This window comes from Psammomys obesus, unplaced genomic scaffold, assembly GCF_907164565.1.
Source record: "Psammomys obesus unplaced genomic scaffold, mPsaObe1.curated_primary_1811, whole genome shotgun sequence".
Classification (NCBI taxonomy): domain Eukaryota; kingdom Metazoa; phylum Chordata; class Mammalia; order Rodentia; family Muridae; genus Psammomys; species Psammomys obesus.
In genome coordinates this window covers 13961563-14099227 of record NW_026586173.1, presented here as the reverse complement: position 1 = coordinate 14099227, position 137665 = coordinate 13961563, and the positions used below count along the sequence as shown (strand labels likewise).

Below are 137665 nucleotides of genomic sequence, written 5' to 3'. Positions count from 1 at the left end.
ATGCGGCATACATGTACATATGCAGGTAAAACATCCATACACATAAATGTCTTTCTTTCTATCCATCTATAAGATGGGTGTAGTGGCTCATGTCCGTAATCCCATGATGGAAGACAGTGGCGGGCAGGTCCCTGGAAGCTCTCTGGCCAGCAAAGCTAGCCTGCATGGTGAAGTTCCAGGCCAATGAGAGAACGTGTCTCAAATATGAGGTGCCTGAAGTATGACCTCCTGGGCTGTCTCCTGACCGCCACATCCATGACACACACAGACATGTGCAGATATACCTAAGCAAGTTATTCACATCTTACTTGCTAAATGACTACAGAGGTAACAGGGGGTTTGAAAGCTAGGCTCTTGGGGCAGTGAAAAAGGATAAGGCGCTTGTCCGGAGCATGACCTGAGTTAGGTTCCCAGAGCTCACCCGGTGGAGGGAAAGCCATGACTCCTGCAGGTTATCCTCTGGCCTCCAGAGAAATTACCCTTCCTATTGCCTTTAAGGGGAGTGCCACCATGCTGCGCTTTATTTATTTCTCTATATTCACTTGTATGGTGTGTGTGTGTGTGTGTGTGTGTGTGTGTGTGTGTGTGTGTGTGGTGTGACCTGATAGGCACACAGGCGCACACACCTCCCATGTGCCCACCTGCGGAGGCCAGAAGAGAACGCTGAGTGTCTTCCTCTATCACTCTCTCTGCCCCATTCCCTTGAGACTAACTCACAGAACGGGGAAACTTACTTACCATTTCCTCTAGGCTGGCCTGCCAGGGAGCTCTTAGGCACCACTCATCCCTCCCTCCCTCCCCCCAGGGCTTGGGTTACAGGCATGAGCTGCCATACCCAGCTTTCTGTGTTGGTGCTGGGCATTTGAACTCAGGTCTGGCAGAACAAGTGCTCTTACCGGCTGGACCACCTCCCCAGCCCCTCACAGCTGTGTCCATTCCCTCAGGCAGGCATACATTTTATCTTCAGGTCAAAGTCCTCATCATGGATTGGGGGGGGGGGGTGTGCCAGGAAGGGAAGCAGCGGGACTGAAGCAGCTGGAGCAGCTAGGGTCCATCACCACGATTGCCAGCGTGGTAGAGAGGGCTCCTCACACAGATCCTTAATAAGCAGATGTCATTATGACCCAGGGAAGGCTCCCTACTGCCCTGTTGCCCTTCATGACCTCTGAAGAGACCTCACCCCCTGCCCCCACTCCCTCCCCTACCACAGACTTCACTGAGGCCTCCTCTCCATTCTTCTCCTTCATTCCTCCCCGGTAGGTCACAGCAGGTGGTGGACAGGTCCTTAACTCACTGCTTGACATTCTTCTGTGGGACAGGAAAGCGAGATTTTCCCAGCACAGGCAAACATGCCAGTCTGCATGGGAATCAACTAGCGAAGGGGCATGGTGGCACTAGCCTGTCATCCCATCCCTGAGGCAGGAGAATCACGTGAGTTCAGGGCTAACCTGGGTCAACTTGATCCCATTAAAAACAAAGACAAAAGCCAACAATGACAACAAAATGAACTGGTAGAGCTCACCTGTGATCCCATGGGGAGGTAGAGGCAGGAGGATGAAGCCTTCTAGGCCAGTCTAGGCTACATGAGACCCTACCTCAAAAATAAAAGAACAGAAAGGGCCTGCCACAAGCCTGATGAGCCCTGAGAACCACAGAGTGGAAGGGAGCCAACTCCCACAGGTGACCTCTGACCTCCACGTGTGCTGCGGCCTCCATATCCACATACATAAATCCACGTATTAAAACTGTAAGGTTCCTATATGTACATGTGCCGTTAAGTATTGAGTGCCTGCCTGTGAAACATGCAGTAATTAATGTGTTTAATTTTTCACAAACCAGGGAACGCAGGAGAAGGCATGGAGGGTAAGATGCTTGCCACATGAGCAAGACCCGAAGCTGGATGCGGTGTCACGTCTTTACCCAGCACTGGAGAGACAGAGGCAAGAGGATTTCTTAGTTCTGGGCCAGCCTGGTCTACATAGCTGAGTTCCATGCTAGCCAGGGCTACAGATAAGACCCTGTCTCAGAAAGAAAGAAATAAGCTGGAGGGTGACTGGGGAAGACACCGGATGTCAACCTCTGGTCCCCACACACAGACAAGCATGCACACCTCTAAACACACAATCGCATCTGAAGGGACACAGATGCTTCCTATGCTGGCTGGGAAAGAGAGTCATAGCTCTTTATGATGTAGTCACAGAACACGCCATAGAAGAGGCAGGGTTTTCATTCTTTTTTTTTGTTTGTTTGTTTTGTTTTGTTTTGTTTTGAGACAGGGTTTCTCAGTGGTTTTTTTTTCTCAGGGTTTCTCATTGGGGACACAGAGGTAGGAGGCCAGCCTGACATAGATGAGTACTAGCTCAGCCTGAGCTGCAGTGTGAGAACCTATCTCAAAAAATAAAACAAGGGCAGGTAAGATGGCTCAGCAAATAAAGGTGCTAGCAGCCAAGTCAGGTGACCTGAGTTCAATCCCTTAAACTCACGTGGTAGAAAAGAACCAACAACTCTCTCAGGTTGTCCTCTGACCTCCACGTGTGACAAATAAAGAGCAGACACAAACAAAGTACAAAGAACATGAGTCCAGCATGCACACAGACCTGGCCCTGGGGTCCAACCCCAGTACCAGTGATAGAATGAAAACCCTGAGCCAGGCCTTGGTGGCTCATACCTTTAATCCCAGCACTGGGGAGGCAGAGTCAGGAGGGTCTCTGAGTTCAAGGCCAGCCTGGTCTACTGAGTGATTCCAGGACAGCCAGATCTACATAGAGAAACAAAATTTTTAGGGGATGGGAGAGATGGCTCAGAGGTTAAGAGCTGTTGTTCTCCCAAGGGAGCTGGGTTCAATTCCATGCACCCACATGGCAGGTCACAATGTTTATAACTCCAATTCCAGGGAATCCAACACCCTCACACAGACATATACATATAGGCAAAACACATAAAATAAATAAATAAAAATAAATTGTATATGAAAATTTTAGATTTATATTCTTTCATATGCATGGATGTTTTTGCATGCATGTATGTCTGTACACAGCATTTATGAGGTCTCTGAATCTCAGAAGAGGACACTGTATTTCCTGGAATTAGAGATAGAGATGATTGTGAGCCACCATGTGGTTGCTGAGAACTGAACCCTGGTCCTCTGGAAGAGCAGCCAGTGCTCTTATCAGCTGAGTCATCTCTCCAGCCTCTAAAAGAACTTTTAAATCACAAACTACTGGGGCTGAAGAGATGGCTCAGAGAATAAGAGTGCTTGCTGCTCTTCCAGAGTTTGTTGGATCCAACTTTGGTTCCCAGCCCCTATATTGGGAGACTCACATCCATCTGTAATTCCAGTTTCAGGAGGTCCTGCACCCCATTCTGGCCTCTGTACCCACTACACTCCTGTGCATAAAGAATCACACACACACACACATAATTTAAAAGTAAAAATAGCAAGGCGTGGTGAGACACACCTTCAATCCTAGCACCTGAGAGGCAGAGGCAGAAGCAGGCAGATCTCTGTTAGTTTGAGACGGACCTGGTCTACAGAGGAACAACAACAAAAAAGCAAAAAAAAAAACCCTAAAAATACACAAAATAAAATAAAAACCACAAGGTAAGCCGGCACACAGTATATATGAAAGCGTGCTCACTGTCGGCAATCAAACCAAATCAAAACCACAGAGGAGGGTATCACTCCTCAGACAGAGGGACCACAGGAGAAGAAAGCAAGAGAGCTGCTGAGGATGCAGAGGAAGGGGAACTCCACAGTGGGGAAAATGCAAATGTGCAGGGCTTTTATGGAAAACAGAAGGAAGGTTCCTCAAAACACTAAAAATAGCATTAACATATGACCCTGCTATCCTACACTGCATACATGAGCAACAAATCTTAAATTGCTGTGACAAGGAGATCTCTCAACGTCCACGTCTGTTTGTGTTTGTTCCTAAAATGCATTTAATGTTACTGTATGTGTGTATGATGCTGGGGCTGGGGCTTAGTGGGAAGGGTGCTTGCCTAACAAGCAGGAGGCCCTGGACTTCCAGCCTCAGCACCGCATAACACAGCAGAGTGCCAAAAGACAGCCATGTCAGCACTGGGGAGGTGGAGGCAGGAGGATCAGGGCTTCATGTCTGAACCCAGCTACATAGTAGGTTCCAGGCTAGCCTGGGCTACATGAAATCAGTCTCAAAATAAACAAACTAATAATAAATGCAGAAAGTACAACAAAAGCCAGAAACACATTTAGCCCGATAATTAAATTCTCCAGGGTCTGAGCCACTAGTGTGTTGTGCCTCTTGTTTTGTTGTAGTGGTTGCTGTCCCCCCCCCCCCTTTGGTTGTGTGTGTGGTTGGGTTTGGGAGTTTTGTTTTGTGCTGTTTGGGACAGAGTCTCATTGTGTAGCCCTGGCCTGGAGCTCACTATGTAGACCAGGGTGTCCTGAATGCAAGATCTACCTGCCTCTGCCTAGGACTTCTCTTGTATCTTTGATCACAAGACTCCTTTTAATATTAGAATCAATAATGCTGGTTCTTGAATTCTCATCTCGTGCCAGGAATTCCACCCTTTGTATTCCTCACTCACTAAAGTTTCAGAATGTTGCCATTATCCAGGTGGTGAAAAGGAAGTTGGCTCAGAGACCACTGTCCAAGTTCCAAGTTCTGTCCAGACTTCATAGTGGACGGTCGGGAGCCAGGTGTGAGTTCTCAGCGCCCCCTGAAGGTTAAGTGTGGAACAGAGACAAAACCACCACCTTGATCATTTAGATTATTTTTGGAGAGGTTCTTAGTGAGGTGATAAAGATCTGGTCATCAAGTGACTTTTTTCCAGTCCCTGGAGCGTCCTAGAATGTGTGAGAGGGGGTAGGATCCTGGATTGGATGTGTGTGGAGAACTGATGGGAGGAATTCCAGAAGAAAATATTGTCCCCTGGAGAATCTAAATAGGCCAAAGAAGTCCTGAAAGCTTTCTGCCAGGAGTCTTTCATTTAAAGCATCAAACACGCTTAGAAAGAGGAGGCTGGAGGATCTCAAATTCAAGGTTACATACTGAAGTCCTGTTTCAACAAATAAGAAAAATCCACAGGGGCCAGAGAGATCGCTCAGCTGGTAGAGGGCTTGCCTAACATTCGCAAAGCTCTTGAACTCCAGCACCAAATAAACCGGCACGGCAGCACACACCTACAATCCCAAGGCTCTGGAAGTGAAGGCAGCCAGAATCAAATGTTCAAGGTTATCCTCAACTACACAGGGTTTAAGGCCAGCCAAGTCAGACTCCTCACACACCAGAAAGAGAGAACAGAGAAAATTAGATTCAGACAAGCACGTGAGCAGAGGCTGAGGGAGGTAGACTCTGAACTCAAGGTCAGCCTTGGGTACATAGAGAAGCCTTGTTTAAAAAGAAAAGGAGGAGGAGGAGGGCTTTTGACATGGCTCTGCAGATTAGGTGGCTGGCCACCAAACCAGATAACCTGAGTTCAATTCACAAGGTGGAAGGAAAGCTCCAACTCTGTCCTCTTCCTTAAACACACACACACAAATATAAATTAGGCTGCGTGTGGTGTGGTGTCAAATGCCTAATCACAGCATTCGGGAGGCAGAGGCAGGAAGATCTCTGTGAGTTCGAAGCCAGCCTTGTCTGCAAAAGTCCAGGACAGCCAGGAATATTACACAGAGAAAACCTGTATAAAACAACAACAATACAAAAGAAGTACATATATATCAAAAAAGCAAAGAATAGAAGCCAGACGTTGTGGCACACACCTTTTTATTTTATTTTTTCCTTAATTTTCCAGACAGGGTTTCACTCTGACTGACCTGGACTCACTCTGTAGACCAGGCTGGCTTCAAACTCACTGAGACCCACCTGCCTCTGCCTTCCGAGAGCAAGGATTAAAGGGAGGCACTACCACTGTCCGGCCTGGCATATAACTTTAATCTCAGCACTCCGGAGGCTGAATCAGGTGGCTCTCAGTTCAGTTCGAGGCCACCCTGGGCTACGCAGCGAGTTCCAGGCTATTCAATAGTGAGACCCTGACTATAAAAGACCAAAAAAAGAAAAAAAAAAAAATCACAACAAGGTAAAGGAAAAGAAAGACGCCGAAAAAAAGTTGTAGGCAAAATAAGGAGAGCAGCCGGGGGCTTGTCCAGTGTCAATGAAAAAATGCTGCCGGGCATGGTGGCGCAAGCCTGTAGTCCCAGAACTCTGGGAGGCTGAGGCAGGCGGATCTCTGCAAGTTCGAGGACAACCTGGTTTACAAAGCGAGGGCAGCCAAGGCTACTCAGAGAAACTCTTGTCTTGTAAAAACAAAACAAACAAACAAAAAGGCTAATGCTTATTGGCCAGGTACTGGCTAAAGCGAAAGCTCGTCTCCGGGCTCGAGCAACTTCACCGGCTCCCGTTCTGCTGGGGGCGGGGCTTCCTGCCGTTAAGTGGCGCTCACCGGCCTTAGCAGGCTTTGCGTTCTGGCGCGGATGGCCGCGGAGTCGTATTCGTGACGTGCGGCGTCGCACGTGTGGCGTCATCAGTCATCGCCGCAAGCGTCCGTAGGCGCCGCGACCTCCCGGGTTGCGGGGTTAGATCCGAGATGCTCCGGTTGTACCGGGCCGCTTTGCAGGCCTGTCTTCGACCCTCTGGCTCCCGGGTAAGGGCACCGAACTGAGGTCAGGGTAGGGTCGGAGGTCAAAAGTTGAGACCCTGCGGGAGCGTCTCTAGCCCCTGCCTGTCGTTTTCCAGGTCCTTAACTCGCTAGCAGAAGACGCGGCGCGGCCGGACGAGTTTTCGGAGCCGGGGGATAATAGCCCAGGTGACAGCCGGGATTATACCTTGGCACAAAGTTGGGGAGGATGGCACCGAAGGTGTTGACTTTTGATCCTGACCCTTGAGAGCTCCTTCCCCACCCCTCAAGGTCTCCTAGATCCCGTGTTGCGGAAGTGTGAGCTCCGGATCCCGGCGCACCGACGCCCGGTGCAGGCCTGGGTCGAGTCTCTGCGAGGCTTCGAGCAGGAGCGCGTCGGCCTGGCGGAGCTGCACCCTGATGTGTTTGCCACGGCGCCCCGGTGAGTGGGAGCACCATGCCTCGGATTCTCTACGTGACAGTTTCCCCACTGCAGGGCGGGAGGGCGAAGGACACAGCCCTGCTACCACCCTGGCCTATTACAGCCTGCCTTGCTCTGTTGTGCCTGGGTCCCCGTTTTGTCAGAACTCAAGAAGTCGGTCGATGATCAAGTTGGTTGATGATTAATCTAGCACGCAGGGAATTCTCAAGGATTCATTAGGGCTGCGGATGTGCACAGTTAGAGGGCCTGCCTAGCACGCACCAGGCCCAGGTTCCCTTCCACTGTCAACACCCACACCTCTAACCCAGCACTGTGCAGGTGGAGACAGGAGGGTCAAGAAATTAATGGTCAAGGTTGCATTGTGAGTTTCAGGCCAGCCTGTGCTGGTTTGTGGCGACACCATAAGTAAAAAATAAAAATACTGTTAACATGAATTATCTTTTTCAAAAACGACTGCTAAGGAGGCCAGACTAGTTGGCATGTGCCTGTAGTAACAGTCCTGAAAAGGCTGAAACAGGATCTCAGCACCCATATGGCTGCTCACAACCATCTGAACTGCGGTTCTGTAGGCACTGATGCCCTCTTCCGGCTTTAGAGACACCAGGCAAACATGCGATGCACATGCATACTTATATATACAGGTAGAGCACACAAATACATAAAAAGTTTTGGGTTTTTTGGTTATTCGAGACAAGATTTCAGTGTTTATCCCTGGCTGTCATTTGCAGGTATGTCCCTGTCATGTAGACCAAGATGGCCTTGAACTCAGAGATCCTCCTGCCTCTGCCTCCCATGTGCTGGTATTAACGGTATGTAGAATACCATGCCAGGCTGCAACTTTCTTCTTGCCATTTCCATAATGAACTTCGGGTTTTTGTTTGAGTGTATGTGTCACAGTGAGGGGACAACTTGCAGGAGCTGGTTTTCTCTTTTCACTGTGTGGGTGTGGCTTGGTTACAAGTGCCCCTACCCACTGAGCCATGTCATTCGCCCACAGGATTGCTTTTATTCCACATACTGCCCCCACACAGTTGGCACGAGTAGCATTTGGCCACTGTTTACTTGAAACACATTTGGTGTTGAATACTGAAAGGACAAAATACATAGACATATCAGGCTAAATATATTATAAAGGGCTGGGGAGACAGCGCCGTGCGTAAAGTATCTGCCACATGAAAATGAGTCCCTGAGTTTGGCTCCCAGAACCCATGTAAAGGCACATGTGGTGGAGTGTATCTATAATGCTAGCACTCCTGCCTGGACGTGGGAGGCGAAGACAGGAGAGTCCCTCGAAGCCCCAAGGCCAGCTCGTGTGACAGTAGCGTCAGCAGGAAAGAGACCCTGTCTCAAATAAGGTAGAAATCAAAGACCAGCACCCAGGGTTGTCCATGTAATGCCAGGCATTCTCACCTGTGTTTCCGGGTTCTGTATTATCTGTTGCTTTTGTTTACTTAAAAAATATTGAGACTTTTGTGTGTACAAATGTTTGCCCGAATGTGTGTACCACATGTGTGCAGTGCCCTCAGAGGCCAGAAGAAGGAAGATGGCAGAAATGCAGTGAAAACCAGCTGTGAGCTATTATGGGTTCTGAAAATTGAACCTGAGTCTATACAAGAGCAGCAAGTACTCTTGACCACTGAGCCATCTCTCTAGACCCCCTCTCCTCACACACACGCATGCGCACACACACACACACAGATACACACCTACCTACCTCTTGAATATTTTGAGCTTGAACCTGCAGAAACCAGCCAAGAACATTTCAGTGAGAGAGAGAAACAGAGAGAGACCAAGTACAAAGGTCCTGATGTTCAACTCCACACTTTGGTTTTTAGAGGTGGAGTCTTATCGTGAATGACAGGTAGACCTTTAATTTTCCATCCTCCTGCCTCAACCTCCTGCATACCAGGAGGTCAGGCACAGCGACCAACCTTGGCCGGCTGGACTCCATAGTACAGAGACTGGCTTGAGTCGAGGTGGTGTCAGCTGTGGTCTCCCTCCTTTGGGGGAAGAGCCAGGTTTGCTGTCCTGGGATGCGGGTGTGGGAGAGTTTGAGCTGCGGTGTCCCTCTCAGGGCTCCCTTCCCTTTTCCAGGCTGGACATTCTGCACCAGGTTGCCATCTGGCAGAGGAACTTCAAGAGAATCGTGAGTGCCCTGAGTAGCATGGCAGAGCGTCCCACTGGGCTCAGAGGGCTCTGAGTGTGCTCTCTGGAAAGAACCCAGCTCAAGCCTTGTCTGCCTGGACCCTTCGGGTCATAGTTCAGCACCCATCACTGTAGGTATTGTGTTAGGGGGCTGCAGCTCCCCAGATCCCTGCCCTGAAGACTCACAGTCTAGTGGGAGAGGTGGCCGAAAATCAGTAGTTAGACTGGCACACAGCACTGGGAGCATTCTCCCCAGGGACAGGCACTTAGTGTAGGTGCACTGGGTGATGAGCCCAGGGCCTCAGTGGCCCGGCAGCTGCCCTGTTAATAACCCAGCAACACCCCACTTGGGGATTTCAACTGCTCAGCCATGCTCCAGCCACAAAGGGACATTTAACTTATTCTGTCCATAGGTCCGACTTAGCTAGCTGACAAGGCAGAGCAACTAGAGTAGAGATTAATAGGGACAGCGTGTGTTAATGCTCTGCGGAAGACCACACAGAGCCTAGCATTACCATTTAGTCAGTGAGAGCAGAGCCAAGAACATTCAAGAGTCAACAAGGAGGCAGGTGGGATGGCTCCTGCCTATAATTGCAGCACTATAGAGGCTGAGGGGGGAAAATTGAAAATTCAGTCAGCCTGGGCTATATAGTGAGGCCTTGGTCTCAGCCCAACAAGGTAGGACTCAGAAATGACAGCTCCTGTGACTGGGACAGCAGAGCCCTGCTTCACAAGGGGGAACTCTGGTCCCTTCACTCTCCCATTGCCTCCCTAAGATCTTCACTGCCATTTGTGTGAACCTCACCCCCACACCCTTTGTACACACAGAGCTATGCTAAGACCAAGACCAGGGCTGAGGTGAGTGGTGGTGGTCGCAAGCCCTGGCAACAGAAAGGCAGTGGCCGTGCCCGGCATGGCAGCATCCGTTCCCCCCTGTGGCGGGGAGGTAAGTAGGGCCCGGTGGGAAGGGAGTTCTGTATAGGTGCCCACTGCCCACCTTTCCCATGCTACCTCGTGGGATTTTCTGGCCCCTCCCAGCTCCCCTGGCTCCTGTTCATCATCCGCTCCACCACCCTGTGCCAGCCATCAAGCTGATGTCTGATGTCCTAGAGCAGCAGTGACCAGCACCTGCTCACAAACCACTGTCCCTGCAGGAGGCGTAGCCCACGGTCCCCGGGGCCCTACAAGCTACTACTACATGTTGCCCATGAAGGTGCGGGCGCTGGGCCTCAAGGCGGCCCTGACGGTCAAGCTGATGCAGGTATGCTCTCAGTGCCTGGGAGGGAAAGTGGCTGGTGGCTGTGGCTGCTGGGCTCTGCGCTGGAGTCCAAGGTCCTGCTTTTCTCCACAGGATGACCTACGCATTGTGGATTCCCTGGAGCTGCCCACGGCAGACCCCCAGTACCTGACAGAGCTGGCCAAATACCGCCGCTGGGGGAGCACCGTGCTCCTCGTAGACTTGTGAGGATGCAGGGCAGGGTGAGGGAGTGGGGGCCAAGTCCCCCGTCCTGCCAGGCTCACCGCTCAGCCTCATTCTGTTCTAGGACATATGAGGAGATGCCCAAGAACATCCTGGCAGCCACCTCAGGCCTCAAAACCTTCAACCTGATCCCTGCGGTTGGTGAGTGATGGGTTCAGGCCCTACCCCAGAACCCTGCAACAAACTGGCACCATCCCACTGTTAATCTTGGGCAGTTCAAACCCAGCACCTCTCACAACATGGTTGAATGGCATGTCTAAGAATTTACCATTTAGTTGTGATGCTGGGTTAGAAGCCAGGGCTTGGGGCCTCCTGTGCTAGGCATGGGCTCTGCCCAGAGCCACTCCTCCATCCTTCAGCTGCCCCTTCTGAAGGAAGCACTCCAGGGTCATGCCCATTAAAGTCTGTTCCACAAACAACCTGAAGAGGGAGCCCATGAGTCCGTGGGTGAGAGCTGATCCTGCTGTCCTCTCCTTTCCTTCCTGTCACACTAATTCCAGGTGATTCTGGTTTCCTGGTGATCCAGTTTCTCCACTTGCTAGGTCCTCATTGAAGTGGGACATGGGGTTCACAGATACTGGGCAGATGTGAAGGCGGTTAGCTGCTCAGCAGCTGATGTGGGATCTGAGGACTAGCAGTGTACCCCAGAGAAGGGCAAGGGCACGGGCTTCGATAAGATGCGTTGGGGCAGACTCGAGGGCAGTGATGCTCTTACCATGTCCTCACATCCCAGGCCTGAATGTGTACAGCATGCTCAAACACCAGACGCTGGTCCTCACCCTGCCCTCCATCGCCTTCCTGGAGGACAAGCTACTCTGGCAAGATTCAAGATACACACCACTCTACCCCTTCCGCTTGCCCTACAATGACTTCCCCTAACCCCGCCCTGGCCACCCACGGGGCTGTCCCCCTCGGCAGCCAGGTTAGGGTACCAGCCATCCTGCAAAAAAAATCTGTTCCCTGGAAGTTGCTGGGCCTTTTTGCCACAAGGGGATAACTGCACAGAACCAGGATGAGTACCTGCCTGGGAGCTCTTTTGTTACGTTAAAAATAAGCCTTATTTTTCACAAGACTGGAATGGAGCTGGTCACTGCTGTGGGATCCCATCAGCTCTTAGGCTGTTCATCCAGTGCTGGACATCCTTGGTACCTCTCCTCCAGAGCGCAGCCTGCTTTGATACAAACTGCCAGGAGGAATTACTTCCTGCTGAGGCAGGTGTTGGAGTTGCTTAGATGCCAGGCCAGCAGGCTGCACTCTTACCTCTCTGAGGGTCTGCCACCTGGATGCCAGGCACACTTCCTTATAGCTCCCTTCAGGCACAGAATCAGACAAGCCAATGGCTTTTGTTCTCGTGATAAATAAACCTGTTTAAAGAGACCTCTCCGGTATTCTCAGGGTTTTTTGTTGGTATGTTTTTGTTGATGGTGGTAGTGTTTGTTGTTGTTGTTTTTCCACACAGGTTTTCTCTGTGTAGCCCAGCTGTCCTAGAACTCCCTCTGGCCTGAAACTCACAGAGATCCACCTGCCTCTGCCTCCCAAGTGCTGCAATTAAAGGAGTGAACCACCACCTTTTAGCTATATTCTCAGTTTTAAAAATGTGGGCTGGGGCTGGAGAGTTGGCTTAGAGGTTAAGAGCACTGGCTGCTCTTCCAGAGGTCCAGAGTTCAATTCCCAGCAACCACATGGTGGCTCACAACCATCTATACTGAGGTCTTGGGCCCTCTTCTGGCATGCAGGCAGACAGAATGTTGTATAGACAATAAATAAATCTTAAAAAAAAAAAAAAAAATGTGGGCTGGAAGACTGGAGTTAGAGTCTCAGCAGCTCTAGCTCGTAGCCATCTTCAACTACAGTTCCAGGAGTCAGATGCCCTCTTCTGGCCTCTCTGGCACAAAGCACAAACTTGGTGCACAGACATGGCATGTACCCAGAGTACAGAAAACAAATTACTTAAAACTTAAAAGGGCGGGCTGGAGAGATAGTTCGTAGGTTAAGAGAACAAGCTATTCTCCCAAAGGGCCTGAGTTCAATTCCCAGCAACCACAGGGTGGCTCACAACCAACTAGAGTGAGATATGGTGCCCTCTTCTGGCATGAAGGCAGAATACTGTATAAATAATAAATCTTAAAACTATTTTTTAAAGGGCTTATGAGAAAAAGTTTCCTGTGGCATTAGGGGTAGAGCCAGGGTCTTGTGTCTAGATGGGCACTGTGACCCTGAGCTACAACCCCAGCCCCTCCTTGAGTTCTTTGCAGGGGCTGTCTCTCCCAAGTACAGAGATTACAGGCATACACAGCTATGTCCGGTTACACATACATAATTTTATTTTTACCAAAGATAACAGAATTATAAGTGAAAAGTGAGGGCTGGAGAGAACCCTCACCAGTTAGGAGCAGTGAGTGCTCTTCCAAAGGATCTGGGTTCAATTTCCAGCACCTATGTAGGTGTCAGCTCACAACTATCTGTAACTCCAGTTGCACGGGGTCAGACATCCTTATGCACACACACGCACACAAAAGAATAATTTAAGCTGGACAGTGGTGAAACATACCTTTAATTCCAGCACTCAGGAGGCAGAGGCAGGTAGATCTCCCAAGTTTGAGGGCAGCCTGGTCTATAGAGCAAGTTTCAGGACAGACAGGGCTACACAGAGAAACCCTGTCTCGAAAGCTAAGGAAATATTTTTTTAAAATGAGGAAGATGTGAGGTGGAGGCCCCCAGAGAATGGACATGTTTCACAAAGAAAACATCCAGCGCTGTCTGGCCGAACAAGGACCGAAGCTGACTGGGACTGCTTTCTGTTACTGTGTGTACAGCTAGGCAGCCTCAGTCACACCCTGCGTCTGCCAGCCCTCTTCTGGCTCAACATATCCACACTGCAACTAGAAAAACAAAAGCCACAAAAGCCGGGTGTGGCACATGCTCTATGGCAACGCTTTGGAAACAGGCTGGAAAACTGTCATTTTAAGGATAGCCTGAGCTACAAAGTAAGGCCATGCAGGCGTGGCTCTCTCCTGTCATTCCAACATTGAGGCAGAAGCAGGAGGGAAGGTTGAAAAAGTCACCCTTGGCTGCACAGCTTGAAGCCAGTCTGAGCTACCACAGACTCTTTCAAAAACTAAAGAGTGTTCCTGTCCTGGACTCCTCACCCTTGGCAGTTCTTATTTCTTAATAAACTTAAGTTTCCTCTGCTCAGAAATAAACAAGCCAAGTGAACATCTTTAATCCCAACACTCTGGAGGTAGGCACATCTCTGAGTTCAAGGCTAACCTGGTCTACAAGTGTGTTCAGGACAACCTTGCTACAGAAAACAAAACCCACCAAACAAGCCACTGGAATAAGTCACAGGTGTGCTGACACGAGCCCAGTCTCTGTGGTGTCTTGGGCAGCCTAAGTGGAGAGCTGTATAGACACACAGCTAGTTACACCCACACTAGAACTTGAAGGAAACAGTAAGATCCATCAACACCCACACTGAAAAAAAAAAAGAAGTCAGAACTTGTCCCTCCACACAGAGACCTTCTGCCAATGCCAGGAGGGAAAAGGCATCCTAAGAAAGTGATACTAGGTCTTAATGTACTTTCTTCTGTTTTGGTTTTTCAAGAAAGGGTTTCTCTGTGTAGTCCTGCCTGTCCTGGAATCCCTCTGTAGACCAGGCTTGCCTTGAACTCACCGAGATCTGACTGCCTCTGCCTCCCTGAGTGCTGAGATTACAGGTGTGTACCACCACACCCAGCTTCGAATGTAGTTTCAAATTATTGGGATGTAGCCAGACAAGATAGTAAATAAGCCAGAGAAGTCGAGGCAGGAGGGTTGGGAGTTTAAAGTCAGCCTGGGCTACATATTAAGTCTGAGTTTAAAAGCCTGAGCTACATGAAACTTTCTCTGAAAAAAAAAAAAAAAAAAAAAAAAAAGCAGAGCTGGGCATCCTAGAATGCTCACTTATACCACAGATAGGTCCAGGACAGCCAAGGCTACACAGAGAAACTTGCCTCAAAAACAACAGCAACAAAATACGTTCACTCATTAAGCTAAGGGAAATACAAGCAGGGTGTGTCAGTGCATGTCTGTAATCCCAGATCGTGAGTGTCGGAAGCAGAAGCCGAGGAGTTCCGGGTCATCCTGGGCTACAGACCAAAAGACTATCTCAAAGTAAATAAATAAAAACCGAGCTGGCTCGGGCTCCAGAAAGGAGGACAAGGCATGTTGGCATGAGTGGGAAAGCAGGGCAGATTGAGGGAACTACAAGGTATTCCCACAAGAACTCAGAGGGTAACGTCATTCATGGACTAAGTCTGGGAAGGTTCTGATCTGCAGAATATCCCTTAGTCTGTGTGAGACCAATTGGCACCAAGGAGGAAGTCATGCCCTTCCTTCCTGCAGACTGAGGCACAGGGCAGGGGAGGAAACGGCAAAGGAATGCAATTCTAGAATACGATGCTCCGAATTCTGTTGCCTCTTTCCTTCCTACCCCACCCTAGCCAATGACCCTCCAGGATCTCAGGGCTGCACCAAGGGATCGCTGTTGACCCTGGCCCCAAACTGCAACAAGTCGAATGGGTCTAGCCTGGGAGGCAGGGTTTCACCGTGTACCAGTTTAGCCGTTTATATATATACGTGGGTATTCTGTCTGCATGTACACCTGCATGCTGGAAGAACCACTGATGGTTGTGAACTACTATGTGGTTGCTGGGAATTGAACTCAGGACCTCTGGGTTCAATGGGAAGAACAACCCAGTGCTCTTAACTGCTGCACTCTCTCTCTCTCCAAAACCGCCACCCCCTTTTCTTTCCTGGAGATGAGTTTCTCTGTGTAGCCCTAGCTGTCTTGGAACTGTCTGCTGGGATTACAGGCTTGCACTGCGCCTGACTTGACATTTGATGTTCTCTACTGGCCCCCCTGGCATGTATCTCCCCAGCAGACACACGTCACAAACACACACCTTTAATCCCAGTACTTGGGAGGCTGAGGCAGGTGGATCTCTGAGTTTGAGGTCAGTCAAGGCTACACAGAGAAACCCTGTCTGGAGAAACAAACAAAAAAGAACAGTTGCTGCTGTTGCAGAGGACTTTTGTTCAGTTCCTAGCACCCACATGGTGGCTCCCAACTGTCCACAATTGGGAATCTGGTGCCCTCTCTAGCCTTCATGGGCACCAGCACACACTCAGGGTCTGTACACACATAAAGGCAAAATACTCACACACATAGAATCTAATTTTATAGTTTATGCTTATGAATGTTTTGCTTGCATGTATCTATGTAATATCTGTGTGCAGTGCCCACGGAGGCCAGAAGAGGGCATCAGGTCCGCTGGAATCAGAGTTACAGATGGTTGTGACCCACCCTTTGAGTGGTGGGGATTGAACCCTGGGTCCTCTGGAAGAGCAGTAAGTTCTCTTAACTACTGAGCCATTACTCTAACCATATATATGCATATAAAAAAGCCCTGGGAAGGCAGAAGCAGGAGGTTCTCTGTTTCAGGCCAGCTGAGCGACCCATCCAGTCCCTAGTTGACGGTTCTGGAAACCAAACTCTCGCGGGGGGTGGGGTGGGGGCGGCCTTAATCTCACTGTGTAGCGGACGCTGACTTCGGTCATCCGGTCTCCTGAGTCTCTTTCAGGCTGCTGTGTGCTGCTGAGTTTTTCGGTTGAAGTAGAGTTGAGTCCTGCCCATCTCCGCTCCTCTGGGGATCCCGGCAGGATTTTCCACTATTCGGCTGTGCTCGACGGCTTCCTGAACACCGGAGGCGCTGCTTAAACTATCACGCCCTCGGGGCTGCAAAGGGAACTTGGGACGCTGAGGGCTCACACACATCAGGTAGGGACCTCGAGAAAGATCCTCTCGGAGGGTTTCCGCAGACTTCCCTGGGGTCACCCTGAAACTCCAGCACAGTGGTCCCGGGGTCCCCCAAGAACAAAAGATCCCCGTGGAAATTCCTTAGGAATACCCAGGCTTCGGGGGCGGGTGAGAGGAGCCGCGTGGGGAGGAAGAGCGCGCGTCGAAGCCCTCTCCCTTCCGCCTCTGCAGCACGACCTCCTGGCCCGGAGCTGGTCTCCACGGCAACTGCTCAGGCTTCCCACAACAGGAAGCTTGGGGCGCGCAAGGTCCCGCAAAGCAAGCTCCCGGGTCTCGGAAGACTAGGGTTTGAGAGCGCTCTTGGCCCGACCTCGGAGTTCAGGGTCTGACTCGGTTTGCCTGCTGAAAGCAAAGGTTAAAATAACCGAGCGTGGTAGAGCACAAGGAAGGATCTCGAGTTCAAGGTCATTCTCTACCTCGGAGCGTTTGAGACCTGCCTGGGCTACTAGACCTCCTGGACTCAAGAAAAGCTACGGATTGAGGGGTTGAGGGGAGAGATGGGAGGGGAGAAGAAAAGGAGGGGGAGGGGAGAAACAAGAAAGGGGAGGAGAGGACAGGAGACCAGAGCGGGGTTGGGTGGGGGCGGGCACCTCTCTGCCCTCCTCAGTTGCTCTCAGTTTCTCATCAAGCCGGGTAAAGGACAGCGCAGGGCTCCCAGCCACAGGACCAGACTGCTTCCTCTCGGTGGGGCTGTCAAGACGCCCCAGCGGCCAAATCACAAAAGGGGAAGTGAGGCCGCGGGGGCGGGGGACTCGGGGGCGGGAGGAGGGACGTGAGGACGGCGCAGCGCCTCTCTGGCAGGACCCAGGACCCACTGTCGCCGGGCCTGTCCGGGCCTGCTTGCTTCGCTGTTCCGAACAGCCCTAGCGTCAGGTGGACAGAGCGTGGCCCTGGGGAGAGGGGCCCCTTTGAATGGGTGGGACCCCAAGCGGTTCCCGGGAGCCTTTATCCCAGGCAAGGGCTTGTCCGGTGGGTTAAAGGGGCCCGGCAGAAGTTTGGGGAGCAGGACTTGATTTCGGATCCCTGCGAAACGCGGAGCCTCAGTTTGTCCCCTCCGAGCAATGGCCGTGCTTGATGGCTCAGGGACCCAGCTAACCAATTAATCCGGAGGCGTGACGCCCGGAGGTCCGGCGCCTTCCCGCCTGGACTCACCTCTAATCTCGGACAACGACCGTATCCCTCCCGCGCTCCCCGCCCCCTGCGTGTCATGAGTTCACTTTGGAAATTCCTGGGTCACAGCGGCCGGGGCTAGCGAGGTAGGGCCACCCCAGGCCAGGGTACACGCTTCATCCGGAAATACCGAAGTCCTCGTTCCGGAGGGGAAGGCGCGAGGTTTCCGGGAAAGTGGCCCCGCCAGCACCGCCCCTCAGCCCCCCGCGGCCAGCGACTATAAAGGCAGCGCCCGCCTCGGCTGCGCCCCGCGCTGGTGCCCTGCTGCGCGCCACCTGCGCTCCGCCCTCGCCGCCCCGCGCTGGTGCCCTTCTCCGCCGCCACCTGCCCCGCTATGGCTCCCACCCGCGCCGGGCTCCTGCCGCCTCTGCTCCTGGCCCTGGTCGCCGCTGTGATTGCAGGTGAGTCCGAGATGGGGTCGCTTTGGGGGACAGGTCTCCGGACTCCAGTTGGACACCGAAACTCTATGGAAAGCCCTGCTCCCGGGCCAGCGGAGCATCACATGGGTCATTATTAAAGCGGCTCTTAACGGGAAGTGGGAGTGTGGACGTGAAGGGTTGAAAACCAGCAGCCTGGAGTTCGAATCCCGTGTCGCATTACTCCGTGGGTGGGCTATAGAACCCAAGTGTTTCTCTCTCCTCTCGTTCTCTTCCCTCTCTCCTCTCCTCCTCCCTTTTTCTCTCTCTCTCTTTCTCTGTCTCTCTCCTTCCCTTCTTTCGTGTTTTGAGAATGATGCCCTGACATGTAGCCCAGTCTGGTTTTGAACTCTCCAGTCCTCATGGCCTCCCAGCCTTTCTTCCTTCAGTCTGGGATTACAGGCTCAAGACACCCGACTCCTCTATAAATTTGTACGTTTAGAACCTGGGTTCCTGTTCTGTGCAATGGGAACTGTGGTCACGGCTCTTATCTTGGGGCAGTGAGAATGTCGGCCGGGTGGGGAACAGATGGCCAGTACAAAGCTGAGTCTCGAGGTCCCGTTCTCTTCCTACAGAACACCCTGTTCCTCTTCTGCACCGCTGGGGAAGTCCAGGCTGCTTCTGCGTTGGGGAATTCCAGGGTTGGTGTACTCAGGAGCCAGAGGCTGAGAGTGAAATGCCTCAGGACTCCCCTGCTGCCCTCCCTTGCCGAAGCCTAAGGCGGCCCCTGCTGTCCTCCTAGGAGAGGAAGATTCAGAACTTGTTCAGCAGCTCACAGGCCGCTTCTGACCTGGATTCCCAGAATCCATTACTCCTATCTCCATCACCTCTTCTTAGCCTCAGGGTTCTCCGTGGAGCCCAAATAATTCCAGAGGTGCCTGGGAGAGTCTCCAGCTGCTGTACTGCCAACCCAGTTCATCAGTCACAGCACTGGAATCTTTGGGGGGAGGGGAGAAAGCCGAGCTCACAGGCTTTTGTTGTTTTAATTTTTTGTTGGTTTTGGTTTTTCAAGACAGGATTTCTTTGTGTAGCCTTGGCTGTCCTGGACTCAATTTGATGTCAGGTGCTCAGGTTGCTTGCAAGCCTTTACCTGCTGAGTCATCTTGCCAGCTCCTTTTTAGTGTTTTCACATAGAAACTCCGTATATTGGCCAGGCTGGTCTACAAGTGCTCTCTGGGACAGGCTAACTTCGAGCACATGATCTCCTGCTTCTGCTTCCCAAGTTCTTGGTTTACAGGCTCCACACCCAGCTGCCCTTCCTCCTCCATTTAGCCTGTGGAGGGGATGGACCTCAAGTCTTTGCATAAGTTAGTGAAGGGCTCTACTTCTGAGCCACCCCCTAGGGCTGAGGGGCACCCCCCCAAAAAAAAAAAAAACACCAAACAACAAGACAAACAAAAAACCCAGGATCTCACTTGGTAGCTAAAACTCACTATGTAGATTAGGCTGGCTTCAAACTCAGAAAGATCCTCCTGCCTCCTGAGTGCTAGGATTAAAGGCGTGTATCACCACAACTGTGTCTGACGTCAGGGACACATTTTTTTTTAATTATATTTATTTATTAAGTATACAGTGCCCGGAATGTGTGCCTTGACATCAGAACAGGGCACCAGATCTCATTATAGATGGTTGGGAGCCACCATTTGGTTGCTGGGAATTGAACTCAGGTCCTCTGGAAGAGCAGCCAGTGCTCTTAACCTCTGAGCCATCTTTCCAGCCCTCAGGGACACATTTTTAATGTGACCACCACTACCCAGAGGATCTTCTCATTTCATTCCCTTCCTCTTTTTCTCCGACAAGTCTTTCAGCTCCTGCCTTCCTGCCTCAAGCCATTTGCACTCTGTTCTTTGTCTGGAATTGGCTGCTGCTTCTTTTTTTTTCTCTACTCAGGCTTTTTCATTCTCCAGATTTCTGCTCAAATCTGTCACCAGGAAACTATATGAGTTTTCTTTGTTGATTTTAAAAATGTTTCTGTGTATTAGTGTTTTACCTGCATGTATGTCTATGCGAGGGTGTTGGTTCCCCTGAAATTGGAGATACAGACAATTGTGAGCCACCGTGTGGTTGCTGGGAATTGAACCCAGATCCTCTGGAAGAGCAGCCAGTGTTCTTAACCTATGAGCCATCTCTGCTGAACCCAACCAAGGAGCTATATGTTATGTCTCATTCTGTTTTGCTTATGCCAAAACTCTTATTACCAGCCACTGTGGAGTGGTGGCACACTCCTTTGGTGCCAGCACTCAGGAGGGTAGAGGCAAGCAGATCTTTGTGAGGCCAGCCTGGTCTACAGAGTTCCAGGACAGCCAGGGCTACACAGAGAAACCCTGTCTCAAAAACAAAACAAAACCATAAACAACAACAACAACAAAAAACCCACAAAAAAAAAGGGAAAAATAAAATAACAGCAAAACTCAACCTCTGAGGCTGGTGCTGGGCTGAGCGCTTGCCTAGCATGCCTGAAACCCTGGTCTCCTTTCCTAGCACTGCATTAAAATGTGTGTGGCAGCATGTCTGGCTGGAGAGATGGCACAGCCCCGTAGTACTGGCTGTCCTTACAGAGGACCAGCACCCACACTGTGGCTCACAAAGACTCTTTAACTAGTTTCAGGGGGGTCTGATGGCCTCTTCTGGCACCTGTATGCATGTATCAGACATGCATATACACACATACATGGGTATGTACATACACAAACACACAAAATAAACGTTTTTGCTTTTTTTTTTTTGAAAGAGAACCAGTACTTGGTGGGGGAGGGGAATCCCTGTATCCAAGGCTGCCGTTGGATTCCATCTGACATCCAGGATGGTGATCATTTCCTGCTGGAATTACAGGGGTGTACCGCCACACCCAGTTTCTGGGGTGCTGAGGCTGGAACTCAGCTTCAGGCATGCTAGGCAGGCACTCTGCCCACTGAGCCCAGCCTCAGCCCCTCGACACCCATAATTTGTTCTTTTGTGAACTCAGGTAGGACTGCCTCCCACACGGAGGGCCCAACTCTGCCTGGCTCAGGGCTGCGTGGTCAGCACCGAGCCCCAAAGTCACGGCTGGACCACCCGTCCTGTCTCCCTCTGACTCCAGGTCCTGGTGGAGCTTCCATTTCCATCCACCCCAAAGAAGCCTTCCTGCCTCGTGGTGGGTCCCTGAAGGTGAACTGCTCTTCCTCTTGCAACGAGAGCCTTAAACTGGGCTTGGAAACCCAGTGGCCAAAAGTCGACCTAGAAATCGGACACAACTGGCAGCTGTTTGAACTGAGCAACATCGAGGAAGACAGCGATCCTCTGTGCTATGCGAACTGTGGCGAGGTTCAGTCCTCAGTGTCTGCCAAAGTCCTCGTGTATTGTGAGTGGCATGGCTAGGGGCAGGGAGCAGGGGGACCCACTGGGGACATGACAGCTGGCATGGGGAGGCTGTAATATTATGGGACATATTAAATAATGACGATTAGACATACAACAGATCTTATATTGAAGAGGTTTATTAGAGGGAGAGAAGGGAGAGCAGAACGTGATGGGGGAAAGAGGGAGAGGGGCGAAAGAGAGAGAAGGGGCGTCCGATAGAGAAAGGGGAGAACAATAGAGGGCAAGAGGGGGAGAAAGAGGGAAGAGGCCAGAAGCAAGAGAGACCAAGAGAGGGCCCACATGGCCAGCTGGTCCCTTTAAGGGGGAAGGTAACCACACCTGCTAGGTGTGGCTACCTTACCAGGGACATGATGACATCATAAGTTGCTAGGCAACCCAGGAGCAGGTTTAGTTCCAAAATCCTAACAGAGGCAGCCTTGGAAAGTCCCACTGTCACTTAGCTCTTTAAATCTTGCCAGGAGAGTGTACCATAGGAACTTAGGGCATTACAGAATGCTACCATTTGATGCCTGGATTGGTCTGCTTTGCTTAACTGTACTCTATCTATTGTTAATTATTTCTAATGTTTTGGGTTTTTAAAACTTATTTTTTATTTTATGTGCATTGGTGTTTTACCTACATGTATATCCGTGTGAGAGTGTCAGATTCCCTGAAACTTGAACTAGACAGTTGTGAACTGCCTAGTGTGGGTGCTGGGAATTGAACCCTGGTCCTCTGGAAGAGCAGCCAGTGCTCTTAACTGCTGAGCCATCTCTCTAGCTCCAGTCTTTTGATGTTTCATTGTTGTCAGTGTTTTAGGTTTTTTTGTTTGTTTGCTTGCTTCGTACCAGGCTGGCCTCAAGCTCACAGAGATCTGCCTCCATCTTCTGGAAGTTAAGGTGTGTGCCGATGCCCGGCTTTTTGGTGTTTTTAAAGACAGGGTCTCATGTAGCCCATGCTGGCCTTGGACTCACTATATAGCTGAAGGTGTCTTTGCACAGACTCCTGAATTGATCTACTTCTGAGTGCCGGGATGGGAGGCTGCTGCCCCACACCTAGTTTATCTGGTGTTGGGATTGAGTCCAGGGCTTAGTGATTTCAAGGCAAGGTCTCTGCCACTGTGCTGTAGGCACATTTTTAAACAAGAGGTCCTAGATCTGACCCTTAAATACACCTGCCACCTAGCACTCCAGAGGAGAAATCACAAGGGGCTTGGGAGTTCAGAGTCATCTTTGAATATCTGTTGGATACCTAATGTGAGGCCAGCCTGGACTACGTGGGACATTGTCTCACAGAGAGAGAGAGAGAGAGAGAGAGAGAGAGAGAGAGAGAATTCTAGCCCTGAAGTGACTTTTTTTTTTTTTTTTTTTTTTTTTTCTTTTTCTTATACACTGGCAACAAGAAGGATTGATAATGGCCAGGCTGGCAGGACTCTGGAGACAGGGGACAGGGGTCATAAACCTCCCAGGCAGGAATTTGCACTGCACTTTAAAATTCTTAATTTATTTTTAAAAATGATGTCAGGCGCAGTGGCACATGATTTTAATTCCTGCACCTGGGAGGCAGAGGCAGGAGGATCTTTGTGAGTTGAAGGACAGCCCGGTCTACAGAGTGAGTTCCAGGCAAGCTGGGGCTACACAGTGAGACCCTGTGTGTGTGCACATATGCCAGGGTCAGAGCACAACTTTCGGGAGTCATTTCTCTCATCGCACCAGGTCGATACCAGAGGACTGGAACCCAGGCCATCAGGTGTGGTGGCACTAAGTCTCTTCACTCTCTGAACCATCTTACTGACCCTGGGTTTTGTTGTTGGTTTGTTTTTTTCAAGACAGGGTTTCTCTCTGTAGTCTTGGCTGTCCTGGAACTTGCTCTGTAGACCAGGCTGGCCTGGAACTCAGAGATCCACCTGCCTCTGCCTCCCCAGAGCTGGGATTAAAGGTGAGCACCCCCACGGCCCAGCCCTCTGGCCCTATTTTGTTGTTGTTTTGTTTGTTTTTTCAAGACAGGGTTTCCTTGTGTAGCCCTGGCTGTCCTGGACTCACTTTGTAGACCAGGCTGGCCTTGAACTCACAGAGGTCTTCCTGCCTCTGCCTCCCTGAGTGCTGGGATTAAAGGTGTGCATCCCCGTAACCAGGGCTGGCCCTGTATTTATTTATTTATTTATTCATTCATTTATTTATTTATTTATTTATTTATTTATTTATTTATTTATTTTTAAAGGCTTTGTTCGTGTGTGTGTGTGTGTGTGTGTGTGTGTGTGTGTGTGTGTGTATGTATGTATGTGAATGTTTGAGCCTGCATATATGAATGTGTCCACATATGGAGGCCAGAAACAAATCCTGTTCCTCCGATAGAGCAGCCGGTGCTTTAACTGCTGAGTCACCCCTTCAGCCACCGGTTGGTTTATTTATTTATTTTTTTAAGGTAAGCTGGCTTTGCCATCTTGCTCTTCACCCACCTCCCAAGCACCCAGATTCTAGTTGTGTGCCTCCAAGCCTGGACTGGGCATCAGTTCTTTACATGAGATATATTTGTGTGTCCTGCAATCTCCAAAGTCCAGTCTTGGAAACTGTAGATCCATGGATCCCTCTCACAGGGAACTGGTCAGGATGTAGGGCTGTCCTGAACCTTTGGGCCGAGAATGGGACCGCCAGGGTTTTGCACATGAGTAGGTATGTATGTGCTGCTGAGCTGCACCCCTGATCCCAAGTGCAGCTGTATTTGAAGGTCAAATATTTACAAGCCACTCAAGATAGAGGAGCAGAGAGATGGTGCGATAAAGTTTGGTTTGGGCCTACCATGGAATAGTATGCAACCGTATAAAGAATGCAAGAAGCCTCTGCTTGTGCAACGGAATGTCATACTGATCAAAAGGACATGCTTGCCGAGGGGTGCTGTGACAGCTTCTGTGTTGAGAGCAGCAGGGGCAGGATGAGGGAGGCTGGAAGCGAGGGCCTCACAGGCTGTGCCAGCATTAGCCCCAACCCTTCCTTCTCCCAGCTTCTCTGGGCATTCTGGGGAGGAGCTCTTTCCTTGAGCCGTGCGCTCAGCCCCTCCCTGAGGAATTGTAGGCGGAGGTTACACCCAGCTGGATTTGGCTTTGGAATTAGCGAGGAGGAACTGGGTGACCCTTGGGCATTTGGCTTGGCAGTGTATTTGTTGACCTCAGATTGGTAAAATACAGGGAAGCCTACAGGCTTCCATTTAGCTGTGCACAGTGGCTGCGCCTGTCATCCCAGCGCTCAGGGAGGCAGAGGCAGGAGGGTCCCTCTGGGTTTGAGGCCAGCCTGGTCTACAAAGCTGTCCAAGACAGCCAAGGCTACACAGAGAAACCCTGTCTTGGAAAAAAAGGGGGGGGGGCATCCATCTTAGTGGTGTCTGGACAGAAATCCCAGCCTTTGGGAAATCTCAGCCTAGCTTGTGGTTTGGAGGATGGGGGTGTGTGGGCCAGTGCCGCCCTAGAGGGAGGGAAGTCCCCAAACATTCCTGGTGGCCTTGGGAAGTCCCTCCTGATGAGCCTTCCCCAGGGTACCTGATCTTGGAAACCCTGGCTTTGCTGCATCGCCTGTCACTTCACCTTTTCAGCTGAACTTGAGCCAGGTGTGGTGGAGGTGCATACCTTTAATCTTACTTGTACTCCTGAGGCGGCAGCAGAGTTCAAAGCCAGCCTGGTCTACATAGTGAATTCCAGTGGTGTGGGTGTGGGTGTGGCGGGGATCACTGACAAACAGCAACCCAAAACCCATGCTGGGGCGGGGAGGGGTTCCGAGGCAGAGGAAATGGAGGGAGCAAGGCCTGAGGAGGAAAGCCCCACCTCCTGGGCGTGAGGAGAGCTGAGCATGCGTGTCGGCGTGGATGCGGTTGAGAGCTGGTGCTTTCTCTCTGGGGAGCCAGGGAACCCCGGACGGTGTGGAGATGGGATCTGGACAGCATAGAGCTGGATTCCCGGAAGCTGGCAGCAACGGGATCCAGCGGCGGCCTGGCGGCGCTCGCTACTTGTGAGGCAGCATCCAAGATGGGAGGGGCAGGCAAATATTTGAAGAATGCAGCAGCCAGGATTTTGTGAAAGACTGAAGTTCAGGGTCAAGAAGTAAGACCAAGAACCATGCCCTTCCCCCGCGTGCCTGTGTTTTAAGACAGGGAAGCAGGCTCGCTCTGTTTGGGGGGTTAGGTCTGAAAGGAGCTCAAATTCTACATGTTGAAATGAATGAAATGAATGTTCTACATTTTCATTTTTATTTACTTTGTATGAAGAGGGGTGGCACAGTATGTGCGGGGAGGTCAGAGGTCAATTTTGGTTGTTGTTTGTTTTAATTTCGAGACAGGGTTTCACTGTGGAGCCTATCTCCCCTGGAACTTTCTCTGTAGACCAGGCTGGCCTCGAACTCACAGAGATCCGACTGCCTTTTCCTCCCACGTGCCGGCATTAAGGGCGTGTGCCACCACTGCCCAGCTTAGAGGATAATTTTTACACAACGACTTGGTTTTGTTTTATGTGTATGGATGTTTTGCCTGCGGCTACGCCAAGTTTATGCCCGCCGCCTGAGGAGGCCAGAAGAGGGCGCCAGATTTTCTGAGCCTGTGAGCCATGGCGTAGGCGCTGGACCTCTGTGAGACCTGCCAGTGCTTTTAACCACTGAGCCAGCTAAGCCCTCAGAGGTCAACTTTTGGGAATCTGTTTTCTCTTCCACCATATGGACCCTCCTAGTGAACTGAGGTCATCATTCTTGGGTGGCAAACACCTTTAGCTCCCGAATACTAAAACAAGGGTCTCACTATGTGTGTCTACGACTTAGAAGGCTGTAGAGTTCCAGGGTGGCCTTGAACTCGCAAGAATCTGCCTTCCTCTGCCTCCTGAGTGCTGCGATCAAAGGCAGCTTTTCCTAAAGGAAGACTATATGCTGGATGTGGAGCTGTAGGCCTGTAATCCCAGCCCCTAGAGGCACCTGAGGCTGGATGGCGACAGGTCTGAGGCCAAGCTGACTCCCCTGTGTGAGCTCCTACCCCCCCCCCCAAAAAAAAGGAAAGATATAGGAAACAAACAAAGAAAACTAAGACTGGAAAGAGAAGGGAGGCCAAAGCTTTATGATGAGCTGGGGCTCCACCACAGAGCTGTCCCCTCAGCCCCCCACTAGGCAGGGGTCTTACCAACTGGGCTGCAGCCTTAACTCTTAAATTTGGGGACAGGGTCTCCAGTAGCTACGATACCACAAAAACGCAGAATTGACCCTGAGTCGGCAACATTCCAACCCTCTATTATCATGAAGATTTAAATCAGTTAGTCTCGTAGAAAACTTTAACACAAGTGTGGCTTCAATTTTCATACTTCGGTTCTCTTAGTCTGTGCTGGGCTCGGAGTTGCCATCCTTCTGCTTCTGCTGGGATTGCAGGCTATGCCACCATCTTGGCTTTTATTTTTTATCTTTATTATTTCAGGGTTTCTCTGTGTAGCCCTGGCTGGTCTGGTTTTCTCTATAGACAAGGCTTGCCTCAGACTCAGAGATCTGCCTGTCTTTCTGCCTCCAGAGTGTTGAGATTAAAGGTGTGTGCCACCATGCCAGGCTTACTGTTTGTTTGTTTTTGAGACAGGGTTTCTCTGTGCAGCCCTGGCTGTCCTGGAACTCTGTAGTCCAGGCTGGCATCAAACTCAGAAATGGTTTGCCTCTGCTGGGATTAAAGGCATGCACCACCACACCTGGCCTGGGATCCAGGGCTTGAACTCAAATACTCAGGCTTATGTGTCAAGCATTTTTACCCACTGAGCCATCTCGTTGGCCCATTTTAATTTAATTTAATCTTATTTTATTTGTGGGGGTGGGAATGGAACCTGGGGCCTCCTGGTAGGCTAAGACTGAGCCATCAGCCCCTCAGTCCTGAAGAGTCAGATCAACCTCTAGCACACCCAGCTACTTACAGTCCGATTTATTTGCACAGTTTGCTGGTGATGGAGTTTGGAGTTTCTTTTCACCTCTCAGATATCACTACTGGGAATGGCTGACAATGTTCCTGCAAACACTCCTGGCCTCCTCTCTAGCGTTCCCCAAGGCTCTCTGCATTCCTGGCTGCTTAGGTGGTGGGGTGTGTTCTGGCGAGACTGAGGTCCTCAGGCAGGTGTGGGTCTGTCTGCAGAAGTCCAGCTGAGGATCCCCAACCCCCGTCTCCCTGCAGCGTTTCCTGACCGTGTGGAGCTGGAACCTCTGCCGGCCTGGCAGCAGGTGGGCAAGAACCTCACCCTTCGATGCCATGTGGAAGGCGGGGCACCGAGGGCTCAGCTCTCAGCAGCGCTGCTGCGTGGGGAGGAGACGCTGATCTCGAAGCCTCTAGTAGGGCAACCCGGGGACCCCCAGGAGATCACAACCACGGTGCTGGTCAGTAGAGGCGACCACGGAGCCAGTTTCTCATGCCGCACAGAACTGGACCTCAGGCCGCAGGGACTGGCGCTGTTCTCCAACGCCTCGGTGGCCAGGCAGCTGCGGACTTTCGGTGAGGCCCTCTGCCTGCGCAGGTTTTGGTGGGTTAATGAGAGGTGCTGAGAAAGTTTTGGGGTTGGCGGGATGGCTCAGTGGGCAAAGGGGCTTGCATCCAAGCTTGATGACCCGAGTCCAATGCTCAACTTCCAAAGGAGAAAACTGACTCCTGAAAGTTGACCTTTGACCTCCACAAGTGAGTCACATACACATGTACACACAGTAAAGAAATGAATAAAAAGAAAGAAAAAGGGAGTTGGGGATGGCCGTGGCTCTGGCTCATGCCTTCCTTCTCTCCCAAGAACTTCCTGTGACCATTCCGAAGCTGGACGCCCCTGACCTCCTGGAGGTGGGCACTAGGCAGAAGTTGGTCTGCTCCCTGGAAGGCCTGTTTCCTGCCTCTGAAGCCCAGATATCCCTGGAACTGGGTGGCCGAATGCTGCCCCACGAGATGACGATCGGCAGAGACTTTGTGTCAGCCACCGCCTTGGTGGAGGTGACTGAGGAGACGGACGCCACCCAGCAGCTGCTCTGTGTTTTGGAGCTGGGAGGCCAGAGCCTGGAGGCGCAGAGGAACTTGAGCATCTACAGTAAGAATGGGTGGGCCTTAGTTCAGGGATAGCGGGTGCTGGAGACCCGACTGACACCAGAGGAGGGGTACTGGCTGGGGAAGACCCAGTTCAGGGGAGGAACTGACAGCGTAGGTGGGGTAGCCCGTTCAGAAGCGAAGACTGGCACGGGGGGGGGGGGGGGGGGGGGGGGGGCCAAGGGCGGGGCTTGCGCTGGGCGGGGCCTCACGGTGTGTTTCACCCCTAGACTTTCCAGCTCCGGTCCTGACCCTGAGCCAGCTGGAGGTGTCGGAAGGGAGCCAAGTAACTGTGGAGTGTGAAGCCCACGGCGGAGCGCAGGCGCGGCTGAGCGGTGCTCCACCGGGGCCACCGTCCGCGCGCGTCCAGCTCACGCTGAACGCCAGTGCCGAGGATCACAATCGAAGCTTCCTTTGCTCTGCGGCCCTGGAGGTGGCTGGGCGGCTGCTGTTTAAGAACCAGACCCTGGAACTCCATGTGCTGTGTGAGTGGGGCTGCAGGGTAGTGACTGACAGCCCCTGATGGCCTACGCGCCGCTCCGAGCCCTCCCTGACCTGTGTCCCTTCCCCTGTTCTTTCTCCAGACGGTCCCCGGCTAGATGAGAGCGACTGCCTGGGGAACTGGACCTGGCCAGAGGGGTCTCAGCAGACTCTGAAATGCCAAGCCTGGGGGAACCCATCCCCCAACCTGACCTGCAGCCGGAAAGCAGATGGCGCCCTGCTGCCCATCGGGGAGGTGGAGAATGTCAGACGAGAGATGACTGGTACCTATGTGTGCCGTGCTGTGAGCTCCCATGGGAATGTCACCAGGGATGTTTCCCTGACGGTGCTTTGTGAGTATCCCAGGATATGAGGCTGGGGAGGGGTGGGCTAGGCGCCAGGTCTTCAGCTCTTCACCCGTCCCTCTGTCTCTACCACACAGACACAGACTACCACCAGAATAACTTGGCCATCATCATCATTCTGTTGACCTTGCTGGCCACTGTGGGCCTTGGGGCCTGGGCCTTTTATCTTTATAACCGCCAGAGGAAGATCAGGATATACAAGCTACAGAAGGCTCAGGAGGAGGCCATGAGACTCAAGGCACAAGCCCCACCTCCCTGAGCCCCCAGGATACCCACACCTCCCTGGCCCCCCTTGCGGGGCAGCAGCTGCTGATTTTGAACAGAGAGATTTGCCCTCACCCGCCTCCTCAGGCTGTGACAGGACAGGATGGTGGCCTCAGGTCGTACATCCCCCTGCCTCACAACTCGAAGCCTCAGGCCTAAGAGGAGGAGAACAGACGGGCAAGACTGTGAGGGTGTGTGATCTGGACACACCCACAGCCATGTGGTTCTTCAGCCAGGAAATGCTGACTTCATTCCCTACTGCCCGTGCTGAGGGCCCCTGCCTGAGGAAGAAGTGATAGCCAAGAGACACAAGCATGAGTCGGAGAAGCCTGAGATCGTACTTCCTCTGACAGACACAGGAAAGCTGGACATCGTCTCTTCGTGATGATGTATTTATTGATTCACAGTTTTACCTGCTATTTATTGAGTACCCTGCACAGGAGCTAGAGCGGTGAGCCGCCGAACATACAGGTTCCCGTCTGGACATTGTTTCAAGGGCTGCACACGCAACAGCAGCCTGGGGAAATGAGGACACAGGGCTAGGGTTTCCCCCGTGGTCGGGATTCTGTGTGGACCAGCAGGGGTGCTCTCCCCCCAGGCCTCCACACCCTGGACCCCCAGCATGGGTAGCCACCTCCCACCCTCAGGCATTCTTGCCTTTGTTCCCAGCGGCAGCCACCGCCTTGGCAGATGAACAGTGGAGTCTCAGGATCACGAAATTATGGTCAATCCCTGCATGGCCCCACCCCCAAGAGGAAGTCCGGAACAAGATGCTGCAACCACTTTGGAGGGTCCTGGGAGCCGTGGGGGCCACCCCTCCCAGCACAGAAGCCTTTCCTTGTCTCAATAAAGTTTTATGTTGGCCTCAGCCTCTTGTGAGTTTGCACACAGACATCACTTCACTTAGCCCGAGCCCTTCCTAAGTATTCCTGACTCCTCCGCTTCCTCACGAGAATTGCCTGTGAACCTAACCCTGCGTCTGTGGTGCAGCCCCCCCCCCCCCTTGCCTTTTGTTTCCTTTATTTATGTATTTTTTTTTTTTAATGTAGTTCTCTGTCCTGCATATACACCTGCATGCCAGAAGAGGGCATCAGATCCTTTTATAGATGGTCATGAGCCATCGTATAGTTGCTGGGAACTGAGCTCAGGACCTCTGGAAGAGAAGCCAGTGTTCTTAATAGCTGAGCCATCTCCCCAGCCCAGGGTTTTTGTTTGTTTGTTTGTGGGGGGGGGGTTGGGTTTTGTTTTGTTTGAGACAGGGTTTCTCTGTGTTGGCTGTTCTGGAACTCTTTGTAGAGCAGGCTGGCCTCAAACTCACAGAGGTCCGACTGCCTTTGCCTCTCCAAGGGCTGGGATTAGACATGCACCACCACTGCCCGGTTATTAAAAAAAAATTTTAAAAAAATTACCTTTTGGGGCTTAAGTGAAAACTGAAACTCAGTTCAGAAAAGTGTAATGACTTTTGGTTGATGGTAGGGTCTGATGTGTCATTTCGCAGAGGAGGCAGTTATCTTCAACAGAGCTTCAGGGGGTGGGGACCCTCTGGGGTGTGGCTAGGGAGCATTCTTATCTCCCCGGCCAGCCTAAGCTCCCTGGCGCCCGTCCTGCACCCAAGCGTGGGCTTTGTGCCATGGAGTCTGTCTTTCTGCTCCCGTTGCTCTTGCTGGTGGCCCTCTACCCGAGGGGTGGGAGCCCCGAACATAAGTGGACGCAAAGTTCTCCCGTGCCTTCCGTGACCTCAGCAACTTTCTGGGTGCGTCTCAGTCCGGAGCTGCATGCGGTGCCTCCCGGGGGCTCGGTGTGGCTTAACTGCAGCCACAGCTGCCCCCTGCCGGCGCGTCCCAGCCTGCACACTCAGCTGCGCCAGGGAACGACACACAATGGATCCGGCTGGGTGTCTTACCAGCTCCTGGATGTGAGGGCCTGGAGTTCCAAGGTGCGCTGCGTCGTCACCTGCGCGGGAGAGACGCGGGAGGCCACCGCCAGAATCACCGCTTACAGTGAGGGAGACGGGGCTCGGGCCGCGCGGGGGTGAGGGGAGAAGGGTGGAGGGAGGGGGTAGTTGGCAGTTGCTTTATAGGTGCCTTCCAGCCTTACCTTCCTTGCCTCAGGACCGCCCAGAAGCGTGATCCTGGAGCCTCCCGTCCTAGTTGGTCACAAGTACACTTTACGCTGCTATGTGACACACGTGTTCCCCGTGGGGTTCTTGGTGGTGAGCCTGAGGAGAGGTGGCCGGGTGATTCATTTTGAAAGTCTGGAGCGCTACACCAGCTCCTATCTGGCTAATGTCACTTTGACCCACGTGATGCGGGCCGGACCCAACGACCTCTTGCAACCGCTCACCTGCCATGCACGCCTCAATCTCGACGGGCTAGTGGTGAGCAGCAGCTCGGCACCTGTTATGCTGACGGTCCTGGGTGAGGCACCCGCAACGCCGGGGGTGGGATGGGGGTGGGGGTGGGGGGACTGGTGAGGGAGAGGGGGTGCCGCCATTCCACGAGGGCCTGCAGAACAGGCGTGGGCTCCGCGCTTGGCGGTCCTCAGGCCTCCCGGATCCTGATTTTCACTCTTGCTCCCAGCTTTGAGCCCAGCCGCGATAGCCTTGGCTTCTACCTCCATCGCAGCCGTGGTGGGGGTCCTCCTGGCTGTGGGGACTGTTTCCTTGCGCAAGTATCTGGCCCTGAAGACACAGTTATAGACAGATGTTCGATGCCTGACGAGAAGGAGGGGAAAAGAAGTCCAGAGCAATTAATTCAGTCACACTCCTGTTGGAATAATAAAGCCTTCTTTCTCGAAGTTCTTTGTCTAGAGGCCGAAGACTTGTAGATCAGGAATAGTACCTTTGCCTGGCCTTGGTTTCAAAGCCCGGTACTGGTAGAAATAACACCGCGTGTGTTTAAAGGCATCTGAAGTTTCTCCTTCGAGACCTGCTCGAGGCCCTAGAACATTCTTAGCGTAGAGTTTTATTTTCTTTTTCCCTGCGGGGCAGAAGAGCTAAAGCGACCTCTCCAGGTTTGGGGAAGGGCTGGCTCTGAGTATGGCTTTTTCTGACTGGCTCCGCTGACACGCGCCGCCGCTCTGACTGGACGCTAAGTTTCTCTTCTTCCCCCTCCCTTTTCACTACTAGCGGAGGCCAGCGGGTGGAGCTAGAGTCGGTCGCTCGCGGTTGTCATTAATGGGGGAGGGGAAAAACACTAGAATGGGCGGGGCCTCCTCCAAAGTAGTAGCGAAAGCAGATACCCAGATAGGACCTAGCATAGCAGCGAATTAGAGACCGTTGCTCAGGCCATGAGGGCTGTCACAGACTTGCATTCTGGAAACGCGCTTGTTGTCACCGAGACAGGTAGGCATGTGGGAGGGGTGTCAAAGGTTGAGGTCAGATGCGAGGTCAAAAGTGTCCCCAGTTGATCTGCTAGTCCAGCTTGGATTGCAGAATCTCGGACTAGCCGAGGCGGCGGTGCTGGTGGAGAAGAGCGGACGGATGCTCTCCTGAGAAAATCGGCTCACTGCAGCGTTGTAGACACATTCCCGCTGCACGCTGGGTAAATACAGATCTGGGGCCGAAGTCGACTCTAAATCAGACGCCTGCGAAAGCTGCGCACACGCGCACGTGTCGGAGACTCGCTGGCACTGGAGCTCCTCTTCCTTCGCCGCGTGCGCGGAGGAGGTCTCTGGGGCGTGGCTCCCCGCCTCAGTCTGCTGGAGGTCAAAAAGAAGCTTCAATTAACCGAGGCATCCTTACCTTTCCTGCCTACTACGACTCCCCAAGCTAACCCGAGCAACCTCACCACCCCGCCCTCGCTCCAAGGGGCGCCGGTGGGAGGGGCCCAGGATGGGCGTGGCTTGGAGCCTCAGCGCGTTGCCTCAGAATCTCTACCTAAGGTGGTGGAGATTTGGGCAGGGCCTCTCAGCATCCCTCCCCTCCTTCGCCACGGATGACGCGGGAAAGCATGGTCGACCCCAGAAGGCTCTAGACTATTAGGCCGACCTCCACGTAGACCGCCTCCTCCCCGGGGGACCGCTCTTGCCTGGCCAGCTCGCCTGCACTAAGGCGGGGAGCAGCCCCAGGGCGCGCTCGCCTCCCGCCAGCTCGCCCCCCATCACCGCCTCTGTCGCCGCCCCCTCCTTGGAAACCAAGTTACCAACGTTTAAACCAATCCCTGGGCGCAATTCTGCCACCCCCACACTCCACCCGCTGCGCTGTGAGGTCCTCCCAGCCCGGCTCTCCATCGCTCGCGTTCCGCTCGCCTCCTGCACTCTCCCCTCCCCGGCAGCGGCGGCGATGCCGGGGCCTTCGCCAGGGCTACACCGAGCGTCCCTCGGCCTCTGGGCTGCCCTGGCCTTGGGGATCCTCGGCATCTCAGGTAAGAAGAGCCCGCCCGCGGAGCCAGGTGGATAAGGCGGGGGCGGAATCGAAGGACCCAAGAGGGCGGCCCCAGTGTCCCCTCCAGGCTCCGCCCTCTACTCGCTTCCCACGCTTCTGCCACCACCTGGAGCCTGGGGCTTCTCCCAGTCCTCCCTCCACCCCAACACACCTCGCTCTATCAGCTCTGAACCCAGCACCTTTTCTGGATCCGGGGTTTTGCACCCCAAACTCAGGAGTGCTCAGGAGACACTGTGGCTCTACTGTCCTCTCCTGCCCTGTGGTGCCCTGTGGTTCACGGACTGGCATCACTCCAATTCATGGTCCTCAAAGACCCCCACCTCAACTGTCATGACTCAGAGACTCTGCTCCCCCTCCAGCTGGGGCCCTAGCAACCGGCTTTCTGGGGCTTTCCCCACGGTCCCCCCCCCGGAGTCCAGCCTGGTGGCTTGGAGCCCAAGTTGCTCGAGTTTGGGGACAGTCTCATTTAAGCCTTTGACTCAGTCTCATTTCGACTTCGCTTTTTGCCCCTAACCTCAGTGTCTCTCCCCCATTTCCTAACGATCTGTCGGGGTCTTAAAGAGTCACTGGCTTCCCCCTCCCCCACCCCGCCGGAGTCTCCTCCTCCTCACTGTTGACGTGTGCATCGGAGACCCCATCCTCCCCGCACCGAGTTTCCCCATCTCTGCCTTAGGGAGCCAGACTTCCAGAGACGCGCCTCTGAGGGTGCGCCAGCCCGGAAGCTTGCGTGGGAACGCGGGACTCCCGCGGCGGTGGTCTCTCCTCGTCCCTGCAGACACCCCTGGTTTGGGATAGAGGGCCGCTAAGATTTTTAGAGAGAGGGCCCCCCAGGCTGAGCCAGCGTTTTCCTGGGCAGCAGTCGCTCCAGAACCTTTCTGGGCGGACCTCCAGCCCCGCGTGGCTCTCGTGGAGCGCGGGGGCTCGCTGTGGCTCAACTGCAGCACTAATTGCCCGCGGCCGGAGCGCGGCGGCCTGGAGACCTCGCTGCGCCGGAACGGGACCCAGAGGGGCCTGCGCTGGCTGGCTCGGCAGCTGGTGGACATCCGAGAGCCGGAGACCCAGCCCGTCTGCTTCTTCCGCTGCGCGCGCCGCACCCTCCAGGCGCGCGGGCTCATTCGAACTTTCCGTGAGTCCTGGGTGGACACGCCCCTCGGGTCCCCGGACCGCCCCTCCGAGCCCCCCCCCTTCGCGCCCCCCCCCCCCCCCCCCCCCCCCGGGTCCTCAGGCCCTTCTTCCCCAGCGTAGCCCTGGAGCGCCACAGCTGGGTAGAACCGAGGTTTTGGTCCCTTGCAGAGCGGCCGGATCGGGTAGAGCTGGTGCCGCTGCCTCCTTGGCAGCCCGTGGGTGAGAACTTCACGCTGGGCTGCAGGGTCCCTGGAGCAGGACCCCGAGCGAGCCTCACGCTGACCCTGCTGCGAGGCTCCCAGGAGCTGACTCGCCGCAGCTTCGCGGGCGAGCCACCCCGAGCGCGGGGCGCGGGGCTCACCGCCACGGTCCTGGCGCGCAGGGAGGACCACGGGGCCAATTTCTCCTGCCTCGCGGAGCTCGACCTGCGACCACACGGCCTGGGGCTCTTTGCAAACAGCTCGGCCCCCAGACAGCTCCGCACCTTTGGTGAGTGCGGACCCTAACGGACAGGCTTTGAGAAGTTTAGGGGCAGCCAGGCATGGTGGCTCGGGGTCCCAGTCCTCCCCAGGCAGAAGCAGAAGGGAGGCGGATCACTGTGAGTTCAAGTTCAGCCTGGACTACACAGCCAGGGCTACCTAGTAGGATACCCAAAATTTTAGCAGCTAGCCCTGACTTCAACAGGAGTACTAACTCTGCTCCCCCCGCCCCCCCGCTTTACATTTATTTATTGAGAAGGAGAGCGTGTGCGCATGCGTTTACGCACAGGCCACGGTGCGTGTGTGGAGGTTCGAGGATAACTTAAGTGGAAGGTGGTTCTCTCCTTCCACCATGTGGGTTCCGGGGACCGGATCAGGTCGTCAGGTGACAGGCCTGACGACCCGTCCCACCAGCTCCTCTATTTTTAGGATGCATGCAGATTGCTCGGTCCACGCATACACTCGAGCTCTGTTCTTTGTCTACCCCAGTCCTGCCTCCACTTGCCCCGAGCCTGGTGGCTCCCCGATTCTTAGAAGTGGGCTCCGAAAGGCCGGTGAGCTGCGCTTTGGACGGGCTGTTTCCTGCCCCAGAAGCCGAGGTTTCACTCTCGCTGGGAGATGAGAGGCTGCATCCGGATGTGACCCTCGACGGGGACAGCCTCGTGGCCACTGCCACAGCTACGGCAAGCGCCGAACAGGAAGGCACCAGACAGCTGCAGTGCAGCGTGACCCTCGGGGGCGAAAGCAGGGAGGCCCAGGAAAACCTGACCGTCTACAGTAAGGGGGACGGGGGCGGGGCTTCAGCGGGGGCGGAGCCACGAAGGCGGAGCTACGAAGTGGGTGGGACCTCCGCGTCGGAACAGGCAGGGCCGGGGAGTTCCGGGACAGGAGCGGGTGGAAGAGTGGACGGGGATGTTGCCTGGAGGGGAGCGGCCGGTGAAGCCCACCCAATGCTCCGCCCCCCAGACTTCCCCGTCCCTCTTCTGACTTTGAGTGAGCCCGAAGTTCCTGAGGGAAGGACGGTGACCGTGAGCTGCTGGGCAGGGTCTCAAGCCCTTGTCACCTTGGAGGGAGTTCCAGCTGCGGCCCCGGGGCAGCCCGCTGAGCTCCGGTTAAACGTCACGGAGAACGACGACAAGCGGGGCTTCTTCTGCGACGCCGCCCTCGAAGTGGACGGGGAGACTCTGCGAAAGAACCAGAGCGCCGAGCTCCGTGTCCTGTGTGAGTGGGCGCGCACGTTACCTCTGTGCCCGCCAAGAACCGTATTGCCCGCCCCGTCTTTCACCTTATCCTACCTCCTCCGCCTCATGCCCGCAGACGCACCCCGGCTGGATGACCTGGATTGTCCCAGAAACTGGACATGGCCAGAGGGTCCAGAGCAGACCCTCCACTGCGAGGCCCGTGGAAACCCGGAGCCCTCTGTGCACTGCGCGAGGCCTGACGGCGGGGCGGTGCTGGCGCTGGGCCTGCTGGGTCCGGTGACCCGCGCCCTCGCGGGCACTTACCGATGCACAGCTGTCAATGGCCAAGGCCGGGCGGTCAAGGACGTGACCCTGACCGTGGAGTGTGAGTAGGGAGAGGTGTGCATGCTCATCTCTCTCGGTTCTCAGAGTCGCAGGAGGCTGGCCTACAGGGAAGAGAAAGAGGCCCGGGTCCAGCAGGAACTGGGAAAACGTTGAAGGGAGGTGGCAGGCTGTTCATAAACTTGGTCGTGGTGACTGGTCATGTCTGGCAAGAACAGGCAGTCAGGACGGTGTCTGGGAAGGTCCCAGAGGCACTTTGTGGGAATCACTCAAAAACACTCTGAGACGTCAGGAAAGGTAGGAGGGAGCCTCCCCTTTACACACATATCACACAGGCTAAATAAACAAATAAATAATAAATAAAATGGTTCAAGCCGAGCTAAGGAGATGTCTCCCACCAAGTGGTGGTGGCACCGGCCTGTAATCCCAGCACTCAGGAGGCAGAGGCAAGCAGGTCTTTGTGAGTTCGAGGCCAGCCGGGTCTCCAGAGCAAGTTCCAGGACATCCAAGGCTATACACAGAAACCCTGTCTCAAAATACAAACCGGGGGAAAAAAGGAGATAGAGGGGGAGTGGAGATTTCCTATATATAGCTTGCCAAACCCTTTCTAGAAGCAGAAGGCAGAAAGAAGATCGTTAGGAACATCAGATGGGTCTCCAATCCAAACCTGGGCCTGGGGCTGCAGCTCAGTTGGTAGAGTGTTTGCTTAGCAGGTATGAAGCCCTGGGTTCCTTCCTCTACAGGGCATAAACAGGCACGGCGTAAGCCCAGATCCTGGGAGAAGCAGGCAGGAGGCTCAGTTCAAGACAGTCCTCAGCTACATGAGTTCGAGGCTAGCCTGAGCTATATGACATCCTGCCTTGAAAAACAAAATCTGATCTGCTGGGTGGTGGCCCATGCCTTTAATCCAACACTTGGGAGGCAGAGGCAGGTGGATCACTGAGTTCGAGGACAGCCTGGTCTTTACAAAAATCTTGTTTCTAAAAACAAAAAACAAAATCTGTTCCAGATGCCCCAACGCTGGACAGCGTAGGCTGCCCAGAACGTATTACCTGGCTGGAGGGGACAGAGGCATCGCTTAGCTGTGTGGCCCTCGGGGTCCCACCGCCTAGCGTCAGTTGTGTGCGCTCCGGGGAGGAGGAGGTCATGGAAGGACCGCTGCGCGTGGCCAGGGAGCACGCTGGCACCTACCGATGCGAAGCCATCAACGCCAGAGGCTCAGCGGCCAAAACTGTGGCTGTCACGGTGGAGTGTGAGTGGGCGTGGCTGGGGAGAGGCCCACACAGGACTCCTCCGCCCTCGGTATGAACTCCTATTTCCCTGCCCCTTAGATGGTCCCAGTTTTGAGGAGGTGGGCTGCCCCAGCAACTGGACGTGGGTGGAAGGATCTGGAAGGCTGTTTTCCTGTGAAGCTGACGGGAAGCCAGAACCACGCTTGGAGTGCCTGGGCTCCGAGGGCGCCAACGAAGGGGCGGTGCTGCCCCTCGTGTCCTCAAACCCTGGTCCTAGAAACTCTATGAACTCTAGTAACCTGTCACCAGGAATTTACCTCTGCAACGCCACCAACCGGCACGGCTCCACGGTCAAAACTGTCGTCGTGAGCGCCGAGTGTGAGCGGGGGCGGGGAGGAGGGTCGGGTGGGCGGGAAGTCCTGGTGTCCCAGGGTCCCCGCTTTCCCTGATGCGCCTCCTGCTGGTTGATCTGCAGCTCCACCGCAGCTGGACGAATCCGGCTGCCCGAGTCACCAGACGTGGCTGGAAGGAGCCGAGGCCAGCGCGCTGGCCTGCAGTGCCAGGGGCCGCCCCTCTCCTCAGGTGCTCTGCTCCCGGGAGGGTGCCGCCAGGCTGGAGAGGCCGCTCGTGTCCAGGGAGGACGCGGGGACCTACCACTGCGTGGCCACCAACGCGCACGGCACGGATTCGAGGACGGTCACCGTGGGGGTGGAATGTGAGTGGGGATAACGCTGGAGGGAGGTGACACAGACCGCCGGAAACGAGCCTTGAGGTCTGGGGTCGTAGTCCAGTGGGTGGCCTGCTCAGCTAGCACACACAGAGCTTTAATTTTTAACCCTTGAGGGGCAGAGTCAGGCAGATGTCCGTTCCAGGACAGCTTGCTCTCCGTCCAGGACAGCTTGGTCCACGAAGGGGCTTCCCATCCTCCAAGATTCCATGGGCCCTGTCGCTTGTTCGCTGGCTGGCTTGCTCGCCGGCTCTCTCCACCCCCAGCCCAGCCGTGGGAGGGGGTAAAAGCAAACCCACAGGGATTCAGAGGGACTTCTCAGTCCCCTTCAAGCCCTGTTGTTTCCACAGCAGCTAGGTGGTGGTGGTTGGGGGCTGTCTTGGGAGGCAGCGGGGACGCTTGAGTGCTAAGCAGCCTCCTCGCGCCCCCGCAGACCGGCCTGTCGTGGCCGAGCTGGCGGCCTCGCCCTCCAGCGTGCGGCCCGGAGGCAACTTCACTCTGACCTGCCGTGCAGAGGCCTGGCCTCCAGCTCAGATCAGCTGGCGCGCGCCCCCGGGGGCCCTCAACCTCGGCCTCTCCAGCAACAACAGCACTCTGAGCGTGGCGGGCGCCGTGGGCAGCCATGGCGGCGAGTATGAGTGTGCAGCCACCAACGCGCATGGGCGCCACACGAGGCGCATCACAGTGCGCGTGGCCGGTGAGTGGTGGCTCCCGGGGTGGAAGTGGGACGAGGAACATGCAGCAAGAAGTGACCTGGGCTTTTGGGTGACTGACCCCGACTCTGCCTGCAAGACCAAAGGGGGCCTCGTGGGTGGGGCCGGTGGTGACAGGCGGGGAAGGAATCGAAGGCTGAGGGAATGGACCCAAGCCAGGGTAATGCCGCTCACCTCTTGTCCCAGCACCTGGCAGCTGGAGGCTGCTGATCTTGAGCTTAAGGTCATCCTCAGCCATACAGGGGGTTCAAGGCCAGCCTATGCCACATAGACCCTTATTTCAAACACTCACCTTAAAGAACTCCTAGGACAGATTTGTCGGAGGTCCCATTGGAGCGGGTGCTAGGAGCGAAGAAACGCTGGGCCCAGTTCACTCTCCACCGTGTCACTGCGGGGAACTGGGGTCAGAGATGTTGTTGGTGGCCCCAGTTCATGACTGTTTGGGGGCTGGGGGCTGTCCTAGCTAGAGGTGAGCCGAGCCGGTCCCTCCTGTCTGTCCCCTTGGGACGATAAGGAGAGTTGAGTCAGTAGTGAAGGGAGTCAAGGGCTTATAATCTCATGGCCTAAGAGGGGTGTACATTGGTATTTGGGGGTTCCCCTGATGCTGGAGAGGCCTTCGTGGGTCCTCTTCTTCCATCGGACAGGTGCATGGAGGGCTTAGGGAGACTGGGCCTGGCCCGCCCTGGCGAGGGTCTGCGCCCACAGGTCCATGGCTATGGGTCGCTGTGGGCGGTGCGGCAGGGGGCGCAGCGCTGCTGGCCGCGGGGGCCGGCCTCGCCTTCTACGTACAGTCCACGGCTTGCAAGAAGGGCGAGTACAACGTCCAGGAGGCTGAGAGCTCGGGCGAGGCGGTGTGTCTCAATGGCGCGGGAGGGCCACCGGGCGCGGAAGGCGGAGCAGAGACCCCTGGCACCGCCGAGTCCCCTGCAGATGGCGAGGTCTTCGCCATCCAGTTGACAACTTCTTGAGCCTGCGCTCGGCTCCCCCGGGGCCTCGCAAGCACGGGGGTGGACGTATGTATGGTTCGCTCTCTATTTATTCAACTCCAGGGGCATCGCCTCCATTTTCCACCCATTCCCTTCAATAAAGTTTTTATAAAGGAGTGTAGGTCTGTGTCTGATTACAATCTGATTGCTGTGCAATCTGATTGCTGTAGCAATGGGGTCGAATCTCAGTCTCAAGGTGTGTGTGTGTGTGTATGTTCTTATATATGTATTTTTTTTTCCTCCTGAGGATTTATTTATACACAGCTCAACACCTATGCTGCTGATAGGAAGCTTATTGTCTTCAGTGGCATAAAAATGCCTGTATTTCTTTCTTTTTTGTCTGTTTTTTTGAGACAAGGTTTCTCTGTGTAGCTTTGGCTGTCCTGGACTCACTTTGTAGACCAGGCTGGCTTTGAACTCACAGAGTTCCACCTGTCTCTGCCTTTCTGAGTGCTGAGATTACAGGCGTCCACCACCAGGCCAGGCTTCTATATTTCCTTTTTGTTGTTTTCAAGACAGGAAGACAGGGTTTCTCTGTGTAGCTTGGGAGGCAGAGTTAGGCAGATCTCTGTGTTCAAGGCCAGCCTGGACTACCATGTGAGTTCCAGGACAGCTAAGGCTACACAGGAAAAAAAAAAAAAAGTTTTTCTCATTCAAAGCACTTCCTTTCTTCTGTTATTATGAATTCCCATGTTTCCAGCCTGTTCCAAGTCCTCTGCATGCCTTGAGACCTGGAGATGGAGCATGACCTCCTGGTACCACACAACTTTCTTCAATCAATGGACACTTGGGCAGGGTGTGGACCAGCTTCTTTTCCCTCAATACCACACACACACACACACACACACACACACACACACACACACACGAGGCAATGGGTCCTAGCCTTTGGGCTGTTCCTCCTCTTGAGTGAAACACTGCGCACTCTGAACACCTTCCCCTTCCCATGTCCACCTGTGTCTGTTTATCCGTGGACGTGCCTGTCCACCCTGCTCATCACAGTTCACTGCAGACAAACACGGGGGTCAGCTGCAGCCCTCACAGTGCAGCCCCTCCCTCTCCCCCTCCGAGAGCGGAGGCAGAAGGGGAGAACAGCTGGGCCTTCTCTCTGCAGCCTCCTCCTCATTTTCTGCTCCCTGAAAAGCAGGAACACACAGCTCTGGCGAGGGAACTGGGTCTCGCAGCTCCTACCTCCATTGGCTGCTCCAATGCAAACATTTAATGAGCAAAGATGAGAACAGGAAGCAGAGAAGGAGACAGCACAGCTATGCCAGGGACAGAAGCAAGACAGCACAGCTAAAGTGTGAGCCTCTCTGGACCCTCCCCCACCTCTCCATCATCTCTTCACTCCTCCCTGCCACTGCAGGCTTTCTTGAGGCTCACAAAATCCTACCGTCTAGGCCAGTTCATGTTGGCTTGTTTGTTTTGTTTTTGTTTTTTTTTTTTTTTAGACAGGGTTTCTGTTTTGTTTTGTTGTTTTCTGTGTAGCCCTGTCTTGGAACTTGCACTATAGCCCAGGCTGGCCTTGAACTTACAGAGAAACACCTGCCTCTGCTTCCTGAGTGCTGGGATTAAAGGTCTGTGCCACCACTGCCCAGCAAGCTGGAGTGCCTAAGGAAAAGGTTGATAGAAGTCAGCCTGTGTGCTGAGGAGCTTCCGAAAGGCTGTAAAGCCTGGGGAGCCATTCCCAGAAGACACCTGTGCTAGAACAACACAGATGAAGACGAGCAAGCCTGTCCTGGGGCTGGTAACTATCCCGAATTCTAGGGAGGGTACATTTCTCTCCAGGGAAAGGTTATGTTAGAGGAGGAGATGACTTGCCCAGTCACAAAATCCCTGAAGAGCCAGGTGTGGTGAATGGGGAGGCTACAGCTACTTCCAGAGTGCCAACCCAGGGCCTGTGTGACCCAGGGAGCCAGCAGGCACTGTCTCTGATTAGGTCTGAGCAGAGTAAGTGAGGCTCAGTGGGTTCCTGAGGCATGGGAATGTAGGGGGGCTCTGGGGAAGAGCTCTAGGATATGGAAACACATCCCAGAGAGAATGACTGAGGTTACAGGAACTGAGTGAGTTAGCGCCTCTCACCCATGCTCTGTGCCCACCCTTGATCTGCGGAGGAAGCCACTGACACAAACCAATGGAGCCTTGTGCTTCACCAGGCCTTGCTTATGTTTGACTTTAGTGTCATCTAGTTATGAGCCTCCGGAATCACCTGACACCTGCTGAGGACAGGAGGCGACTTTCAGAGTGCTTCCCCAAGGTTGTCTTGGTAACCCATCATTTGTTATGGTAGGTGGCTCGGGGTATCAGCTTATCTTATCCTCTAGAGGAACTAATGTGTGTGTATACCTATTTGTAATATATATTGCATATCAAGGTGCATACGTATATACTTATATTTAACATACATAATCACACACGTCCACATAAAGGGGATTATTGGAGTGGCTTAACAGGCTGTGGTCCAGCTCGCATAACAATGGTCATCTAGCAACTGAAGGTCCAAGGATCCTGTAGTTGTTCAGTCCACGAGTCTGGATGTCTCAGCTGGTCTGCAGTAGGCGCCAGAACCTTGAAGAAGCAGGCTCTAATGGCAGTGAAGGAATGAATTTGTTCTAGAGTGAGGACAAGCAGGCAAAAAGTTGCTTCTTTCCCCGTCCTTCACAGAGGCTGTTAGTAGAAGGTGCGCCCTGATTAAAGGCTCTTCCCACCTCAAAGATCTGGACTAAGTCCAGTGGTGGGACACACACGTTTAGTCCCAGCACCGGGGAGGCAGAGGCCAGCCTGCTCTACAGAGAGAGTTCCAGCACAGCCAGGGTACACAGAGAAAGCCTGTGTTGAAAAACAAAACAACAACAATAAAATCTAGATTAAAAGTCTTCTGCCCGCCATCCAGTGGGCCCAGGAGAGCCCAACGACTACTCAACAGCCATCTGGGCCCAGATCCAGCACTTTGAGTCAGTCAACCCCAACACCTACTCCATCTAAGAGCTGCTGGACTGTGAGGAGGAGCTGAGCCAGTGATGCAGAGCCAGATCCAGGAGCATGTCATTGCCACCGAAGATGAAAACCTGAAGCACGGCTGTGATCAAAACAATGCCAGCAATGGTCTGGTATTTAGGACGCTTCAGAGAACGGAGGCTTTGAGTGTTTGCATGTAGAGCTGTGTGGGCAAAAAATACACTGAGTGACATGCTGAAGTTTCCAGTGCCGCTGCTGTGAATTTGCTTTGGAGGGGTGGGAAGGATGGAGGAATGGAGCAGGCAGTGTGTATGTGGTGGAGAGAGGCTGACCCATGTCGGAGGCCTGAGCCACTACCAAGAGGCTGTGTTGATGGGCGTGGCCTGTACTATTGCCTGAGGCCGTGGTCCCTGCCGCCGCTGGGGGCCAGGTTTTGGTTTGTGGTCCTGTTGCAGCCGGAGGTCACGTTGATGTCTGTGGCCTGCCCAAGCAGATGTCCATAGTCTGCAGTGCTGTGTGTAGCCATGTTGCTGTGGTTCAGGCTACCACCACGACTGTGGTGGTGCCATAGCCCATACTGCCACCAGAGACCATGCTGAGGTCTGTGGCAAGTGCTGACGTCAGAGGCCAGGTGGATGTCCATGGTCGGTGCTGTCTCTGTGCTGTCAGCAGATACCACGATCTGTGCTCCTGCTAACTGTTAAGGGCAAGGAAGCGTCTTCTGCAGCACCTCTGTGTCAATGACTGCAGACTCAGAGTTGAGAAAGAGACATAGAAGGATTCTGTGACATCTCCTACCCCTCCCCCAAAGTAACAACCTAGACCCAAAAAAATAAAAAAATTAAAGAGAAATCTTAAAATTTGTGATAAGGGGGCCTGGAGAGGTGGCTCAGAGGTTGAGAGCACTGGCTGCTCTTCCAAAAGTCTTGAGTTTGATTCCCAGAAACTACATGGTGGCTCATAACCATCTACAATGAGATCTGGCGCCCTCTTCTGGCATACAAGTGTACATGCAGGCAGAACACTACAAATAGACCTTTAAAAATAATAAATAAATAGACCTTTAAAATTGTGATAGGGATCCTGAAGTGTAGCTCTCCTAAGCTGATGGGTGGGGGGGTAGTGGGGGCGGGGAAGGACTCACTTTTCTTTAAGGGCTGGCCACCAGGACTTTGACCATGCTCCAGAGACTATATGAACAATACAAATTGGACCTTTTTTTTGGGGGGGTGGGGGGGGTCTGGCTTTTTAAAAAAAGATTTCCTTTTGTCTTTTATGTAGATGAGTGCTCTATCTGCATGTGCGCCTGCATGTCAGAAGAGGGCACTGGATCCCAGTAGAGATGGCTGTGAGCCGCCATGTGGTTGTGGAAATTGAAGAACTCAGGACCTCTGGAAGAGCAGACAGTGCTCTTAACCACTGAGCCACCTCTCCAGCCCTGGTTTGGGTGTTTAAAATCTTTTTGGGGGGGAGAAGAAACAGGGTGGGGAGCAGACCTGGGAAAACTAGGAAGTTAGGGTGACTGGAGCGCATTATGTGAAATTCCCAAATAATAAAATACATGTCAAAAGTGAGTCTTCCTACTTCAAATGATTTAATTAAAAAGAAAATTCCTCACAGGTGTGCCCAGTCATTCAGGTTTTAGTTAACTCCAGATGGGGTCAAAGCGACAAACAAGAGTGGCCATTTTAAACTCACACCTTGTCAGTTTGACACGCAGTTTTCCTCTCTTATGCTATGCCTAATTTCCAAATGAAAACAGTAACCATGTCATGATTGCATCTAGCGTCACATAACTATCCCTTATACAACTGAAAAAGCATTATAAATTTACAATAGGTGGTGATGTCCCTTGAGGGACATTTTTAAAATTATTTATTTTTGTTTTATGTGCATCGATGTTTTACTTTCATGTGTGTCTGTGTGAGGCTGTCCGATTCCCTGGAACTGGAGTTATAGACAGTTTTGAGTTGCCAAGTGGGTGTTGGGAATTGAACCCATTTCCTCTGGAAGAGCAGCCAGTGCTCTTAACCATCTCTCCAGCCCTGAGGGACTTTTTTTTTTTTTAATATCTTAAACTTAAAGTGATAGCCATTGATATTCTGTTAATTGATGCAACATTCCATAATAAATCTTGAAAAGAAAACACAAATATCTGTACAAATGCATTTTTCCCCCGATGTAGCCTTGGTTGTCCCGGACTCACTCTGTAGACCAGGCTGGCCTCAAACTCAGAGATCTGCCTGCCTCTGCCTCCCTGAGTGCTGGGATTATGGGCCTGCGCTACCACGCCCAGCACATTCTTAACAAAATAGGACAGAAACACTCTTCTTGTCAATTATAAACCTATAAACCTAGCTTCTGCAACCGGTCATGCGGCCTCAGCTGGCATTTTTAACTACCTTCCTCTGCTACCCATTCTGTCTGTCCTCCACCCTCAGCAAGCGCCTCAGGTGTGTCTCCTTTCCTGGAGGAGTGACCCCATCTTCATTCCTGAAGGGCCTGTGCCCTTTGTCAGCCTGCCTGGATTAGGCAGCTGTACTTGCCCATTGGCGTTACTCACAAGACGTGGTAGCACCAAGAGACTCCCTAAAGGATCTCCTGCCCTCCAGAGACAATCCGCCTTAGCTCCACTGTGGAGAAGCCATCATTTCCCCAAGGCAACGTGGACCAGTCACCTCTCCTGACACTGTTATTCCTCTCCTAGCTGCTGGCTTAAGGGCATCAGAGGCCCAGGCCAGGGTGAAGGAAGCCTGAGCTTCCAGGCCAGTGGAACTGGTTGTGGCTCTGGGAAGGAGTGCTCCCCATCTGGAACCAAAGCTTCTAGGCCAGCAGAGCTTAACGTTGTAGGCACAGGAAGCAAAAATTCTCCTAGTGGGTCACTAGGAGGACAGTGAGCAGAACTGTTTCTTTCTCCACCCCTGGATCCCTGGATCTCTGGATCCTGGCCATGGTAATAGTGTACCATGTATTAGATGCTGATTCAAAGAATACACCACCTTCCGGAGAACCTGCCCCAGCCCTCCAGGCTGGGCTTAAAGGCATGGAACACCATGCCCATAATGCAATTCCATTTTTCTATCAAGCCAGCTGCTTCAGGATGGTGGGGAGTGTGGTAAGACAGGCCCACTGTCACACTTCTCTGGCAGTGGTGTGAGTTCTTGGGTCAGAAGCAATCCTGTGTGGAAAATCATGGCAGTGAATAAGGCACTCTGTAAGTCCAGGGATGGGGGTCTTAGCAGAAGCATTCCATGCAGAAAAGGCAAATTCATAACAAGAATAAGTATCTACTCCATAAGGACAAAGCATTGTCCTTTCTACAGAGGAAGTGGTCCAGTGCAGTCAGCCTGCCACCAGGTCACTGGCTGGCCACCTTGGGAAATGGTGCTATATCCGGAGCTCAGCTGTTGGCAGATCTGGCTTCCCACAGCAGCTGCAGGCAGGTCAGTCTTGGTGAGCGGAAGTCCATGCTGTTGAGCTCATGTATAACTTCCATCTCTTCCGCCATAGCCACTTTGTTCACGGGCCCCTTGGGCGAAGACAGGAGTGGTTGGGGAAAGAGGCCAACTGTCCACAGAATGGCTCATTCTATCTACCTGATTACCGAAAGCCTCCTCAGCTGAAGTCACCTTTTGCTGAGCATTTACATGGGGCACAAATGCTTCCACGTAATCGTTTCACATCATTTGCCCATTTGGAGAGATCCAAATACTTCTTCCCCAGGGGTCTTTCTCAGCCATTTTCCAATCCTGCTTTTTCCAAGGCCCTGGGCATCCAGCCAATCCATTGTCTACGGCCCATGGGTCAGCGAACAATCATGTACCTGACCATTTCTCCTTCCAGACAAAACCTATGACCATGTGTGCTGCCCGAAGTTGCCCTCTGGGAAGAGGCCCCTTTGCCTGTGTCTTTCAGGAGCTGTCCACTTCTGCGCCGTGCCTGCGTACACACAGGGCCATCAGTAAACCAGGCCCTGGTGGTGTCTTTCTCAGCTAACTGATCACAGGGACACCCATGGGGCTATGGGCGCATATTTGGCAGCAGATAGCATCGTAGTAGGAGTAGAAACCAGAGGCATTTGGGCAACTTCTTCATGTAACTGGCTTGTGCCTTTAGGACGTGCTCGGGCCTGATAGACACCACTCCCCTTTGATAATAGATTGCTGCTGTGCATGTCCTACTTTGCAACTTGGTGGGTCAGATAATACTTCATGATGGAAGCTCAGGTCACATGGTAACTTGGTGACCAATTGTCAAATGTTCAGTCTCCACTAAGGCCCACTAGAAGGCTAAGAGCTGTCTCTGAAAGGACAGTAAGTTGAGTGCAGATGATGGTAGAGCCTTGCTTCCAAATCCCAAAGAAAGGCCTCTCCTGTGATTCATCTCGAGGACCTGTCCAAGGCTCCAAACAGCATCCCTGTCTGCACGGACCCCTCAAGGACCATGGGTCTGCTGGATCATATGTCGAAGCAGGCTGCACGTCTTGAAAGAGCCTTCTCCTGCTCCAGGCCCCCATATAAAGCCAGCAGCTTTCCGAGTAGATGGCTAGCAGCTTTTCTAGTATATGGGCTAGAATAACACACCCAAGTGAGGAATACGTTGTCTTCAGAATCCAGGTAGGCCCACTAAACACTGTGCTGCGTTCTTGGTGGTGGGAAGGGCCAGGGGCAGTAACTTACCCTTCACCTCAGAAGGGATATCTCTGCATGCCCACACCACCACCGTGCTCCTAAGAATTTCACTGAGGTAAGGCTCTTGAGCTGTGTGTGGTGGCGCATGCCTGTAATCCCAGCACTCAAAGAGGCAGAGGCAGGCAGATCTCTGTGAGTTTGGGGCCAGCCTGGTCTAAAAAGTGAGTTCAGGACAGCTAAGGCTACACAGAGAAACCCTGTCTCAAAAAACCTAAATAAACAAACAAACAAATAAATATAAATAAAAAGAAGGCCCTTTGTTGTAGTAAATATTAAATGAGTGTTGGGCTATATAATAGTTATGATAGAGGCCTGCTTATTATTATTTGCCCTATGATTATCACAGCAATATTATCTAACCTGCTAACACAAATAATAAGACACAGACACCTGTTAGATTCAATGGAAAGATAGGAAGAAGGAGGACACCATGATGGGTTAGCCTGGAGAAGAAAACACGTGGGGCCAGGAGGAAGGACTCCAATAATGGCATGGAAAGGCCCAGATGAAGAATAAAAGCAAGTATTTATAAGAATATGGATGGATCCTAAAGAAGCTAAGCAAGAAGGAGGACCCAGGGTAAGATGATCAATCCTCACTCAGAAAGTCAAACAGGATGGACATCGAAAGAGGGAGAAAACAGGGAACAGGACAGGAGCCTACCACAGAGGGCTTCTGAAAGACTCTACCCAGCAAATGCTGAGACTCATAGCCAAACTTCGGACAAAGTGCAGGGAATCTTATGAAAGAAGAGGGAGATAGAAAGACCTGGAGGGGACAGGAGCTCCACAAGGAGAAAGAAAATAAATCTGGGCATAGGGGTCTTTTCGGAGACTGATTCTCCAACCAAGGACCATTCATGGAGATAACCTAGAACCCCTGCACAGATTGTAGCCCATGGCAGTTCCGTGTCCAAGTGGATTCCCTAGTAATGGAAACAGGGGGTGTCTCTGACATGAACTCAGTGGCTGGCACCTCCCCTTGGGGGTGGAGTGCAGCCTTGCCAGGCCACAGAGGAAGACAATGCAGCCACTTCTGATAAGACCTGATAGACTAGGATCAGATGGAAGGGGAGGAGGACCTCCCCTATCAGTGGACTCTGGGAGGAACATGGGAGAAGAGGGAGGGAGGGCAGGATTGGGAGGAGATGAGGGAGGGGCTACAGCTGGAATACAAAGTGAATAAATTGTAATTAATAAAAATGAATGTAAAATAAAAACAAAACAAAAGAATATGGATGGAAAATTGGATGGTTAAGGAGGACGGCATTGGCTGGGGGCTGGGAGATGGATGGTGAGGTGATTCAGACAGCGTAGGTAGGAATGTCTGCCCGGCCCGAGGTAAATAAGGCAATTACAAAATCTAACAGGTGTCTGTGTCTCATTATTCATGATAGCGGGTTAGATAATACCACCATGATAATCATAGGGCAAATAATAATAAACATTATACAGTCTAACACTCATTTAATATTTACTACAACAGCCGTTGAATTTTGTTTGGATTTATTTGTATATAATTCCCACTTTCAGATGGGCATGTGTGTCATCAATGAGTTCAAAGCGGTTGCTACCTCCTGCTCAGTTGGCCCAGTTAACATGTCATCAATATGGTGCACCAATGTGATAGCTTGTGGGAGAGACAGGCGATCGAGATCCCTTCTAAGTTATGACACAGGCCTGAAGAGTTAATACACCCTTGAGGTAAAACTGCAAAGGTGCATTGCTGGCCTTGTCAGCTGAAAGCCAATTGCTTCCGGTGCTCCTGGTACCGAGAGAAAAGCACTGTTAGACCAATAGCTGCATGCCACGTACCAGGAGATGTGTTAATCTGCTTAAGAAAGGATGCCACATCTGGTACAGCAGCTGAAACGGAGGCACTACTTGATTGAGGTCTTTTGTTTGTTTGCCTGTTTGTTTTCAAGACAGGGTTTCTCCGTGTAGCCTTGGCTGTCCTGGACTCACTCTGTAGACCAGACTAGCCTCATTGATTGGCTTTTTGGTAGTCACGGTCTGTCTCCCTGATTCATCTGTCTTCTGCACTGGCCAGATAACAGAGTTGAGGGGAAATGAGGGGGAACCCTCACCCTGCATCTCTCAGGTCCTTGACAGTGGCACTAATTTCCGTAATACTGTTTGGGGGGGGGGTTGTTTGTTTGTTTTCTTTTTTATTAAAAACTTTTGAAATTTATTATTTATACAGCATTCTGCCAGCATGTGCACCTACACACCTGAACAGGGCACCAGATCTCACGATAGATGGTTGTGAACCATGTGGTTGGCAGGACCTGAACTCAGGACCTTTGGAAGAGCAACCAGGGCTCTTAACCTCTGAGCCATCTCTCCAGCCCTTGTTTGTTTTTTTTTTTTTTTTTTTCAAGACAGAGTTTCTCTGTATAAAGCACCCTGGCTGTCCTCGAACTCACAGAGGTCTGCCTGCCTCTGCCTCCTGAGTACTGGGATCAAAGACTTGCACCTCCATGACTGGTGCAATATTGTTTTTGAGTCACTGTTTTCTTTGGCAGAGGCAACTCTACAGGCTTCTATTTAGCGTTTCTAACCATAACAGCCCTCGCTCCACAGGTCAGGGAATCAATGTGAGAATTCTGCCGACTTCTAAGCAGACCTATCCCAACTACACATTCTGGGACGGTGAAATAACCGCAGGATGAGTTCGAAGGACCCCCTAGACCTACTCAGCTGGACCTTAGTAAGAACTCCACTAGTCACCTGACCTCCATAAGCCCCTACTTTAGCTGGAGGCTCACAATGTTTCTTGGTGTCTCCCAGAATCAGCATCGGTTCTGAAGCAGAATTCAACAGACCACAGGAGGTCTGACTGTTTCCATTCCCCCAGTGTAGCTGCCCTCGAAAGGACATAGGTACTTTTAGGGAAAGACTGGAGACAGGCCAAGCCTCACACTCCACAATGCTCTGTGCATTTCACATGGTTGTGCTAAAGAACAATGTTACGTTTTCCATGAAATGTAGAAGACAATAAGCATCTTTAGATTCAGTTTTGAAAGAATAACTCTTGCCAGGCACAGTTAAAAAAAAAACCTCATACCTGTTATCCCAGCACCCTGGGCGGCAGAGGCAGAGGGATCTCTGTGAGTTTGAGGCCAGCTTGGTCTACAAAGTGAGTCCAGGACAGCCAAGGCCACACGGAGAAACCCTGTCCCCCCCCCCCCAAAAAAAAAACAACAAAAAATGAAACAAAACAATAACGAAAAGAGGAGGATTATCTTTGGCCATAGAGGAGTTTGGAGTGTCCCATACGCAGAGATGCACCTGGGAAGCCAGCAAGGGAAGAGGGATATCATATTGTGTGATTTTGGAGGAGGAAGAGGTGGAACAGGTCTAGAGCCTGGGGCCGAGCAGACTGGGGGAGTCAAAGGAAATCAAGGTTCCCACTTTGTCTAAGAGGTCTCTTCCCAGCAAGGGGACAGAATAGGTTGGGACCACTAGGAAGGAGTGGGAAAGACGAATACTCCTAAAGATACAACTAAGTGCTGGGGTTTGGTGAGGTTGGTAGGACTGTTCCCCTACCTGACAATAGGGAAACAAGGAGAGATGGGTCCCCAAAGCTCCATCAGGACTGAGTAGGTGGCCCCAGTGTCCAGAAGGAAGGAGATGGATTTCCCTGTGATGGCCACCTGAGGCTCCCCCCTGGAGATGGCGATGGATGGGCAAAGGGAGCCAGGGGTCCCCTCAGTCATCCACGGCCAGACCTAGGACAATCTGGGCTTGATGCTCCCATGTTGTGAGGGCCAAGGTGGCAGGCATCAGGCCACTGTCCTTCTCGATAGCACCTTGGACATGGTTAGCAGGATTCGTGAGGGTTTGTGCAGACTCGGGCCCAGTGGCCTTCATGATCACATCTGAAGCAGAGCCGTGTCTCGGAGGTTGCTATGTCTGGCTGAACGGTCTTAGCTAACATCAGGTATTTTTATTCTGGGGCTTTTCCCATCTCTCCCATGGTACACCTTGAAAGCCACGGCTAAGATATCTGCCTGTGTAGACAGGAGTCCTTTCTTTAGACATTTAAGTTTGGCCCTAATATCAGGGAAAAGAAGTAGGTCATAAGGAGCTGTTTTCCATCCAGGGTCTTGGGATCCAGATTGCTATATTGCAAGAAGACTTTTGTGAGGCAGTCTAGGAATTAAGACAGGTTTTTGTGTTTGTCCTGGGAGGACCTCTTGGGTTTTTTGTTTGTTTGTTTTTAAATAATTCACCTTTTTTAGAGCAGCCTTATGGATACTGGTCAGGAAGCAAGTTATAACTTGTCTCTAGCTAAAATGTCCCCTGGGATATTGTAGTTCCAACTGGGATCACAGCCAGGGAGCGCCTCAGCCCCAACCTGGGGGGCAGCATTAGATTGGTGGACTTCATCTGCAGGTACCCTAGCCTGTTTCCAGACTCACTGGAGAGAATCCTGTAAATGTCATGGAAGGTGAGAGTGTAAGATTGGGTGATATAGTGGAACTCTTTAATGAAAGTGGAGAGGTTAGCAGTGTAATATCCCAACCTCTTTTCTGAAAGAGCTCACTTAATAATGTACCCTGACCAAGCCAGGTAGGGGGACTTAGAAGGGGGCTCCATAGCCGGTGTTTGCGACTTTGTGGGTTTTTGTTCTCTTCCACCCTTCTTCACCTCTTTATTTCTTTCCTTTCAACCCTCTAACACTAGATAGGAGTGATAAAAGGATAAAGGGGGAAAGGGGGTGTTGTTATCATTGGACTGCTTCCTGCTGATTAGGGGCATCAAAGTTCTTGGGGCAAGTCTGAGCTTTGCTGTCAGCATATCTAATTTCTTCTTTACACACGACTACTTGACACACCTCAACCAGCATCCAGCTACCAATCAGCACCTATCAGGGTTTAGCATTTACATATCCTCTGAAAAGTCCCCAGAATTCCAAAGGTCACACACTCACAGAAACTGTCTGCAGCTGGCAAAACCACACCCCTGCCAGAGCATGAGGCAAATCATAGACAGCTGCTTCCAGGCAGCCCCATATCCCCACACCTGGGATTAAAACAAAAATATATTCTTATACGATTTCTGTGTTTTTGTTTTATTTTGTTTTTTAAGACAGAGTTTCTATGGGTAGCCTTGGCTGTCTTGGAACTCACTATATAGACCAGGCTGACCTCAAAATCTGATCCACGTGCCTCTGCTTCCCAAGTGTTGGGATTAAAAGCATGTGCCAACACCGAAACTACCCCCTCTCGCCCCTGTTTGTTGTTGTTGTGGTTGTTTGTTTGTTTTGAGACAGGGTTTCTCTGTGTAGCCTTGACTGTCCTGGACTCACTTTGTAGACCAGGCTGGCCTCAAGCTCACAGAAATCTGCCTGCCTCTGCCTCTTGAGTGCTGGGATTACAGGTGTGCACCACAGCTCCTGGCTTTGGCTTGTTCTTTGTTTGTTTGTTTTTTTTTTTTTTTTTTTTTTAGAAACCAAAATTACAAAATTCTCACTACAGGATCCCATATAAGGGCTAACAGTGGGCTGAATGAACACCAGGGAGATGAGATTAGTGTGGCCTGGCACTGGAAGGGGAGAAGGAAGACTGGAGAGGCCAGCGTAGAACAAGCCACAGGCAGACGCTGGTGGGGGAGGCTCTCCAGCTGGAATCATCTGCTTGGGCTTCATAGCTAAGAGGTGTTGACTGGGGGAATAGAAGAACAGAAAGAGGGCTTGGAGTGGGAATAAGAGAAAGCTGGAACACGGGGGCTGGGAGGTCTCTTTCCATTTCCTCAATTGCTTGCTGTATTTATAAAGGTTCCGAATAATACTGGGATCTAGGGTGCTGTGAGGCTGCCATTTATTTTGCTTATCTAAGGGGTATTGGGGCCAAATTTATTGCAAAGGCAAATAAACATTTGGGGCCCTTCAGGTTGGGTGCCAGGTGGAGAGGCTGGAGTTATATAAAAGGCATCCCAAGGGGGAGTGAGAGAGTGTGGCTGTCACTGTTTCCTTGGGTGGAGGGAGGGAGGGGAAGAGGAAAAGGGGTCACTGCAGCCTGTAGTCAAGGGCATCCCCAAAACTCAGGCAGGACTGAACAGGGACCAAGCTGTTCAATGGGTCAATGCTTCGCTCAGCGGGGAGATCAGACTAGAAAACTGGGTGTCTGGTATCTGTCTAGAGGCAACAAAAACCTGAGCGCAGGGACAAGGGCTCCTCCACAGGAAAGCGGGGCCGGGGGGTGGGGAGGAGTCCCACATTATCACAGAAGCCAGAAGGCCTAGAGAAGCTGTGGGATGAGAAGCAGCTTCAGGGGGAAGGAAGAGAGGGCAGGAATAGGGAGGGGCACGGTTGGGCCTAAGAAAGCTGTAGGATTCCAGCTCCGAGGGCGGAGGGGCATGGGGGCGGGTGAAGAGGCCCAGCCCTAAAGACGGCGTGGCTGTGGGTCCCTCTGTTTCCAAGTGTATCATAGGGTGCAGGACTCTCACCAGTCACTTCCTTGGACTCGGGGAACCAACCGAAGGAAGAGTTCACACAATTACTTGCTGGTGGATGAGGTGCTAAGGAAGCCGGAAGTTGAGTCTGCTGCGGGTGAACTGGAGATGAGGAATAGGGAGCCAGTGAGGCTCGGAGCCTGAGGGGCGGGGGCAGGCCCACAGGCACCAGGTTAATAGCTCTGAAGGAAAATACTTCCTCAAGGGATTGCTGGATTTGAAACCCAGAAGTGAGCTCAGGCCTTTACCCTACACTTCTTCGCTGTGAGCTGTTGACCAGGGAAGACCCTAAGGCCCCACAAACCTTAAAAGCTAAATGGATGGTAAGACTCTATTGCTGAAGACAGCACAAGTGCTTGCCATGACTGAAGGCCATGGAGAAATTGAGCTGGGACTCAAAGGTAACTCCCGCCCTGCTGCCTGGTTTTTGTAGTATCCGAGAAGGCCTTGTAGGTGCTGGTGGAGAACTGTCTCCAACGTTCCTGCTTGGCTGTGGACCCTGTGTGCCGACGCCCCACCATGCCAGGCTGAATGTGCCTGATTGTGCAATAGTGGCTTAGCCGTTATGGGCTGGAGAAATAGCTCAGTGGTTAAGAGCACTTGCTGCTCTTAAAGAGGACCCTGGGTCAGGAACTCCAGTTCCAGGTGATCCAGTATCCTCTTCTGACGGGCACGGGCTCCTGCAGGCACACATACATACATACATATAAAAATAAGAAATAATTTGTTTTTCAAGACAAGGTTACTGTGTAGTCCTGGCTGTCCTGGAACGCTCTCTGTAGACCAGGCTGGCCTCGAACTCAGAGATCTACCTGTGTCTCTCTCCCAAGTGCTGGGGTTTAAGAAGAAAATCCTTTTGTTGTTTTTTTGTTTTTGAGACAGGGTTTCTTTGTGTAGACGCTGGCTGTCTTGGAACTAGATTTATAGACCAGGCTGGCCATGAACTCAGAGATCTACCTGCCAATATTCTCCCTGAGTGCTGGGACTAAAGGCATGTGCCACAACTCCCCAGCAATAAATAGGTCTTAAAAAACATAAAACTTACAGGAGGCAGAGGCAGGCAGATCTCTGCAAGTTTGAGGCCAGCTTGGTCCACAAAGAGAGTTCCAGGACAGCCAAGACTATATAGGGGAACCCTGTCTCAGAAATCCAATAAATAAGTAAATAAAACAAAAAGACAACAGCCAGGGGTTGAGTTGGTAGAGTGCTTGCCTGCTGCCATAACAAAGCAGGTGTAGTGGCGCTAGTAATCCTAGCACTCAGAAGTTCAAGGTTGGGGCCTGGAGAGATGGCTCAGCTGTTAAGAGCACTGACTGCTCTTCCAGAGGACCAGGATTCAATTCTGATTCATCCTCACTGCAGCTCACAACTGTCTGTAACTCCAAGATCTGACACACCCAGACATTCATGCAGGCAAAGGACCAATGCACATAAAAAATAGTTGTTTTTTTTTTTTTTTTTTTTTAAGTTCAGTGTTATCTTTGGCTACATGAGTTTGAGGCCAGCCTGGGCTAAATGAGACCCTGCCTCCAAAAGAAAGAAAGAAAAGAAAAAGAAACAAAAATTAAAAAGGAGGAGGACCAGCTGGCTGTGGTGGCACAGGCCTTTAAGACCCATGCTTGGGCAGCAGAAGCAGGCAGATCTCAGTGGGTTCAAACCCAGCCTGGTCTAAAAAGTGAGTTCCCTGCTGGCCAGCCAGGGCTACATAGTGAGCCCCTGTTTCAAAAAGCAAAAACAAACAAATAAAAAAAAAAGGAGGAGGACCTGAGGAAAGTGATGCATACCTTAAATCCCAGCATTTGGGAGGCGGAGTCAGGTGATCTCAGCGTTCCAGGCCATTCTGATCTCCATTGGTGACAGGCTTTTCTTGGTATACAAACACTGCATGCTCTTGGCATCGTCCAACACCTGGAGAGGCTCCCCTGCAGCCTTGGCTTCCTTCCCACAGCTTCCCACAGGGCCCTCTCAGAGATTCCCTAAATGCAATCTGTCTTTGTGTCACCCTACCCCGATTCCAGGGCTTTCCTTTGAATCCGGGAGAAGTCTCTGTGACGCCATAGTCCTTGCTGTGTGCGTTCTGTCCAAGCTGGCATCCAGCACACCATGCCAAACACAAACTGGCTCCAGCAGTTCCCTCATTCCTCAGACTACGGCTGGAGCAGCCTCTAAGTGCCTGTGTAGCAGAACCTATAACCACATCCCTCTGGGGGACCCTTGAATGCAGGCTTTCCAGAGCTCTGGTCTCAAAGGTAAGCATTTCAACTCAATTCAAATCTGCTTTGCTTGAAGGTTTTATTTGTATCTGTAGGTGTAGGACTACACAGATGTGTGGCATGAGCATGTGGCTACGTCTTAGTGAGGGTTACTATTGCCGCAACAAAACACCATGACCAAAAGCAAGCTGGAGGGTGGGATGGCTTATTTAGTTCACGCGTCCACACTGCAGCCTGTCAGTGAAGGAACTCAGGACAGGAACTCAGGGCAGGGACCTGGAGGCAGGAGCTGATGCAGAGACCATGGAGGGGTGCTGCTTACTGGCTTGCTCAGCCCGCCTCCTTAAAGAGCCCAGGCATGGCTCCACCCACAATTGGCTGGCCTTCCTCATCAATCAGTAATTAAGAAAATGCCTTACAGTCAGATCTGATGGATGCATTTTTCTCAGTTGAAGTTCCCCTTTCTCAGATAACTCCAGCTTGTGTCCAGTTGACATAATATTAGCCAGGACATGGGTTTCTGTGGAGGCCAGAGAGGGCATTAAGATCCCCTGGAGCTGGAGTTACAGACAGCTGTGCCCTTGACATGGTGTTCATGTTGGAACTGAACACTGCCACGAGTGTTCTTGCTGAGCATCTCTGCAGCCTCAGAATACCGGGACTGAAGGCACAGTCACTGCGCTCAGTCTGGAGGGACCTTTGACTGGCACACTTCTAGCTTAGCCTTGGCTGACTCCCCTGCGGTTGTTTGAATAGGTATGCCCCTTTAGAGTTACCTGTTTTATGTCCCCTGTAGAGTCACGTGTTTGAATGCTCGGTTGCCAGGGAGTGGCACTATTAGGAGGTGTGACCTTGCTGGAGTAAGTGTGTCACTGGAAGTGGGCTTTGAGGTTTCAAATGCTCAAGTCAGACCCAGTGTGGTGACTGTTCTTGGTTGTCAGCTTGACTCTGGAATGAACTATAATCCAGAAACGGAATCGACACCTGTGGAGGTTTTCCTGCTGGTTTGAAGTGGACTAGAAGCAAGTGGACCTTTGAGGTGGGAAGACACACACTTTTAATCCAGATCTTAAGGCAGCAAGACACACTAATATGGACCACGCCTTCTGCTGGAAGCCCATGTAAGGACAGTGGAAGAAGAAAGGATTTGCTCTTTGCCTGCTTGCCCTCCGCTTGCTAGCACACCTATTCCTTCACTAGCACTGGAGCCTGCCTCTTTGGGCTTCCAGAATATACAGAAGACCAGCTGACACACCCAGCCTTGTGGGCCGGAGCCAAGTACTGGATCCTTGGACTTTCAAGCCATTGTTGGATTAGCTGGACTGTAGCCTGTAATTCCAATAAATGATACACACATACACAGAGAGAGAGAGAGAGAGAGAGACAGAGACAGAGATTCATTCTAAAAGCTAGACCTCTGAACCTGTTAGCCAGCCCCCATTAACCTTTTTCCTTATAAAAGTTGCTGTGGTCATGGTGTCCCTTCACGGTAATAAACCCTAGCAAAGACAGAAGCTGGTAGCAGGGTGGGGGATTGCTGTGACACGCTGGACCAGGTTTTGTTTGGAGGAATATGAAACACTTTGGGACTTTGGACTAGAAGTGCAATTGGACATTTTAGGTTTACTGAGCCATGAAAGACATGGTGCATGACAGACAGTGGTGCCGGGTGACATGGAATATGGGGTCCAGGTCAAGAGGTTTCACAGAATATTTGTATGTGGCATAGAGACTGTTCTTGTAGTTCCTTGACAAAGAACGTAGCTACTTTTTGCCCTTGTCTGAAAAGTCTGCCTAAGGAGAAACTGAAGAGGAGATTGCAAAACAGTCTAGTGTTGACTAGGGTTGTATGGTTATTAGTGGCAGATCTATAGTGAAACGGAGGCATCTGAGCAAGGAAAATTACAAAGTGTACAGTTTGAGGAGAAAGGAGAGCTGCTGACAGGGAGTGGAACCAGCCCGGGAGAAGTGTGTTATAGTCAACAAAGCTGAAAGGAGCCGGAGATCTGAAGAGTGCTTTGACCTCAGACATGGAGATGCAGAGTTTGGAGCCTGCCTGGCTGGTTGTCAGTCTTTCCTTTGTCCAGTATTTCCTCGCTATGCTCTCTTCCCACCATTTTGGAACGGTAATGTGTATCCTGTTGGAAGCATCTGATCTGCTTTTGGATTTTATTGGGGATTATAATTAAGATATGGCTGTGAGTCTCAGAAAAGACTTTGGACTTTTTGTTTTTCTTTCTTCCTCAGAGCTGAGGCCCGAACCCAGGGCCTTACACCTGCTAGGCAAGCGCTCTACCACTGAGCTAAATCCCCAACTCCGTTTTGGTTTTCAAGCCAGAGTTTCTCTGTGTAGCCTTGGCTGTCCTGGACTCCCCCAGTAAACCAGGCTGGCACTGAGCTCACAGAGATGCACCCTGGACAGTCAACTTAGCTAACGTGGCAAGCTCTGTGTTCACAGAGAAGTCTTGTCTCAAAAAATAAGGTAGAGGGCCAGAAAGAGGGTTCAAGGAATAGAGGCCCTTACCACTAAGTCTGATGGCCTGACTTCCATTCCTAGGACCCAGGCAGGGGAAGGAGACAGCTGATTCCTGCAGGCTGTCTGCCCTCTGACTTCCACAGGCATGCTGTGGCGTGCACCTGCACACGCACACACACACGTGCACACACACGTAAAATATCACAACAGCTAGGAACGGTGGTGCACACGTAGTTTTAGCACTGGGGAGGTTGAGGCAGAAGGATCATAGTATATTCAGGGCCAGCCTGGGCCACACGAAACCCTGTTTTAGAAAAGCCAAGTATGGAGACAGGGTCTTCTGTGCTCAGGCCTGTCTCTCACTTGCCGGCCTTAACCTTCCTAGTTCCGTCACTGAGGTGACTTGGGTGTTTATGTGGGTGTACATATGTGTAGGTCAACTCATACCATGTGTATGCCTGGTGTCCTTAAAAGACAGCAAAGGGCATCTGGTCCTCTAGAGCTGGAGTTGGTGATGGCTGTGAGCTGTCGTAGTGCTGGGAATCGATCCTGGATCTTCTGGAAGGGCTTCCAGTGCTCCTCACTGAGCTGTCTCTTCAGCCACCCTCCTCCCTTCTAAAACCTGGTTCCTCCTTATGCCAAGCTGACTGTGCACACAAGCCACGGTTTTTACCACCCCAAAGAGGAAAGAGCCCTTACTTCCCCAGGCTGGGGGAAGTGTGCAGGGTCACACAGGGTGGGGTCCAGAGCTTTGAGCAGCCCAACCTTTAGCAGCAGTGAGCATGGCCTCAGGTGGGCTGGACAGCTTAACAGTAAAGACGTTTGTAGCCAAACCTGAGGACCTGAGTTCAATTTCTGGAATCCACATAGCTTTGGAAGGTGAGAACCAGCTCCTGGAAGCTGTCCTCTGTTTTCGGAAACCATAACGTGACACACACACGCACACACAGACAAATGTAAAAGAAAGTCTAAAGTAAAACATAATTAAAAGTATCATTTCAGAAATGATTTCCTTTTATTGGGGGGTTCAGCCTAGACTGAGTAGAGAGGGGTCCCTGGGATCCCTGCCAGTCAGTGTGGGTACTTTTCCCCTCAAGAAACAGAGACAAAACTGACTTGCTTATATGAAGAAGGGCTACAGTTCCTGAGTCGGGCCTAGCTGGGGGTCCTGAGACACACCACACCTGCCACACAGCCTCTTGGGCTGGATGCTTTTCCGTGGGACCAGCCAGCAACTGGAGCATCGGGTGCCATATTTCTTGTACCTGGAGGTGGGAGTGAGGGAGCAGGGTATAAGAAACCACCATTTAGAATGCAGTGGAGAACTAGAAACCACTAGGAGGAAACCATTCTCCTCAAAAGGTGGTTATTGTTCTTTCCCTAGTTCCCACACCAGCTGAGCCCAGACTAACGGCCCCACTCCCAACATCTCCAGATTGAGGACCTGATGCCACAGGCATTGCAGAGGGGGGTCCCATCTTCAGCATCTCTCCAGAGAGGAGTCCTCTGGGTCCTACAAGAAGCACAGCGCCGGGGCCCTGGAGGTCAGAGGTCAAAAGGCCAGAGGTCAAATCCAGAGGCTTGTGTGGGGCAGAGAATTTCGGGGCTGGGGTGCTCCCTGTTAAGGCTTCAGCAGCTCTGGCCCTGCCTTTGGTGTTGTCAGACAGAAGACAGGGAGAACCAGGAATGAGACAGATGGTGAATCAGGTGGTGAGTCTCTGCTGAGGAAGCTGGGGGTGGGGGGTGACTCAGTCCTGGGGGAGGGGCTCCTCTGAGCAGGTCTAAATGAGGAATTGGGATGAAGGAGGAGGCACGGAGAAAGGCAGAGAGGATGTGAAAATGGTACCCTCACGATACTCCTAGCTCACGTGTCTCTGTATCTCACCGAGGGCCTCGCTGCCTCCTGGGCTGACAAGGGCCTTGGGAGGGCTTGCAGGGAGCTTTGGTGAACAACTTCTACCAGGCAAGCTGCAAAAAGGACAAGACACGGCATCGGGGAGTCTGTAAGGCGGTCCCCCAAATGAATACTTCCCAGGTCCTCACATGCCCAGGCAAACACCGCCACTGAGCTATTTCCAGCCCTCTCTCTACCTTTTTTTAAATCAAAGACTTTTATACACTTACTTATACATACACCAAATCACAAAAGAATAAATTTAAAAGTAACGTAGCACTGTCACAGGAAAAGTGAAAATTAATCAACTCTCTCTTTACTGTTGATTTTGAGACAGGGCCTTAGTGAGTGGCCCGGCCGCCGCCAACGTGGCTGGGGAGCCGGGCCTGCAGGGCTTCTTGTTTCTCTTCCTGTTGAGGCAGGTTCTCTTAACACCAAGGATGGCCTGGAACTTGCTCAGCCTCCTGAGTGCTGGGCTGGCAGGTGTATAGAACCATACCCGGCTGGGAACAGCAGGATGTCATGGAGCCCAGGCTGGCTTGAACTCCCTATTGGCCCAGAATTTCTGGTCCTCTTGGTTCCATCTAGAAAATGCTGCGATCACAGGCATGCTTCTGTGCCCCTGCCAACTGGTTAATGCAGAGCTGGGGATGGAACCCAGGGCTCTGTGCATGCTAGGCAAGCGCTCTACCCACTGAGCCACAGCCCCAAATTAAGATTCATCACCAAGGTTAACGGGCACCCCTCAGGAGGCATCTGATGTCTCAAAGTCGTGGCTTTGTACCCCACTAGGAGCAATAAAGTAATCAGTATTGTATTTAGTCAGGTTTGTTATTCTGTAATTCTAGTCTCAAGAGGGTTACAGGATGGTGAAATTCTAGACCAGCACAGTCTACATGAGACCTTGTCTCAACAAAACAAAACAATATAATTAAAGAAAAATAAGTTGGCTATAGTGATTCATACACATAATCCCAGCACTAGGGAGGTTTGTGTGTGTGTGTGTGTGTGTGTGTGTGTGTGTGTGTGTGTGTATGAGGCAGAATTAGAAGTTCAAGGCCAGCCTGGGCTACATGAAATCCTGTTTGAAAAAAAACAATAACATTAATAGAATCCCAATCAGGGCCTTTGAAGTTGCTCACTGGGTGAAGTTTGCTGCCAAGCCTGATCACCTCAGCATAATCCTTGGAATGCACACGATAGAAGGAGGGGACCAGCTCCTGCAAGTTTGTTGTCTGGCCTACCTGCACACACCACATATATACTCCCTAAATAAATAACTGTAATAAAAAATTAAATGTTCGGCCAGGCGGTAGTGGCGCATGCCTGTGATCCCAGCACCCAAGAGGCAGGCAGGTCTGTGAGTTCAAGACCAGCAGGACAGCCAAGGCTATACAGAGAAACCCTGTCTCAAAAAACCAAAACAAACAAACAACAACAACAACAAAAAAAAAAAGGGCTTGCATGAGGATATGATTAGGTTCTAAGCAAACACAAACAATAAGCCTTTTAAGAAGTTGTTAGGGCTGGAGAGATGGCTCAGAGGTTAAGAGCACTGGCTGCTCTTCCAGAGGTCCTGAGTTCAATTCCCATCAACCACATGGTGGCTCACAACCATCTATAATGAGATCTGGTGCCCTCCTCTGGCCTGCAGACAGAACACTGTATATGTAATAAACAAAATCTTAAAAAAGAAGAAGTGGTTATACGGTTTATTTATGAGTATCTGCGAACCTCAGTCTGTGCCAACCTGTATGTGAGCGGAGGGCAGAGGACTTTCCCCACCTTCTAGGATGAAGTCAGGTCAGCAGGCTTGGCCGCAAGCACCTTCTCCCACAGAGCCACCTCACCCACCCGTAGCTACATGTGTTTTTTGAGACAGATGTTCAGCCCAGGCTAGCCAGCTTCAAACTCAACATTTTCCAACTCCAGGGGGCGTGGTGACACACATTTTAATCCCAGCACTTGGGAAGCAGAGGCAGGTGGATCTCTGTGAGTTTGAGCTTGGTCTACAAAGCAAGTCCAGGACAGCCAGGGCTACACAGAGAAATCCTGTCCAGAAAACAAAAACAAAAACAAAACAACAAAACAAACAAATCCCCCAACTTCATCGTCCTCAGTGTTGGGATTCAAGCTTTTAAGCTTTGGGTGTATTTTTGTTTATAAATATTTTTTGTTTGTTTGTTTCTTTGTTGTTTTTGTTTTTTGAGACAAGGTTTCTCTGACTAGCTTTGGGTGTCCTGGCCTCACTTTGTAGACCTGCCTGTCTCTGCCTCCCTGAGTGCTGAGACTATAGGTATGCGCCACCACACCTGGCTAGTATGTTTTTTCTTCTTTTCTTTTCTTTCTTCAGAGTTTTTCTTCAGAGAAGGCAGTTCTGTAAACTCTCTTTGTAGACCAGGATGATCTCCAACTCAGAGATCTGCCTGTCTCTGCCTCCTCAGTGCTGGGACTGAAGGTTATTTTAAAAAGTACTTGTGGCCGGGCAGAGGTGACACACACCTGTCATTCCAACAACTGGGAGCAGATGCAAGTGGATCTCTGTGAGTTCGAGGCCAGCCTGGTCTACAGAGGGAGTTCCTGGACAGCCAGGGCTACACAGAGAAACCCTGTCTCAAAAAAAAAAAAAAAAAATTACTTGTGTTTATTTGTGTGATGTTTGATTTTGTGTTTATGTGCACTGAATGTGTGCAGGAGCTGGGGAGGCAAGGTTCACTAGGGCGGGAGCTGCTTGTGCACTGTAACTTGCGTACCATAAACGGGGTGCTCAGAATGGACCACGCTGCACTATCTCTACAGGAGAAGCACTTTTTAAAAAAAGAAAAAAATATTTTTGTTTTTTTATACATTGGTGTTTCGCCTGCGTGTATGTGTGTATAAGAGTGTCAGAGCCTTAGAACTGGCAGTTGTGAGCTACCAACCAAATGGGTGCTGGGAATTGAACCTTGGTCCTCTAGGAAGAGCAGCCAGCCCTCTTAACCACTGAGCCACCTCTCCACCCCGAAAAGTGCACACTCTTAATTGCTGAGCCAGGTGGATTTTAATTTTTTTCTGAGCCAGGGTCTAGCCATGTAGCCAGGCTGGCTTTGAATGTGTGTCGGCTCTTTCCTTACACCCAGCTCTCAGCCTTTTTCACTGTCTTGAGACAAGGGTCTCAGTTACACAAGCTGGCCTTGAACTCACTCTGCAGCTCAAGTCCTTCCTTGGTCTCCCAAAATAGCTCGAAGGACAGGGTTCTACTACCAGGCCTACAGTACTACAGTTGTACTGTTCTTATACTCCAGCATCTATCATAGCTGAGAGTCCCTACCTGTAGGTGGGCACAATCTGGAGGCTAGAATCCGGCTGGATCTGGAACTCCAGGGTCACCCCCCTGAACCTGGGGTCCACCTTCTCAATGCCCATTCGGGGGTTCAGCTGCTTCCGTGATCTTCTCTGGGGTGAGGCCGGGGGAACAGCACTGGAAGTTTCCGTTTTGGGGTACTGTGTGCTCTTGGGGTTCCTGGCCATACTTAGTGGGTCTGACATCCCAATTACCATCAGCTCCCAGCACGGCCCCGGGGCCTGGGGGGGTGGAGAAGGGGACCCTGGTGGCTCCTTCTCTTTCTCTTGGAGGAAAGGCAGTGCCGTGCTGACTGAGTCCTGGCACGCGGACCACAGGGACCTGGGGATAAGAAGCAGTAAGGCGTGGCCACCCTTTCTGGTGGCTTGGATTTGGTCGGGGTGGGGGTGGGTGGGGCGCCATCCAGTCTGTGCCTCTCCTTGGTGATCCTCTGCTCCACCTGGAGCCAGAGTCTTGGGTTATTAGGTTTAAAAGTTGCAAAGTAATTTTGTTAGCGGACACCGTTTCCCCCGATCTCCCCTCCCCGGCCCCGTGGCTGACCATCAGCTCCCCATCAGCCACTCCCCACCATTAACAAAGCAGGGACCCACCCTAGGCGTGAATCTGCCCGATTCACTCTGCTGTCTATAGCAACCATTGGTCAATCGGCCCATCCACTACTGTTTGTTAGTAGGTGACCCTCATCACCCCACGGATGAGCCCTCGGTGGCACTTCCTAGGGCTATACAGCCACAGTAGGGCGGGTGGGATGGAGATCAGCTGTGCCCTTCTGTTTGTAGGGGCTGAAACTTGGTACGTGCCCGTAACAGGCTCAGAAGCCGGGGATCGTGACCCCTCCATCTCTGGGCCTGGTGAGGCATTAGCTGGGGTGGGTGGTGGAGGAGTCTCATCCCACGCACCTGCCATTGGGAGTGAGGCATCTCAGGGCTCCAGGCTCCAGCGCGGGGGGTCGACTCTTCCGGAGCGATTCGGTGTCTAGACAAGGTGGCGCCAGAAGTTCCTGCGGGCGCGTCAACTCACGGGCTGGAGCTGCCTCCATGCCCACTCTGGGCCCCACAGCGGAACCTCTCTGCCCCGCCCCCAGCCCCCCCCCCCAGGGGTAAACCCGAGGGTGAGGAAGGCGAGGGTGATGACGATAGGCGCCACCTGGGCGGAGCTGGCCGGCGCAGGTCACGTGGGGGCGCTGTTTGCACCTGGGCGTACTTTTTGCAGTGGCTGCCAGGAGCCTCAGCTGTGTGGCTCGAGAAGCTGTGTGATCAGGAAAGTACCCCTGGGTAGCCCCTCTTTGCCACACATCTTCTGATCACTTAGCTCGCCGCTGTTGATCCCTTCTCTGCGGCCGAGGCGGGGCCTGGCCACACAGGGGGCGTCCCCAGGAAGAAGGGCATCCCAGGCGCTGTCACGGGGTTGGGGGGGGCGGCGGCGGGTGAAGGCACATCTAGAACCCCAGCACTCGGAGCTGGGTAGACGGAGTCCCCAAGGACGGAACATGCCGCAGATGTGTGTGAGTTTTTATTGCAGCTCTGGGTTAAGTCCATCCTTAATTTACAGTTCGATTCTCCCTGGTGGATTGACACACCCAAGATGGAGACCCATCCCATCCCCCTCAGGGCCCGGACACTGGTTTGTTCCCAGTGGCAGCTCTTGTCTCACACTGTGCTTCCAACTTCTCGTTTCCGACCAGTCCGTGCTCTGGGGCCGGGAGGGATGGCTTTTCTTTTCGGTTCCATGGCCCTGCGCAGTCCAGCGGCCTCATGTCAGTGGGGCTTGGGGATGTGGCCATCCACGTAGAAATTCCTGGTGATCTTGGGAAGCGCAAACTCAGCCCCCTCCAGCTCAGGGGTCAGCACGATCTGGCAGCCCAGTCTCGAGTTCTCCTGGAGCAGGGGGGCCATGTCCAACATGTCGTCCTCCCTGGGCGGAGGACAGCCAGCGGTCAGGGCTCGTGGGGCCTGAGGCGGCTAGAGGGAGGTGGAAGGGCCCTGGGCACAGGAGACAGGGGCCTGCAGTGGAGCTGGGGCTGCCCACTCACCTCTCCTCAGGAGGAGGCAGGAGATCCAGGTGAGCCTCACTCACGTACACGTGGCAGGTGGAACACGCCAGGGACGCTTCGCAGGCCCCTGGGACAGGAAGGGAGAGGCACGGCCTGAGTGAGGAGCCGCTTCCACCTCGGCTCCATAGCCCCATCTTCCTCACGGCCAACGGCTTCTAGGCTGTCTGCAGGCTTGTTTAAGACAATCTCAGCCCAGACTAGTATTAAATTCACCATGTAGCCAAAGACCACCTTGAACTTGAACTGATTCTCCTGCCTCAACCTCCCAAGTGCTAGGAAGACAATCGTGAACCATTATATCTAGTCCCACACTGACTCTCACTACACTAACCTCACTTCCACCTCAGGCCCCGTGCACTCCTGTACTTGTGACCTAGAATGTTCTCGATTTTGCTTATTCATTCAAGATTTCAACTCCATTATTTCCCGATTGCCCCAGCTTCCTCCCCACCCCACCCCCTTTTTGGTGGCACTTAAGACATGTAACTTTTTAAAAAGGGCATTAGGGGTTGATCTAGGGTCTCGAACAAGCAGGAGTGGTCCACACTGAGTCACATCCTCAGTTCTTTACAAGCCTTTTGTTTTATTGTTGTGCATGCGTCTGTGGAGGTCACAGGGCAGCTGTGTAGAGCTGGTGCTCTCCACACCTTGACCTGGGTGCTGAGGATTGGAATCAGTGCCTCTAGTCACTGAGCCATCTCATCATCCTCCCACATTTGTAATTTGTGAGAAACTCTCAGTAAATTATCCAGGCTGGGTTTGAATCTAAAAAGCAATCGACAACTTTCCTTTCTGAAAACTCTCAACTTATTTATTGGGACAGGGTTTCTCTGTGTAGCCTTGGCTCTCCTGGATTGACTTTGTAGAATGGCTGGCCTCAAACTCAGTGATCCACCTGCCTCTGCCCCCCCCCCGCCCCAAGTGCTAGGATTACAGACATGCACCACTGCACCCAGCTTTAATTTTTTTAAAGACGGTCTCAGCATAAATTTCCGGCTGTCCTGTCCTAGAATGCATGAGTAGACCAGGATGGCTTTGAACTTAAGAGATCTGCCTCCCAGTGCTGGGACTAAGGGCATGCACCCCCATGCCCTGCTCCTGAAAGCTTTTAAAACATTTATTTATTTACACGTGTGTGAATCTGTGTGGGCATTTTCACACTACAATGTGTGGGTCAGAGAACAACTTAAGATACTGGTTTTCCTTCCTTGTCAGTTCTGGGGATGGAATTCAGGTCAGACTTGTTGGCAACTGCCCTTTAACCAATGAGCCACTGTGCCAACTCAGACTGGTCCCAAGTTGGTCTTCAACTCCTAGGCTCAGATCCTAGGCCTAGTCTTTCTGCTGCTTAGCTTCTGTAGCAGCTGGGGCCACAGGAACACCTACCATGGAGCACACCCACCCTTGCCCAGGTGAGCTATAGCTGTCTTTTTATCTTGGGGCTGGCTGTTGATCCACCCTCCTCTCTACCAAGCATTGAGTGTGTTCATCCTCACGGCAAGCTTGCTGAGAAATGCTAGATCACCCCTTTGTCAGGAAGCAGGCTCAGAGAATGGGTTTGGCGTTCACACAGTTGGTGAGGCCCCACAGACATGGCCTACCTGCTTCCAAACGCCCCAACTCCGCTCTGTACAGCGGCTGCTGGGTCAGGGAACAGACAACCCATCCACATCCCAGCATCTCTAGCGCTTTTTACTGGTTTGGGGCTTGTTTTGAGAGTCTCACTGTGTAGCCCTGCTGTCCTGGAACTTGCTATACAGACACCAGGCTGGCCTCAAACTCTCCTCCCACGTGTGTGCCACCATGCCCGGCCACCTCTGCCAGCTTTAGATTAAGTCAGGCCCCCTACTCCATTAACCTAGCACTGTCCCTTCCAACTGGTCTGTCAATGAAAACCTAACAGTTTCTTTATTCCTGGGCTGATAGTCCCCGCTGGGCTAGGTCCAGGCTAGCATGATATGCCAGAGGACCTTTAGTACACACAGTAGGTAGTATTCACCCAGGGACTCCTGCCCTTTTTTTTTTTTTTTTTTTTTTCTTTTTTTTTTTTTTTGAGACATGGACTCTTGCTAAGTCATCCAGGCTGGATAGGAATCTAAACTGAGTCTTGCTGTAAGTTCATGGTTGGCCTGGAATAAATTCATTAGGTAAAGGGGTTACCACTAAGCCCAATGACCTAAATTCAATCCCTAGGAAAACATGGAAGGAGTGAACCAGGCTCCTCAAGTTCCCCTTTGATCTCTACAGAGGCACACGCAGGCACACTACATCAGTGCAATAAAGAAAGTACTCATCAGGATTCACACCAGGGCAGCTGGAGGGCCGGCATGCCCCATGTGACTGTTGCTGCTGGGTCCCGCCCACCTGTCACACCAGGAATTACTGCCTTGTCTATTCATAAAGCTGTCCCATGAAACTGGCCCTCAACATACACCCATTTCAGACCTGCTTTCACTGAGGACCTTAAGAGGACACAGGTGACGTGAATTTGGGACATTGTGGGACAGATGTCAGAGAGCAAATGAAACATAAACTCTATGGGATCACTAAATACACAGGCAGACATGGGCGTTGGGGGGCTTAAGCTGGGGTGAAAGGATGCCAAATTGCCGGGTCTGAAGAATGAGAAGAACAAAACAATTTGCTGGGAAAGCACTTCTGACAGAGAACAGTAAGCACAATGGTCCTGGGATAGTACTGAGCTCTGTGCCTGAAGACCAGCAAGAGAGCCCAGAGGGACAGTGCTGGTACATGCCTATGATCCCAGCACTGAAGAGACAGAGCTCTCTGCCAGCTTGAGGGGCACAGAGACCCTGTCTCAATACCACCTCTCCCCAAAAGGAAGCCAGTGGCTGGACTAGAGGACGGAGAGGTCAATAGCAAGAACCCACACACTGGCAGAGAACATACACACCCTCATCCCCAGGAATAAAATGCTCAGGAAGGGCTGCTCCAAAACTAAGCTTTGATTTAGTGTCATTTTTTAAAAAAGACTTAATTTTTCAGTGTTTATGTCTGTGTGGGTTGTACATGAGAAGGCAATGCCCACGGAGGCCAGGTGAGGACAAGAGTCCCAGGAGCTATTGTTACAGAGGGTTGTGACTTGCTTGGCATAGCATGGGTAGGTAGGCAGAGGACACAGGTTTTCTGCAAGAGCCATACGAACCGAGCAACCTCTCCAGTTCCATCGTTTTCTTTTTCATAAGGGGTATTTCTGTGTGTACACGAACTGTGTGCCTGACACAGCCTGAGGTGGGGTCGGCCTCTTTCCTTCTGCTGATACGTGGACTTGAAATTAAACTCAGGTTGGCAGGCTTGTGTGGGAGCCATCTTACCAGCTTTAACTCAAAGGTGGCTAAACAGTGGAAACAACCTGTAATCACAGAGCTGAGAAAGCTGAGGCAGGAGGGTCAGCCAGTGGGTTTAAGGCTAAGTCACAGAGACTGGGTCTTAATCTTCTCAGCATTCTGGAGGTAGAGGCAGGAGGATCACTGTTGTGGGTCCGAGCCTAGCCTGGTTCCATAGCTGGTTTCAGAACAGTCTGAGTAGCATGAGCTCTTATCTCAGTTCTTCCCAATCCACCCATAAGGTGATGTGATAACCCTTCACCTTGGCCTGTGGTCTCAGGACTGAGAAAGTGGAGGCAGGAGGATCCCTGTAAGGGGTTGCAGGTAGCCTGGATTACATATTTAAATTTCCGGACAGCCTGCATCACTGAATGAGCCCTGAATACCGACTCACCCATGGGCCTCCTGACCAAAAATATCGGGTTGTGGTAGTGCAGACCTGTCACACCAGCACTCGGGTGGTGGAGGCAGGAGGGTCAGAAGTTCAAAGCCACTCTCCCCATACACAGTAAGATCGAGGCTAGCCTGAGCTATATGAGGCTTTGTCTCAAAAACACAAAAAAAGAACGAACAGTAAGGGTTTCTCCAATTCCCTATTACCTACCTTCCAGGTCCACCCCGTGGCGCTGGGCCAAGTGAAGAACATTGTCCCCGACTCTGCCTCTCACCGGGATCCGCCGACCAGAGCGGTCCACGAACACCACGTTGACCCTGGGGACAGACGGGGTGCAGGTGCTGAGCCGGGGGCCGGCCACAGGGTGGGGCAGGGCGTGGCGTGGCGGGCACTCACGCATCCCCGGGGAGCTCCGGGCCGTCCGCCTCGTCCTCGCCTGCGCGCCGCTCGCCTGTAAACACACGAGTAGGTGAGCGGCTGCGGCCTCGCTGCCCGCCCCGCGGCCCGGCCCGGCCCTAGGTACCTGTGGCCCCGAACATCCTGGACGTCGCGGCCGCATGTCTGGCCCCAGCACCCCAGGATCCCCCAGCCGCCCACAACAGGACCCGAGCGCTCACGCCGCGGGCCATGGAGGCGGCCATGATAGGCCACGTGACCGGAAGACCGAGCATGCTCAGTGCGTAGGCTACCATTGTAATCGCGTAGGGTCAGAGGTGATGTACTGGGATCCAGCCTGGACTTCCGGCCTCACCCTGTGGTTGGATTTTTCTTGAGTCTTAGTGTACGTTTTCTGCTCGAATGTATGCAAGAGCATCAAGTGGGTGCCTGCGGACACCAGAAATTTCCGTGTGGGGTCTGGGAACTGAACTCCGGGTCTCTGCAAGAGCAACAATCAGGACCAACCTCCGGGCCCTTTAATTTTGAGACAGGGTCCCAGTGTGTGGTCCAGGCTGATCTTGAATCCCAGGTGCCTTTGCTGGAATTAAGGGTTATGCGTCACCATGCTCAAGCTTAAAAAAAATTGTGGAGTGTGAGACAGGGTTTCTCTATACAGACTTAACTATTCTAGAATCTGCTATCCAGACGAGGCTGGCTTCGAACTCAGCGTGTGCCACCATGCCCAATTTAAACTTTGGAAATTGTGTGCTCTCAGAGCACATCTGTAATATATGTATGTGTAGGTCAGACAACTTGTGGGAATCAGTTCTCTCCTTCCAACATTTGGGCCCCAGGCATAAAACTCAGGTTGTCAGGTTTGGTGATGTGTCCTTACTATAATACTGGGCTATCTCGCTGGGCCCACAGTTTATCTCAAGAACCAGCCAGCTGATACTTTTTTTTTTTAAAACCGTTTACTTACAAACTTTAATTCAGCAAAGGTCTATGTGGGAGAATGGGGAGAGGGGATATCCCCCCTGGAGTGGGTTTGGATCATCAGGATTGGGGAGGGAGGCTGGTGGCTCAGCTGGCCAGGGGCAGAGTCCCTAGGTCCCCTCAGATGGGCAGAGAGGAGGCTGGCTCCAGTAATCCAGCCTGGGTGTGGTGATGATCTGGGTTTGGAGGGACACCATAGAGGTCCAATGACCTGGGTAACAATGGTCAACTTTCACAGACAGCAGGGGAGACTGTTGAAGCCAGCAGAAAATACTGGTCTCTGCACCCAGGCTTTGGGCAAAAGGGGCGGTTTGCCAAGACCAAGGCTTTGGCCTTCTATCTGCAGGGCAGACACCCTGGACAAAGGGCGATCCCTAGGCCAGAGCTCTTTGGTCCTGAGTCGAGCTTCTGGAGCTCGGCATCTGAGAGGCTCTGACCTCGTAAGACCTGCAGCCCAGCTTTAAGGCATCAGAAGGCAAGGAGACTGGGGCTGGGGTACTGGCCAGAATAGGCAGGCAGGGGCATGACAGCTATACCTGCAGCAGATGATTAGGTAGCGAATTGGGTTAATTTGTTGGAACCTGCACGTGTGGAATGGAGGCCCAGGCAGGCCAGACCCTGAAGGAATCAAAGTTGGGGCTTTTCTGGGAGTGGGTGGGTTGGGTGATGTGGTCATCATCCTGGTTGCTTTTAAAAATAAGAATTATAAAAGGAAATCAAAGTCAATTGTCGAAGTTTAAAAACGGGGACCGTCTCTGATCCTCACAGGTCAGGGACCCCTCCAAAGGCACTCGAAAGGCCAGAACACAGGAGTGATGAGGCAGGCGAGGAGGCCTGGAGAGCTGGGCACAGAAGACCAGGAGCTAGGCAGGGAAAGGGAGGAGGCCGGGCCCCTCTCTCTTAAGGCTGCAGGGTTTTGGCTCCAGGAGCAGGCCCACAGGCAATGGTGTGGCCCCCAAACACCCCCACATTCCTTGAGCTCCAGCTGGTTGGTCAGCAATGTCTTTTTCAGAGATTTCTCTATTACCCAAAGAAAGGACATAAAAAATAATAAAAATAAAATCCCACAAAAACACAAATACCAGAAAAAACCCAAAAGCAATTTTGGTGCAGGCCCTTGGAGCATCTCTGGTGCCGACTCCTTAGAAGATCCTCTTCCGCTTCAGGTAGGAGTCTGCGTAGTGGCCGCCAAGGCCCTGGGAGTGCTGGCCCACGTAGCTGCCCTCTGGGCTGGGCTCTGGCGAGGGCAGCAGGTGAGAAAAACTGCGTTTCTGGCCACCCAGTGGTGTCTGGAGACAGATGGCAGGGGAGGCCGGGTCAGGGGCCTTCCAGGGGCTAGGGCTCCCCAGCCCTGTGCTTCCCCTCCCCTTGCCCGTACCTTCAGCAGGTGGCTGTGACCATTGGGCCCAGGGCCAAGGCCTAGCAGCCCTTCACTGGAGCCCATTGGGGAGGAACCGACGGCCTGGGGAAGTCAGAGAAGTGGAAGCAAGTCACCCCTGGGGCCAGAGGATAACACTGGAGGGAATCATGAGAGTCCAATTCTAGCCTTATGCCTGCCACTCAGAGCTATGAGGCCTGATGGTAATCAACCTGTTCCTCATCTGTCGTCTGGGGATAAGTCCGCCCACACCTTATGCCAGTCTGAGATAAGGGGAAGCTAACAGTGCTACACTCCACATATGTCCAGGAACCAAAGTGGGCTACTGCCACTCTAGCATGAACAAGAGCGAGCCCAGCTCTTGTGGAGCTGGGCCGAGACGCCTTAGATGACACAGCTACAGAGACAGACAGACACAAAGGGCCCAGTGCTTGGTGGGGCGAACTCCTCACCTTGTTGAGGTGGCTCTGCTTGAGGCCAGCCTGTAGGCCACTGGTGAAGTATGAGGTGGGTGAACCGGAATAAAAATGAGACAGCGGTCCCCCACTGCCTCCACCACCCCGAGGCTCATTGAAGTTGTTAGGTGGTGGGGACATCTGCAGAGAAAGGGTCAGCTGAGTGAGGAAAACAATAGTAGGAACTCTTCCCTACCGTGCCTCTACTTGGTCATGTTTATCTTTCAGGCACAAAGCCACTTTAACAAACTCAGGTCGGACCACAAGAGAATGCATTCTGTGTGGTTCAGGGAGACACTCTCTGAGCCCATTGATTTTTCACTTCGACAGAGAACTGGCCGCCTATGTGTTGCCAAGGGGTAAGCTCCCGGTGAACCAGCTACTGCCCCACTGAAGGGTGTAAGTAGATGCTTGAGCCTAGAGCACTTTGAATTGGATTGGACAATATAGCAAGACTGCCTCGTTTGTGGAGTTCAGTGATGAAGGGATGACACTTTTTGTTCCACAGCTAGTGCTGACTGCTACAGACAGCACTATATTCTACAGAACACGCAGGGCATCTTGGCTCTTACCTTGTGTCGGCTGGGTCCATGAGGCCCTAGGGCTGGTTCCCGAGGGTGAGAGAAGAGCCGTCGAGGTCCCATATCCTAAATTAAAGGGGCAGAAGAATGGAGGTGGTGGCTGGTGTTTCCCAGCCTGGGCCAGTTCCACACTAGCACCCACACTTGGGCCTGTGGGGGCTTCAGGGGGCTGCACAGCGGAAGCCAGAGCAGATGTGCACTCTATCCAGGAGCAGGCATGCCTGGACTCCAGGGATGGGTGCTGTCAAGTAACTGCATGTTGCGCTCAAAATGGGAAGCGCTGGAACAGACAGGATGCAAAGCCCTTTCTTGAGGGAGAAAGCATGCCTTGGGATGTGGACTAAGCACCTGCCCAGCTAGCATGCATGAAGCTCTGGCTTCTATCCCTAGCACCACATAAAACCGGGTGTGATGGAGAAAGCCTCAGACGCCAGTACTCAGATGGTAGAGACAGATATGACAGAGTCATCTACATAGTGAGTTGAGGGCAGTCTGAGCTACACGAGACCTGGTTTCAAAAAACTCCAAAACCAAATAAAAAACCAGCATGGACTAAAGTCTGAAAAAGACCAAGATGGACAGCAGAGTCAAGGAAAGGAAATGCCAGCCACGAGGCCCTGACTGGCCACCTGACACCAGAGAAAAGAAAGGCCTGCTGCCTTTGAGCAAAGCGCCTGGAACCAGTGGGTTGTCCTGCATTTGGAATATCACACAAAGAGGGGTACAGTGAGAAATTCAACAGTGACTCAGGCCTAATTCACACACAGCCGAGGCATTTTATACCAGAGATATTATGCTTTTATGCCTATGTGTTCCCATGCATGCCACAGCTCTCACGAGTGACAGCACAACCTGTGGGAGCAGGTTCTCCCCCTCACTTATGGGAGCAGGAACAGAACTCAGGCCTTCCGATTGGAGGTAAGCACCTTCACCAGCTCCGAATCTCACCAGCCTACACCTTTAATCGTCTTTTGTTTTTCTGGGCCTCACGGAACCAGGGCCAGCTCTGAACTCCTGATCATCTGCCCTCTACCTCCCAGTGCTGGCGTCACCCGGCTGACAGTATTTCCTGCGCTGCCCCCTAAACCACCAAACAAAGCCTGACGTGAAATGTCCCACTGTGGAGCCAAGCAGGTTCTCCAAGTGTTTGAATTCAAGCCTGGACGAAGCTCACTGGGGGAGTACCTGTCCTATGCAAAGATGTGTGTACATGTGGGACTGTGTGTCTGTGACTATGTATGTGAGTGTGTATGGTGTGTGTGTGTGTGTGTGTGGTAGAGGCCAGAGGCCGACCTTGGCTGCTGTTCCTGTCTACCGTATTTTCTACAGCTTTGGGCCAGTATATCCATGTGTGCACACACAGATGTACTGAGGACAGAGGATGACATTAGAATCTTTCTCCAGCTTATTCAGTGAAGCAGGGTCTCTCACCAGTATCCAGAGCTTGCCAACTCCATTCGTCTAGCTAGTCAGCTCCCTCCAGGGATGCCATTTACCTGGGATTACAGGTAAATTGCCACACCCGCTCAGCTTTTATACTAGTTCTGAGAACCCAAACTCCACTTACACACTTCATATGCTAACTCATTGATTGTCCTAGCTCTGTCCACCTTTTTTGAGACAAGGCTGCACTCTGCAGTCGTGGTTTGCCTACAACTCACAGCAATCTTCCTGCCTCACTACCAAACTCAGTTGAGACATGGTCTCTTCCCTGGCCTACAGTTTCCCTACTAGACTAGAAAGCCTGTCTGCCTCCGCAGAATCAGGGTTACAAGCATTCTCTCCCTCCTGGCTTCATCATGTGGATTCTGAGAATGAGACTTAGGTCCTCACGCCTGTGACTGAGGGACCTCCCCAGATACATTTCACACTTTGGATGTTTGGACCAGGGACGCTCACCCTGCAAGGACTGCAGATGTAGAGGGCTACCCTCGAGACAGGCAGAAAACACAGGGTAGCCTAGTACTCACCGAGGGGTAATCAAAGCCATAGCTGTCAGACAGCCCTGGCTCCGGGGGCAGGCGGTTGCTGGCGATGGGGCTGAGCATTCGGGACTTCATTTGGAAAGCTTTGCTGCCATTGTTGCTACCACTGCCTCCACCAGGAACTGCAGGGCTGGGCAAGGGGGGCTCAACTGGGCGGCGGCCTCTCCCAGGGCCTCCCCAGCCCCGGGTCTCCTTGCCTGCCAGGTTGCCGGATGGAAGCAGGCTGTGCAGATTCAGGTAGGGGTTCAGGGGGATGCGGTAGTCCTTTGGGGGCTCCCCCAGCAGTGAGACCTGTAACAGGAGGGTCAGCTTTGCTAGAGCCCTGGGCAGAGGAGACTTCAAAGAAAGGGAGGCTGGAAGCAGGGTGACACCTTACCCCAGGGGGCGTTGGCAGGGGCCCACTGTCCTTCGGGAGGCCTCTAAGACTGGAGCCTCGGAGCCCCACAGGGGCTGGGGGTGGAGTGAGCTGGGATGCTGGGGGACCCAGACCCATGGGCTCCCGGTCACCCCCAGAGGGGCCCAGCAATGGTGGTAGTAAGGGCTGTGGCTTCCCTCGGCGGGGCGGCAGTTCCGGGGCCAGGCCCCCCCCTAAAGAGAGAAGGAACGTATCAGCTATGGGCCAAGACATGAAGGGCCACTCTATTCATGGTCCTGGGACAAGGGACAACCCTGTGCCCTACAGGCAGTTAGTGACTCAAGGTCTCTTTGGACATCAGCATTTTAAGACACTCCCAGCTGCCCCGTGAGGTTGGCACTAAAGCAACAGGATGATGGCCCAAGCAGATTAGGGTACCTGCCCAAGGCCCCACAGCAGAATTCACTGTAGCAGGGCAGGGGGACAGTTTCTCTACAGAGGTGGGGTAGCAGGGTCTGACTTTACCTGCAGACAGCTCCCCAAGGAGGGAGTTGGCAGGTTGGGCCCCGGCCTGGAGGGTACCCAGAGGTGAGTCTCCCAGGATCCCAGGCTTCTAGAACAGAGTACAGTCAGCTGGAGGTGGGGACAGTGTGGCCTGGCAACAGACACAGGCCACCCAGAGTCCTGGCAGTCACAACGCACAGCATCACCACCTCCCAAATTAATGACAGGCGGATACATACAAGGAGACTCCCAGCACCTGTGACCCCGGCCCAACCCATCACCTACTCATGTGGCCTATGGGCTCTTGCATGACAGGCCCTTGCCTTAAGCATTGGGGATATACAGGAAAGAGGTGAGCATCAGGGCTGAAACTCCACACTTCCCACCACTCTCACACATATATGGTAATAGCTCTTAGCACCCAGCCCCCTTGCTCATCACAGAACAATGCTGAGCAAGGATAGCTATACCCCAGCTATGCAAGCTGGCCTCTCTTAGTCACGTTTACTTTGGGAATAGATGTGCATGTCCTGGCCACCAGGGCATCCCTCCAAAGCAGAGAGAAATGTAACTTCTGACATAGGGGGAGGTGAGAAAAGAAGCCAGGTGGGGTTGCCCCCAATATGAAGCTATTACCTTCTGGCTCTGGCTCTGGCTCTGGCTCTGCAGAGCTAGCTGCAGCAGTGCAGTGGACAGGGCAGGCCCGCTGAGCAGCGGCATGGCAGGGGGCGCACCCAGGAGGCCTGGAATGAAACATGGATGCACTGTGATAACCCACCAACCAGGCCAACCCCAAGTTCTCTGCAGTGAGGGATGTGCCGTGAGGGTCCAGGCAGGGAAGGGTGGGTCTTGGCCGGTACAAGGTCCTTTTTAGCACCTCCATCCTCACACCACAGCCAATGTTAGCAGTGGCCCCTGGATGATAACCCTGTGACCTTGTGTGACCTGCCTTACCCTGCTTGACACTGGCACCTCCATGCAGCAGAGGGTTGAGGAGCAGCTGGAGGGAGGCAGATGGGCCCAGGTTGTTCAATAGCTGCAGAATGTTTGGTTCGGGCAGGAGTCCTTTGCCTCGATTGAGAGCCTGGGGAGGGGGCCAGAGGATGGCTCAGAGCAGAGGCCACAGAGGGGAGACACTGGTGTCCAGGGGGCGCCTCTACTCACCGTGGCCTGGGCAGCAATTAGTGCTGCCAGCATGCTGCGGCCAGGGGGACCCGGGGCACAGAAGGACACACGTAGGTGGCTGCCGCCCAGAGCCAGGCCATCTGCCTGCTGTTGTGCCGCTTCTGCCATCTCAGCTGTCTCGTACTCCAGTACTGCGAAGCCTTTCAGCTGCCCATCCTGGCCACATGCCAGCTGTGGAAGATTCACTTATGAGCAGAAGGTAAGTAACCGCAGAGACCAGACACTGACCCCTGGACACTGATAGTGAGCCCTTGGAGAGAGTGACTTCTTGCCACTCACTGTCCTGTTTTATGCCCATTAATTGGTCACTAAATCTGTGCAGTGGCTATAGGAGGCCCTAGAAGGTCAGTCTACACAAAGCTGCATGGCTAGGCGTAGGGCCGAGATAGGCCCCACATCACCCGTAGCCACTGTGTTGGTGTTTGTGCTGGCACACCAGCAACAAACACTGAAACGCATGACCAGGAACTTCGGCATCAGGAGGTAAGAGCAGGCTGCGGAGTCTGCCCTGAACATATGACTTGGGCCCCAGATACTGTGGCAGGGGACTTGGGAGGGTGCGCCCAGGCCTGCCAGGTAGCCAGGATACACAAGCTGACTCTTCAAGGAGGCGATTACTAGGTGAATGTGGCGGTCACGGTGCCAGTGTAGAGCGATACTAGCCACAGCCAGAGCTGTCACATCACCAGCTTCCTCCACAGCAGCCCAGTAGTTTCTTGAGCCCATATCCCTCATCTAGAAGCTCAAACTGGTCGTCTTCTAAAACCGAGACTGGATGGAACTTAGACTGGTCCAATGCTGCCAAAACTGTACCATAAAATTTGTATTAGTCAGGAGCTCACTGTGTTGCCCTGGCTAGCCTGGAACTCATAGACCAGCACAGCCTTGAACTCACAGAAATCTGCTAGTCTGCCTCCTGGGTGCTGGATTACAGGCATATGCCATCATTCCCAGACCTTAAAAAGAAAATTTTGGTGTGCGTCTGCACGTGTGCAAGCAGAGAAGGTCAGGTAGTCTCTATTCAGTCTCCTTTCCTTTGTGGCAGACTCTCTCCCTGAACCCAGGGCTCACATTTTCTGGGCTGGGCTGGGCTGGAAACCAGCAAGGGACCTTTGTTTCCACCTCCGGTGCTGGATCTACAATGAGACACTGTTTTGAAAAACACTGTCTCCAAAGAGGAAGGGAAGAAGACAGAATGGGAGGATAAAAGGGTAAAGGCTAGGTATGTTGGCATATTCCTGTAACCATAGCACTCAGGAGGTAGAGGCAAGAGGGTCAGAAGTTCAAAGCTGGCCTGAACTATATAGCAAATTTCAAAGTTGCCTTGGCTACATCAGGGTAAACTGTCTCAAAAGAAGCAGGAGAGCAGTTCTTGCCCTGCCAAAAAGAAACGGAGTCAGCGAAATGTCCGATAGGGCTGGAGATGCCTCAGGAGGTCAGCACCAGTCCTGCTCTGCCAGAGGACCCAAGTTTAGTTTCCAGCACGCAGGGAGAACCCAGGCATGAAATCAGGCACAGTAAACATGTGACATGTCCCCAAGCTTAGCCCAGGAGACAGTGGCTAAGTGTATTTCCACAGCAACTCCCCTGCCTGACAGCCCAGGCGGGCGGAGGCCTCGGCCCAGGTGCCGTACTTTTTCAAACAGGGACTCACTGCAATAGCCCACACTGACCTCAAACTCAGAGACCTTTCCGCATCTACCTCTGCAGCGCTGAGATCTAAAGGCATGCGCCACAGCCTGGCACGACGGCACACACCTTTATTTCCAGCCCCCAGAAGACAGAGTCATGTGAGGCTGTCAGTCTGCTTTACACTGTGACTTCCCAGACAGCCAGAGCTGTGCAGACAGACACTGTCATTAAAAACAACAACAAAACAAAAACGGGGAAAAGGCATGTATCACTGTGCCCAGTGCTTGATCACTTGAAAAAACTTCTATTTATTCATTTTGTGTGTATGTGAGTTTGTGTGTCACAGGACATGTGTGAAGGTCAACGGGCAACTTGAGGGAGTTGGTTCTCTCTACCATGAAGGGCCCAGGAATCAAACTCCTGTCATCAGGCTTGTCCTTACCTAGCAAGCTGAGCTGAATCCAGGGCCTCGCACAGGATGGGCAGGTGTCCTACAGCTTAGCCACACTCCCAGCCCCTCACTGGCAGAGTCTATGCAGACTACCCATGACCCACACCCAAAGCATCTGCTCAGAAATGCAGCCATCTTATAAATCCAGAGACAGATGGAAAGGAGTCACAATGTGCCCTGGACCACGTGAACTCTGGACAGGGAGATGGAGACCTAAACTTTGGTCTGTCTGACTCTCAAGCCCACGTTCTAGTCAGGGCACCAGAACAACTGTGTCTTGCAGAGGTGGCCTTAAAACCACTCAGTCAAAAAAAAAAAAAAAACCACTCAGTCAGTATCTAATGAGGGGAGGGGCTACAGCTCTGCAGTAAAACACTTACTGGACAAAGCCTTGAGTTTCACTCCCAGCACTGGAAAAAATACATAAACACATGGACACGTAAGAGTGAGCTGGGCAACAGTGACACACACATTCAATCCCAGCACTTAGGAGGCAGAGGCAGACGGAGTTCTGGGAATTCAAAGCCAGCCTGGTCTACATATCGAGTTCCAGAACAGCCAGGGTTAGAGAAACCCTGTCTCAAAAAAACAAAACAAAATCCAAACAAACAAAAAAGAAAACCTTACTGTTGAGCCTCACAAACTGAGTTTGATCCCCAGTATCCACATTGTTGAAGGAGAAATGACTCCTGAAAATTGCCCCTTCAGCTTCACACAGGTACTATAGTATGCACGCTTGTATGCACAAACACACAGAGGCATACAAATAAGTAAGTGTACAAAAGTTTCTTTTTAGACATACTTTTAATACTTAGCCTTTTTAGGCTAAGTATTATCACGCTGTGTGTCTTTCATCTCAGCACTTAAGAGGTATAGACACGTAAATCTGAGTTCTAGGCTAGCCATGGCTACACAATGAGACCCTGACTAGAAATAGAGGTAGAGGACAATATGAGGGTAAGGTGTACACAAAGGGCCTTGCACAGGAGGGGGACTGGAGTCCACAGAGCCCAATGGCTATCCTCATGGCACTGGGCAACTACATGCTGGCCTCCTCCACACCTGCCTTCCTGCTGGGAGCCCACAGATGCTCAAGGCACCTTTGATGAGGCCTGGAGCTGAGCATGTAGAACACTTGCCTAGAGTGCAGAAGGCCTATGAAATCCCAACCCAACACCACATAAATTTAGCATGGTGGAGTATGTCCTAGTACTTGAGAAGCAGAGCCCAGAGGATCTGGAATTCAAGTTCATCCTCAGCCACATACCAAGTTCAGGATCAGTATGGACTACCTGAGATGCCACCTCCAAATTAAATAAATAAATAAATAAATAAATAAATAAATAAATAAATAAATAAATGATGAGCAAGCAGAGCACAATGCAACAAACATGAGCTGAGTGCTACCTATCTGGTACCTTGGCAATCATGAGGCTTAGGCAAGTGGATGGCGTTTCTAGGCTAACCTGGGCTACATGGCATAAGTAAGGAGTGTGTAAGTGATGGGGATGTGAGCAGGACTCCCACCCTACCTACAACAAATGAGCTAAGCAGGATTTGCACTCAGGCCTTTGGAACACACATAGGCTCTAACCTACCACGCCCAGCGCCTCTCCAAAGAGCCCCATTCAAAGCTATGTGACAGCTGCTGCATCGGAGGGCCCAGGACCTACCTGACAGAAGGTGGGGGCATGCACGGCTGACAGAGCCTGGCGCAGGGCATCCACATCACTGAAGCCGGGAGGCAGGTGGTCCACACAGAGGCACCGGGAGTGCAACAAGGCAGGGGTCAGCTGCCCAGCATCAGTCCAGTGCACGTACAGTGTGCGTGGGCCCAGTGGCTTGCCCAGCAAGTCAGATTTGGCCCTGGCAGCCGAATCTTTCTTCATGTACTCTGCAAAGCCATAACCCTTAGAGTGGCCTGTACGCTCACTGTACACTAGGAAGCAGCGTTCCAGGCTGCCAAAAGGCCGCACCAGCTCTTCAAACTGCGCCTGTGTCAGACTGGGTGGGAGGTTGGCCACGCACAGCAGGGCATCAGTAGGCTGCAACTGAACCGACAGCTCCCGATCTCGAAGGCGGCTCTGGTGGAAGGTGGTGATGGCGGCTTCAGCCTGCTCCCCATTGAGCAGGGTCACAAAAGCTGCAGGGCATGAGAGGACCTGGGGTCAGAGCGGCCTTCTGGGCCTCTAAACCAGGAACCAGTCCCCCTCCCTGACCTCTCTCCACAGCCGTGCGGAACCCAGAACAGTTGCTCACTGTGCACATGGTTTGCCCGGCGTGTCACTCAGGTGACACTCAAGTTAGCGGGTAAGCAGGTAGTCACTAAAGCTCAAGCTTACGCCTCAAGCACTTTTTTAAAAACAGTATTTTACATGCATGTTTGCCTGCATGCATGTTTGTGTACCACATGTGTTTGGTGTGTGTGGAGGCCAGAAGAGACTGTTGGCTGACCTGGAACTAAGAGGTGGTCGTGAGCCACTATGTGGGTGCTGGGCATGAAACCTGGCTCCTCTGGAAGAGCAGTCAGTGCTCTTAGCTACTGAGCCATCACTCCAGCCCCCAACCCGAGCTCTGGATGGTTCTGGCTTCTCAACTGTAAAAAGGGAACAGGTTAACCCTCACACCCACTATTCTTGATGGAGAATAAACAGGCCCAGATCAGCCCAAGAGCCAGACTCTGGGCTGAGGAATCACAGCTCTGTTACTCCACAATTTGCAAAACTGGGGCAGGAGGATAGAGTTTGAAATCAGCCTGGGACTTCAAACAGTTCAGTTGGTAGAGTGCTTGACAAGCATGCACGAGGCCTTGGTTTCCATCTATACACCAGATGTGGTTGCACATGGCTAAGATGTCAGCACAAGACTGAAGCAGGAAGATCAGAAACTCAAGGTCATCCTTGGCTACACAGCGAATTAAGGCCACTTTGGGATACATGAGTCACTGTCTCAAAAACACAAATTGAAGGCTGGGGGTGTAGCTCAGCGTTAAAACTGTTCATCCTTAGTACCACAAAATTAAAAACAAAGAAGAGAAGGAAGGGAGGAAGGGAGGGAGGGAGGGAGATCAGTCAAGATTAAGGATGTACCTCAGTAGCAAAACACTCTCCTACTGTGTGTGAGGCCCTAAATTTAATCTCCAGTATCAAGTACAAACATGGAGTCCTCACAAAATCAACTGAAAATTTAAAAACACAAAAGGACCAGATGGTTCAGCATGTGAAAGCCTTAGCACCAAAAATTCAATCCTCAGGGACACAGTGGGATGTGCGAAATGACTCCTGGGGCTGGAGAGATGGCTCAGCCACCAGCCATTAAAGGGTAGGCTCACAACCACAAATATAAGAGAAATGGCTTCTGTAAGTTGTCCTCAGACTTACATACATGCCAAGGTGCGCACACGCGCACACACACACTACAAAATACTCAAGAGACAGTTGGTCTCCAGGGCCACGTTCTGCCCCTCTAGCCTCCTCATTCACAAGCCATCTTACAGCCACAGGACTTTAGAGAGCCTCCTCAGGTGGCCCAGCAGCCTGTGTCCTCTGCCAGGCTCCTCACAGCAATCAGCGCTGCTTCCTGGACTCTGCTGGGTATGCCCTGCCCCTTTCCCTGACTTCCCTATCCAATCCCAGACAGTTCCCATCTTAGATCCTGGCTCTGTGGCCCCAGAGCAGAGATCGAGTCCATAACCCCACTTTGCCTTCTTCCGTTTCTGAAGGTCTCATGTACCTCAGGCTGTCCTCAAATGCATTATGTAGCCAAGGATAGCTTGACCTTCTGATGCTCTACCTCCAGAGTCAGAATACAACTTCCAAGTGTCATTCTCTGCTTTACTATGTAGGTGCTGGGACTGACCCAGGCCACCAGGCGGGGTGGCACCCTCACCTACTGAGCACCTCATTTTTTCTTGGGATGATGACAGTTTAAAATGGGACTTGAATGTCATTGGATATTGGTACACCCCGAGCCCTGTGGAGGATGACTGCACTGGGTGCTTGGTAACCGTCTGACTTATTGATGCCTATGACTATATTCTTTTTCTTGCATGTGCAAGTATATGTTAAACATGTGTACATGTATGTCTGCAGATGAGTGTGTTTACAGGTGCAGGTGGAGGCTGGTCTCTTTTTTTGAAGCCACAGCTTCCTGATTTGGCTCATCTACCTAGGCAGCTTGTTAAGGAGACTGTCTCCAGCCCCCACACACTTTGATTACAAGCGGGTCATCAGGCCCACTCAGCATTTATGTAGGTGCTGGGGTTCCAACTGTAGTACTCATGCTCATCTAGCAGGAGCCTTCGGCGCCTGTGTTCTGAGGGGTCTGCGGTGGGCACTCTCATCCTCGACGGTAACTGGTACACAGTCACACAGACTAAGCACAGACCCAGGCTCCAACCTGTGCTCCGCCTGCCCCCATGGCCCAGGATCTTAACCACTGCCTCGACTCTCAGACAGGTCTTCTTGAAGGGGCACACTGCTCTCCACATTAGATTGTCAGGTTCTAGACAGTCTTCAACCTCACACAACGCTGGAAAGCATAGGCATTCACTGATGTCCCGCACAGGAAGCTAACACCGCCAAGTCTGATCCCAAGGGGAAAGGGCTGACCATTCCACGCAGGGGCAGATGTGCCAGCCCCAGGCTACAATGACAAAGTATGATGGCCAGTTATGAGGGCCTGGGTTATGAGGGGACAGACAAGAAGAGCATGGAAGCTGAGCACAATGATACATTGTGCTTGTAAGCCCAGCACTTTGGAAGTGGAGGCAGGAGAATGTCTTGATGTTCAAGGCTGTCCTCAATTATACAATAAATTTTACTTTAGTCTAGATTATATGAGACCTGACTTAAATAAACCCAAAAGTCCAAAACAAAAACAAACAAACAAAAAATAGAGCTGAAGAGATGGCTCAGCTCTTCAAAGCACTTACTGCTCTTGCAAGGCCCTGGGTTTAGTTCCTGGCATCCACATGGCAGCATACACCCTTCTTTAACTCTGGTTCCATGGAATCCAGTACTCTCTGCTGGCCTCCATGGGCACCAGACATGCAAATGGTACATAGGCAAAACACCCATACATATCAAATAAAGATAACTAAAACTTAAAAAAGTAGTGGTAGAATCTAAAGGATTGCTGGAAACTTGAGGGTAGCTCGAGCTACACCCTGACCTCCAGGGCAACCTGGACTACAGAGTAAGTCCATGCCTCACAACCGAGTCCATCCCCAGACTTGTGTGTGTGTGTGTGTGTGTGTGTGTGCATACTCTCACATGCACCTGTAATCCCAGCCCTCCTAGTCTACGATGGGAGACCAGCCCAGAGTACACAGTAAAACAGAAACAAGAGGGACCCTGCCTCAGCAAGGTGGGAAAAACTGACTATAGAAAGGTGTCCTCCAACTTCCACACTTGCTGCCCGTGCTCACACCAACACACACAAAATAAATAAGCTGGCTCGGTGGTGCACGCCTTTAATCCCAGCACTCAAGAGGCAGCGGCAGGAAAGTGGACCTCTAGGAGTTCAAGGCCAATCTGATCTCCATGTGAGTTTTAGTCCAGCCAGAGTTATACGTGAGGCAGACAGGAAATAGATCTGATCTGACAAGAACTCCTGTTTCCTCTGGGACAATATGGGACCCACAATTTAGAACAGATGCTGAGCCAGGTCCTGTCACCGCTGAGGACTGTTGTCATTGCCCAAGTCCACCCGTGGCTCACAAACCTGTCCCTTTGTATTTGTCCACGAAACAGTACTTGAGTTCGTAGTCGCTCAGGAGGTCATGTACTTCCTGCAGAGACATAATCAGAAGCCGGGGAGTCACTGGCCAAGCCTGCCTATAGGTGGACCTGCCATACAAGTAGATAAGTGAAGAGCTCCATTTTACTGTAACAGCTATCTTCTACCCTTATACCACCTATCTTGTACAGGGCAAGGCTATAGATTTCATGGCAGGAAAACCAACAACTCAAACTGTATGCCTTCAAGGACATTGCCCAACTTGTCTGATTCTCTGGTCACAACAGTTTCACAACTAATTACTGAGCCATTCTGTCCAAAAGGTAAGAAACTGAGGCTGTTAAGAGGGGACCCACACAAACTGTCAGGCCAACAGAGATACCCAAGGGTACCTGACCAGAGACTCTGTGCACTTAATGATCCTACTCTGTATGGTTGCATGGGCCACCCAAACTCCCTTGTGGTGACAGGACTACTATTCTGAAAGCTGGCTTCCAGGGCTGGCTTGCACCAGATGACTGTGTCTGAGCCCAAGGAGACAGGGTGGGCAGCTCCAGATATGCACAAGACCAAGGACACAGGTATCTTACTTCAGGTCTGTCCCCTTATCATGCTCCCCAACACCTCCGGAGCTTCACTAGCCATGTGGCTACAGAGTAATAAGTACTAGGGTGAGCCTGTGAACAGAGATTCTGAGCAGAATGCAGAAAGGTCCTGTTCCACCACCACCGGGCAGGGCAACATAGATAGCACTTTCTTGGGTTCAAAGAGCATCGCACGCCCTGCTCCATGTAGGTCCCCAAGAGGACACTCCAGGCAGACAAGATTAGAACACAAGGAAGTGTCACAGAATACATAATCCCAGCTCCACTCTACCCCCAGCCCGTTCACGTCAAAGGAACACTTCATTTTCCCAAATCAATTCTAGTAGGCTTTCTGGGGATGCAGCACCAACTTCCGGGTCTACCTCTTAAAGGTGTGTACTTGATAAGAAAGGGCACGCTCTAATCCCGAAGCTTCCAGATCTGAGCTCCTGCCACCCTAAGGCAGAGGAGGGGAAGCACTCTGAGTATTCATGGCCAGTTGGAATCTATTTCAATCAATCCATTCACAGTCCCCCGCACATATTTCAACGGGGCCGCAGCTGCCCGCCCCTGAAACTACCTGCACCCTTCAACCACTTGGTCTCTCCCAAGCCCGGTGGTCGCCCCTAGCAACGTCGGCTCGCACTCCAAAGTTGGTTTTTTGACATTGCTGACCATGCCCTTACCACCTCATTCTCAATGGCTCAAGATCCCGGGAGAAGATACCACCCTGGACAGAGACCCTCGCCCAGCAGCGTTGGTACCTCCCGGTTTCCCCCCTGCGCACGCGCACCGTGGTATTTCCCGCCACGCTCTCACAAACCCCCCCATACCTGGTTGGTCACGTCCCCCGGGAGGCCTCGGATCAGTATCTTGCGGCGGTTACGAAACTGGCTCTCAGTATGTTCCAGGCGTTTCCGGATCTCTTCCGGATCGAGCGGCGGCAGCTCTTGTTCGGGCGCCCGGCGATCGGTGGTCTCGGGAGTTTCCGCTTCGGCCTCCGCCTCCGGGCTGAGCGGCGGCCGGTGAGTAACGGACACGTCGGCCGCCATCTTGGGAAACCCGGCGCCTTCTGGGACCAGCGAGCTCAGGGCGGAGCGACATAGAGCGGCAAGGAGGGCGCGCGTACTGATTGGTTGGTGGAAGCCCCGCCTCTTCCCCGGCCTCCTTGCGCATATTGGCTGGAACAGCACCGCGAGCGCCGCCCCCTCCCCTGACTCTCGGTCATTGAGCAGAAGGGTGGAGCTGCAGCAAGGAAACGCGGAGCAAGTTGGAGGGGAGGGTCGGAGTTAGATCCCCTACACGGTCTGTGAGGCCGGTAATCCCAGCCCTTGGGAGGTGAAGACAGATCTTCTGATGTCATCCCCAGGTTCATAGGGATCTCGTCTCAAAGGGAAAAACAAACCACAGACAAAAATTAGGTGTGGTGGTGTACACGTGCAGTTTCAACACTTTGGAAATGGATGCAGCAGGATCAGAAGTTCAAAGTCATGCTCTTCTGCACAACCCAGGTTTGAGATCAGCCTGATTTTTAAAAAGGAAAAACAGAAAACAAACTAATAAAAACCCTGGCGTGGGGCTGGAGAGGTGATGGCTCGGTGGTTAAGAGCACTTGTCTGCTCTTCCAGAGATCCTGAGTTGAATTCCCAGCAGCCACACAGTGGCCCACAACCATCTATAATGAGATGCAGTGCCCTCTTCTGGCATGCGAGTGTACATGCATTCATATACATAAAAATAAATATTAAACAACACTGGCATCATTCCCAGCACTCTGAAGGTCCGGGCAGCTGGTCTACATAGCAAGACACAGTCTCAAAAACAAAATAAGCACCCACTGCTAAGCTTGACAACCGGAGTTTGATTCCCGGTATGACATGGCCAGGGGTACTAGATGCATACAGCCCAGGAAGCAAAAGGCTAAAGCAGGGACTGGAGAAGGAACTGGCAAATGTCGTAATCAGGAAAGAAGGTAAGCAGTTGATAATGGCAGACATGGAGACCTGGAACTCTCTAGCTGTAGAAATCTGCTTTCAGGAGTGTATGGTCAACTGCTGACCACAATACCATTTTTTGGTTTTGTTTTTCAAGACAGGGTTTCTCTGGGTAGCCCTGGCTGTTGTGGAACCAGACTGGCCTTGAACTCACAAAGATCCACCCACCTCTGCCTCCCGAGTGCTAGGATTACAGGCATGCTAATAATTATTATTGTAATGTGCTTTCTTGATGGGCAGAATGGTACACACCTGTGATCCCAGAACTCAGAGAGGCAGAGGCAGGTGGATCTCTGTGAGATCGAGACCAGCCTGGGCTACAAATTGAGTCCAGGACATCCAAGGATACACAGAATAACCCTGTCTTGGGGGGGGGGGGGTGCTTTCTCAAACATTTTCTGATTCACTTACTGAAATAAACTCTTTTTTCTTCTGGTTAAAAAAAAAAAAAAATCAAACCACAGGCCATGGAATTTGAAGGTTTTTTTCCCTTGGTTTTTGGAGACAGAGTTTCTCTGTGTAGCCCTGCCTGTCTTGGAACTCACTTTTTGTAGACCAGGCTGGCCTCAAACTCACAGAGATCCGCCTGCCTCTGCCTCCTGAGTGCTGGGATTAAAGGCATGGGCCAACATGCCTGGTGGAATTTGAAGGTTTTATTGATAAATTGATACAATCCCTACCCCCATGTTGACCTTGATCTTCCCTGAGCTGTGTCTTTGGAACGCAGGGCCAAGCCAAGAGAGACGCAGGGGCGACTGATTGTGTTTCTCACGGGGCATCGCCCCTCTGTTTCTGCATCCTGAAGATGTGCAGTAAAGCCATTGCAGTGGCCACCATCCCTGAGCATGATGCCGCAGGCAGCACGGAGACCTGACCGTCACAGGGAGGCCCAAGTGAATATGTGTGCCCTGGGCTCCTGCTAACCTTGCCCCTGTAGACCCTGCAGGCCCCCCTCTTACCTTGATTGTCAGTCACCGAGAGCAAGGCGTCCTCTCCCCTTGCCTTGGGCTGGCTACCTGGCAGTGTTAGGTGACACTGTGGTTTAGGTTGGCAAGGAATGGAGGTCGTGATTGGCACCTCATGCCTGGAACCTTCTGGCTGGAGCTTTGGAACTCATTGCCCTGGGCTTGGCACCACAAAATGTGATGTAAGTCACTTGAGGTACAAGCGGCCAGGCCCTGCCCCGAGACTACTCTAATATCTATCCTGGCCAAACCCCTCTTGGTTTTTGAATAGCCAGGCCCCTCTTGCAAACAGCCAAGCTCTGCCCTACAGAGAAAGAAGAAAAATAATAGAATAAAATAAAATAAAAGCTCAAGATTAGGGCACCAATGCATGAGCTCACCCCAAGATCAGGCCACAAAATCCCACCAATCCCAGGACACCCTGAGCACCCCCTTACGCCATATATAAAGCCTGCCTCTCATTTCTTTGCTGCTTCTCCTCTGAGCAGGGGCATTCCCCTTCTGTGTTTTTCCAGCAAATCTCTTGTGTGAGGTTTATTGTGCAGTATGATTTCGTGGTATTCCTTGGATACCTCTTCCGTCAGAGCTGTCACACTTCTGCTGTCTTATCCTATCTTTGCACACCAAGTGCTGGGGACATATGGCACCATCAATCTTGGAGCCACCTGTAGAACCACCATGTGACCAGACACCCCAGAACAAGAGTGAGGCAAGGGAAAAGTCCATACTTCCCAGGCAGGACAGAGACGAGAGCTTCAAAGGTCTGGACCACCAGCTCACACAGGACATGCAGGTGGCGCTCCCACGCAGAGTCACACACCCAACTCCGGCACAGCACTGCAGAAGTCACACCGTTGTCCCTTTCGGTGGCCTGGAATTGAAGCTGGGCCAGTTTCCAAGGAAAAGGAGCATCACCTTCCAGTCACCAGGGCTGGAGCGGAGCCCATGTGTGCAAGTCACATTGACCACGGACAGCTCTGATGTTGGTTCTGCCCAGCCTTGGAGCAAGCCTAAAAGAACACTACATGACTCAGGAACTACTGACTCCATGACCTTCGCATGGCTTCTGCCACACCTTCGTTATGGCCTGGCCACCTGCCCTCGTGCAGCCCAGTCTCTGCCGTCCTGGGCTGCACCTGTGGGGCTTTTGAGGCCCTGTCCCTTTGTTAGTGTCAAGTTCTCCCAGGCCTCCTCAATTCTGCATCTGAGGTTCACGGTACAAACCATCTGTTTGACATCTTGCTGGTTCTGCCTAGCTGTGGTGGCTTTAGACTGTAGTGTTGAGCATCTTGTCTCCAGCTTCATTTGGACCTGCCTCAGAAGCCAGGAACAGCCCATTCAACAAACAGTCCACAGGTCTCCACATCCTCACCTCCAACAGGCAGAGGCAGGTGGATTTCCTTGAGTTCTAGACAACCTGGTCTACATAATAGTTTCAAGATATTCAGGGCTACATAGAGGGACTTCGTCTCTAAAAACAAAACAAAAAGGAACCCTGACCCCTGCCTCCAACAAGGCAGCACTGACCCCCCCCTCCCTGAGGATGGGGTTGGAATCCCAGCACCCACAAGGAAGGCAGCTCACAACTGTCTATATAACCCCAGTTACAGGGAGTCTGACGTGTTCTTCCGGCCTCATCATGCACAAGGTTTATGTGTGGTACACTTATAAAATACTCATACACAAAAAACCAGGCCTTTAAAACCTTGGTTTTTGAAAGTAAAACCAAGTCTTGGGTACTCCCTATGGAAGGAGCCCTGTCCAGAAGTACAGGAGCCAGACACGTGACTGTTCGGTCCTGGGTCGGCGGGCAGGACACATGGCTGGCCTGTGGTAAAATCTACTTCATACCCTGGTTTCAACAAATATGTTGCAATGAAAAACAAACAAACAAACAAAAAAACTGTGGAACGAAGAAAAGGAAAGACCCTAGATGGCGAGTAGAATGGCTCTGTGGCACGGCGCAGGCTGGAGGCAGCAGGGTCCTCCATGATGAAATATAGCAGAGATAAGCAGGTCTCTAAGGAAATTGCCTTGCACTCATGCAACAGTGATTTTTCTTCCTTTGAGAGAAAGGCTCTGTGTGGTCCTGGCTGGCCTGGAACTCACAGAGATATGCCTGTCTCTGCCTTCTGAGTGCTGGGATTAAATGTATGCCACAACACACAGCTCAATAGAAGATCCTATTTAGATTTTTTGTTGTGTGTTTCAGGCCAGCCAAGACTAATAAGATCTTGTCTCAAAAAAACAAAAACAAAAACTTTTCTCCCCCAAGATAGGGTTTCTCTGTGAAGTCCTGGCTGTCCTAGAACTCACTCACTCTGCTGACCAGGCTAGCCTCCTACTCGTAGAGATCCACCTGCTCTGTCTTTCCAGTGCTGGGATTAATGGTGTGTGCCACCACTGTCCAGCTCTCAAACATTTTTTAAACAGGTGATGGTCTTGGTAACATGAACTTGTCTCCAGAATGGGACACTGAGGTATGAGGGCAGTGAGTTCAAGGCTCTATATTGATAGAATCTGTACTGACCCTGACATGGTTTCAAGCTCCTCCATGGTATCAACAACCGAAGAGTCCATTAAACAGCAAGCTTGTTAGTTGGGCTTGTTAGTAAGTGCGGGCACACAGCCATCATGACAGCATCATGAAGACTACTTCTCCAGCTTTGCAAACCAAATTACCCTCTGTGTGGCTTAAGAACACACTTCTGATACTTCATTTGTGGTCGTTAGGATGGAATCAAGGGCCTTGTGTATGCTGGGCAGGGTCTCTATCTCTGAGCCACGCCCCCAGCTCCTCACTGAGGGATTATAGGCAGGAATTCTATCTCTGGGTCACACCCAGCCCCTCACTGGGGATTCTAGGCAGGGGCTCTAACTCTGAGCCACGCCCCCAGCTCCTCACTGAGGGATTGAAGGCAGGAACTCTATCTCTGAGTCACACCCAGCCCCTCACTGGGGATTCTAGGCAGGGGCTCTAACTCTGAGCCATGCCCCCAGTCCCTTACTGCCTGCTAGGATTAAGAGTGTGCCAACCACCATACCGAGCCTACGTGAAGTCTTTAGAAATCCTTCTTGGGGAGGTGATTATTTCCCTGCCTTTCACAAATACATGTGATTCTAGAACTCATCTGAATCTCACCTCTTCAACTAAAACACAAGAAAATACCAGAATAATAAACAAAAACTTTATTAACCACTTATCTGTGTCTCTCTCCTAAGCAATTTAAATGCAAGCCATCATTAGCTCTCTTTACCAGTCCTATGACATAGAAAGCTTGACCATTCCCATAGGTGAGATGCGAGGCCCAGAGAGGTCAAGACATTTACCTGAGGTCACACAGAAAGGAAAGGGTAAAACGGGCAGAGTCCCACATCTGTGACAAATGGCCCTACTGTGTGTATATGCAAATGCATGTGCAGGTGCGTGCGCACATGTGTTTGTGCAGAGGTCAGAGGGCATCTCCAGATATTCTTCCTGAGGCACTGTTCCACCATTTTGTTTTGCAGCAGGGACTCTCACTGGCCTAAGTATCACTGACTAGACTAGGCTGCTGGCCAGTGAGCCCCATAGAGCTGCCTGTCTCCATCTCACACACACCCAGTGCGGAGACCCATGATATGTCTCACCACATAGAGCTAACATGGGTTCTGGGAATTGAACTGACATCCTCATGCTTGTGAGACAAGCACGTCTGTAAGCCCTTCATGACTGAGCAATCTCCCAGCCTCTGACACTCAGTCATTGAGTGTCTTCTGTATACCGGGAACTGCTTTAGCTGGTGGTGTTCCCCATGCTAGCCCAGGCTCTCCCAGTCACACTTTAGCTTGGCTGGCAGTTTGGGGGTGATAGAGTGTTACGGCTTCCTTTGAAGTCTCATTCTGTCTGCACGCCTTGCCATGCTACTTTGCTGAACTGGACCCCAAAGCCCTGGGGCCTCCTGCAAAGCCAAAGAGTTTCTCCCCAGCTCCTGAAGTCATTGGATTTCAACTGTGAAAAGATGTGTGGACCCAAAATGGAAAGACTCAGGGATCCCAGTTAGGCCCTTTGCACATCCAAGATCTGTTCAGGTCACAGCCAGGCTCAAGGTCAAGGAAGGGAAATTAGTTCCCAGATGGGGTTTCCAGAAAAGAGTGAGGAGCAGGGCATGTAGAGGCCGATCCTGGCTGTCAGCACACGCTGAACACTGACGGCACCTGGCCCTGGTACTTCTCCTGGGCTGTCTTGAGGATGGGCACAAGATTCTGGAAGGTGGGCCGGAAGGAAGCTTCTGACTCCCAGCAGTTCTTCATGAGGAGATAGATCTGCGGGAGAAATGGGGCTGTGCAGCCGTTCACCCTGTGTGGGGGGGGGAAGGGGACAAGCAGGTGAACTCACCTCACAGGGACATCTGTCAGGCCGCGGCAGCCTCTCTCCTCGTTCCAACAGCTCTGTGAGCCTTAGCACGGTCATCTGGCCTTGGGTGACCCCGATGAGCTCGATGAATTTCTAAGGCACAATCGATAGCAACTATTTGTACAAGCTGTGAACCGGCGACCCATGCTTCTCTGTGCCTGTGTGACACACAGGCACGGGAAGGCCACAGTACCACAAAGATGTCCCACTCTATCCCTCTCTTAGTCCTTTGGGACAGGCTCCACACTGTGTCTCCCTCCCATCGTGCTCACAGAGCACGATGTACTCACAGAGCACGATGTACTCACAGAGCCATGCCCAGATCCCCATTTTCATGGGCATACGTGTCTGCATGTGTGGGCAAATGTGTGGGTCATGTGCCCTAGCACATACGGTAACATAGAGTAATGAGGTTGAGATCAGGAATCATTATGGTAGATTTTATCTCCCACCCTATCCACTGAGGCAGGGTCTCTGGATCAGAGCCAGAGCTTCTTGATACCACTAGGGAGCTTGCTCTAGGGATCCCATCTCTGCCTCCCCAGGCTGGATTTAAAGGCAGGCCGCCACACCCACCTGACATTCAAGTGAGTTCTGGGATCCAAACTTCTATCCTCATGCTTACAAAGCAAATACTTAGCTGCTGAGCCCCAGCCCCAGCCCCAGCCCAGGCACTCTTCTGAGCCAGGGTCTTAGGTATCCAAGGCTGGCCTTTAAATCTTTTTTTTGTTTAAATATTTCTTTATTATGTATACAATGTTTTCTCCACATGTACACCTGTGCTCCAGAAGAGGGCACCAGATCTCATTATAGATGGTTGTGAGCCACCATGTGGTTGCTGGGAATTGAACTCAGGTCCTCTGGAAGAGCAGTCAGTGCTCTTAACCTCTGAGCTATCTCTCCAGCTCCTGGCCTTTAATTCTTGATCCTTCTGCCCCCACCTCCAGTGCTGGGATAACAGGCATGCCTATTTTATGCTGGGGTTGGAATCCAGAGCTTCAAACATGCCAGGCCAGTGCGCCGCCAACCGAGTCATAGCTCCAGCCCCTTTAGAATCTATTTTAAAATCCATTTTAAATCATGAGACAATGCTATGTTGTACAGGCTGGTCTTCACCTCTTAGGCTCAAGGATCCTCCTGTTGTGATCTGAGTAACTGAGGAGAGACGCTGTCTCTGGGGCTAATGTAATATCCTCCTGGCTTTCCTACCTAGCTCATGGCCAACCAATGGCTGTGGATTGCAGCTTTTCAGATTCTGAGATGGACACGTGAACTAGTTAGGCCCATCAGAAGAAGTCAAAAGAATTTAGAGGAGAAAGAGAAGCTCTCTTGGCTCTGTGGCTTGACCCTTGTCACTGTGTACAGAGCAGGTGGCTTAAGGTGCCAACACAGTGAATGTGGGATGGAGCTGGAGACACTGGCTCCTAATGACATTTGAGGTCTCACTCACGGAGTCTGCAAACAGCATAATAAACAACAGGATTTTGTCATGTATATTTTGAGTGCTTCAGTTAGAAACTCCCCTGCAGGGGAGATGGCTCAGTGGTTACGAGCATTTGTTTTTGCGGAGAATTGGGGTTCAATTCACAGCACCCACATAACAGCTCACAACTGGCTAGAACCGAAGTTCCAGATGATTTCATGCCCTCTTCTGGCCTCCCTGGCACCACACATATATGGTGTCTAGACACACAACTAGCCAAAACACCCACACATAAAATAAAAGTGACAAATTCTCCTGTGGTGCCAGCACTGAGGCTGAGGCAGGAAGGCTGTGAGTTCTAGGGCATCCTGAATTCCAAAAGGAGCTCCTATCTAAAACAAAGCCAGGGACTGACAAAGGCACTTTGGAGGGTAAAGGCGTTTCCACCCTCCTATGTGATGGAAGTAAAGAATCCACCCCTGCGAGTTGCCCCCTGACCTTCACAGACTGTGCAGTACAGTGTCTCCTCCCCAATAAGCAGATAAAATTGACTTTAAAAAAATCATTAGGGCTGGAGAGATGGCTCAGTGATTAAGAGCACAGGCTGCTCTTCCAGAGGACCCAGATTCAGTCCCCAAGCTCACAACTGTCTGTAACTCCTGTTCCAGGGGATCCCACACCCTCACACAGGTATGCATGCAGTCAAAACACCAACATACTTAAATCAATTTTTAAAAAATCACTAAAACAAGGACTGTGAGATAGCCAACCTGATAAAGGTGCTTGCTCATAAGCCTGTTAGCCTGAATTCAATCCTGTAGGAGAAAATCAACTCCTGGGAGCTGTCCTCTGACCTCATCAGGACAAATGGCCATCTGTGGTGCCCATTAGCATACTAAAGTGCATGCTGGCCCCCAGACTCTCTCAGGGTCACAAGTACCTGTTACTGAGACCATGCTGGCATCTTGGCTCCTCTCAGCTCTTCTCACCCGGCCCCTACCCTAAACTTCTGCTCATAGGCCCCTCTCTCCCCAGCTCCTCATCCCAACACAATGCTGCCATTTTGGCCATTCAGTGTCTTGGCTCCTCTCTCCTCTTTGCTCTCTTGTCTCCCCTACCCCATGGCCCAGTTCAGTCCACTGGCCAAGTTAGTCTACTACTTTCTATCCCTGCTCTGGACTCTTCCAGATGCCTCTGGATGTAACTCTCCCTCAGATCTACAATAAAAACCTTCTCCTCAACCATACCTCGGAGCGGGCACATCCTCACTTTAAACATACGGTGCCCAAACCTCCATTTTATACAACCTCCACATGTGTGATGTGGCTCATGCACACACACACAACCAACACACAATAAACAGGTGGGAAAGAACCACCAAACAAACCCCATGGAAACAAAATAACTCCCACACCAAGCAACCCCTTTATAGCTGAGGCAGGGCTAAACACTTGAGTGAAGAGCCTGCCAGCCGCAAGCCTTGGCACTCAGGAGGCAGAAGCAGGCAGGTCTCTGAGTTTGAGGGTAGCCTGGTGTACAGAGGGAGTTCCAGGACAGCCGGGGCTCCACAGAGACACCCTGTCTTGAAACATTCCCCTCCCCACCACCTGCAAAAAGAGCCTGTCAGTGTTGGGGGCTGAGTTTTAAATGCCTGCCTTTCTGGAAAAAGTCCCCAGTAAACACAAAGGCAGAGTGGGGTGTCTGTCGCTCACCGTGGGGGGACTCTGGCTAGAGTCACAGTATGTCAACAGCTCATACAGGGTCACCCCAAAGGACCAGACATCGGATGCATAGTAAAATTTGCACTCCTTCAGGCATTCCGGGGCATACCTGGAGACAGAGGAGGCTCAGGACTGGCCGGACTTGGAGTTCACAGGCAGTCGAAGGACCCCTGAGTTCCAGTTGGACCTCACCCTTCAGGGCACAGCCTGAGGGGTTACAGACCTACTAAGCCGAGCCAAACTGGCCTACTGGGATTTAGTCCTGCCCCTTCCATCCTTAGGCCCCGCCCAGCTTCCATCAGCATCCCCGCCTCCTCCACCCCAACCCCTCAGACTGTGCCCGCTCCTCGTCACCAGAACACCGGGCTGTCCCCGTCCTCGCGCACGCGGTAGTACTCGTGGCCTTCCGGCACAGCCTTGGCTAGGCCAAAGTCCCCAATCTTGACCAGCCTGTCGTTGTCCAGCAGCACGTTGCGCGCAGCCAAGTCTCGGTGAATGTAGTGCTGTGCATGCAGGTAAGCCATGCCCTGGGTTGGAGCAGGGAGAGGCAGCTCAGCCCAGGCTGAGCAAGGGAAAGGAGGAGCCAAAGCAGGGCTTGGGGCCAACCAGCAAAGCTAGACAGGAGGGTGAGCTGTGAGGGGCGGGGCTTTGTGGGTGGAGTCAAGGTAAGGACTGTGCAAACCTGTACAACAGTGACTCTCAACATGTGGGTCTCCGACCCTTAGGGGAGTTCAACTGACCCTTTCCTAGGGGTCGCATAACAGATAATCCTGCACACCAGATATTTACATTACGATCCATAACAGCAGCAAAATTAAAGTTAGGAAGTAGCAACAAACAGAAATGATTTTACAGTTGGGGGTCGCCACAACATGAGGAACTGTATTCAAGGGTTACAGCATTGGGAAGGTGGAGGACCACTGCCCTACAAGGTTGGGAGAAGAGCTTTCAGGGGCAAGCTAGGCTGGAAGGCGACCTCAGAGAGGCGGGGCATTGTGAGCAAGGCCAAGAAGAGATGGGTGGGTCTTGGAATATGTAAACCTCTACAGGGTTAGGGGCGGGGCCTGTAGGTATCAGGCCAGGCAAGGGTCCCAACTAAATAAAACCGGGAGGATGGAAGCCAGGTAGGCTTAGTGGGAGGGGCCAAGGCGGGTGGGTACGGTCTTAAGAAAACTGCAGGGATTAAGGGTGAGACCTATGGGACTGTGTCCAGGAATCTAGTCCAAGGACAAGAGTGTGGACATGATGAGGGATAGAACGCATTAGGACCCACAGAAAACAGGTGGTCCGCTCTAGAGGGAAGGGCGTGGCCATCCCACCTCGCAGATCTGCTGGGCGAACAGCAGGAGCTGAGCCAGCCCTACGCTGTGCCGTGGCAGGTAATCTCGTAGGCTGCCCAGAGGGACGTATTCCATGACCAGCTGTACAGACTTCTCTCCTGTTCAGCAGAGACCATAGAGGATGTTGAAGAAGGGGTTGAAGTCCCTGGAGCCCAGAGCCCTGAGTACTTTGCACAGCTCATTCCCAGGTAAGAAGACAAGGTCAGGACCCCTGCAGCTAGGCCAGGTCCACGGACAAGAATGACCTATGTGGAACACTGTTCCTGTGTTAGGGGGGTACTGGTAGCTCCTGTTCATCCTGGCCACAACTAAGAAGAAGGCTTCCCAGCCACACCCCTCCTGAGACTGAGTAATTCTAATTGGTCAGGTCAGGTTAGGTCCATAAGGTCCCACCTCCACCCAATTATAGAAACCTTCCAATTGGCCAGGATGGACCAGCCACACCTACACACCATGGCCTGGCCACTGTTCACACCTTGGTCCTCACAGCAGCCTTTGTACTTGACAATGTGTTCATGGTACAGCGTTCGTAGGATTTCGATCTCCCGCTGCCAGCCTGAGCGGAGCTGGGGACCACATCCCTCCTTAAGGGCTTTCACGGCCACCATCTCGCCAGTTCCATCATTGGTTGGATCGTAGCAGTACAGGCTGACCTTACCAAAATGACCCTTGCAGAAGTGGGCAAGAGAGTGAGAACCAGGCAGTAGAGCTTGCTAGGCCCTTCCAAGATGAAAAATCTCCACGCCCTCATCTCTGAAAACGTTACTATTGCTATTACTGTTGTTTGAGAACCACACTGTGGCCCACGGTAGCTTGGAATTTGATCTGTAAACCAAGGTGGCCTCACACTCAGAGCCCTGCTTGCCTCTGCCTCCTGAACGTTAGTATTAAAGGCGTGTCTGTTGTGCCTGGCCCTCAAAACTATTCTTAAACAAGATTTCCTTAAGCCCCAATTCCTCCCAGGTCCTTCCCCCAGGTCCCCAGGCACTCCCCAGCCCTTCATGTCCTGTCTCCAGATGCACCCCAGACCTCTAGACTGTCCCAAATCTCTGAGCCCCAAACCCATCTCCCTCTCCCTCCACATCTTCAGCCCTCTCCTCTACATCTCTAACCTACACCCCAGCTGGCGGCTACCCCTCACCTCGCCCAGATCCCGGATCTTCTTCAAGTACCGCTTGTGGAAAACAGTGGGGTCTGATGCTGGTGAGTCTGAGTTCATGGCCGAAACACCCACAAGATCTGGAACAGGCAAAGGCTGCAGTTAGACTGTGGGCCTTCCCCAGACAGTGTCACATGCCTGCTCCCTAGCATTCCCCTCACCTGCACACCCTTAGATGAACCAGAAACTGCATGTACCATGCCCCACTGCGGAGACCTGCTCTGGGAGCACAGGTCCCAGATCAGCAAGAGTGGAAAGGGCAAGGGGAGGTGCCTGAATTGGCAGGGACCCCAGCTGCACCCCCCCCCCAGCCCCCAGGGCTCTGGCTCACTCTGTGGCTGCAGTCTAGTGAGGTCCCGCAAGATGGTGCGGAATGATGGCCGCTGTCCTGGTTCATAGGTGAGGCACTGGCGGGTGAGCGTGGCCAGCTCTGGGCATGAGGGCTCAGGCAGCTGGTGCTGCTTTGTGTAGAATCGTTCTTTCTGCGGGGATGGTGACCCCAAAGAGTGAGCACCCCATTCTGCCCCACAGCTCCCCCAGGAGGCGCGGCTAAGCAGCAGGGTTGGCTCAGACCAGTCCCTGATCTCTTTATGCCCATTTTACAGAAAGGTAAAGACTTTAGGGCCAGGAACTGTAACCTAGTCCAGCTGGCCTGCAGAGCTGGAGCAGGTCACTGCTGAGCCACTCCCAGCACCCTGGCTTCCTCCCTCAGCTCAGCTGCTCTTTTGCCCCAGGGCCTCTGCAAAAGCTGTGTCTGGGATCAGTGCTGCTCTTCCTGGCCTAGCTCACGAGCAGCTTGTAAGCCAGATTCTGGATGAACCCTTCTTTAGGAACCCTCTTCGGCCACTTAAATGGACCGGGGAACCCTCCAGAACCCACAGAAATCCTCAGGACATACCTCAGAGGGGCTACGGCCCTGCAGGGGTGCCTCTCCGTCAAAGCAGATCTCAAGGAGGGTGGCGCCGAAGCCCCACATGTCTGTGGCAGTACCCAAGTTACTGGATCCTCCAGACAGGCACTCGGGAGCTGTCCAGGGAATGCGCTCCACCCGCTCTAGGGAGCACAGGTCCCAGATCAGCAAGAGTGGAAAGGGCAAGGGGAGGCCATCCCTGTGTCAAGCCCCACTCCAGAACTCACCCTCCCTGGAGAGGGCGGCTTGGCCCACACCAGGATCACTTAGCTTGATGAAGGGGCTGGTACCCTCCTCCAGCCCCAGCCGGGCCAGCAGGATGTTCCGGCCACATACATTCCCATGAACCAGATTCTTGTCCTCCTAGGATGGCAGAGGAAGAAAATGTGCAGGGCTCCCAGGACCGGGCCCAGATTCTATCTACCATCCCTAACCCATAAGGATCCTCCCCACAGGGATAGCCATATGAAACTGTCAAATTATTGAGATGACAGGACCAGTTATCATGACCAGAGAACTGAGTAGATAGCCAAGGAATAAAAAGCCAGAAGACCCCAAACACAGGCCAGGCACATCCCCTCCCCAGGACCTCTGCACGGGCTGTCCCCAGTCCACACACACACCTGAAAACGATCTTCCCAAGATTTCCTCACAGTTTTCCTCTCCTGTCAGGTGAGGTCAGCCCCAGCCCACCTGTCTCAAATTCTACCTCACTCTTGGGCTGTCACTGTGCCTAACAGCCACGTCAGCAATTGCTCCAACCCTAAATTCCTTCTGTGTTCTATGCCCCTGTGTGTGCATGTGTGTGCAGGTCAGGGATGGATGCTGGGGGCGGAGGGGGCTTAACTGCTTCCCACCTTATTCTTTGAGACAGACTCTGACACGGAATCTGGGGCTCACTGATGGGATAAGCTGGCCAGGCAGTGAGCTCCAGGGATCCTCCTGTCTGTGCCTCCCCAGTGCTAGGGTCGCAGGCATGTGGCTTTTCACGTGGGTTGCTAGGGATAGGAATTCACGTCTTCCAAGGCTGTACAGCAAGCATTTACCACTATCTCCCCGCGTCCCTTCCGCTCAGCTCTTACTGCTTCCTAATATATTATGTTACTGCTTTAAGCACAGTTAGCCCTCTCTTCAGGCTGAGCCATGACCAAAACTAGATTTAGATTTAGATTAGGGCATGAGCATGCAGCTGTCATCTCCAGAGGCAGGAGGATCAGGAGTTCAAAACCAGCCTGGGCTACGTGAGACCTTGCCTCAAAACAAATTTAATTAGCCAGGCATGGTAGCACCTTTAATCTCTATGCTCCAGACGCAGAGGTAAGTAGACCTCTGGGAGTTAAAGGTCAGCCTGGCCTGCGTATTGAGTCCCAGGCCAAAAACAAAAAACACAGTAATATAATTTTACATGATTTTCATTACTTTTTTGTTTGTTTTTGTTTTGCCAGACAGGATTTCCCTGTGTAGCCCTAGCTGTCCTGGACTCGCTTTGTAGGCCAGGCTGGCCTCAAACTCACAGAACTCTGCCTGCCTCTGCCACCTGGGTGCTGGGATTACAGGTGTGCACCACAGCGCCCGGCTCTCTTTTCATGGCATTTACACTGTGGTAGATATGCTGTGACGGCATTTCACATGGTGATACCTACAGTAGCAGAAGAGTCTGTGCTGGTTCTGTACACTTGTGTTTTTTTGGGGAGAAAAAAATGGTCCCAGCCGGGTGAGATGGCGTGCCTTTAATCTCAGTGCTCAGGAGGCAGAGGTAGACGGATCTCTGTGAGACACACACATACACACACACACACACACACACACACACACAAACCTGCCACAGCAGGTATTTGTCACCATGTCTGGCTTCCCCTGTTTTCTACAGCAGACTTGAGGACACAGACAGGGGATCTTGCCTTATCAACTTCAAGGTACCCAGGAGTGATGTATGTCCTCTCTTCCAACTGAAATGGCAGGCCCCAGAGTCAGGGCATAATAATTGTATGTGTAGGGTCTGGCATAGGGCCTGGGGCAATGCACTTGGGGCCACTGAATATGAACATATAAATGAGAGGGCGGGCCTTCAGGAGACAGTGGGATTAGAACAGCAACGGCTGGGGCATGTCAGAGCCAGGCATGTTGGTGACACTCCGGGAGTCACAGTTCAGAACTGCGGCATAGCGTGGCCTCCCACCCTGATACCCAGGCTGCAACTACTCCCCTCACGCACAGGTGTCCCCCCAGGTCCACATACCAGGTAGCTGAGGGCGCTGGCCAGCTGCTGGGCCACAGTCATCTTCCAGGTCATGGAGAGTCGGCCCCGCTGTCGCCGTAACCACACATCCAGGGGTCCATGTTCCACGAACTCTGTCACAATGATATCTGCAAAGATACAGTGGCTGGAGGGGCAGCCGCCTGCCTCTGCCTCCAGAGACAGACTGGTGGCGGAGGTGAGCTGAGTTTGGGTAGGGGGAGGTACTCTGAAGACAGAGGAGAGAGTAGGGGCAGAGGTGGAATGGGGAGTCTAGGCACAGAGCAAGGACAAGAGGGAGTTTGGGAAGTGGAGAGGAGTTGGGAGGGGGGTGAGCTGAGATAGGGAGCAGGAGACAGAGGTGCCATGAAGATGGAGTAGAGGGCCAGGCACAGGCTGGAAAGCAGAATCAAGAGCCGCTCATGGGGTCATGACTGGGGTCGGCCTGCACTAGGACCTTGGAGGGTCAGGCAGCAAAGGAACAGAGGTGTCTAAGCAGGCTGGAAACTCAGGGTGACTGGGGACACAGCAGGGCTGGGACCTGCCTGGGGCCACTGTGCTGAAGGGACTGGAGGATGTATGGTGGATGCAGAAGGGATTGTGGGAAGAATGGAGACTCAGAGGCAGACATCAGGGTCTGGGTCAAAGAGACAGGACAGAGCCGGTATAGCAAGGGGTCAGGGTAATGAGGAGGGTCAAAGTATAGACAGTGTTAAGACGTGAACGGAGGGTTGATGTAGGGAAGGGCGGGCATGTGCTGAAGGTCAGGGTATTGTCTGGTCTCAGGGCTCCAGGAGCAATGGTCAAATGGCCGGGGTGTGGCTCAGGGGTAGAGTGTTACCCTACATGCTGAAGGCCTGGGGTCCATCTCCAGTACCATCAGAAAACAAACAGAAAACATTGAGACGAGATACAGGCCAGGCAGGGGTACAGCGGGTTGGCGTGCGGGGGCCACTCACTCTCTGAGCCGCGCACGCACACCCCGTGCAGGAAGGCCAGGTGCGTGTGTGACACCTGACTCATGAGGCTAGCTGTTTCATAGAAGGCCTGTGGAGACAGACAGGGCAGGTCAGCCTGTTACTGCAGACCCGCCCCGTCTCACCCCATCATCCTCTCCTGGTACCCCAGGGTCAGCCTTGCACACTTACCAAGGCGATGCCATGGTGGCTGGGGTCCAGGACTTTAAGCACCACTCGAAGCTGCTGCTCACCGTTCCCACCAGGCTCAGGGGGGCAGCCACTGTCCGCTTTGCCTTCATCAGGGCCCCCCACTCGTAGCAGACCCTCATACACATTGGTCCTTGTGCCTTGGCCCAGGTGGGACAGCTGTTAAGAAATGGTGCTGAATGCGGTGCGAGCGGCACTGGATGGCAGGTGAACACCGCCCCTCCCCCCAGATCCACATGCCCTGTCACGGAGCACCCACCTGGGTGATTTCATCCTGGTGAACCCTGTGGAAGCTGAGCTGACTGAGGTTGAGCGGGCGGGTGTGGGCGCTGGACCCCCGCATGATCAGGAGGTTGGAGATTTCTAGGCACAGGAGCAGACATTTTGCCCTCGTGGGCTGGCTTCGGGGCACAGAGCACCACCCCTACCCTGTGCCTCTCACTATCCCACTCACCTCCTGGCCGGGGCAGGCAACAGCGGTGCAAGGGGAAACAGTCGTCGCCAGCCCGCAGTGAGCAGCCCTGCAAGGCCACCCGAAGTTCCCCTATGGTGTCAAAGGAGCGTCCCCAGCCTTCCAGCACAAAGGCTCCGGGCTGCTGGGTGATGGGGAATTTTCGGAGGCGCAGGCCCCTCGGGCCACTACTGGGAGCCTGGGGAGGTGGGAAGTAGATGTGAGCAGGGGTCCAGCAGGGCTGGGTTCCAGCCTTCGAAGGCTGCGCCTCCCTCCCCGTCACCCTGGCCCCAGGCCCACCGGGTTTCGATGGGCCACAGTGAGGATCAGGCGGTACAGGTGGCTGGTGCTCCACTGAATCAGGTAGAGGCCGTCTTCCGGCCACAGCTTGGCCTGCGCAAATGGATCCCTGGGAGAGGAGAGGACAGGGGATACCATCAAGCCTCTTGTAATCACTTTGGGACCCCTGCTAAGGCAGTGGCCACAGGAAACCTGCCCAGACACACACGCACCAGCCAGTCAGTGCACACCTGTAACTCCAGCTCTCCCGAGGCTGAGGTCACGGGATCACTGAAAGTTTTAGTCCAGCCTGGGCTACCTGCTACGACTATGTCTCATGAAAAAGTAGAGGGGATGGGGCCTTAGACGATCTGGGTTCAGATACCTCCGGCCCACGTGGGAATCTGGGCGGGTGACGTGCTCTGTAACCCCAGCCCTGAGGATACGGCTCAGCTGGCCTGGCCAATCACTGAATTCCAGTCTCAGTGAGAGGCCCTGTCTCAAAAGTAAGGTGCAGGAGCGGAACAGACAGCTCGGTGGTAAACAGCACTTCCTGTTCCTGAGAGGGCCATAGAGTTGGAGTCTCGGCACCTACATCAGGGACCTCACAGCCACCTGTAACTCCAGTGCCAGGGAGTCCCATGCCTCTTCTGCCTCCATGGGCACCCGCATTCACTCGGCATACGCGCACACAGATACACATACATACATATGGAAAATAGAAAAAAAAACTAATGGAGCGTGACTGAGGAAGGCACTCAACGCCAGCTGCTGGCTGCCTTGTGTGCACGCTCATGCATCCAGACCCTTCAGAGAGCCTGTAAGGCGGCCCTGTGGGGAAAGGCGCTTTGCTCAGAGCTTGATGACTTGAGTTTAACATCCAGGACCCGTGTGATAGAAGGAGAGACTGACACCTGCAGGTCGCCCTCCGACTCCCCACATACCCTACGGCATGTCCTCCCCCCAAATTAAGAGACGTGCAAAGACCATCGGAACCACTGGCAATAAACCCAACATACATGTATACCTATATACGAGCACGGACAGAGAGATCCAAGTAAGAACAGACCCGTGTGCCTGACATCAAACACAGCCGCTGACAAAGTGACAGATGCTGAGACAGGAAAACAGCTGATGTCACGTGGGTCAAAGGGACAGTGGCTTGCGGTAGAGAGAGTTACATGCCCCCAAAATACAGATCATTCATCACCCTGAGCCACAGGGCCATGTGGGGACACCATTTCTAAGTGATTTGTCCCCTCCGAGGCTCAGGTCAGGTCCCATACCCCGTGATGAGGAGCGAGATATGATGGGCTGGAGAGGTGGCTCAGAGGTTAAGAGCACTTGCTGTTCCTCCCAGCACCCAGAAGGGGGCTTGCAACTGTTTTCTAACTCCTAGCCTTTGTGGGCACCAGACAGGCGTGTGGCGCAGACATATATGAGGCAAAAACAAAACAAACAAAAACAAATCAAAATCTATACATATAAAATAAAATTATTAAAAAGAAACTTAAAGAAAGATAGACACAAGCCAGATGTGGCAACGCATGCCTCTAGTCCTAGGACCAAGAGGTGGGACAGGAAGATATGACGTTCCCGGTCACCCTCAGGTACATTCAAGCTTAGTCTGTGCTAAATGAAACTCGGTCTCAAAACCAAACAAGGGGCCGTGGAGAAGACTCAGTGACACAGGCGCTGGCTGCTGAGTCTGAGGAGCTGAGTTTGATCCCCAGCACCAAGAGGGCAGGAGAGAACTGACTCCTGTAGGCTGTCCCGGGAATGCCCGGTACACCACCACATCCAGGGCAGGCAGCGCTGGGAACTGAACCAAGGGCTTTGGGCGCTAGCAAGCACAACAGCTTGCTAATAGCCCCCGACCAGACATTCCGTGCTATGTCTGTGGCCTGTGCGCGTGTGAGGTGTGCACGCTGCTCTGCACGTCGGAGGAGACCCTGGGCTGTCAGTCCTCGCCCTCTGCCCTGTTTCGAGGCGGGAGCTGTGCTCCAGAGAGTCCATCTCCACATACCGTGGCACCGCAGCAGTGCTGGGACTCCACACACGAGCTGCTGAGCTGTGTGCCTTTTAGGGGCCAAACTCAGATCTTCACGCTACAAGGCAAGCGTTTCATCACAGTCATTTCCTCAGGCCCCCCGGACATGTTCTTACTATTTAATTCTGAAGGCTGAAGATGGCTCAGTCATTAAAGGGGCTTACTGCTCTTCAGGACGACCCAAGTTCGGTTCCCAGCACCCACACCGTCACCTATAAATACCAGCTCCAGGAGGATCCAGTGCCCCTGCCTCTATGGGCAGCTGCACCCAACTATGCAGACATACACATATTCACATAATTTATTTAAAATTTCATTTTGAGGGGGCTGGAGAGATGGCTCAGTGGTTAAGAGCACTGTCTGCTCTTCCAAAGATCATGAGTTCAATTCCCAGCAACCACATGGTGGCTCACAACCATCTATAATGTGAACTGATTCCCTCTTCTGGCAGGTGTAAATGCAGATAGAACACTCATATACATAGAATAAATAAATCTTAAAAAAAAAATTCATTTTGAGATAGAACCTCACTACATAGCCCAAGCTGACCTGCTTGGATTAAATCATGCACCACAACTAACCACTTTTCTCCTTAAGTATACAGGTTCAGGTGTTTTGTTATAGTAATGGAAAAAAAAAAAAAAACTAGTATAAGGGCCTTGACATCCCAGAGGTGGCAAGAGCAACAACAAAAATGGGGACTAAAAGGTGTTGTACACAGAGGCCACACAGACACAAACAGTGACACCCTGACTCGGCCCACAGCTGACTGGCTGGGGGCAGCACCTAGGCGTGAGGGCAGGAGCACACACACGGTGTAGGATGGCATGCACACCCCATCACGTGTCAGCGTCTGCTGGAATCCCAGCTTCCGCAGCGCCAACCCCTGGCATCCTCGGGCCACGCCACCACTCACATCAGGGGCCCGTGGATGCCATTCTGGATGCTGGTCACCAGCCTCGGGGGCGCCACCTCATGGCACAGGTAGTGGCTGGAGTCAGCGGTCAATCGGAAATAGCCATCCACCAGGGCCACAAAGGACAGGGCCTCAGCCCGGGAGCAGAGGCGCAGCAACTGTGGGCCAGGGGCACATGATCAGGGGCCTGGCAGGATGCATCCCAGCCTCCCCCACCAGCCTACTGCCCAGGGCCCCCACCAAGCACTTGTTGTCCTGAAGGTGGATGCGCACGTGGCGGTCCTTCAGCACCACGTGGGAGATGTCCTGGAAGTCACAGAAGTAGGTCCAGGCTGGCTCCCCAGGACTCTCTGCCAGCTGCTCTCCAGCCTCAGGGGCCTTGGCCTTCTTCCCAGACCGGAGGCCTTGGGGATTCCCTACGTTGTGGCTTCTCTCAGATTCCTGAAAAACCAAGCCAGTGGGAGGGGTGGGGGTAGGCAGGGGACAGAGCGGGACAAGGCTAGTTTAATTTCCCCTCTGAGGACAGAGGGAAACCGGGCTCCAGCCTTTAGTTCCAAAAACTCGGAAAGCTACAGGAGGGTCACCACGAGTTCCAGTGCCACCTGGGCTGTGCAGCTGAGCTCCAGGTCAGCTCGGAAGTACAGCACAAAATCAGATCCTAACTGCGGGGGGGGGGGGGGGGGGGGGGGGCGGGGGGGCGCCTTTAATTCCAGCGCTCGGGAGACGGGGGCAGGCGGATCTCTGTGAGTTCAAGGTGAGCCTGGTCTACCAAGCGAGTCCAGGACAGTCAAGGCTACACAGAGAAACCCTGTCTTGAGAACACTAAAAATTACTTAGTTAATAATTAATACCAACCCCTCAAGGGCCAGTGAGCTGGCTCAGTGGGTAGAGGCTTGCCTCCAAAGCCTCTTTGATCCCTGGAGCCCACATGGCGGAAGGGGAAGAACCAGCTTCCCCAAGCTGTAGTCTGACTTCCACGTGCACAGTCTAGCACACCGGTGCCATCTCCCACAGATAAATGGAGGGGAAAAGCAAGACAGGTGGGCAGGCCTCCAGAGCCAGGTGAAAAGAGGGCTCCCTGAGGCGCCCCGGGGAGCCCACAGCTGTGCTGACTGCTCACCTGCCTCTGCAGCGGCCGCCACTGGATACCTCCGGTGCCTGTCACCAGCGCCTCGTGGGTGGGAGGCCCGGGGGCCAGCTCTGGGCCTGGGTCCCCAGAAGTCTGCCCACTGTTTTGGAGGTAGCAGGGGTCCCTCTCAGGCTGATCCACTACCTCCAGATGACACACAGGGATGCGCTCTGAGCCAAAGCGGGGAGCCAGCCGCTCCAGGGTGGCCAGGTACTTAACCATCACCACCTGCTGGGAGAGGTGGCCAGGCTGGAAGGCCCGCAGGAATCGGCGGAAGACTCTTCGGAGGCGCAGGCGCGTGAGCACGTTGTGCTGACGGATGTGCTCGCGGAAGGAGCGAGGGATGCAGTTCTTGAAGCTGGAAAGGTGGCGCAGGGGACAAGTCAGGTTGGGTGACATGGGGTCAGTGGCTGGACCTCTCTGCTGCCTAACATAGACAGTGAGACCGATGTCATGAATGCAGACATGAAGCGCCCGACCTCAAGTACTGTGGCTTCGGCCCTTCACCCCAGCACTATATAGTGAAACTCTGTCTCAATTTTTTTTTTGGGGGTGGGGGGTGGGGCAGAGGGTTAGAGACAACGTACGTACGTGCTGCGTGCGTGCGTGCCTGTGTGTAGCAGCCCTGGCTGTCCTGGAACTCTCTTTGTAGACCTCTGCCTCCCAAGCACTAGGATTAAAGGCATTCGCCACCACGCCGGGCTCTAAATCTTTTTATTTCTATGTCTCCATGAGCATGAGCCTCCACACGCACGTGTTCACAGTGACCAGAAGAGGGCATCAGATGCCCTGGAACTGGGTGTGAGCCTGCACGTGGGTGTTGGGAATGGAACTCAGTTCCCCTGTAAGAGGGGCCAGGGCTCATAAGCACGCTGCCATCTCTCCAGCTCCTTACTTTGGTTTTTATATTACATAATTTAGCCCAGGCTGGTTCGAAACTCACTGTGTAGCCAAGAATGACCTCAAACTTGAAGAAATCTTCCTGGTTCTACCTGCCGGGTGCAGTAATTCCAGGTGCACGCCACCACATCTGGCCCTAGTGTTGTTGTCTTGTGTTTTGGGGACAGGGGTGGCATGTAGCCCAGCCTGGTCTTAAGCTTGCTGTGTAGCTGACACTGACCTTGAACTCCTGATCCTCCTCGCTCTACCCCCATGTGTTGCAATTAAGATCCAACCAACTACTCTGAACTAATTTTTTGGGGAGGAGGGTGAGTGGGAGGGAGACTAGGTCAAACAATGTAGCCCAGGCTTTCCTATGACTTGTAGTTCTCCTGTCTCAGTATACTGGTTGTTGTGGCTACAGGTCTGTGCCACATGCCTGGCCAAAGACAGACCCTTCTTGAGCTTCCTAGGACCTGGGATTTGAGCCCCACAATGCCTTCCAGAAGTTGTACCCACTGGGAACCCCGCTTCTGTAGACTTGGCTTTTGTGGGGTTAGTTCTTTCTTTTTGCAATAGGTTTCTCTGTGCAGCCCTGGCTGTCTTCGAGCTCACTATGTAGAACAGGCTGGTGTTGTGTTTCCAACACTTAGAATTGGTACGAAGTGGGGGCTAAGTTCCTGTCTGCTGGGTGAGTGAAGGCAACATGAGTGGTCCACCCTGGTACCCCAGGGCATGGCGAATTTCACCCACCTACTCCTGGTGCCCATTCCATTTTCAGTCACCTGATCTCTCTGGCCATTTCCTCCAGAGGGATACCACGGCAGAGAGCAAGGTGGCAGAGATGCAGAAAGGCCATGCCCAGGCTCTCATTCTTAAAGTGGTGGATCTCTTCCTCGTTAGACAGGTCCCGAAGAGAGACTACGTCATTCATGAACTCATGTTTTCCCTGACAGGTAGAGGGATGGATAGAAAAAGAGCTGATGGCTCTATTGGCAACAAACTTTAACTCCCTACTTCCAGGTACCTTGTGGGGAAAGGATAAGCATTTTCTTAGAAAGACCAAATACATCACATACAATCACCTTTGCCTAAGCTTGAGACCATGTCAGACATTACTAGCCAATCCTAGACATTACTAATCATTCACCCCAAGTTCTTTTGGAAAAGAAAGGTAAAAGCTGATATGAGCTGAAACATTTTAGCTGAAATGAAGCTGGAAATGGAGGGAAGCCCTTAACTGTCCCTTTGTTCCCCCACAATTGTCCAGATTCCCCATCCCTGCTCATACCTGCTCAAAAAGGTATTCAAATGAGGCAGAATCCAAGAGCTGCACGCCCTGCTCTGTCCGCTCTGAGGAAGCCTCTGCCCCTGGGAAACCGCACCGGTATACAGCCGGTTCCTGGGGAGTCATGCCATGCCAGTTCCGGAAGTAAAACCTGGCAAGAAGGGAAAGAAGAATCAGAGCCTGGGGAGGCTCAGTGGGTAAAGGTACTTGCTAAGCCTAACAACCTGTGTTTGCTGTGAGAGACCATTGCATAGTGGATGTATTGCATTTCCCTCCACACCTGTGCTGTGGCACTTGGATGGACACACACCTACACACACACACACACACACACACACACACACACACACACACACACACTCTCACATACACACTCCTTCCAAGAGGCCTTCACTCACCTCATGCGGAAATATAGCTTTAGGCTTACATCTCGGGATGTGTCCAGGATATGGTTTGGGGGCAGCCAGACCTTGGCCTGTGCATCGTAGAGGGCAAAGAGATTCAAGCAGGGTGGAGTGATGCCTGGAACACAGGGGTTGGGGGATGAAGTTAGAAGCCCCATCACCTGTAGACCTTAGCTCTGAGGATCCTGAAATCCACTGACTCCTTTCACATACCCTTCTTAGGTCCCTTTCCGCCTACTAGTTGCCAAATAATGATATATGCACAGGCAGTTCAGTATTTCCACCATGCCAAGGCTTCCCAGAACTACATTTCCCAGATTCCTCTGCAGCTAGGACAGGGACACTGAACTAAGTGCCATGTGATCCCAGAATTCTGGAGGCCACGGCAGGACAAAGCCATTGTCTGCTACACAGCAAGTTGAAGGCCAGCCTGAGCTATATGAAACCCTGGCTCAAAGACAAAACAAAACAGGCTGAGCATGGTGACGTATCCCAGCACTAGGAGGGCAGAGGCAGGTGGATCTCTATGAGTTCTAGGCCAGCCTGGTCTACAGTGTGAGTTTCAGGACTCCATAGAGGGAGACCCTGTCTTGACGTACAAATAAACAACAAAAACAAAAAGTTTCAGCCTATCAGATAAACACAGATTGCTCTCCAAAGTTACAACAAGGAGGTAACTTCACTGAGGGCTTAATGAAATATGCTGCCTTGTGTGAGGATAACGTTCTTTTGGAATGTATACAATTTACCCTTGTTCATTCAAATGCTGATTTCTCTACCCCACTATCTGGTTTCAATCTGGACACTGCATTGTGATGTAAATTCTAAGCACCACCTGTCTCAAATTTGTGTAAACATGCCACCATTTGTTCTCTGTGTTGTCAGTAACACAACCAGCCACAATGCTGAGCAATGGAGAAGATAGGATGGGACATCTTGGTCCAGGAGGGAGGAGAGAGAATCCGGAGGAGAGGACTTGGAACCATGTGGAGAGATGGGACTGGACGTAAGACATGACTGAAAGCAAGCATAATAGGTGAAATCTGAATGGTAGGAAACTGTGGGCCTGGAGGTTTAGGGTGGAGTAACTATTGCCCAGCACTGTGCTCTAGGTTAATTAAATAAATCCCAGTCTCTGTGTAGTGATTTCCGCATACAGCTGCTCTAGGATCAACTGCTGCTTTGGCTAAAAGATATTATCAATAGTAAATATTAATAACCCACATCAAATGGCACCCAACTAATCTAAGTATCCACACCCTTTAGATCATACTTTATCATAATTTGGTGGGGGGAAATAAGCTCCCAGTGATAAAACCCAAACTTAAAACTTAAAAACTCCCAGGTCAATTACTGTCTCTTTAAGAGAGACTCTTAAACAGGCCCTGGGGCAAAAGACTATAGTGGGCAGACCTGAGACTTAACATAACAAAACTGTCTACAGTCTAACAGAGTGGGAGAAACAATAAAACAGACCTCTTGGAGCTTGGCTGATATCTCTTCTCCGTTTTTAAGACAGAAATAAAGATAAGTTTAGAAATTATGACTATGTTTACATTCATAGTCCTCAATTTAACTTTAATCATTGGATTAGCCTTTTATGTCTTCTCAAAGGCAAAGGCTTTAGAAAAGATACTGGAACAACAAAGAACAAGTAGAACAATATAAAGAAAAAATGAAGGTTGGATACAGGACATAGAACAAGAGATACAAAAACTTACAAAACGGGATGAACAACAGGAAGCTAGGGCAGAGGTTTCAGAAAAGATACTGGAACAGCACAAAGAACAACTAGAACAAAATAAAGAAAAAAATTAAAAGCTGGAAGCGAGGCATGAAACAAGAGATTCAAGAGATTATTGAACAAAACAAACAACAAAGATATAGGTATGAAACATGGGTGCAGACCTTAAGAGAAGAGTTTAGAGTACTAAGTAAAGAAAATACTCTGGGGCTGGAGAGATGGCTCAGCAGTTAAGAGCACTGACTGTTCTTCCAGAGGTCCTGAGTTCAGTTCCCAGCATGGGAACTGACATGGTGGCTCATGGCCATCTGTAATGGAATCTGATTTCCTCTTCTGGTGTGTGTGAAAACAGAGCATTCATATATATATATAAAAAAATAAATCTTAAAAAAAAACACAAAAAACATAGTTGTTAAAAAAAGAAAATACTCAGGCAGAGGCAAAAGACAAAAATAAAGCCAACAAAAGGGGGTTAGAAAACAAACGTTAGCTTAGCCAGTCAGTATACAGCAGAGACCAGCAGATGATGATCATCCACAGGATTATCATGAAGCTGGATGGTGCCCTGTGGAAGTGTTAGATCTGAGGACATTTAAGGAGAGTGTCACTAATTTTGGAATGTATCCACCATTTGTAAAACAAATGCTGACTTCCTGGTCAATCAGAAGTAGAGTAATCCCAAAAGACTGGGATGATATGGCAAAGGCAATATTAGAACCTGGGCCATATTTACAATGGCTATCATGGTGGAGAGAAGAAGCTAGAGAGTTAGCGCACAAAAATAGAGCCAAGGTGTTGGTGTTTCTAAGGAAGAGCTGCCTGGCGATGACCAATATGCTGACACAGAGATACAAGCTGTATATAATGAAGAAACCTTAGCATTATGTTGCCTAGCAGCTTTAAACGCCTGGGAGAAGGTTGAGGAATCAGGAAAAAGGCTTGAGCCATTCTCTCAGGTCGTCATACAAGGTCCAAGTGAAACATTCACTAACTTTTTGCAAAGATGGACCTCAGCTGTGGATAGAAGTATATCAGATCCACTAGCTAGAAAAGCACTAATAGAATCTTTAGCTTTTGAAAATGCTAATACCGAATGCAAAGAGGTAATAAGGCCATTAAGAGCAAGATCTGCACCAACAGAGGAATGAATTAGAAATACAATTGACATCAGACCTCATTCACCCAATTTGACCTTGAGAGGAGAAGCTCCCCTAAAGACCTTGGGAAATGTCCTAATTGTGATGGGCAAGGTTGCTACAAAGGGAGTTACCAGAAAAACCAAAATAATTCAGAAAGGGAGCATATGCTTCCTAGAATATACAGAAGATGTGGCAAGGGTTGACATTGGCTTAGTGAATGTAGAGCAGTCACAGATAAATGGGGTAATCCTTTATCAAAAACTGCCCAAGGGGCTTCTCACAGGCCCAATACAGGACAGGGACACACCTCCACAAGAAAGTTAAACACCACTGCTCTGGGAATAAACATTAAAAAATTAGACAGCAAGGCCAGAGCAGGTTCTATAGATAAATCAAAACACCAGGAAGGGAACAAAAAACAAATACATTGGCAAACCTCTATAAATGATCAAAGACCAAAGTTAAAGATAATTTTAAATAATATTGAAACTGAAGGAACGGTGGAAAATAGAGCAGAGGCCGTCTTTCCAACTTTGTGTTGGGAAGCCACTACTGATAAAACCCCTACAGCCTTACCACTAAGGTGGTTGGTGGACCAACCTATTTGGATTGAACAACGGTCTATGAGTAAAGAAAAATTACTGGCACTAGAACAGCTAGTCCTGGAACAGCTGGAGGCTCAACATATAGAGGAGTCCAACAGCCCTTGGGATTCTCCTGTATTTGTCATCAAAAAGAAATCTGACAAATGGAGGATGTTAACAGATCTCAGAGCGATTAACAAAATTATTCAGCCAATGGGATCGTTACAATCCGGAATCCCATTGCCTTCGTTTTTACCTAAGGAATGGCCTATTATAGTGATTGATTTAAAAGATTGCTTTTTCACAATTCCTTTACACGAACATGATAGGGAAAGTTTGCTTTCTCAATGCCCACTTTGAATAGAAGCTGTCTAATAAAGAGATCACTGGAGGGTCTTACCACAGGGGATGTTAAACAGTCGTACTTTGTGGCAATATTTTGTACAACAGCCATTGGAGATAATTCATAAGCAATTTCCTCAATCCATAATCTACCACTATATGGATGATATCTTATTAAGTGATTCAGATGCGAAAACACTAGAAAATATTTTTGATGAAACAAATATAACTTTGCCTTGTTGGGGATTACAGACTGCTCCCAAAAAAATACAAAGAGGAGATTCTATTAATTACCTAGGATACAAAATAGGTCTACAGAAAATTCGAGCACAAATAGTACAAATTAGAAGAAACCAATAAAGAACTCTTAATGATTTTCAAAAATTGCTGGGAGATATTAACTGGCTACAGCCTACCATTGGTTTAGCTATTCAAGAGCTAAGTAATTTATTTCAAACTTTACAGAGTGATAAGGACTTAAATAAGATGTTGGCTCTGGTAGAAAGGAAATTACAAGATGCATGTATTGACCGTGTTGATCTAGAGAGGGCCTGTATTTTCCCTCCACTCATTCTCCCACAGGAATTCTTATGCAGAGGGAGAACTGTGTCTTAAAATGGATATTTTTGGCACACAAACAAAATTAAAAACCTATATAGAAAAGGCTTCTAAATTGATCCTAAAAGAGAAAATGAGACTTCGTCAACTGGCTGGAATAGATCCAGCTGAAATTGTGGTGCCTTTTACCAATGCTGAGATTGTGTCATTATGGCAGACAATGAATATTGGCAAAGAGCTTGTTGTGAATTTTTGGGAGAAATCAACAACAGATACCCAAAAAGCAAGCGACTTCAGTTTATAAAAAGAACCAATTGGATTCTCCCTCATATAATAAAAGGAACTCCAATTTCTGGAACTCCTACATTTTATACGGATGCCAATAAATCAAAAAGGGAAGGTTATAAGTCAGAAAATGTGATAAAAGTGGTGGAGAGTCCTTATGATTCTGTTCAAAAATCAGGATTATATGCAATTCTCTTGGTGTTATCAGATTTTCAGGAATCTCTTAAAATAGTCACAGATTCTCAATATGCAGAAAGAGTTGTTCTGCATGTAGAAACTGCTGATCTAATTCAGGATAATTTGGACTTAACTTCACTGTTTCTTCAATTATAACAAGTAATCAGAAATAGAAATAACCCATTGTATATAACACATGTCAGATTTCATACGGGCCTACCAGGCCCTTTAGCACAAGGCAATGATGAAACCGATCAACTATTGATAGGAAGTGTGTTAGAGGTCTCAGAACTTCATAAAAAATGTTAACAGCAAAGGTTTAAAAAGAGTTTCCTATCACTTGACAACAAGCCAAAGAAATTGTGAGAAAATGCCCCACTTGTTCTTTATATAGCCAAACTCCACTACCTGCAGGAAGTAACCCTAAAGGAAACCAAAGAAAGGAAATTTGGCAAATGGACGTGCTTTATTTTACAGAGTTTGGTGAAGTGCACCATACTATAGACACAAATTCAGGGTTTCAATGGGCAACAGCCTTAAGTTCTGAAAAGGCCGATTTGGTTATTACGCATTTATTAGAAGTGATAGCAGTTATGGGTGTACCTAAAGAAATTAAGGCTGATAATGCCACAGCATATGTCTCTAATAAAATGGGAAGATTTCTTACATAAGATAAAATGTGTAACAGGTATACCTCACAATCCTACCAGCCAAGCAGTCATTGAAAGATCCAATCATACTTTAAGGGACATGCTTAACAGAGAGGGGTATTAAAAACCCCTAGAGATAGATTACATAATGCTTTATTGACCTTAACTTTCTTAAATGTTAATGAACAACAAACAACAGCTGTGGAGAGACACTGGGTTATAGAAAAATCTGCTGAGGGGGCTGGAGAGATGGCTCAGAGGTTAAGAGCACTGGCTGCTCTTCCAGAGGTCATGAGTTCAATTCCCAGCAACCACATGGTGGCTCACAACCATCTATAATGAAATCTGATGCCCTCTTCTGACATGCAGGTGTACATGCAAACACACATTGTATACATAATAAATAAATCTTTAAAAAAAAAAAAAAAGGTTTGAAAAAGAAAAATCTGCTGAGTTATTTCAGCCTATATATTTCCAAGATACACTAACTTCACAATGGAGAGTAGGGAATGTGTTATGTTGGGGAAGAGGTTTTGTGTATGTTCATACAGGAGAGATTATGGGGTCCTTCTAAACTAATAAAAATCAAACATGACAGAGGAAGACCTTGGCCACCCACAGGAAGAGAGAAATCAAGAAGACCAAAAAGAACAGGTAACATAAATTGATGATCCCTTCACATGGGAACAACTCTAAAACTGACTGAGACATATAAAATGTCTCTAACCAGAACTCCAACAATACATGGCCAATAATATCCTCAAAATTTATTATGCCATTCTTTTAATTGGCATAGATAAAATTGGTTTACAGTTTAGTTTCATCCTGAACATCTCATACATTTATAATTTTAGAATTTTATACTTGTGAGAAATTATATATTTGCAGAACAAAAGGGCTGGATACGGGAGACGCTGGATCAAACCTGACAGAATCCTTCCATCGTGCTGAGACGTTAACACATCTGCTCCAGCATCTTACATGTTCCAGCGTTCTGCTTGTTCCTGCCTCAGCTGCTTCAATTGCTGTTTCTCACCTAAGCCTGCTCCCAAGAGAGCTTTGAGGAAAGCTACTAATCTCAATTGGTCCAAACAGACTGTTCCAAACAGAACTGTTATTAAGCCTGAAATTTCTCAACATTCAAATGTTATTGCTTGCTTAATTAACCATTTTTTCCCAATTTTCTTTGGGCCCCTAACAGGATTTCTGCGTGTCCAAAATGTCAGCTAGAAGAAATCCATGAGAACGACGTCCAATTTTCCTTAAGGGGGGGGGTAGGTTTTTGGTTGTTTTCTGTGGCTATGAATGGTTATTGTCATTGGGAGATGTTTATAAATTATTAATGGTCTTATTCAGAGAGAAATAAGGTTAGACTCAGGGATTTCTCTCTTTCCCTTTTTCTTTTCTCTATCTTTCTTAGATAAGGAGAAAAGGAGTTGAAAAGAAAAAAAGGAGAATACAGGGATATTTTATAGGAATAATAAGATAAAAGGTAGATTATTGAATCTACTCAACTTAGGGTTTTATTTGTTATTCTCCAATAAGATTAATTTGAACTCTGGTGTAAGATTTTGCATATTGATGCAAAAAAAGTCTATTTTTGATACATTGGTATAAGCTTTAGTATACTGATACAAATTCAACTTTTAAATTGCTATTAAAAACTGGTTAGGATATTAGGTAATGCAAGTTAATTGCTAGTTAATCAACTCATAGTCATGTCAGTCTAAATTAGACACTAGTCTAATTTATCACAGGAATATACATCCTAGGTTTAACAGATAAATATGACTTTGTAGACAGATCAATTACATAAAGATAGGTAGTCTTCAAAAACTTCAGAAACCTACAGAATATGGCATTTAAAAATGCCTTTATTATTTAATATTTTAAAGATTCTTTGACAATGAGATGGGTCATCTCCTGGCAGCACCCTGCCAACCTCAGAGAAGATGATGAGCATCATAGAACCTCCACATGGAGATGGCTTCAAATGTGGCAAATGAGCCACTCAGGTAAAGAAAATACCCTCGCTTCAGGACATACAAATTTTGCCAAAAATGGGCAAGCTTAAATGCAGGACAAGTCAACTGCCGAACTCTGCCAAGACAGGGCAAGCAAGTCCTAAATAGTTCGTGCTTCACATGTATGTCTGTCAAATATTCTGAGTCAGGAGGCTGAAAATGATGCTCCAACGTTATAGTTATGGGTGACTGTTCAGGCAGCAAACTGTCTCTATCAGTTTTTTAATTTTTTGGAAGCTGCTAATGTGCACTTCCTATTTACTCCAGTAACTAATTTTATTCCTTCTCAAGTCTCTGGTGGGGTTGAAGACCAAATAGTTACAGTACCACATTTAAGCTTGAGTTGTTTAGAATTCAAGAAAATTCTTTCATATAGGTAATACCAATAAGGATAAAAAGTTAATTTAGGTATAGAACTCTAAACTTGTCAAGATAGACAGGATAATCAGACACTTTCTCCTAAGATACCCTCTCCATGTGCTAAATACACATGGACTGGACATTGCACACGTAGATTTTACCTAACAGTTTTCACAATTTTATAATTATTATTGTATTGAAAGAAAAGGCGCCTTTTATTGGACTTAAAGGGGGAAATGTTGGTATAATGTTCTTTTGTTCTGCAAACATTTTACCCTTGTTCATTCAAATGTTAATTTATCTACCCCACTATCTGGTTTCAATCTGGACAATGGGACATTGCACTGTGATGCTTATTGTAAGCATCACCTGTCTCAAGTGTGTGTAAACACGCCACCATTTGTTCTCTGTGTTGTCAATTAAAACCAGTCCCAATGCTGAGCAATGGCAGAGGACAGGGTGGGACATCCTGGTCCAGGAGGAAGGAGAGAGAATCCAGAGAGGACTTGGAACCACTTGGAGAGTGGAGTGATGGGATGGGACCTAAGACATGACTAAAAGCAAGTCTAATGGGTGAAATCTGAATGATAGGAAACTACGCGGGCTTGGAAGTTTAGCACAGAATAACTATTGCCCAGCACTGTGCTCTAGGTTAATTAAATAAATCCCAGTCTCTGTGTGGGGATTTCCGTATACAGCTGCTTTAGGATCAACTGCTGCTTTAGCTAAAAGATATATCAATAGTAAATAGCAATAACCCACATGGTCCTTGCTTGTCAAATAGCCTTCTAATATGCCAGCCGCCTGACTCTCTGGTTGAAGCCTTCCACGGCTCCCTGTTGACCACTAAGAAACTCCAACCCCTTCAGGACCGAGTACCAGGACCTGGCTTCTGCCTCTGATGCTTGCTTTTAATTCCTCTTATCTGAGACAGTCTCTCGGAGCCCAGGCTGGGCTGAAAGTCTGTATGTGGCTGCCTTGTGGCTGTCTAGCCTTGAACTTCTTTCTGAGCTTTCCTCCACTTCCCAGGCAGGGATGACAGGTGTGTACCACCACTCCCGGTTCCTGCGGGTGGGTGCTGGGGATAGAGGCTGGGCTGCTGGGAATGCTGGGAAGTGTCCTGCCAGCTGAGTGACGATCTCAGCCCCGAGTTTCAGTTTTTACTTCCTGTATCCCAGTCAGCCTGAAGGTCTTTTGGTTCCTCAACCCGAGCACGTCCTCTGGACCTGCGTGGAGGCTATTTTCTTTATACGGTGCAGGTCCCTTTGCTCATGTTAACACAACAGAAAGTGAGGTGGTGAAAGATGTCACAGTCCAACTGCCAGCACATTCCTTGTGGTAGCTTGAACATTTCCTAATTCACAAGCTGAAATCTTAATCACCAAACTCACCAAACTCACGTTAATGGAACTTAAGGGTGGCACCATTGACATAATTAGGACTAAAACAAGTTGAGGAGGTGAGGGCCTAATGGTGCTGTTAGTGACTTGATTGGGGGGTGCAGAGGATGGAAATTAGAACCCTGCACATACTTGGAAGGCTTCACTAGTCCCCACCCAAACCCCTCACTGGGGGATTCTAGGCTAGGGCTATTCCACGGGTCATATGGCAGCCCCTTGCTGGGGAACTCTTTTTTATGTTTAAGGTTTATTTATTTCTCTGTGCATTGGTATTTTACTTTGATGTCTGTCTATGTGAGGGTGCCAGATCCCCTGGAACTAGAGTCACAGACAGTTGTGAGCTGCCACATAGGTGCCGGGGACTGAACCCAGGTCATCTGGGAGAGTAGCCAGTGTTCTTACCGCTGAGCCATCTCTCCAGCCCCTTCGCTGAGGGATTCCGGGCAGGAGCTCTACACTGAGTCTCAGACTTGCTTTCTGAGACAGGGTCTTCCTGTGTAGTTAGTTGGGCCTGGGACTTGTGACAGATCCTGCTGCCTCAGCTTCCCAAGCTCTGAGGTCACAGGCACAAGCACACCCCTGCCTCAGCAGAATAACAGTCCCGGCTGGCCCTGACTTAAGCTGGCGCTGCCCCTCTTACTCACTCCTTTTTGTCCAGTGACTGTGGAACAAAGCGTCAGCCCCGCCCCGCCCCCACCCACCCTGAGGCGCCATACTCACCGACTTTGTGTGCAATGTGGATGCAGGCCTCCTCGGCAGTCAGGGATGCCTGGCTGAAGGTGACCCAGGGCTCCCCGCCCTCAGGGCCCGCCCAGTGCAGCAGCACCGTCAAGCTTTCTGTGGGCACCATGGGCTGAGCTTCTGTGCCATCCGCTTTGCTCTCTTCCCGGGTGGCTCTCCGCCGACACAGAGGCATGCTGGTCACCACTCACTGGGCTGCTGGAGGACAGGCGGGGGTGCTTAGCCAGCTGCGACCCATTTTTAGTGACGGCAAAGCCATCCTATGTTTTTGTTTCATTTCCGTTTTGACAGACTCTTTCGTAGCCCAGACTTGCCTCCAACTGTACTCTCTTACTTAAAGATCTGTGTGTATGCACAACTGTGTGTGGGTGTCCACAGAAGCCACTGACTCCCATGGAACTGGAGGGACAGGCAGTCATGAGCCACTTGATGTGGGTCCTGAGAAGCGAACTCCAGTTCTCTGGAAGAATGCCAAGTACCAAGCCTCTGACCATAGCTAGGCCCTATTTGTTCTTTTAAAAAAAAAAAAAAATTCTCAGTTGGAAGGCAGAGTCAGACAGATTTTGGAGTTCGAGGCTAGCCTGGTCTATAGAGTCAGTTCCAAGACAGCCAGGACTACATAGAGAAACCCTATCTCAAAAAAACAAAAACCAAACAACAAAAAAACTCAGGTTGACCAGGCTGGCCTCGAACTCACTATGTAGCCCAGGATGGTCTTGCAGTTCTGATCCTCATGTCTGAATCTCAAGTGCTAGGATTACAGGTGTACAGCTGCTTCTTTGGATCTCACTGTGCCCTGGTGTTGGCCTGGAACTTACTATGTACACAGGCTGGCCTCGCACTCACAGAGATCTGCCTGCCTCTGCCTCTGTCTCCAGGGTGCTGGGATTAAAGGTGTGTGTTGGCCCAGAATGATGGTACATGCCTTTAATCCCAGCACTTGGGAGACAGAGGCAGGAGGATCTCAGTGAGTTTGAGGCCAGCCTGTTGTATACAGTGAGTTCCAAGACAGCCAGGGCTACACAGAGAAACCCTGTCTCAAAAAAACAACATAAACAAACAAACAAATAAATGTATGTCATCTACCTCCTGGGAAGTATTTATTTAGTCTGAACACACCCTGGAAAAAGATCTTACAATGCTTTTTTCAGACTGTTCTTCAATACCTACATTCAAGCAATTCACCTGCCTCAGCCTTCTCAGTAACTGGAACTACAGATATACAACAGTGCCAGTAAGCTGCACCCTCCTGCCTTGTTTCTGGAAGGGCAATGAGGTTCACAATGTCTGTCTATCTGGCTCATGCTGGCCTTGAACTCCAAAGCCTCCTCACTCGGCCTTCTGTCTGTTGGAGCTGCGCACAGGACTCTCCACGGCCAGCTTTGTCCTTACAACAGTCTGAAAAGCAACTCTGCGGTGCACATTTAGGGGAGCACCCACCTGCTATTCCAGCACTTCAGAGGGAAGCAGTAAGATCAGGAGTTCAAGGCCATCCTCAGATACGTAAGGTATTGAAGGCCAGCCCGGGCTACATAAGATCCTGTCTCAACATAAACAAACAGGGGCCAGGGAGATGGCTCAAGGCGTAAAAGATGCTTGCTGCTAAGCCTTGTAATCTGAGTTCTTCCCTGGCACCCACATGATGGAAGGAGAGACCTGACTCCCCAAAAGTTGTCGCCTTGACTTCCACATGTGCCACACCTACCCTACGAAAACACCTTAACAACAACAAACTAAAATAAATTTAAGGCAGGCTCAGTGGTGCGTGCCTTTCACCCAAAAACTCTGTGAGTTCAAGACCAGCTTGGTCTAAGTAGAAGAGTTTCAAGCTAGCCAGGGCTACACAGTGAGATGCTGTCTCAATCAGTGCGTCACTGAGCCAATCAATCAGTATCTGCTCTGAACCAAGCTCCCAGAGGGCGGTCAGACTTGATGAGACAGACCTGGCTGGATGTCCTGGAACTTCGTCTGCGACCTCAGGCAATGCAATTAGCCTTGCTGGTCCACTGGTCCTCCGTTTCCCCGCATGAATCAGAGACGCTGAAGCTGTGGCTGTGGAAAGATCTTCCAACTTGGTTCTGCATGGTACTAGGTCAGCAGGGCCTGAGCGAGGCAGGAAGAACAATAACGACCGTATATGACCCAAAGAGAACCCACTGGGAGGGGAGGGGTTGCAAGCAGCGCAGCATGTGTCCTGCATGAACTATGACCTGGGCTTTAAGCCCAGGACCACCAAAAGGCAGCCTTCACTTCAGGCCTGTGAGATGGCTCAGCAGGTAAAGGGACTAGTGGCCAAACCTGACGAGCTGAGCTCAGTCCCTTTAAGTTACACAGGGGAAGGAGAGAACCCTGCTCTGAGCTGTCCTCTGACCTCCACTTACGCATGCACACACAAACAGAAATAAATACGAGCTTCAGCATTTTGAGTCTTTTCTCAGTGCCCAGTATCCGGCCCCGTAAGTGACCAGGGCTGCTCGGACTCCCCTTATGGGAATGCTCACCTGGCTCCTCACATTTCAGGGACAAGGCTTTATACACCGCCCCCCTTAATCCCAGCACTCAGGAGGCAGAGGTAGGTGGACCAAGGCCAGCCTGGTCTACAGAGCGAGTTCCAGGACAGCCAGGGCTACACAGAGAAACCCTGTCTCATAAAACCAAAAAGGGAAAAAAAAAAGTGTGAGCATGGTCCAAGTGTGTGCATGGTGTGTGCATGTGTGTGCATACATGGTTATGCATGTATGTACATAAATCAGATGTGTGCATGGATAGGGCATGAGGAGGTACTCTATATGTGTGAAGGTATGCATGTGTACTGTGCATGCATGTGTATATATGGTGTACGGGGCGTCTGCACAGTGTATGAATTCCTGTGCAGGCATATATGTACATGGTATACTCGAGTGTGTATGCATGCGTGTGCAGCTGAATGTGAAAGTTTGCTCCTTGTGTGCACATACGGGGGCCAGAAGTGGACATAGGTCCTTCCTCTATTACTTTACACTCTGTAGCCTTGGCTGTCCTGGAACTATTCTGTATAGAAGGCTGGCCTCAGAGATGGCTTGCCTCTGCCATGCCGGATTAAAAGCGTGCGCCACCGCTGCCTGGCTTCCATCTTTTTTTTTTTTTGTAATGTCCATAAACATTTTGCCTTCATGTATGTCTGTGCTGCACTTCATATGTGCCTGGTACTGACAGCAGCCAGCAGAGGGAAGGAGTCAGATACCCGAGAACTGCACTTCCGTATGATTTTGAGCTGTCATGTGGCTGCTGGGAAGCGGGTCTGGATTCTCTGGAAGAGCAGCCAGTGCTTTTAACCCTGAGGCATCTCTCCTGCCCCTGCCCCTGCCCCTTGCTTTTTGAGACAGGGTCTTACTAAACCTGTCTTGGCTGCTGTCTTGGGAGCCCCCCTAGGAGCTTCCTGTCCCCTAGGGCTGGGATGACATGTGCCTGCTGTCAGACCCCACTTTACCTGAGTGTTAAGATTCACACGTGGGTCCTTTTGCTTGCAGGCACTTTACCAACTGAGGCTATCTGCTTTATTTTGCTTTATTTTATTTTATCGATGTTTGTCTAACTGTGTGACCCAGGCTATCCTGGAACTCACACTGTAGCTCACACTGACCTCCAACTCATGGTGATCCTTCTGCCTCAGTCTTCTAAATGCAGGAATAATGCACCATACTCAGCATTTACACACACACACACACACACACACACACACACACACGGCGCGCACACATATATACACACATATATACATACATTTTTTTTTCTTTTAAGGCAGCATTTTACTATATAGCCTGGACAGGCCTAGAGCTCACAACAGCTCCCCCTGCCTCTGCCTCTTGAGCGGGTGCTGGAATTACAAGCATAGGCCATCACGCCCAGTCGTGAGCCCACCAGCCTTAATGATTTAAGTGACGGTAAGAGCACCGAAAGTCAGATCTGTCGGATCCTGTCTCCTCTCTGGGCCAGTTTCCTTATCGGGAAAGAGAGCAGGTACCAGTAGCTACCTCAAAGGCTGAAGGGTAAAGTGTCTGGTACATTAAGCTTTTATTAGACGGGGGTCATAATCTATTCCTGTTCAAGACGCCAGCCTGGGAACAGGGGCTTTTAGAAGAAACCACTTCCTCCTTTTCCACTCGTAAGGACCCCGGGCCAGGCCTGAAAACGAAATCCACGAAGTGTGTACTAGGCAGAAGCTGCCTCTCCCCACCCACCGCCCGAAAACATCTGGCCCAGGCAGTAACTGCACTGCGCGCTCTCCAGGCTCCCGACCAGTGCGGACACAGCGGACGCTCCGAGTCCAACTCCGGGGATCGCAAGTCCCCGGCCCCCTCCCCCTGCCGTCTCAGGGGCGCCCCTTCTCTCACTCACCGTTTCCAGAGCGCTCAGGCTTGGGACCCTGGACCCCGCCCCACCGCCCCGGGGAGCGGCTGCGAGTCCCCCGCAAACGCGCTGCTTGCTATTGGCTGCCTGAAGTGCGCATGCACCTTGGCCGCAGTCCGTCCCGCCCAGCTTACGATCTTACATTTCTATTGATCTTTGTACCAGAATGTCGGGGGCCACCTCTTAGCTGTGATTTGTTGGAGCGGTAAGCGGAACCGGCGAGGCCTCTGCGATTGGGCGTTTGAGGTGAGGGCGGAAATGCAGAGGAGGGCTGCAGGGCCGGGCGGAAGACGGAGGTCTGCACACGAAAGGCCCTGGAACTTGGCTTGCCTAGGCTTCTGCAGGCGCCTAGAAGTGAGGCTCCCAGTGCTCTCCCTCCAATCCAACCTCTCCCATCCCCGCCTTTTTTTAAACACAGGGTCTCATGTAGAACAAACCCCACCACACAAGCCTTCCTTGAACAATCTTTGGTGAAAAACTGTGCGCCAGCATGCATGAAGTTCTGGGCGCCATCGCCAGCACCACCACGCGTTTGACTGTACACACGGCTGTAGTCTCGGCCCTTGAGTGGTAGAGAAAGGCTCAGAAGTTAAACATCTGCTGAATATGACATTTAAAATTGTTGGGTTCAGGGTGGAAGCCAAGAAAAACTCACTTCACAGGCAGAAGCTTAAAATGCAAGCTTTATTTTCTGCACACACAGGGAGGCGGCCAGTTCAGGATCTGAAACCGGGGCCCCGAAGGGAGAGTGTACAACAGTTTTAAAGGTTGGGAAGAGAAGCGGGGTGGGCTATTGTATTGACCAATCATATTTTGACACAAGGGGTTGAGCAAGAAAGCAAAATTAGGTGACTGGTCGTTTCCAGGTCATCTGGTTTCAGGACCCCCAACTCAGCTTTTTGCAGTCACATCCTCCCTTGGACTTTGGCCTGGAATTTAGGGTGAGAGGGGAACAAAGGAGTGGGCAAGCTTTAAGGCAAGACAGGTAACACATTTACAGCTTGGGTGCCTTAGTTTCGATAACTTGTAACGGCAACTTCCCTCTTCACAACCTTTACTGGTTAATGGACAAACTTGAAACACCTGAAGGAGGAAGACAGGCACTGGGTTCCAGGGCCTGGCAGTCTGAACTCATTTCTGACACTGCCAGCGAGGTGGGACTTGTTCCTTGAGATGGCTGGGTAAAGGAAACTGTCTCCTAATAAAGCGTTTAATGGAAAAAGCTTCCTGTGATAGACAGCTGCCGGGCCTCAGAAGCAGCCCTAAGGTCTCCAGAGAGGACAGATTGGGCTCAGGAGACTCCGTGTGGATTGTGGTAAAGTTAACCACTAGGAAAAACTACCCCATGCCTTGCCTGCCACTAGTGCTCTGTGGACACTGTTGGCTTGGCTGCCCTGCTCTGCCTAAGGCAAAGCGGGGTCAATGCTCCCATGTTACTCCTCACAGGGAAATCTCTCAGTTCCGAGTCTGGCAGCCAAAGGCCTATGCTGTTCTGTGCAGCAACTGAAGATATAATTCTGTCCTTCCTATGTAACAGCTGAAGACCTGGGACCACTGTCCCCAACAAAGCCATTGAGACCATAGGAGTCTAGGACAACCATGTAGGTAGTGGATAAGTCTGTGTCATTTTAATTGAAACATAGGCCATTTGGATTATACTTCCTCCTTTAATTCTTCCTTCTCAGATCGCTGATGGTGTTGACAGCTTGCAGTTTTGTCAGTTTAGCAGCGGCTGCCTGGCCAATGCATTTCACACATAAAAACCAGGCTTGATTTTTCTAGAGCTATTAGGTCACCCAATGAAAAAGACAAAGTCACAGACTGGTTTGTCCTACTAAAAGGCTTGACATCAAAGGAAAAACAGGTTTCAGATGTAACCTTTACGATTTAAAGGAACTTCATTTGCCAAGATTGTTCTCAGTAACCAACTACTTATATGTGTCCAGTAATAAATCACTGGGGCTCTCTTCCCATGGCCAAAGCCCAACATGGAGCCACAGAAAGACAAGAAGTCCTCCTGGAGGTTTCATCTGGACCTTACTCATCCAGTAGAAGATGGAAGTTTTGATTCTGGAAATTTTGAACACTTTCTATGGGAGAAGGTTAAAGTCAGTGGAAAAACTGGAAATCTCGAAAATGTTGTTCACATCGAATACCTGAAGAATAAAAGCACAGCTGTTTCTGAGAAACGGTCCTCGAAGGGCGTTTCTAATAGCTTCCCAAGAAATACCTCAAGAAGAATAATCTCTGTGATTGGCTTCGCGTGGTTGCATCTAGCAAGGAGACTTCGTTCTTTCCCGATTAGTCAAGCTGAAGATGGGGCAGAGTCTGAGGACTAGTTGGCCTTTGCTTTTAATAACATGAAAATATACTAAGGAAACCTAAAATCAGACTTTGACAGCAAATAAAAATCATTTTACTCTCTAAAATGAATGAATGAATGAAGATGCTTAAGGCTTGCATAAATTATAAAAACCTCCCAACAGGGAAACCCAGTGAAAACAATCTGCTACAATAAAAGATCGTCTGGAGGTATCTCCATCCCAATCTCAAGTTGTGCTATAGAGCAACAGTAATAAAAGCTGCATGGACTGGCATAGAAATAGACTCGTGGATCAATGGAATCAAACAGAAGGTCCAGAAATAAACCCACACACTTATGGACACCTGATTTTTGACAAAGATGCCAAAACCATACAATGGAAAAAAGACAGCATCTTCAACAAATGGTGATGGTCTACCTGGATGTCCACATGTAGAAAAATGCAAATAGATCCATATCTATCACCTTGCACAAAACTAAAGTCCAAGTGGATCAAAGACCTCAACATAAAACCAGACACACTAAATCTGTTGGAAGAAAAAGTGAGGAAGAGCCTCGAACTCATTGGCACAGGAGATGATTTCCTGAACAGAACACCAACAGCACAGGCTCTAAGATCTACAATCAATAAATGGGACCTCATAAAACTGAAAAGCTTCTGTAAAGCAAAGGACACTGTCAACAGAACAAAATGACAGCCTACAAACTGGGAAAAGATTTTTACCAACCCTACATCTGATAGAGGGCTAATATCCAGAATATATAAAGAACTCAAGAAATTAGACACCAACAAACTAAATAACCCAATTAAAAATGGGGTACAGAGCTAAGTAGAGAAATATCAAAAGAGGAATATCGAATGGCAGAGAAACACTTAAAGAAATGTTCAGCATCCTTAGTCATCAGGGAAATGCAAATCAAAACAACTCTGAGATTACATCTTACACCTATCAGAATGGCTAAGATCAAAAACTCAAGTGACAACACATGCTGGAGAGGATGTAGAGAAAAGGGAACCCTCCTCCATCCTCCATTGCTGGTGGTACATCTTTGAAAATCAATCTGGCACTTTCTCAGAAAATTGGGAATAGCACCACCTCAAGATCCAGCTATACCACTCCTGGGCATAAACCCAAAAGATGCTTTACCATTCAATAAGGACATTTGCTCAACTGTGTTCATATCAGCTTTTTATAGCCAGAATCTGGAAACAACCTAGATGTCCCTCAAGAAGGAATGGATACAGAAATTGTGGTACATCTACACGATGGAATACTACTCTGCCATTAAAAACAAGGACATCATGAAATTTGCAGGCAAATGGATGGAAGAGAGAGATCATCCTGAGTGAGGTAACCCAGAAACAGAAAGACAGGCATAGTATATATTCACTTATAAGCAGATATTAGCTGTATAATACAGGATAGCCATCTACAGACCTAAAGAAGCTAAACACTAAGGAGGACCCTAGGGAGGATGCTTAAATCACATTCAGAATGGCAAACAAGATAGACACCAGAAGCGGTGGAAGAGAGGAAACTGGATAGGAGTCTGACTCACTGTAAAACTTTGGCCAGAGCACAGGGAGTCTTTTGGAAGAAGAGAGGGGTGGGAATAGAGGGACATGGAGAAGACAGGAGCCCCACGAGGAGACCAACAAAGCTAAGGGATCTGAGCCCAGGGGGCCCTACAGAGACTGATGCACCAACGGAGGACCATGCATGGAAGAGGATCCAAGCAGTCCTGATGAGACTTAACAAGCTATGGGCAGATGGCAATGGTGGAGAACTCCCCCTTTAAGTGGACCAGGGGAAGGGGACAGGGGAAAAAAGGAGGGAGAGTGGGACTGGAGGGAGTTGAGGGAGGGGGCTTCAATCAGAATATATAATGAATAAATTATGAAGAAAAAATTAAAAATAAAAAACTAAATTCAACTAATTAACATCTGAAGATATAAATTATTAATTTATATCTTTTATATACAATTATTATTGTATATAATAATTATTAACATCTGAAGATATAAAAGTCTAAATAAGATGATTTAACAGCAGGGCATGGTGGCATAGGCCTTTAATTCCAGCACTCAGAAGGCAGAGGCAGACAGATGGCTATAAGTTCAAGGCCAGCCTGGTCTACAAAGTCCAGGACACCCAAGGCTACACAGAGAAAGCCTGTCTTAAAAAAAAAAAAAAAAACAAAATAAGTAAATAAAAATAAAAAGATAAGTTAATCCTCCATTGCTGGTGGGAATGTAAACTTGTACAACCACTTTGGAAATAAATCTGGAGCTTTCTTAGACAATTAGGAATAGTGCTACTTCAAGATCCAGCTATACCACTCCTAGGCATATATCCAAAATATGCTCAAGTATACAACAAGGACATTTGCTCAACCATGTTTGTAGCAACTTTATTCCTAATAGCCAGAATCTGGAAACAACCCAGATGTCCCTCAGTTGAGGAATGGATACAGAAATTGTGGTACATTTACACAATGGAATACTACTCAGCAATTAAAAACAAGGAAACCATGAAATTTGCAGGCAAATGGTGGGAACTAGAAAAGATCATCCTGAGTGAGGTATCCCAGAGGCAGAAAGACACACATGGTATATACTCACTTATAAGTGGATATTAGACATATAATATAGGAAAATCATACTAAAATCTGTACACCTAAGGAAGCTAAGCAAAAAGGAGAACCCTGGGTAAGATGCTCAATCCTCATTCAGAAAGGCAAAGGGCACAGACATCGAAAGAGGGAGAAAACAGGGAACAGGACAGGAGCCTACCACAGAGGGCCCCTAAAAGACTCTACCCTGCAGGGTATCAAAGCAGATGCTGAGACTCATAGTCACACTTTGGGCAGAGTGCAGGGAACCTTATGAAAGAAGGGGGAGATAGACCTGGAGGGGACAGGAGCTCAACAAAGAGAGCAACAGAACCAAAATATCTGGACACAGGGGTCTTTTCTGAGACTGATACTTCAACCAAGGACCATTCATGGAAATAACCTAGAACCCCTGCACAGATGTAGCCCATGGCCAGCTCAGTGTCCAAGTGGGTTCCCTAGTAATGGAAACAGAGACTGTCTCTGACAAGAACTCAGTGGCTGGCTCTTTGATCACCTCCCCCCTGAGGAGGGAACAGCCTTGCCAGGCCACAGAGGAAGATAATACAGCCAGTCCTGATGAGACCTGATAGACTAGGGTCAGATGGAAAGGGAGGAAGACCTCCCCTATAAGTGGACTGGGGGAGGGGCATAGGAGTACAAGAGGGAGGGAGAGTGGGAGTGGGAGGGGACGACGGAGGGGGCTACAGCTGGGATACAAAGTGAATAAACTGTAATACATACATAAATAAATAAAAGATAATTTAAGAGATATAACTACAGCTGGGCAGTGGTGGCACATGCCTTTAATCCCAGAACTCTGATCTCTGAGGTCGAGGGCAGCCTGGTCTACAGAGCAAAGTTTCTTAGGCTCAGCGCTTAAAAGTATTGTCTGCCCTTCCAGAGGTCCTGAGTTCAATTGACAGCAACCACATGGTGGCTCACAGCCATGTACACAGGGATCTGATGTCCTCTTCTGGTACGTCGATGTACATGCATATAGAGAAGGCACATATGTAAAGTAAATAAATAAATCTTTAAAAAGAAAATAAAAAAAGAAAAACCAAAACCAAACAAACAAAACTGAAAGAAAAATATAAATAAAAGATACTCTATGCTGTTGCTATACTAAGATTTCAAAAGTTCAGAGTTTTAACATTAATCAATAGGGTTCTGATAGGCTGATAAAGCACTGACTACTAGTATCTGTCACAAGCTCAGGATATTAAATAACCTCTGGTTGTCTTTTAAATAGAAACTTAAGAATGCTTCTTATCGGGCTGAAGAGATGGCTCAGAGATAAGAACACTGGCTGTTCTTCCAGAGGTACTGAGTTCAATTCTCAGCAACCACATGGTGGCTCACAACCATCTGTAATGGTATCTGGTGTGCAGGCAGAATGCCATATAAATAATAAATAAATCTTAAAAAAAATGCTTCTCATCATGCTAAAAACATCACTGTCCAATCTGTAAATTCATGGTGGTGGGAGGGGAGTGAAAGTCCATGCTTTTTAACTCAAAGCCCTAGCTTTTGCTATGTCTCAAAGGAGTGAGTCTACTCCAGATATTTGGGGTTTTTTTTGACAAGATTTCTCTGTGTAGCCCTGGCTGTCCTGGAACTTGTTCTGTAGATAGACCAGACTGGCCTTAAACTCAGAGATCTGCCTGCTTCTGCTGCCCAAGTGCTGGGATTAAAGATGTGCCGAAGCTTCCCTGCCTATTGCCTATTTCTGAGGGGAGCTCCAAATACATGTTTCCTTCAAGTTTTTTAACTTTAACTTCTGTTCCTGGTCTACATCTGTCTTGGCAGAGTTCCACTTGGCTGGTGGACACCATCCAGAAATCAGCTGCAGACTGCAAACTGCTCCAGAGATGATCTACACCACACCTGCCCCAAGAAGTCCTACAAAACCAGAAAACTCTGCATGTGCTAAAAACTGATGTGAACCAGTCCAGCCGAGGTGATTGCTTCCTGTGTCTTCCGCTGGGCCAGCAAACCTTATGCTTCCAGTGAATGCCTCATTGCCCTAATCCCCTCCCCAGTTTTGGCTAGTATTTCAGCCTTCCTGGGCCTGGACAGCGGAGTCCTAATTGCAGGAGGGAGCAGATACAGAGGAGAGTCACCCCTTCTCATCAGCAAAGGGCTGGAATGTGAGATCCAAAGGAAAGTCCCTGCAAAGGGAGCAAAATGGCTACCTGTAATACTTACTGGCATACCAAGATTATATGGCCTTAAAATTTTGTTCTTGGCTGGAGCGATGGCTCAGCAGTTAAGAGCACTGGCTCTCTTAGGAGGACTAGGGTTCAATTCCTAGCATCCACATGGCAGCTCAAAACTTTTTGGGGATGGCCTTGTGCACTGTGTATTCAGATGCTGATTTCTGTGCCCCGAGATCTGATTGCAGTCTGGACATGGGCATTGTCATTTCTATGAAGCCTCCTGTCTCAATGTTGTGTTAAAATTGTTCTCCTTCATCTCTGATTGGTTAATAAAGAAGCTTACCAGCTTATAGCTGGGCAGAGAGGACAGGAGGTGGGACTTCTGATCCCAGTCTGGGGGTCTCAGGTAGGGACCAGGGAAGGGAGATAGAGAAGTAAGACAAGGAGGAGGTGGAGCAGTGAGAGGAGGTAGAAGGGGAGGAGGAGGAGAGAAAGTGGCCATGAGGAGGTCACCATGACGACATTTCGATGAGCACAAGCGGAGCAGAACCAGCCAAGATGAGGCTAAGATGGCAAGTGACAGGATATGTGGCTGGGAAGTAGCCAGGCTAGTACAGACGGGTTAGAAGAGATGAATACCGCCCAGCTGCTGTGCCTGGAAACTTATTAATAAGCCTAATAGGTCTCTATGTCATTATTTGAGAGTAAGAATGGGTGACAGAAAAAACCCCACCTATTTTACAAGAGGTGTCTGTAATCCTAGTTCCAGACGATCAGGCACCCTTACACAGACATACAGGCAAAACATCAATGAACATAAAATAACAACAACAATAATAAATCATTTAATATTAATTATTATACCTAAACATTTTTGTTCTATATTATTTTATTTTTTTGGTCTTTTGAGACAGGGTTTCTCTATGTAGCTCTGGCTGTCCTGGAACTAGCTCTGTAGACCAGGTTGGCCTTGAAGTCAGAAATGGGCTAGCCTCTGCCTCCAGAGTGCTGGGATTAAAGGTGTGTGCCATCAAAGCCTGCTTTAGTTACTTTTCTATTCCGGTGATAAAGGCAGGACCAAGGCAGCTTACAGAAGGAAAGGTTTATTTGGGGCTTAGGTTCCATGGGGTTAAGAATCCATCACCGAAATGGCATGAAGCACAGCTGGAAGCACAGCTGAAAGCCCAGGCGTGGTAGCCGGGAGCTGCGAGGCATCTGCAAACCACAGCAGGAAATAGCAAACCAAGAATGTAGCGAATCTGAACTCTTACAGCCCACCCCCAGCGACGGACTTCCTCCAGCAAGGTCACACCTCCTAAGCCTCCCCAAACTGCTATGCCAACTGGGGATCAGGAGAATTCAAATGCCCAAGGCTGTGGGTGCCTTTATCATTCAAACCCTTGAAATGATAAGCCAGATTTCTGACTAAGACATACAAGCCTAGAGCTTCTGGTTAGCCTTGGGAATGAATCTTTTTTTTTTCTTTCACAACTCAGAGGAGGCTTCCTCACCGCCTCTAGAGATGCTAGAGGTGGACTCTTGAACCCAGAACCTAGTACTTGCTAGCCAAGTGCTCTGCTGCTGACCAACATAGTAAGTTTACAGGAATTGTCTCTCTCCTCCTCCTTCCCCTTTTAATTATATATATATATATATATACATATATACACATACGTGTATCTGCACGTGTATATATGTATATATAAATATATGTATAGACATATGTCTTAGATTTTTGTGTGTACCAGTATTTTGCCTACTAGTGTGTCTGTGGGCCAAATGCATTCCTGGTCCCCACGAAGGTCAGAGAAGGGTACTGGATTCCCTGGAGTTTGGATGTTGTGTCCATGAGGGTGCCAAGAACCAAACCCAGGTCCCCTGCGAGAACAGCCAGTGCTCTTAACTACTGAGCCATCTCTTCTCTCTCTCTTTTTTTTTTTTTCCTGAGGTTTCTGTGTGTAGCTCTGGCTGTCCTGGAAATCACCCTGTAGATCAGGCTGACCTCACATTCAGATCTACCTGCCTCTGCTGGGATTAAAGGCATTCACACCACCCAGTTCCCTCCTTTTCTGAGGCAGGGTCTTGTGTAGCTCAGTTTGGCCTTGAAGTCTCTATATAGCTGAGGATGATCTTGAACTCCTGATCCCCCTGCCTCAAACTCAGGCTGGGATGATAAGACCGGTGTGTGTGAGAGAGAGAGAACATGGCTGAGAGTGGGAAAGTGATAACACGGGTCTCCTCAGTGCTGGGGATGGAAGCTGGGTCCTTGCATACAATAGCTGACCACTCCACCCACTGAGCTCTGGCCACTACATTTGAGTGCATGTATTAATGTCTCATTCCTATTCTAGAATGTCAGACCCAGCACGGAGGGCACACATTAAGGGGGCAGACTGAGTAGTTTGAGCCGGAGGCCCGGGCTGCTTTCCAAGGGCTGGCTGTCTTCTCCCTACCTGACTTTCTGTGCTACTTTGAATGAGAAGGGCCCCTACAGGCTCACATATTCGAATCTTGGTTCCCAGTTGGTGAATCTGTTTGGGAAGGATTAGGAGCTGTGACCTTGTTGGAGGAGGTGTGTCATTGCTCCTGGGTTTGGGACTCCAAAAGGCCCTGCCACTCCCAGCTAGCTATTTTCTGTACCTCTGCTTGTGAATCAGGATGTTCGTTCTCAGCTACTGCTCCAGTGGCATGCCTGCTTGCTACCACGTTCCCCACCATCATGACAAAGGATTCTAACCCTCTGGAACTCTGATCCTCAAGAAATTCTATACACTGCCTTGGTTATGGCGTCTCTTCACACCAGCGAAAGTAACTAAGACAGTCCCCTCCTCTGTCACTGCCCAAGCCACAAAGAGTTAAGTGGCAGCAAGCAGGGTGTGTCAAATTCTGGATTGGGCTCTGCTAGGCGAGGATGCTCTAAATTCTGAAGCTGATAGAGGGTCTGTACCCAACACTTTAGACTGGGTGACTCGTAACAATGATGATCATAATGAACAACAGCTCATGCACTCCCGCAGAGATGGGAGGCATGAGCCAGTGTTTGGCATTCTCCAAGGGCCCTGTGGTTTCTTTTTTCTTTTCCTTTAAAAAGAACATTTAAATTTTACTTATTTTCAAGGCAAGGTTTCTCTAGCAGCCCTGGCTGTCCTGGAATTCGTTTTGTAGACCAGGCTGGGCTCAGACTCAGAAGTCACCCGCCTCTGGCTTGTCTTCTATTGGTATTTGTGTATGGCATTTATACATGTGTATATGCAGTTGTGGAGGTCAGGGGAAAACCTCAATGGCCACTCCTTAACTGCCATCTACCTTGTTTTTGGTCTCATTGGCCTGGAACATCCCAGTCTGGATAGGCAAGCTAGCCAACAGGCCTGTGGCTAGCCTCCCTGCCACTGGGATAATGAGCACCAAGAACCCTGCCTGGCTTTTGGGTGGGTTCTGAGAGTCAAACCTCATCTCGTTCCCAGCTCACTGGAGGCTGGCTGGCTGGCTTCTCTCCCTCCTCCCATCTCCTTCCCTCCTGTTCCTGTTTGGTTTTGGTTTTTCAGTGGAAGGTCTGTGGAGTTCACTCTGTAGCCTGGGCTGACCTCAGACTCAGAGCCCTCCTGCTGTCTCAGTTTTTCGGATGTTGGAATTACAGATATAAGTGACAACCCAAGGTTCATTCAAAGCAGACAAACACCCGTGACGTGACTGAACAGTAGAGAAAAGGAGCTACCCTAGGCTACTGGAAGGGTCTGTGTTTGCTCCCCAGGCCCAGCCATTTTGTAGAACTTCTGCACCTAAACCTGGCCAGAACTCAGCAGGGATGCCCAAGGGGCTTCCCCAACAGGGACTTTCCACACCACGAGGGACAAACCCAGGACACTAGTTTTCAGAAAGGGGGATTCCCCTAAGCAAGGTAGGCCTTCAGGGAGGGGCTTCACTTGAGTTCCCACGAGGCCTGGGAAAATCGAGATAAAGAATTTAGAACAAAACCCCGTCTTTGTTTTAAATGGGGAGGTCAGGAACAGTCAGTCCCTCCCTCCCGAGAAAGCTACTCGGTGACTTGCTGGGAGACTTTCAAAGAACAGCCCATTTCCTTTGGCCATGTGTGAAGCCACATTCTCTAGAATCTCCATACCAACCACTGCAGAGAAGGGAAGAGCCACAGGCGGCAGGGCCGCGACAGATAGCCCAGGTTCAAGAGGCCAGCCTCGCTGCTGTGATGACCCCTCCCCCACCGCATCTTAACCTTCTGTGTACTTATTACTTTACTATGAGAAACTAAGACAGCAAGAACTTGCTTTGCCCTGTAAACTCGGGAACCCAGTTCAAACCCCAACACTGTGCAACCTCAGGGCTCAGGAGGCATGGGCAGGCCACCAGAGCTCCCTGGGCAGCCAAAGTAACTGATGGGTGCACCTCTACTCAGTGCTCCCGAGATGGCTCAGCAGGCAATGGCAGCTGTCACCAATGGTGACATCCCGAGTTCTAGCTCCAGTGCCCGTAGCAGGGAAGCAGAGAAACAACAAAGTAGCACAGCTGTCTGTTGATGTCCACACGTGCTGTGGCATGGATGTTCACGGCAAACAATGAATAGTCAATAAAATTTTTAGGTTTATTTGTGGAAATAGTTTGTTATTAAGAAAAAAAAAAAAA

The 137665-nt window shown here is 50.9% G+C and overlaps 8 protein-coding genes and 1 pseudogene across 14 annotated transcripts; 5 read left to right on the top strand and 4 right to left on the bottom strand.

Annotated features, from left to right (window-relative positions):
* The first annotated feature begins 6464 nt into the window (after positions 1–6464).
* On the top strand, positions 6465–12044 carry Mrpl4 (mitochondrial ribosomal protein L4). Its single transcript, XM_055601414.1, has 9 exons — positions 6465–6627; positions 6720–6789; positions 6892–7042; positions 9137–9188; positions 10016–10133; positions 10342–10448; positions 10539–10648; positions 10732–10808; positions 11401–12044. The coding sequence occupies exons 1-9, from the start codon at positions 6571–6573 to the stop codon at positions 11544–11546; spliced, it is 888 nt and encodes a 295-aa protein (XP_055457389.1). The 5' UTR covers positions 6465–6570; the 3' UTR covers positions 11547–12044.
* Positions 12045–17786: 5742 nt separating this feature from the next.
* On the top strand, positions 17787–30479 carry Icam1 (intercellular adhesion molecule 1). The gene is made up of 7 exons (XM_055601467.1): positions 17787–18095; positions 21190–21450; positions 27618–27932; positions 28219–28506; positions 28733–28987; positions 29087–29335; positions 29425–30479. Exons 1-7 carry the CDS (start codon positions 18029–18031, stop codon positions 29604–29606), a joined length of 1617 nt encoding a protein of 538 aa, XP_055457442.1. The 5' UTR covers positions 17787–18028; the 3' UTR covers positions 29607–30479.
* Positions 30480–30993: 514 nt separating this feature from the next.
* Icam4 (intercellular adhesion molecule 4 (Landsteiner-Wiener blood group)) lies at positions 30994–32347 on the top strand. Its single transcript, XM_055601466.1, has 3 exons — positions 30994–31611; positions 31723–32028; positions 32191–32347. The coding sequence occupies exons 1-3, from the start codon at positions 31242–31244 to the stop codon at positions 32307–32309; spliced, it is 795 nt and encodes a 264-aa protein (XP_055457441.1). The 5' UTR covers positions 30994–31241; the 3' UTR covers positions 32310–32347.
* A 1269-nt stretch (positions 32348–33616) lies between these two features.
* Icam5 (intercellular adhesion molecule 5) lies at positions 33617–40891 on the top strand. The gene is made up of 11 exons (XM_055601360.1): positions 33617–33975; positions 34852–35121; positions 35289–35609; positions 36089–36376; positions 36566–36820; positions 36917–37165; positions 38132–38374; positions 38454–38732; positions 38830–39069; positions 39515–39778; positions 40500–40891. Exons 1-11 carry the CDS (start codon positions 33894–33896, stop codon positions 40760–40762), a joined length of 2754 nt encoding a protein of 917 aa, XP_055457335.1. The 5' UTR covers positions 33617–33893; the 3' UTR covers positions 40763–40891.
* A 19711-nt stretch (positions 40892–60602) lies between these two features.
* On the bottom strand, positions 60603–65883 carry Zglp1 (zinc finger GATA like protein 1). Its single transcript, XM_055601413.1, has 5 exons — positions 65713–65883; positions 64781–65134; positions 61462–61544; positions 61021–61114; positions 60603–60841 (listed from the first exon to the last, which is right to left on the bottom strand). Exons 1-5 carry the CDS (start codon positions 65850–65852, stop codon positions 60712–60714), a joined length of 801 nt encoding a protein of 266 aa, XP_055457388.1. The 5' UTR covers positions 65853–65883; the 3' UTR covers positions 60603–60711.
* A 429-nt stretch (positions 65884–66312) lies between these two features.
* On the bottom strand, positions 66313–71284 carry Fdx2 (ferredoxin 2). Its single transcript, XM_055601327.1, has 5 exons — positions 71131–71284; positions 71004–71058; positions 70818–70924; positions 66846–66933; positions 66313–66727 (listed from the first exon to the last, which is right to left on the bottom strand). Exons 1-5 carry the CDS (start codon positions 71276–71278, stop codon positions 66571–66573), a joined length of 555 nt encoding a protein of 184 aa, XP_055457302.1. The 5' UTR covers positions 71279–71284; the 3' UTR covers positions 66313–66570.
* Positions 71285–71922: 638 nt separating this feature from the next.
* Raver1 (ribonucleoprotein, PTB binding 1) lies at positions 71923–87892 on the bottom strand. Its single transcript, XM_055601326.1, has 13 exons — positions 87664–87892; positions 86232–86298; positions 82181–82650; positions 78404–78595; positions 78194–78323; positions 77876–77982; positions 77261–77348; positions 76757–76968; positions 76366–76671; positions 74387–74461; positions 73812–73955; positions 73360–73443; positions 71923–73270 (listed from the first exon to the last, which is right to left on the bottom strand). Exons 1-13 carry the CDS (start codon positions 87880–87882, stop codon positions 73124–73126), a joined length of 2241 nt encoding a protein of 746 aa, XP_055457301.1. The 5' UTR covers positions 87883–87892; the 3' UTR covers positions 71923–73123.
* Positions 87893–92963: 5071 nt separating this feature from the next.
* Positions 92964–126042, bottom strand: Tyk2 (tyrosine kinase 2). 7 transcript variants are annotated; one of them, XM_055601280.1, is made up of 25 exons: positions 125918–126040; positions 123484–123643; positions 121520–121738; positions 111531–111654; positions 111136–111283; positions 110630–110793; positions 108957–109323; positions 108077–108277; positions 107837–107994; positions 104892–105000; positions 104595–104790; positions 104400–104503; positions 104123–104299; positions 103934–104021; positions 102978–103105; positions 100966–101101; positions 100727–100881; positions 100160–100310; positions 99811–99908; positions 99145–99337; positions 98649–98767; positions 97684–97856; positions 97321–97438; positions 94168–94278; positions 92964–94094 (listed from the first exon to the last, which is right to left on the bottom strand). In XM_055601280.1, the coding sequence occupies exons 3-25, from the start codon at positions 121713–121715 to the stop codon at positions 93960–93962; spliced, it is 3549 nt and encodes a 1182-aa protein (XP_055457255.1). In that variant the 5' UTR covers positions 121716–121738; positions 123484–123643; positions 125918–126040; the 3' UTR covers positions 92964–93959. The 7 variants fall into 7 exon arrangements, with proteins under 7 accessions (XP_055457255.1, XP_055457254.1, XP_055457256.1 ...); XM_055601279.1 differs by having other exon boundaries at positions 121520–121735; XM_055601281.1 differs by lacking the exons at positions 97321–97438; positions 97684–97856 and having other exon boundaries at positions 121520–121735.
* A 1875-nt stretch (positions 126043–127917) lies between these two features.
* Positions 127918–128268, top strand: LOC129672005 (60S ribosomal protein L22-like 1; annotated as a pseudogene).
* Positions 128269–137665: the final 9397 nt, after the last annotated feature.

What these genes read in the sequence shown, in the direction of transcription:
- Icam1 (XM_055601467.1), top strand. Translation starts at nt 18,029, where the DNA reads ATGGCTCCCACCCGCGCCGGGCTCCTGCCGCCTCTGCTCCTGGCCCTG. An exon ending in TGCCAAAGTCCTCGTGTATT is followed by an intron (nt 21,451 to 27,617) that starts GTGAGTGGCATG and finishes GTCTCCCTGCAG; the next exon opens with CGTTTCCTGACCGTGTGGAG. An exon ending in CAGGCAGCTGCGGACTTTCG is followed by an intron (nt 27,933 to 28,218) that starts GTGAGGCCCTCT and finishes TTCTCTCCCAAG; the next exon opens with AACTTCCTGTGACCATTCCG.
- Icam4 (XM_055601466.1), top strand. Translation starts at nt 31,242, where the DNA reads ATGGAGTCTGTCTTTCTGCTCCCGTTGCTCTTGCTGGTGGCCCTCTAC. An exon ending in CGCCAGAATCACCGCTTACA is followed by an intron (nt 31,612 to 31,722) that starts GTGAGGGAGACG and finishes TCCTTGCCTCAG; the next exon opens with GACCGCCCAGAAGCGTGATC. An exon ending in TGTTATGCTGACGGTCCTGG is followed by an intron (nt 32,029 to 32,190) that starts GTGAGGCACCCG and finishes TCTTGCTCCCAG; the next exon opens with CTTTGAGCCCAGCCGCGATA.
- Zglp1 (XM_055601413.1), bottom strand. Translation starts at nt 65,852, where the DNA reads ATGGAGGCAGCTCCAGCCCGTGAGTTGACGCGCCCGCAGGAACTTCTG. An exon ending in CAGATTGTGCCCACCTACAG is followed by an intron (nt 61,545 to 64,780) that starts GTAGGGACTCTC and finishes TCCTTTTTGCAG; the next exon opens with CTTGCCTGGTAGAAGTTGTT. An exon ending in TGCAATGCCTGTGGCATCAG is followed by an intron (nt 60,842 to 61,020) that starts GTCCTCAATCTG and finishes TCCCACCTCCAG; the next exon opens with GTACAAGAAATATGGCACCC.
- Tyk2 (XM_055601280.1), bottom strand. Translation starts at nt 121,715, where the DNA reads ATGCCTCTGTGTCGGCGGAGAGCCACCCGGGAAGAGAGCAAAGCGGAT. An exon ending in CCACATTGCACACAAAGTCG is followed by an intron (nt 111,655 to 121,519) that starts GTGAGTATGGCG and finishes CCTGTGTTCCAG; the next exon opens with GCATCACTCCACCCTGCTTG. An exon ending in GGGGACAGCCCGGTGTTCTG is followed by an intron (nt 97,439 to 97,683) that starts GTGACGAGGAGC and finishes CTCTGTCTCCAG; the next exon opens with GTATGCCCCGGAATGCCTGA.
- Icam5 (XM_055601360.1), top strand. Translation starts at nt 33,894, where the DNA reads ATGCCGGGGCCTTCGCCAGGGCTACACCGAGCGTCCCTCGGCCTCTGG. An exon ending in CAGACAGCTCCGCACCTTTG is followed by an intron (nt 35,610 to 36,088) that starts GTGAGTGCGGAC and finishes TGTCTACCCCAG; the next exon opens with TCCTGCCTCCACTTGCCCCG. An exon ending in TGTGGCTGTCACGGTGGAGT is followed by an intron (nt 38,375 to 38,453) that starts GTGAGTGGGCGT and finishes CCTGCCCCTTAG; the next exon opens with ATGGTCCCAGTTTTGAGGAG.
- Raver1 (XM_055601326.1), bottom strand. Translation starts at nt 87,882, where the DNA reads ATGGCGGCCGACGTGTCCGTTACTCACCGGCCGCCGCTCAGCCCGGAG. An exon ending in CCTTGGGGAGCTGTCTGCAG is followed by an intron (nt 76,969 to 77,260) that starts GTAAAGTCAGAC and finishes TTCTCTCTTTAG; the next exon opens with GGGGGGGCCTGGCCCCGGAA. An exon ending in ATGGACCCAGCCGACACAAG is followed by an intron (nt 73,956 to 74,386) that starts GTAAGAGCCAAG and finishes CTTTCTCTGCAG; the next exon opens with ATGTCCCCACCACCTAACAA.
- Mrpl4 (XM_055601414.1), top strand. Translation starts at nt 6,571, where the DNA reads ATGCTCCGGTTGTACCGGGCCGCTTTGCAGGCCTGTCTTCGACCCTCT. An exon ending in GCCGGGGGATAATAGCCCAG is followed by an intron (nt 6,790 to 6,891) that starts GTGACAGCCGGG and finishes CCACCCCTCAAG; the next exon opens with GTCTCCTAGATCCCGTGTTG. An exon ending in CAACCTGATCCCTGCGGTTG is followed by an intron (nt 10,809 to 11,400) that starts GTGAGTGATGGG and finishes CTCACATCCCAG; the next exon opens with GCCTGAATGTGTACAGCATG.
- Fdx2 (XM_055601327.1), bottom strand. Translation starts at nt 71,278, where the DNA reads ATGCTCGGTCTTCCGGTCACGTGGCCTATCATGGCCGCCTCCATGGCC. An exon ending in CAGGATGTTCGGGGCCACAG is followed by an intron (nt 71,059 to 71,130) that starts GTACCTAGGGCC and finishes GTGTGTTTACAG; the next exon opens with GCGAGCGGCGCGCAGGCGAG. An exon ending in CTGCCTCCTCCTGAGGAGAG is followed by an intron (nt 66,728 to 66,845) that starts GTGAGTGGGCAG and finishes TCCTCCGCCCAG; the next exon opens with GGAGGACGACATGTTGGACA.